General features: G+C 34.3%; 10 protein-coding genes, 6 long non-coding RNA genes, 1 other non-coding gene and 1 pseudogene across 18 annotated transcripts; 8 read left to right on the top strand and 10 right to left on the bottom strand.

Annotated features, from left to right (window-relative positions):
* The first annotated feature begins 25919 nt into the window (after positions 1 to 25919).
* Positions 25920 to 27162, top strand: LOC146937618 (F-box/kelch-repeat protein At3g23880-like). The gene has a single exon (XM_085749479.1). The coding sequence runs from the start codon at positions 25987 to 25989 to the stop codon at positions 27160 to 27162; it is 1176 nt and encodes a 391-aa protein (XP_085605605.1). The 5' UTR covers positions 25920 to 25986.
* Positions 27163 to 34274: 7112 nt separating this feature from the next.
* LOC146937617 (heavy metal-associated isoprenylated plant protein 8-like) lies at positions 34275 to 47195 on the top strand. The gene is made up of 6 exons (XM_085749478.1): positions 34275 to 34362; positions 34421 to 34507; positions 46016 to 46219; positions 46327 to 46508; positions 46616 to 46703; positions 46905 to 47195. Exons 1-6 carry the CDS (start codon positions 34275 to 34277, stop codon positions 47192 to 47194), a joined length of 939 nt encoding a protein of 312 aa, XP_085605604.1. The 3' UTR covers position 47195.
* Positions 47196 to 47930: 735 nt separating this feature from the next.
* Positions 47931 to 48398, bottom strand: LOC146937616 (uncharacterized). The gene has a single exon (XM_085749477.1). It carries the CDS (start codon positions 48396 to 48398, stop codon positions 47931 to 47933), a length of 468 nt encoding a protein of 155 aa, XP_085605603.1.
* A 9375-nt stretch (positions 48399 to 57773) lies between these two features.
* On the top strand, positions 57774 to 58351 carry LOC146937615 (uncharacterized). Its single transcript, XR_015030990.1, has 2 exons — positions 57774 to 57895; positions 58029 to 58351. It is a non-coding gene; the product is annotated as an uncharacterized LOC146937615 (long non-coding RNA).
* A 1654-nt stretch (positions 58352 to 60005) lies between these two features.
* Positions 60006 to 76702, bottom strand: LOC146937612 (uncharacterized; annotated as a pseudogene).
* Positions 67489 to 69325, top strand: LOC146937614 (uncharacterized). The gene is made up of 2 exons (XR_015030988.1): positions 67489 to 67587; positions 69047 to 69325. It is a non-coding gene; the product is annotated as an uncharacterized LOC146937614 (long non-coding RNA).
* LOC146937613 (uncharacterized) lies at positions 69490 to 75874 on the top strand. Of its 2 annotated transcripts, none has more exons than XM_085751835.1 (2): positions 69490 to 70300; positions 75596 to 75874. In XM_085751835.1, exons 1-2 carry the CDS (start codon positions 69490 to 69492, stop codon positions 75610 to 75612), a joined length of 828 nt encoding a protein of 275 aa, XP_085607961.1. In that variant the 3' UTR covers positions 75613 to 75874. The 2 variants fall into 2 exon arrangements, 1 of the variants encoding a protein (XP_085607961.1); XR_015030987.1 differs by lacking the exon at positions 69490 to 70300 and adding an exon at positions 74047 to 74145.
* A 166-nt stretch (positions 76703 to 76868) lies between the features above and the next one.
* LOC146937611 (uncharacterized) lies at positions 76869 to 78757 on the bottom strand. Its single transcript, XM_085749476.1, has 3 exons — positions 78557 to 78757; positions 78365 to 78505; positions 76869 to 78260 (listed from the first exon to the last, which is right to left on the bottom strand). Exons 1-3 carry the CDS (start codon positions 78755 to 78757, stop codon positions 76869 to 76871), a joined length of 1734 nt encoding a protein of 577 aa, XP_085605602.1.
* A 2628-nt stretch (positions 78758 to 81385) lies between these two features.
* LOC146937610 (uncharacterized) lies at positions 81386 to 81931 on the top strand. The gene is made up of 2 exons (XR_015030989.1): positions 81386 to 81499; positions 81608 to 81931. It is a non-coding gene; the product is annotated as an uncharacterized LOC146937610 (long non-coding RNA).
* Positions 81932 to 83170: 1239 nt separating this feature from the next.
* On the bottom strand, positions 83171 to 85242 carry LOC146937609 (uncharacterized). Its single transcript, XR_015033303.1, has 3 exons — positions 84813 to 85242; positions 83801 to 84084; positions 83171 to 83708 (listed from the first exon to the last, which is right to left on the bottom strand). It is a non-coding gene; the product is annotated as an uncharacterized LOC146937609 (long non-coding RNA).
* Positions 85243 to 93259: 8017 nt separating this feature from the next.
* On the top strand, positions 93260 to 108438 carry LOC146937607 (uncharacterized). The gene is made up of 12 exons (XM_085749475.1): positions 93260 to 93344; positions 96230 to 97096; positions 97187 to 97414; positions 104598 to 104784; positions 104854 to 104917; positions 105613 to 105789; positions 105930 to 106046; positions 106154 to 106258; positions 106360 to 106605; positions 107432 to 107615; positions 107701 to 107826; positions 107914 to 108438. Exons 1-12 carry the CDS (start codon positions 93327 to 93329, stop codon positions 108436 to 108438), a joined length of 2844 nt encoding a protein of 947 aa, XP_085605601.1. The 5' UTR covers positions 93260 to 93326.
* LOC146937608 (small nucleolar RNA R71) lies at positions 99559 to 99665 on the bottom strand. Its single transcript, XR_015033744.1, has one exon. It is a non-coding gene; the product is annotated as a small nucleolar RNA R71 (small nucleolar RNA).
* A 1527-nt stretch (positions 108439 to 109965) lies between the features above and the next one.
* LOC146937606 (protein FAR1-RELATED SEQUENCE 5-like) lies at positions 109966 to 112861 on the bottom strand. Its single transcript, XM_085749474.1, has 2 exons — positions 111964 to 112861; positions 109966 to 111491 (listed from the first exon to the last, which is right to left on the bottom strand). The coding sequence occupies exons 1-2, from the start codon at positions 112847 to 112849 to the stop codon at positions 109966 to 109968; spliced, it is 2412 nt and encodes an 803-aa protein (XP_085605600.1). The 5' UTR covers positions 112850 to 112861.
* A 3164-nt stretch (positions 112862 to 116025) lies between these two features.
* On the top strand, positions 116026 to 116579 carry LOC146937605 (uncharacterized). The gene is made up of 2 exons (XR_015033302.1): positions 116026 to 116147; positions 116256 to 116579. It is a non-coding gene; the product is annotated as an uncharacterized LOC146937605 (long non-coding RNA).
* A 4127-nt stretch (positions 116580 to 120706) lies between these two features.
* On the bottom strand, positions 120707 to 121063 carry LOC146937604 (uncharacterized). Its single transcript, XM_085749473.1, has one exon. It carries the CDS (start codon positions 121061 to 121063, stop codon positions 120707 to 120709), a length of 357 nt encoding a protein of 118 aa, XP_085605599.1.
* A 187-nt stretch (positions 121064 to 121250) lies between these two features.
* On the bottom strand, positions 121251 to 122459 carry LOC146937603 (PKS-NRPS hybrid synthetase cheA-like). The gene has a single exon (XM_085749471.1). The coding sequence runs from the start codon at positions 122457 to 122459 to the stop codon at positions 121251 to 121253; it is 1209 nt and encodes a 402-aa protein (XP_085605597.1).
* A 3049-nt stretch (positions 122460 to 125508) lies between these two features.
* LOC146937602 (serine carboxypeptidase-like 45) lies at positions 125509 to 131035 on the bottom strand. The gene is made up of 11 exons (XM_085751834.1): positions 130711 to 131035; positions 130018 to 130119; positions 129819 to 129914; positions 129156 to 129248; positions 129011 to 129081; positions 128455 to 128649; positions 128195 to 128281; positions 127982 to 128106; positions 126646 to 126738; positions 126438 to 126555; positions 125509 to 125843 (listed from the first exon to the last, which is right to left on the bottom strand). Exons 1-11 carry the CDS (start codon positions 130952 to 130954, stop codon positions 125694 to 125696), a joined length of 1374 nt encoding a protein of 457 aa, XP_085607960.1. The 5' UTR covers positions 130955 to 131035; the 3' UTR covers positions 125509 to 125693.
* A 12041-nt stretch (positions 131036 to 143076) lies between these two features.
* On the bottom strand, positions 143077 to 143983 carry LOC146937601 (uncharacterized). Its single transcript, XR_015033301.1, has 2 exons — positions 143891 to 143983; positions 143077 to 143280 (listed from the first exon to the last, which is right to left on the bottom strand). It is a non-coding gene; the product is annotated as an uncharacterized LOC146937601 (long non-coding RNA).
* Positions 143984 to 144179: the final 196 nt, after the last annotated feature.

Below are 144179 nucleotides of genomic sequence, written 5' to 3'. Positions count from 1 at the left end.
TTCGTCCGACGATACGACTACAACTTGTACTTGGCCCCAGACAGAGACGATCTGCAAGCCATGACCCAGAATGATAATGAATCTTTCAAAGCATATGCCCAGCGATGGAGAGATTTGGCCGATCAAGTCCGTCCACCTTTGGAAGAGAAAGAGTTGACCAAGATTTTCTTGAGGACTCTAGATCAGTTTTATTATGAGAAAATGGTTGGAAGTGCTCCCAACAACTTCGCAAAGATAATGATTACGGGAATGCATCTTGAAGAAGGGGTCCGAGAAGGACGTTTGGTCAAAGAAAGTGTTCCTAGTGACAGTTCAGAAGAGGAAGACTAGGAAAGGAATGTGGTGGAAAGTCAGCCTCAACAACAGTATCTGGCTTATCACCATGTTGTCGTTGTTATGCCTATCATAAATGCTGTTCAAAATTCATTTTATCAATCCCAGTTTCAGCAATATCAACAACAACCTCGACAACAGACTCCAAGAACGCAGATTGATCCCATTTGTATGAAGTATGCAGATTTGTTCCCAAGGTTGCTTGAAAGGAATTTGATCCACACCAAGGCACCTTTTTCAGTACCGATAATATTGCCAGCAGAGTATAGAGCTGATCTTTCTTGTTCTTTCCACCAAGGGGCAGCAGGTCACGATATTGAACAATGTTTTGCATTTCAGAAGATAGTGCAGAAGTTGATCCGAAAAAACCCCATACCTTTTGAAGAGTTTGAATTTGAATGTGCAAGTTAATCCGCTATTGAATCTTGGAACCTGATGTTGGTACATGGAATGTTTAGCTGCAATCGGGTCGTTGCTAATGTTTATTTCTATTACTCATCAGTTCAATTAATATGTTTGTTTGTTGCTTTATGCCTTTCAAAAAATAATCCTCTCGTCCCACCCGAGACGGAAGTGAACTTGTTTAGGGCTTTTTGATTTATGTATTTTCATCATTAAAAAAGTCGCTTTGATCCCGACTTTGTTTTTATTTTGTGATTTTTCTGGAAAAATGGTAATACAAGAAACCCAAAAAATTAAATTTCATTCTCAAATATCTGCATAATCATAACTTATACTTGCTTGTCAAAATCAATAATCAAATCATGCATTTATAAACCCGTTGAACACATTAACCATGTACTCTCTTCCAACTTTGAGTTCTTTGTATCCGAAAAAGAAAAGGAGGATGGAGAGACTCCCGATAAGATCTCTCACATACTGAGGCATCTAGCCGTCGAAGTTGCAAACAAAATATCAAGAAGATCGTCCAGAAGATGGCAGTCATTTACAAAGACTGGTCTAAGATGTTACCGTTGCCTCGCATGGATACCGTATTTCAGTACACATTTCAACAGGGGCAGCCCCCCCCCCCCTCCTTCCCCAATATGCAACAAGGAAGTCATGCTTCATGTGGAGGTCGAAGTCCCGTCAATAGGAGTTCTGCTAAAGTCCAAGCTTGATCGAATTTAAACGCATGACGACCTTGTACAAATATATCAAAAGAAGTTCGAAAGAAGCTTCTAACAAAAAGGTTCGTCCCCATGAATTTCAAGAAGGGAACTTTGTACTACTTTCCAACCAGACTCCAGGGGCAAGTGGACGCCTAATTATGAAGACTTGTGTGCAATGACTCTTACAATCATGGATGGTGACAAACTCACACGTTCTAAGAATGCCGGTGCAGTCAAGAAATACTCTGTCAAAAAGTAGCAGCTCGGTAAGTCGCAAATCTTAAAAAGCAACTTAGGCAAAAATGGGCGTCTCGGTGGACTGAAAACCCGAAAGGGCGGTCCAGGCAAAAATTAGAGACATAAAAAAAAAGATATAATTATACTGATAGGTTGAAACCCGAAAAGGGCGATCTATGCAAAAGTTAAGGATCATGACAAAGTAACTGCATCTGGTTGGCACAATGCACTTGGGGCATCTTGACTATCAAAAGACCTCCGATTCGAAGCATCGGTAGATCAAACACTCGAAACTGGGGCATTCAAAGTTGGAAAAGAGTATAACAGTTATTGTGTTCAGTGTACCCTTTCCCATATAATTACCATTTTCCAAAATTTTTTCAAAGATCCGTGGAACCATGTCATTGGCAGGTCACCACTCAATTCATCAAATTTGAGCCTGTGCCCATTTATTTGGAACTCTCACATGTTCTATTTGCAAAATTTCTTCTATTTTTGATGGCAATACTTGAAACAAAAATTTTCAAAATACAAAAACTTTTTTTTTTTACATCTTTCGTAAAGTGTGAACAACAAGCACACTCTCTTTGAACTCGTGAGTAGTTGAAGCATACATCAGCATCCGCCTCAAGAACGGTTACATTCCAGAAGAGAAACATAGATAAACATTGTGGAGGGGACCTCTGCTTTGAGCAAGATGTTGTCACAATCCAAAAATACAAAAAAAAAATATATATACAAAAATAAAAGCTCGCTAAGTTGAAAACCCGAAAGGGTGGCTTAGGCAATAGAGAGCGTCCCGGTGGACTGAAAACCCAAAAGGGAGGTCCAGGCAAAAATTAGGGGCACAAAAAAGGAATATATTCCCGGTGGACTGAAAACCTGAAAGGGCAGTCCAGGCAAAAGTTAGGGATTTCAAAAAAAAATATGTACAAAAAAAAAACATGACTGTTGACGTGTACTAGTGGAAAGACACTCTACGCTGATTTACAAATGGCGACTTCTTCTAGACTTTTGGTTAAACAATGGGTTTGCTCCCCAGGAGGCATCAGTTGCTACCTTGTGTCGGGTTTTACCCCATCAATGGCTCAAATTGTTCACAATAATATCATCTCCAAGGAAGTTTGCCGAGTGTTTGTACTGCGATGTCATTCCACCTCCTATCTTACCTTTCTTGTTCGTTTCATCGAGTCTCACCTGTCTTATTCACTTATACAGTTATACAAAGTTGTACATACATCCATACAAGTTACATTCATACAACATACATTCATACATTAATACTTTCATGTATTCATACATTAATACTTTCATGTATTCATACATTCATACATTGATACTATCACGTATTCATACATTCATACATTAATACTTTCACATATTCATACATTTATATATACACAACATATACACAATATCAATTCATACATGGTTGCATCAGTCACCCATAATCTTGTTTTGTCGTATCCCTTCAAGTTAGGTCTTCACTTACCTTGTGGTCCGGGTTAATCATCTGCCAATATCTTTTATGTCTATTGGTCCAGGTTAATCACCTGCCAATATCTTTTATGCCTTTTGGTCCGGGTTAATCACCTAATATCTTTTATGCCTTTTGGACCGGGTTAACCACCTACCAATATCTTTTATGCCTTTTGGTCCTGGTTAATCACCTGCCAATATATTTGGTGCCTTTTGGTCCAGGTTAATCACCTGCCAATATCTTTTGTGCCTTTGGGTCCGGGTTAACCACCTGCCAATATCTTTTATTCCTTTCGCGCTTTATCTTCTGTATTTTAGTCTTTACCACGGTAGTTGGTAATAGATAGCTTTATTCATCCCCAGTTTATCTGTTCTAGTGATATCGCTAATCAAGTCGATTTCATTGGTGTCGTCCCCAATTTATCTGTTCTAGAGACGTCACCAATCAATTTCAATTTCAATTTCAAAAGTGTCATTCCCAACGTGGCTGTTCCAGTGATGTCATTAATCAATTTCAATTTCAAAAGTATCATCCCAGTGTGTATGGTTCAGAGATGTCACCAATCAAATTTAACTTCAAAACCATCAGTTTACAAATACATTTCAAAATCCCTAATGTCTGTTCAAGATTTTGTGTCCTTTCATTTGTCTTCATATCATCAACACGATAGTGGACAATTATTTTCCCCAATGAAATTACATTCCCCTAGCGGAGTCGGACCCCTTTTCTTTAAAGAACTTGGGTATCCCGTTGTTGTTTCCCGTTCGAGTCAAATCATCTTCACCGTCATGCATTCATAACGACTTAGGTCAAAATTGGTGTACTTTTGTATTTAAGTATCTTCGGCCGATCGAATCGAAGATTTCATCTTCAAATCTTCGAACGAAGAAACTTAAATAGGGGCATCTGTCATACCCCAATTTTTGACCTAAGGTCCCACTGACACGCGTCACGTGACCCTAGTCGACCTAATGTTTCAGTTAAAAATTCGGCAAAGAGGTATTTTAAAATACCTCATATTTTGTCTGAGTCGGGCCCTCTTCTCTCAATTTTCTTTTTTTTTTTTTTAATTTTAGTTTCCATCTTTTATTTAATTTTTTTTTAATTAATTGAACTATAATTTTCTTTTCTTTTTTTAGTTTTTTTCTTAAGTCATATTTTTTCTCTTTATTTTTATTTTCTTTGCGTCACTTTAAGTGTCAAAATAAGTCCAAATTTTTATTTTTCTTTTTTTCATTCGTTTATTAATTAGAGGATAAATCCAAAAAAAATATGCATGTTTATCTCTTGGTATTTTTACCTTTCATTTTATTTACTTATTTTCATTATTAAGTGTTTAAGTCAAAATAGTCCTGGTTCAATCCAAACACAGTCTGTCACGTCCAAATCCGTTCACACTCATCAATCCAAAGTTCTAGGAAGACATATGATTTCCTCCTTCCCAAACCACAAATTTTCTGCTTCATCTTAACAGACCCTAAATCAAAACCCTCCTACTATATAACTAAACCTGCACAACACAACAAAGGGACGGATCATCTGAAACAATTTTCATAGCCGAAATTCATCAACCAAAATGCACACAATTAACCTGCAGTTTCAACAAACCATCAAAACCTGCATAACATGACACAAACTATACCAACACAACAGCAGTAACATACAAACACAACAACACTCGACAACCCTTGAACCCGATCACAACAGTGCCATCTCCAACAAATACCAACACCCATAACCGATCAATCACCAAACCGCCACACATCCATTAAACCAAAACCGTTCAAAAGCGATTCATACACCAACCGAACCCAAAATCTTTTCAAAATGGGTGGTTTGAACTTTTTTCCCTTTTTCTTAAAAAAATAAATAAAATGTTCGGTCGTGAAATAATCAAGTGAGTCAAAAGCTAATCAAATAGCCTTGATCTCCGAAGAATGACGCGACAACTAGCAACTTGGTAAAATAATGTTTCCCACATAAAACACTAAAAATAATTCTCGTAACCAAAAGACTACTTTACCCTTGCTCACAAAATGATCAAATGCCCCTGAGTCTAAAATGACTAAAATACCCTCTGTAAGCCAAAATCCACTAATCCCGGAATAAAATACACACAGAGACAAATAATCACAAACAAGCACATATAAACATACATAATAATTAATAAAATAAATCTAGCAAAATTCGGGCTGTTACAACTCTCCCCCCGTAAAAAGAATTTTCGCCCTCGAAAATTACCTGAAGGAAACAACTCCGGATACGAAACCTTCATCCCACTCTCCGAATCCCAGGTAGCACTCTCAGCAGTAGGTCCAACCCAATTCACCTTCACCAAAACAATCTCTTTTCCTCGCAAACACTTCACCTCGCGATCCTCAATCCTAACTGGCCAAGTCTCAACGGTCAAATTATCCCTTACTTCCAAATCATCCACTTGAATCACGTGAGACACATCATACACATACTTCCATAACTGAGACACATGAAACACATCATGAAGATTCGACAAAGACGGTGGTAACGCAATCCGATATGCTACCACTCCCACCTTCTCAACAATCTCAAACGGTCCACAAAACGAGGAGTCAACTTCTGACACTTCAAAGCACGTCTAACATCGGTTACTGGATTCACTCTCAAAAACACATGATCACCAACCTAAAACTCAATGTCCTTCCTCCTTTTATCATGATAACTCTTCTGCCTACTCTGAGACGCTCTCATCTTCTCTTGAATCATCTTAACCTTTTCCATAGTCTCTTGCACAACCTCCAGTCCTAACAAAACATTTTCACCTGACTCATACCAACACAACGGCGTTCAACACCTCCGACCATACAAAGCTTCAAACGGTGCCATCCCGATACTAGAATGAAAACTGTTGTTATAAGTAAACTCATTCAACGGTAAACATTCGACCCAACTGACACCTTGCTCAAAAACACAAGTTCCTGACAAATCTCTGAAACTCTGAATAGTTCTCTCTGTTTGCCCATCAGTCTGGGGATGATAAGCAGAACTCAACCTTAACTTAGTTCCCAAAGCAGCTTGCAAAATCTCCCAAAACTTAGAAGTAAACCTCGAATCTCGATCTGACACAATACTAGAAGGAACACCATGCAACCTGACAATTTGCTCAATGTAGATCTAAGCCAACCTCGCCAAAAACATACCGGTCTTGAGAGGAACAAAATGTGCCAACTTCGTCAACCGATCAACAATCACCCAAATCTAATCAAAACCCTTTCACAGTCTTCGGCAATGTTCCGAAAAAATCCATAGAGATAGTATCCCACTTCCACTCTGGCACAAACAATGGTTGCATCAAACCTGACGACTTTCGATGTTCAATCTTCGACTTCTGACAAATCAAACAAGCATAAACAAACTCTGCGATCTCCTTCTTCATTCGAGGCAACTGATGAAGTAGTTTTGCATCAAAAACAAGATAAGTATTTGTATCGTCTCCACAGGGATTAGTGCGACATCACGGATATTTCAACATCAAATATCATTCTAAGTAAAAAGGGTGATTGTTTGTTTGAATTTACAACTATGTTAACTAAATGCAAAAAGTAAAAGATGAGATTAATAAGGATTGAAACTTGTTAGGAGTAGCGTTCCTTAACCAAGCGTCACACGTAAACTAATGATCCATACGAATTCTAGCTTTATAAACAACATTATCACAATCAATTCTAAACTATCCTTCGTGTCCAAAGCGATATAATTAATTCTAAGGTATCGTTTAAACATTCGTGTCCAAATCCCTTAAACGATAACAAAGTCGATCGAATAACCTAATCGACCGTGTCCAGCCTGATTAAGTATCCGAAAGCATTTAACTCTTGATTATGGTGATTATCACAAGATTAACAAACTTGTCAAGAATGATATAACCTAAGATATATTGCTACTCTAGCTCTAGATTCAAGAGTTTGTGTCCAAATCATCTTGAATCTCATTGAAAGCATTAACACAAGAATAACAACAATATTGAATATAAATTGCTAGAATCATATTTTGCAAGATCAAAAGATTACATGTTAGCAAGAATCAAGTACCTCTCATCCCAACAAAGGATGTTTAGCTACACATCATCATGGAAGCCTTGCAAGGATGGATTGAAAAGGAAGGAACCATTACACTTGTGATGTCTCAACAAAGGAATAAGGATCCAACTTCCAAAATCACTCTCACTTCATATGATCTACCCTATTTTCTCTCTAAGATATTACAATGAAAACTAAGAGAAAAGCTATGAAAAACTAACTAAGTTACTAAGACTAATATGAACTATATCTCTCTCTAATGAAATTCTAATAATATATAATATATCAAGCCCAAAATATCTAACATAATATCTAATGGAATAGTAAATATCTAAAATAATATCTAACATAATATCTAACATAATATCTAATGGAATAGTAAAAATCTAAAAGAGAGGTAAACTTTTATTTTAAAGGGCTGAGTTTTTACACCTACGCTAATAGCGACATATACGCTATTAGCGAAGTAGGTCGGCCTAAATGGTGGCCAATGAGATTCTGCCACGTTGCTCCTTTTGCCCTGCTTCGCCCAAATCACGCTAATAGCGTGATTTTCTGGAGCTTTTACGCTAATAGCGTAATATACGCGAATAGCGTATTTCTTCAAACCCAGCTTCTGCTTCGCTCCAGGTACGCTAATGGCGTACCTCTCTAGACCAATTTCACTAATAGCGTGGAACACGCTAATAGCGAATTCTTCAAAACCAGCTTTTGCTAATTTGCACTTTTTCATGATTTTTCGTATTTGCTCGGTGTCTTGGGGTAAATTTCTGCATAAAAGGATAGAGTAAGATATATAAAGCGTAATAAGGCATTTAACGCTAATTTCTCGGCTTTTCCTTCAATAACTTGCAAAACAAGTAACAAAAAGTGCTTAAAATATAACACGAAATTAACACTTTTTAGCACTTATCAGCAACCAAAACAACCTCTTTAAATCCTGATACATCTTCGTCAATCTTGGACGAATACTGAGACTACTCTTGTGACCATCGTCCAAAATCCGCTTCGTAAGCTCAATCACATTCGGTACGCAAATTCTATCATGAAACATCAAAATGCCATTCTCATCCAACCTGAAGTCTACACCTTTACCCTGATTAACCAAAACCACTCGGTCCACAAGTTCCAAATCTTCCTTCTGACTATTCTGAATCTCTTCCAAAATATTACTCGTCAGCTTCAACATTCCCAATCTCACACCATCCGACGTCAACTCGCTAACCAAACTCAAATCCCGAAACTGCTCAATCAACTCCAACTCTTTAACCATCAAAGTAGACATATGCAAGGACTTCCTACTCAAAGCATCTGCCACCACATTCGCCTTTCCAGGATGATAACTCAACTGAAAATCGTAGTATTCAAGAAATTCCAACCATCTTCTCTGCCTCATATTCAGCTTTTTCTGATCAAACAAGTACTTCAAACTCTTGTGGTCACTGAATACTTAAAACTTGGAACCATACAGATAATGCCTCCAAATCTATAACACAAACACAATTGCCGCTAATTCCAAATCATGAGTCGGATAATTCTTCTCATGCACTTTCAACTACCTCGGGAGCGGATACCAATTCTTAATCGTCACCTTGTTCAAGTACCGATAATCCACACAACCTCATCCACCGGCTTAGAGAATGTTATATTCTTAGTTAAATAATTGATGTTAAAACCAAAAGTCAACATCCAATCCATACCAGTATAGGTATGGGTTTAAGGTTTAAAGGTCGGACCGGGCTTCAACCGGGTTCAACTGTTTCTTTTATATTTATAAGTTTTATATTTAAAAAATTTAAGTAATATTTTGATATATATTATATTAAATTTTGGCATATTTTAAAATTAAAAGTGTTACAAAAACGCTTTGTTTTAGAAGAGAACAAGGGTCAAGGGAAACCGCCAGTTCAATCTCTTTGACCGGTTAAACCGCTGGTTTTTCCCGGTTTCTCCGGTATTTTACCGGTTTTTAGTTTCACTCGTCGGTTTTGTTTCAGAGCAGTTTTTATGGCCAGACGGACCGGACTTAGGCCTGGTTCTCGGTTCACCTGGTCGAACCTGCCGGTCCAGTCCGATTTTTTTTACCTTGTCCATAAGCTTCAACGGAAGACACACAAGATCCAACCCAAAACCAGCACAAACCTTAACACCAACAACAACCAACTGAGCCTCTACAGCCAAAGATACTTCGCTTGCCAGACCCAACAAACCTGAAGCAACCTACTACTCCCCCACTACGCTCAAACCCACCTAAAAGAATGAAACAACTAAACAAGTACCGACAGTACTCCCGTATATGTCTCATATATTTCCACTGCGTAGGTAATTGATTTAAATAATAGTCTTTTCTTAAATAATTTTTTGACTCTTTTGTCTTTTATACTCAATGGTTGTAAAATTCAAGTCTCATATATTTTCGCTGCGTAGGTAATTGATTTAAATCATTACTTGTTAATGAGATTATGAGTTTAGCGGGTCTGCCTTTATTGATTGATTGATGAAATTTCTTTTTGTGGCTTGAGGAATGTTTTTAATCATAACATGTAGTTTCCTGTCCAAAGGTTGTTATTGCATTTTACAATTAAAAATTGATTTGGGATAAAGTTATTGGTGAATGTTTTGAACTAGGGAATTTGCCTGCCTAAAGGTGACAATTTCTCGAATTCAATACATGCTCATTGATTAACTTATCTGAGGTTTTGACTTGGGTTTTAACCTTAGTTTGTACATTCTGCCCAAAGGTGACTGTACTATTGTATTGGCCTCATTGTGATAGCTTGCTTTTTTTGAGCTATATCTTGTCTAATGATATATTTTAATGCATTCATGTTTTGTCTCATAAAGTGAATTTCTCCATGAATAATTGTTTTGTTATGCTTTGATTATTCATGCTCATTAACTAACTTACATGAGATGGAGTTATTAGAGAATTTGTTGAACAGAAGAATTTGTCTGCTTAAAGGTGACAATTTCCCAAGTTCAATGTATCATCATTGATTAACTCATTTGAGGTTTTGGCTTGGGTTTTGACCTTAGTTTGTGCATTCTGTCCAAAGGTGATTGTAAAATTATATTGGCCTCGTTATAACAGCTTGTTTATTTTGAGCTAAATCTTGTCTTATGACATATTTTAATGAATTCATGTTTTACTTCCATCGAGATGTTAAACAAGTCAAACTGTAAGAAATAGAATTCAGATTTGGAGTTATCTCTAGGAGAGCATGTCTGAACTAAAATAACCTTTTGGCAAGTGAGAGATGACTCACAAGTTAAAGTACCTGACCATATTGGTCTCCATATGTCTAATGAAAAAGTTATTGAACGTGAAAATGTTGTAATCTAGGAGTAACTGTGAAGTCAATGGGAGATGTCAACTTAATTTCAGATTAATATGATCTAGGAGTAATTGTGAAGTCACTGGGAGATTTCACCATAATTTAACATTCTAGTTTTGAACTTGTTTTGAAAAATATCTTTCACGTAATCTTCCTTAGGATGAATCTTGTTCATGTTTCTTTGTTGGAGCAACTTTGTTTAAGTTTTACTCTTGGAGGTAGAAAACTAAGTTTAGGATTAAACTCACATGATATTTCTTCATCCTTTGTTTATCTATATAAATGGTCTCTAGTAGATGGTTCATGACTGCCTGTATCTTTTATTGATAGTTTATATAAGTTGTCTTTGACATCACATAACCTTTCTTTGTCTTTCGTTGTCAAAACTTTTGTTGTTATAAGTCTAATGTTGAGTAAGACATCCTTTACTTTATGGCAAAAGCACGTGGATCATATTTATTGGGGGAAACGGCAGAGAAATTAATCAAAGTAAATATTCTACCTTTCTTAAAGTTTGATAATCTAGGTACTTGTGTGGATTGCATTAGAAGCAAATTTACTGAAACTAAATGTTACAACTAGCATTTTTGAACCCTTCGAAATTGTCGAAATTGAAATTAGTGGCTCCCAACTCCTATAATTTATGGTAATAAACTATTTATTACATTCATTAGCTCACTAACTTTGACGTTAATTGTTCTTTTAACCAAATGACTTAGATTCATTGTTTTCAAGAGTCACTTTGAATAAGTTGTGAATTCTTTTGATGCATTTGGTTAATGTGAGTTTGAATATTATATTATCAATTTTGTGATGATGAATTTTTCTTATTTTCTTTGATATATTGATCTGGATTTTCATTCAATTTAATTATTGATGATGAGATGAATTCTGATATATATCAAATATCAAATGTGAAAAATTAAAGCTCCGTGTTGAAGGGATCACTATGCCGGTAATCGACACTATTTTGGAGCTGAGGCATTACATGTGAAAAAAATTTGAGCTCAATGTTGACAGGATCTTTATTTCTCCGGGGATTGAGAGAAATTGAGGACCGACAATGAAAATGATAGTATGGTCGATGATCACGTTGACATATCATTTCTTGCTACACTCTACACAGATGACTAGTCAACGGAATTGGTGATATTTGTAACCATGGAAGGTGTTGTATCAATTAAGGATATAACTACCGTCATGATTCGATATCATTCAGTTTTTGTTGGATGGAGTCTTAATTAAGTGTTTCATCATGGGATCATGTAGTGGCCATGTTAGGAAGTTTGTTATCAGTCCGAGAGTCGTTTTCAATTTTTTTTTTAATTTTTAAAATACACAATTGATTTTGCCCAAGTGGGAGAATGTTAGAATTTCTTCTAATATTTTTTGGGCTGCAATCGATTGTTGGTTTTGGTTTTAATAAAAACGGCTTGATGTTGTGATCCATTTGATGATGTTTAGGCCCTAATAAAAGTGATCAATAGATAATGGGCTTTTGGACACTTAATATGATTTGTGTAAAAACATAATGTAGGCCCAAACACTAGGCCCATGATGGGTGGTACCTAGGGTTGCACGGTTATAAATAGAAAGACTAGGTCTCATTTGCCATCACTCTGACTATTCTGCTCATTTGCGGTTTGCCCGATCGAAAACCCTAAGTTTGGAGCATGTGAAAGGCAAATGAAGACTTTGTCTGAAATCACGGCGAATCCGGTAATCATGGTTTTCAAGATTTTAACGTTGTTATCGGGAATTGTGATATGTTCAACAAGGCATTTCACTTTACCCATTTTATTTTAGTTTGTTTTATTTTAGTTTCATATATTAAAAAACCCTACTAAAATATCCCCATATTTTAATGATATTTTGTTTAGTTTTTTATTTTTCAGTCATATGTTTTTATTATTTTTCTTAGCTCTAGTTTTAAGTCAAATATTTTTAAAATACCTAAAAGATTTGTTTTTCTTTTATATTATCTCATAGTCAAATATTCTATAAAGATTTTTTTTTATTTTGTCTTGTTTTTATTTCTTAGTCAAATACTCCTAAAAACCAAAATAGATTTATTTTTATATTTCAATCAAAAAAATTAAAATACCATTAGTCATTGTTAGATAGATTAGTGCTACTTCAATATTTTGTTTGTAAGGTACTAAAAATTTTCCCTTGTTAAATAAATATTTTACTAGTCATTGTTAAATAAAAAAAATTATATTAAATATTTGTTAGGTTTTTTTTAATTATTGTGGATTTACTAAGAAATAATTCCCAAGCAAATTTGTCTCTCAATTCATGCTAGAAATTAAATAATTTTTTTTTTGGTAGCAAATCATGTATTTTTCTTGTAGTGTTCATACATCTCTAAAATAAAAATTGATTACACCCGTTCCAAAATAATTTTACTAATATTTTGTTTATTATCAATTGCCATAGAGTTGGCAAGAAATAAATTTGTGCCAATTTGTGTTAATTGACGATTTTGGTTGTTAATGGGTAATTAATTTTCTACCTTTTTTGCCCGTCAAAAAACAAATCTACTTTTTTAATTCTCTCTTTCATTCCAAGTTTATGGCACATGTTTATAAATATTCTTATTTTGAGACTGAAAAAAAAAACAGAGAAGTAAGAAAGTAAGAAAATTAGGTTTCAACGTTAAAAAAAAAAAAAAAAAAAATTAGGTTTCAGAAAATTGAGAGGACTAGAAAAAGTTGACAGAATTCATTCCCTATTACACAACGTTGATTCTGCCTTTTTTCTTTCTTCTTTATTTTTTGGTTTAAATATAATTTTTATTCTTCTGCTTTCATTCACGGAAGTTATACCTTACACCCCTACATTTATACCTTAACCCTAACATTTGACACAAACTACCAAATTTACCCTTTATATAAAACAAAACACAATACCCATTCATTTTTCACCCCACACTTTCCTGGAAAAATCACTTCGCGTGTTCACCCTTTTTCTGGAAAAAAAAACCCTTGTTTTGCTTCTACTTTTAACAAAGAGTAATCCTTCTTTCCTTGTTCTCTTAATCGTTTTTGTGTTCGTTCTCACCATATTTTCATGTGTTTGTTCTATTTATGGTTTACCGGAATCATTGATTAAGATTTGCTAGGTTTTCTGGGTCAGCGGTTACCGGAATTGTCAATTGAAAACGATAAATAGAACAAACACATGAAAATATGGTGATGACGACTCTGGAAATAACGATGTATGAAATGGCGTCCTAATCATTAATCGGAATCGTCTTGAATCAAAATAATTATGCTACTTTCACACTTTCAACAAAAGATAAAAAATATGTGATCTGCAACTTTGAAATTGGTGGATGATTCATCCTTAAATGTGTACTGTTTGATTTGTGTTGTAGAGTTAACATGTAAAAAGAAGAATGGCTATTACCGCGAAAAAACAAATGAATAATCTAGGCTTAAGTCGACTATGCTATTCTTTTTTATTGCTCGTAACCGTATATTATGTTCCATGAACAAATGGAGGAATCTAAATGCTAAAATTCCAGAAATCCTTATGCAGATGTTGGGGTTTCATTTACGATCAAGAAGGATAAAATTTGGGAAATATTTTGTGGGGGTGAAATCAAATGACAAAAAGGATAAAATTGGAATTATGTATGATTTGTAGGGGTGAAAGTATAGTTGTAGGGGTACAAGGTAAAACTTCCCTCATTCACTCGTGATGTTGGTCCCACTATTGTGATTTGACATACAGTAGAAACTCTTTAATTTAATACTCGGTAAATTAATAAACTCTCTAAAATAATAAATTTGTCCGGTCCCGACTTGGGCCAATGTAAAAAATTGAAAAACTCGATAAAATAATAAGATAATAATTTTTCCGAAGATCCCTTTATAATTTTCGGTCCCAAAAAAATCATAAATTAATAATTTATAGAAACTGAAAAAAAATTATTAAGAATACATTGAACGCATTTGTTCCTCTTGTTTAAATTTACTGTACTTCAAAAGTCATTATTGATTTCCAATGCATATGAACACAGTAGTTACTAATTTACGTTGAGTCCCAAAATTCGCTGCAACGTACTTCCAAGAGGCATAGACTAATTTGCCTTTTTGTTTGGTATGTACAGTATAATTACTTAAAAACTCTTTAAATTAATAATTATTAATTTATCGATAAATTAATAACTCTCTAAATTAATAAATTTTTCCGGTCCTGACATTATTAATTTATAGAGTTTTAACTGTATTTTTAAAAATGACACAGGCTAGCTAATGTCCAATAATCAACACACATGAAATTAAAAAATAAAAATAAATATCCATTAAAAACTTCAACTTCGCCATTTTTTAAGTACAAAAACAGACAGGGGTCTAGTAGTCATCCTCGATTTTGTTAACCTATTATGATAGGATGTATCATATGTTTATTTTAGCCGTCTAGCTCTAAGAATGGCAATTGGACCCGGGCTTGATGGGTATCCGCAAAAATAACCTTAATGGGTATGATAAAGCTCCGCTTTCATGGGTTCAGGCATGGGTCCGGGTAATTATTCACAAATTTAAATGGGTATGGGCGTAGGAAAGGACATTATACTGCCCTCAACCGGCATATGATAAATAATTTATTTATTTTTTGTGTACCATTAATTAATTAATTTAGCTATTTAAGCTTTAACTTAAATCTTCCTTCAAAAAAAAAAGCTTTAACTTAAATCTAAAAACCGCTTAATACGTTAACGGATCCCTCCTGTTTACATTTTTTAATTAATTAATTTACCCTCAATGCCAATTTTTGATTTGGTTTAATACTACAATTCATAATATTTTATAAGTTGATTTTAAAAAAAAATAGATCCTAATTTTATTTCAATTGTGATGTTTTTTATTTTCTTTTCATAGATTGTCTGCGAGGATATGAACTCGGATACGAACATTTTTTACAAACGCGGGTATGTAGATGGACATTATAGTATCTGCCCATATATCAGTACCCATTTTCATCCCTCGGTCTCCCAAAAAAAATTGGCATTCCACCAAAAAAACCCTAATAACTTTTTAGGTTTAACATAAATAACTAGTAAAATATTTGTCAAAAAAAAAAAACTAGTAAAATAGTACGGTCTACGTTTATATTTTTTTTATTTATAGAAATAAGTTTATAATATTTCTCTCTAAAAAAGTTTATAATATTTCATTAGCAATCAAAGTTATTTATTTATGCATGTTTAAATTGAAGCATCAGGATACACTAATATTTTGTTAGAGCAGGAGAAGAATGCTCAAATGAATCTTGAAAATGCTCTCAACAATGAAGAAATTTACTGGAGAGAAAAATCTAAAGTTAAATGGCAATCTGAAGGTGATAGAAACACAGCCTACTTCCATAGAATAGCCAAAATTAAACAAACCTCTAGCCTCATTACAACCATGGTGATATCTTACTAGATGAACCAGATGACATCTCTGAGCACATTGTTAATCATTTCACAAATCGTTTCAGTAAAAATTCCAATATTGTTAATGATGGCATGGTAGAAGAAGTTATTCCTAATTTGATCATTGATAGAATAAATAGAATGATTACTATGTTACCTAATCCTGATGAAATTCATTCAGCAGTTTTTTCTTTAATCAATGATAGTGCCCCTGTCCCTGATGGCTTTGGAGCATTATTTTTTCAAAAATATTGGGAAATAATCAAACATGATGTGATAAAAGTTGTCTTACAGTTTTTTAACACTGGTTGGTTATTACCTAATTTCAATTCAAATACTCTTGTGCTTATTCCAAAGACTAACAATGCATATTCAGTGGAACAATACAGACCAATTGCAGTTGCAAATTTCAAATACAAGATCATTTCAAAGATAATTGCAGATAGGCTTGCTTCCATTATGCTAGCTATTACATCAGTTCAACAAAGAGCCTTCATTAAGGGGAGAAATATCAAAGACTCATTTGTCTTGCATCTGAAGCAATTAATGTGCTTCATAAGAAGACTTTTGGTGGGAATATGGCACTCAAAATAGATATAGCAAAGGCATTTGATACTTTGGATTGGCATTTCCTTCTCAGAGTTCTTAAAGCTTATGGTTTCAATGATACCTTATGCAAATGGATTCTCTCAATCTTATCATCTTCAAAAATCTCTATTTCAACCAATGGCAAGTTGCATGGTTTTTTTCTCTTGTTCAAGAGGAATCAGGCAAGGTGATCCTCTATCCCTCTTTTATTTTGTCATGCTGAGGAAGTTTTGAGCAGAAGCATCACTAAATTGGTTAGAGAAAGGAAACTTAGTCTTCTGCTTGGCTCTAGAATAACCCTGTCCCATCCCATATTCTATATGCTGATGACATCATCTTATTTTGCAAAGCAACAAATTCCAACATACAAACCCTAACTGAGATTTTCTATCAATATGCCCTAAACTCTGGCCAATATGTCAACCATCAAAAATCTTCTATTTATGCTGGATCTATAAATCACCATGGGCTTGCCAACATTGTAACCTGCATTGGATTCAACATTGGATCCCTCTCTTTTACCTATCTTGGAGTGCCTATCTTCAGAAGGAAACCTAAAACTGTCCACCTCCAACCCTATGCTGACAAAGTGAAAATCAAACTGTCTTCTAGGAAAGCCTCACTTCTCTCCATTGCTGGCAGAGTTCAACTAGTTAAGAGTGTGGACCAGTCTATGCTTCTTCATTGCATATCTATTTATTCCTGGCCTGTAAATTTAATCAAAGATGTTGAGAGATGGGTGAGAAATTTCATCTGGAGTGGTGATGTTAACCAAAGGAAGCTTGTCACTGTTCCTTGGAAAAAAGTGTGTTTACCTATTAGTGAAGGTGGGCTTGGTATTAGATCGCTCTCTAGTATCAAAGAAGGGGCAAATCTAAAATTATGTTAGGAGTTATTCAATTCTCAGTATCATTGGGCAATTTTCTTGAGAAGTAGAGTTTTAAAAGGAACAAAACCAATAAGTTATCATGTTTTTTCCTCTATCTGGAGCAGTATCAAACACAAAGTTCCTGATGTCAATGGTAACTCATTTTGGAATCTTGGTAATGGTCAGGATATCAGTTTCTGGAAGGACAATTGGTGTGGAGAGCCTTTAGTTGAAATGCTACAAATTCCTATTCATATTCACAAGTCCTTGTCTTCCTCAGTAAGCATGTTTATCAATAATAATGAATGGTCTGTTCCTGATTGTGTCCTTCAAATTTTCCCTAATCTTCCCAATATTCTAAGCAAAGTCACTATTCCCTTGATTGAAAAGGAAGACAGAATGGTCTGGAAACTTACTCAAAATGGTGAACTCTCTTTTAAAGATGCTTATCTATTTCATTCCCCTACAACTAAAAACATTCCCCTACAACTACAAATTTTCCCTACAACTAAGCTTATCTAGAACCAAAACATCCCACCCTCTAAAACCTTAATGTTATGGAGATGCTTGCAGAACAAGTTACCTACGGATGATAACTTGTCATCTAGAGGTTGTCAGTTTCCTTCTAAATGCAACTTATGTAATAACTCAGTGGAAACCCTTCATCATCTATTCATTGATTGTTCTTTTGCTAGAAACATTTGGAACTGGTTGAGCTCTATCACAAAGATTAACTACAATTTCTCTTCAATTCTTGATGTGGTAGAGATTTGCAATAGAGGTTGGTCTCCTCTTTGCAAATTAATCATCCTTGCAGCAACAACTTTCTGTTTCAACATCATTTGGTACTCTAGGAACCAAAAAAGATTCAATGACAAAGTTTTGGATGTTAGATCTGCCATAAATCTGATCATTGCAGGTACCTCTTTATCAGGAAATAGCTCATCTCTAAAGGCAAACTCTTCAATGACTGACTTTGTTATTCTTAGAGCTTTCTCAGTTAAGATGAATGCTGGCAATGCTCCAAAAATTAAGGAAGTTTTGTGGCAGCCCCCAATAATGAATTGGTTAAAATGCAATATAGATGGAGCATCCAATGGCAATCCTGGTCCCTCAGCCTGTGGAGGAATATTCAGGAACTCTGATGCTGAATTTGTTGGAGCCTTTGCTTTCAACTTGGGAATAGCAAACTCTCTGATTGTTGAGCTTCATGGAGCTATGCTAGCTATTGAAATAGCTTCTCAGAAAGGTTGGAATCAAATTTGGTTAGAAACAGACTCAATATTGGTTACTCTAGCTTTCAAATCTTCAAAAATCGTGCCTTGGCAACTAAGGAATAGATGGGAGAACTGTTTAATCAAGACTTCCTCCATGAATTTCTTTGTTACTCATGTTTATAGGGAAGGAAATCATTGTGCTGATATTTTGGCAAATATTGGTCTCTCTTTGCAAAATCATGCCTGGTGGGATTTTGTGCCTAGCCAAATTGGTTCTGAATACAATAGAAATAGGCTAGGCTTGTCTAATTTTAGGTTTTTCTGATGTATTGAGGGTTTTGGTTTGGCCCCCCCTCTCCTTTTGTTTTTATTATATATTTATGGGGCTTGCTTCTTTGGCAAGTCTCCTTTCTTTTAAAAAAAATATATTTATTTATGCATGTTTCTACATGAAGAGAGGGTACTCTATCGCTCATCTAGAAAGGGTACTCGCTCACTGTTACTTCATATTTTGATTCTGTTCCTTTTGTGTTTGTCTATTTCAAGCATACATGCCTCTCATTTTTATCCATCATGTTCGTGTTCTTATTCATTTTTTATTATTGATGTGTCTCTCTAAAATTTATTTGTTTATTCAGTTTTGTAGAAATGACATCAACATCCAGTAAACGTAAAGCTGAAGAAACGGCAGTGTTGGCAATGCCGGGTAGAATAACAAACTCAGCAAATAGATTACTCCGTTCATCTAAGACTGAACGTTCCAAGCTTTTCGCTTTACAAGATCATTCACAAGGGAAGAGGAAGGAGATGAAGAAAAAAGTGGAAGGTTATGCGGGTGAAGCTGAAAACAACGAGATTGATGAGGATATTCGTTTTGCTGATAATCTTTTTTATTATGACAGAATGCTAAAAGAAATCGATTCGGTTAATGTTTGAAAATCTTCAGTGCAATTAGTTTAATTCAATTGACTTTAGTTTATTCTGTTGTTTAATGACACTATTTACTTCTCTTGTTGAGTTTTAGTTGCACCTCTCTAGTATGTTTAGAATAAATGTCTGTGTTGAATTGTTCTTTTTATCTTATCCAGTTGTGAGGTTAAGGTTAATCTCAAGTATGGAAATTTTGGAGAATTTTGAACTATTGGATAGTGATTGGAGTATTTAGATGATTGTTCATTGCTTAAAACTATTTTGTTTCAATATATTTTCTGTTTAGTGGCTTATTATATCGGATTGTGAGGTTGATTCTATGGTGCCATGGAATTCCTACTTACTGCAGGATATTCTATTTGCACATGTGCAAAAAAAACAAATTAAATCATATTTTTTAAACAAAGATAAATGATGAAAAGTTACTCAGATTGACAAACGTCCAGAGAAAAAACATTCAATCATATTTTTTACTGGATGAAAAACAATGCAAGGTACACTTAACAATAGAAAGTTTCAATAGAGAACAAAGAGGCGGCTAAGTTTTCAATAGAATACCAATATTACAAAAAGTCAATATGTCCATAACTTAAAAGGACTCTAAACTAATAGGCTCAATAGCATAGTCCATTATGTACACCCCGATTTAAATAATAATTTGTTATTATTATTATTAGATATTATTAGTATTATTAACCCCGATTGTGAGGTTGATAGAGAGAGATTCAATCTAAGGGTAGTAAATTCTGTTGTTTTTATTTATTCTTATGATGAATTTTCATTAAATTCATGTTCTTTCCTGTTAATGTATTTATATGTTTGATTTTTCATTTCTGGATTGTGATGTTTTCATGTTAAATTCGTGATTGAAAAATGATGATTTTTTGCTTTGGAATATATAAGTGAGTAAAAACCATCAAATTAAAGGTATAGAATAAGGTTTTAATTAGGTGTTGGTGTGTTAATGAGAATTAATCATATGAAAAATTAATGTTAATGGGTAAATGGTGTAAAATTGGTGTTTTGGTGACAGGTGTTGGTGTGCATAGGTTGCGATTAATAATTGAATTGGTGAGAAATTTATTTAAAGGTCACTGATGATTTAATTCTATGGAAAATTGTTGTTAATGGTTAGACTCCTGATGAAGGATCTGATGATGATTCAGATGTTAAAGAGATGACATATTTTACCAAAAGATTTCATTACCTGACCAAGAAGAAAAGGTTTATAGGTAGAAACAAGGTTTCAAAAAACAGACCGGTACCGGGATTGCGGCCGTTACAAATCGGTATCGGCAGCCACCGTGACCGTTTTTGGACCTTTTCACTTTGAGAACAAAAATCACAGCAAAATCGCCGTTACGGCCATTACGGACTCCGGTATCAGTATTTACGTTCAGATCTGACGATTTCGAGTGAGATAGTAAGTACGGCTGCGGCAAGCGGTGGGCGGCGGAGGGAGGCGGCGCGGTTGCTCGGAGAAAAGAGATCAGAATTGCAGAGAGAGAAAGTTGTGAGAGAGATGCAAAAAGAGAGAGGGATTTGAGGAGAGAAGAAGGTCTGAAATAAAAAAGAAAAAGAAAAAGAAAAATTAAAGAGGAGAGGGATTGGAGTGAGAGCTTTGTGTGAGGGAGAGAGTTGCAGGTAGGGAGAGGTTTGATCGGAGAAAAAAGAGGGAGAAAGTGGTTTGATGAAAGAGAAAGTGAATATGCCATTTTTTGTTTTTTTTTTTTTTTTTTGGTTGGATGAGACAAAAAATGAAGGCCATGTGGGCAGTGGTAGAAGGGGTGGATGGAATGGGAGTGTCGATGGATAATAATAATAATAATAATAATTAATAATTACTTTTAGATGGTTTATTTGTTTATTCATATATTTATTAATTAAACTCAAAAAAAAATGTGTGCATTCATCTCTTATTTAAGTTTAAGGTAATTTTAATTGACACTCTTAATTCAACCATTTAATTTGAGTATTTAGGTAATAAATATTAGATGAAATTTTAGAGAAAAAATTGGGACTTTAATGTTAGAACTCTGAACTTTGATTGTATATTTATTATGTTATAATTATGGAAAAAGTATTAATCTAAGTTATTATACATTATATGATAATATAAATAGTTTTAATACGTTTTGTGAAACGTTTTGATTAATTCACACCGCGAAGACCGTTATTTGTATCGCAGCGTCCGTTACAGCCGAAATCGCGACAACCTTAACGCGGCCGCGACCGTTATTTAAAACCTTGGGTAGAAATAGTGGATCAAAAGGATCAGGTTCCAAGAACAAGAAAGATGATCATAAGAGATGTTTCAGCTGCAAGAAACCTTGTCACTTCATATGTGTATGTCTAGAGTTGCAGAAGGACATGTCAAAGAAGAAAAGCTCTAAGAAAGAAAGTTACAAGAGCAATTTCAAGAAAAATCTTATGGCAACATGGGGCAAGCTTGATAAGGAATCAGAATCTATAAAAGATGATGAAGAAACTAATCTGGCTCTGATGGTCACAACAACTTCTGATGCAGAACCTGAATTAGATTCTGATGATGATGATGAGGTATTTTCTGAACTAACGTATGAAGAACTGCTGAGTTCTATCAAAGAACTTGTAGAATGATGTATCAATAAAATTATTCTCAATAAAATTATTGAAAGGAACATAAATTTATTGAACGAGGTGCTGCCACAACACTTTCCTTCTCATCCACATGGTAAACAATGTTAAAATCACCACAAATGCACAAATTACTCCTCACATGATTACCAATCCAAATCATCAATCTATCCCATAACAATTGCTTAGCCGAATTATCAGAGGGATCATGAATATTAGCCAAATAGAATTCGACACCATTATGAATAAACATACCATGAATCACAAGAACATGCTCAAAACTAGTAGTTGACCAAACCATCCAACCTCAGAAGAATCCTACACTTTCATGAAACCCCCTAACACTCAAACTGAGGCACGAAAAGAAAAAGCATGAAATGTATCTCCCAATCGAAGAATATAACAAATCAACAACAACTAATTTTGTTTCTTGAATACACAAAATAAACGGCACTTTTTCCTCAACAAATTTACTAACATCCTTTCTCTTATCACCATCTCCCAATGCCCGAACATTTCCAAGAAATAATTTTCATTATCATCTCACCACCCCCCATACAACATCATCCGCCCCTAATTCCCCTGGAAATCCCCACATCACCTCCCCCTTAAAGACCTGCTACTCTAACTTTTTTATTCATCCCTACTCAAGACAACACCTCAAACTTATTCACTCGGTAAACTTTGTATTTAACATTAATGTATTGATTTTTTATATATATATATATGTAAATTAGTCATATTAAGAGAACAAAAGAGATTTTATAAAAGTAAATCAAAAGATAGGAGTATAAATTGTTTTCCTATACTTATGGCGTAGGAGAGGAGAACAAATTGTTTTTCTATATTTATGTCATAATAATTTTTTTTTTTTTTTACTTTTTAATAGCAAATTGACTATTAAATCCATCAAATTATTGAGATTTATTGTCTAACCGAAAATATTTCAGGTAGTCTGGTGCACTTTAATTTTTTTTTTGGTACAAATGCACTTTAGTTTTTTTTTTTTTGGAAAAATGCACGTTAGTTTTTTTTGTCAGGTAGTCTAATGGCTAGAATTTACCTTATAAGGTGAATAAGTGGGGTGTCTGGGGTTCGAACTCCGGCCCTTGCATATAATAATGCATTGTCCTACCAACTGAGTTATGCTCACGGGACTGCACTTTAGTTTTAATATATTGGTAATTGTAATATACTACCTCAGTCCCTATATATAAGACCCTTTTGTCAAAATTACGGGAATTTTTTTTTGAAGGATCAAAATTACGGGAATTAAGAAAGTAGATATTTGTATTAAAGTTGTTTGTAATTACTATTGTTTTTACAATTTTATCCTTTAGAGAGAGAATTAGTTTATGTTTTCAACATGTTATTTATTGTTGATTGAAGAAAAAGATGTATAATAAATTGGGGCATGTATGTAAAGAAATAATTAATGTAGTTGGAAATAGCAAAGGGGTCTTATAAAAAGGGACAAAAAAAATTCTCAGAAGGGTCTTGTAATTAGGGACGGAGGTAGTATATCCTTATTTATTAATTTTGTTACGTCTGCAGCAACTTAACCTAATTTTTTCCCGCTCATTTGCTTTATTAGGTTTGCAATTATTTAACCTAACAAATTCCACCTAAAAAAAATGCATTGCACTTCAATTTCATTCCTATCCTCTTGCCTTTTTTTTTTGCAGAAAATATTTTCTACCATATCAATGATCTTACGGGTTTCTTGTCAAAAAAAAAAATGATCTTACGGGTTAAAAATTATTTACTATTCTCTATTATAGTCGAGAAAACCCGTACGACGCACGGGTCAAAAGTCTAGTGTCTTCTAATATTTTCCACATGTCATCATGTATTATGAAACGTGTAATTACAGGCCGTGGATGTGATATGAGACAGACTAGTTGAAAACCCTAAAATCTAAATTAAGACAGAATCAAAATAAAAAGGAAACAAATAATTTCATGATATTTTTCTCAATTGCTGTTAAAAAATAAGTAATTTTCTACCTTTTGTATTATTGCTTTCCTTCCAAGTTTATGACACATATTTATAAATATCCTTATTTTGATACTGAAAAAGACAGCAAAAATTGGTTAGAAAATTAGGTATAAGAAAATCGCGTATTATTGCTTTCCTTCCAAGTTTATGACACATATTTATAAATATCCTTATTTTGATACTGAAAAAGACAGCAAAAATTGGTTAGAAAATTAGGTATAAGAAAATCGCGATTTGTAGAAGAATTGAAAGAAGAAAAGAGGGCTACACCGTTAAACAACGTTATCTGCTCATCTATAGAGGTTAGTGTTTTCACTTTTCATTCCCTGTTAAAAACGTTGGTTGATTCTGTCTTTCGTCTTTATTCTTTATTACTTCATCTATGGCTTTATTACTCGTTTTTTACTTTTCTTTTGTTTATTCCATTGTTAGTATCTTTTGTAATTAATCAATTTGATTGTCACCAAATTTGCTAGTTATCATGATACCTAGTATTTATTTTAGCCGCCGTGTTCCTTAGTAATCTGTTTTTTGGTGGTGAAGAGTTTGAACTCCGAACCCTGTGTACATTATGGATTGTCCCTACTTGTAATCTAATCTAGTGATATCTCTTTTGTAAAAAAATAAATAAAAAAATAAAAAAAGAATAATTAACATATTAACCGGTATTAAAAAAATCATGATAACTAGCAAATTAAGTATAGTCTACGTTAAGGGGTTTGCAGGCAATGGTTCTTTGGAGGGTTTTGGATTGAATAATAGGTGATAGGTGTTTGGATTTTGTTTCTACAATCGTTCACGATGAGTTGGAGGTATTGGTTAATGTTTTTGGTTTCTATTATTGGGTTTTGGGAGTTTAACTAGGTTTTGGTGTTGGCTTTGAGTTTAGAGGTGTGCTCTTTAATGGTGTTGGTATTGGTGTTTGAATTTTATTTTGGATGTTCCGTCTATATATGACGTTCTTCGTTAGGTAGTTTCTATCTTGCCGATCTTAGTTCGTCTTGTGCGGAGATTTGATAATTAATAAAAATTTACTATTCAAAAAAATAAAAAAAATTACGGTCTAGGTTTATTATAGTTTTTCTTCTAAAAAATTTCAATGAACGCATTTCACATACTAATATTGTTCCTCTTATTTGGAAGCACGACTTAATTGATAGCTATAGAAACAATATCATGCAAGATTCGATGTTCAAACTTTAGACTCTTATCCACGTTAAAAATATGTGAGTCGCAGATACTAGACTATTTGACTAAAAAAAGTAATAGCATCATTCAATTGGTAATATAATTTTTATTCAATAACTTCAATTCTCTTTAATATAAACTAATAGTGATTGCTCTACTTTTTGTTTTTTAGGAATACTCTACTTTTTTTTATTATTACATAGATCCTCGGATCACTACACAAACTTTAAGAAAAGACAACAGTTTTTGTTTTAAAGGATATTTCTAGTAATTTTTTTATTTAAATGAATTGGATTGACAATTTTATTGTTTTCGAGAAAACTTGAATTTTAGACCGTAACGTGTTTAACAAATTAAATTATAGAGATAACTAATGTTCTTTGAAAGAGTTGACATGTTTATCTTTTCTCACACTTAATTTTACATCAAATATACCCTTCGTAACAGTATGCTTGTTTCATTCTACTTTCTTATGTTCTTTTTATGAGATTATTAACGTGACATTAATTCATTGCATTGTTACACAGAGAACGAGAACGCTGTTGCTAAGGAAGTTACATCTAACCATTTTCTCGCCAACCAGTGATCCCTTCATTTAGCTAGAATGGTGCCAATTGGCCACGGCGAAGAGCCAAACTACAATGCCGCTTCTTCCCTGCCATTCACGGAGGAAACAAGCATCGGTAAGAGTGAACAATTGACTACGTCCACCGAAACTCTAACATCATTACCCACTCTTCCATTCGATCTTGTCGCTGAAGTTCTTTGCAGGCTTCCTGTGAGGTTACTCCTTAAACTTCAGTGCCTCTGTAAATCATGGAAATCTCTAATTTCCAATCCTAAATTTGCAAAGAAGAACTTTCGCATGACAACCAAGCGCCACCACCTTATTGTAAGCTCTACGAACAGCTTAGATGAGGTCCTTTTCTTTGATTACCCAATCCCCTCGGTCTTATCAACTTGTGTTACGCAGACACAACTCAGTTACCCTATTAGTTCGAGAAACACTAAACCTTTGGCAATGTGCTCATGCGATGGCATCATCTGTATCACCCTCTCTAACAATTCTGCTCTTTTGTGGAACCCTTCCATTCAAAAATTTAAGATGTTGCCTCCCTTGAAAAGTAATCAACAAAAAAGCGTTCTTGATATCTCATATAGTTTTGGGTATGATCATTTCATTGATAATTATAAGATTGTTTCTATTTCTTACCTGAACAATAATAATGAAGTTAGTGTTTATACTCTGGGTGCGGATAATTGGAGAAGGATACAAGACATCCCATATACCTGTGTTAGTACATCGGGAGTATTTGTGAGTGGTGCTGTTAATTGGTTGTCATATGATCGTTCGAGTCATTTTTCTCCGCGTGCTATTGTTTCTCTTGATTTGGATAAAGAGACGTATCAAGAACTTCCAGAACCCGATTTAGTGAAGGGTCATTGGAACTTGGGGGTGTTGAAGGATAGGTTGTGCATCTTTGCAAGTAGTCATATGTTTTTGGATGTTTGGATTATGAAGGAATATGGAAATAAAGATTCTTGGTCTAAAATTTGCAATGTTCCTTACATAGATCGAGGTTTGTATACCTATACCAAGGTTTTATATATTTCTGAGGATGACCAAATGTTGATTCAAGCTTATGAATTGAAAAGTTATGAATTTAAGTTGGTTGTTTATGATTCTAAAAAGGGTATTTGTTATATTCCTGAGATTCTGAACATCAATTGGATAAACCCAAAAGTCTACGTTGAAAGTTTGATATCACCATGTTTATAATGTTAGGATGTAGATGCTATGCTATGCCACTTAAGCATGAGATTCAACTGCAACATATACTTAATTTTTGTTTATGTTATTTATTTTATGTCTGTTATGATTTCAGATGACTTGTTGGATCGTTTTAATTAAGGATTGGTCAAATCTACATATTGAAAAATTGCTACAATTTTTAGTTGTTTCTTAATTTAAAATTTGAATTGTTGGTTCACACATGCATCGTGCACAATATTTATGCCTCGTTAAAAAAAAAATCAATTTTTTATATTTTTAAGTGTTTGATTAGGTTTTTAAAAAAAATCATTTTATCAAAAAATATATTTTGACCCTAAAATGAAAAAGTATTAGAATTAGTTTCTCTTAAAATCTATTTATTTCAAAAATAAGGAGGTAACACATGTACAAGTCAAAAGTCTTTATTTTTGAAAAAATGGATTTTTATGGGCAGTAGGCAAACAAAAATAAATTCAAGTTTTTTTTTTAAATCTCTAAAAAAAATCTTTAGATTCTTTTAACACAAAATCTATTTTTTTTTAAACCGAAACAAACACACCATTAAACGATTCACCCATTAGATGGTTGGTCATTTGATTTTCCAAATCTGAGTTACTTTCAAAGAGAAATGCTAGCAACACACACATTCTAACATATACTTTTGAACACACTATCTTTGATTGGTTAAAATTCACATGGGACCCATGAAATTTATATGGGACCCACATGATTTGGTGGGACCCATGTGAATTTTAATCAATCAAAGGTGTATTGGAAAGTGTGTCTTAGAATGTGTGTTGCTAGCATTTCTCTTCAAATAATGTCTCTTTAGTGCACAAATTTCTTAGTGTTTGCTTCAAATTTGGAACAATTCATTATGATCTTCTAAGATCTCAAGCCAACACCACTAGGCAAACTCAAGTGGATTAATATGTTTGAATGTTAGTTGTTAATATTATTAATTTTTTTTTAAAAGATCAAAATGAGATATATTAAAACCAAGAGACTATCTGCCCAGCACAAGGCGTGCCGAAAAGAAAGCCACAAAATTACAACAGAAGTTCAACAAAAATTAGCCAATGTCTACATATAACAAAGGACTTAGGCACCAAGTATGATAAAGATTAGGAAAAAAAAAAGCAAATTTAGCTTTAAACCTCCAAAATGAAAGATGCATGTTCACAAGATGAAACGGAGAATTTTCTTTGAGATGAAAAATTCGATCATTCATTACCTTCCAAATAACCTAAGTACTATCACATCAAATCAACAACATAAAAGATCGCCTAGATTTTGCAAATCCTGCTAGATTTCCAAAATGAAGGAAATGTTCCAAAATAACATTAAGATCCGTTGAATGAATGTCCAACAGCTTTCGAACCTGATGCCAATTCGAACCGAAGAAACTACAATCCTAAAACAAATGGTTCGTGGTTTCCAATATGTCGCAACCCCCAACACATGAGTGAGACTCATGAGTGATAATACGTCTTTGGAATAAAATTTTCTTTGGTTGGCAACCTATTTTGAAAAAAGCCTCCACGGAAACACTGATACCTTTAAAGAAACGTCCTTTACCAAATGAGTTCCGAAATTTCTGAATGATGAGAAGGGAACACTATTAATATTAGTTTTTGAAATGGACTTGGAGTTGTTATAGAGTTTTATTTAATGACATTCGCTTTTTAAGATATTTGAAGGTCGTTTTGTATAATACCTTTGCAATCATCTCATTCTCACCCTACATGTTCATTGATCAGTAAAGATCTGCACCATGCCCCTTTGTTTATAAAATATGCACTATCACTAGTTAATTTTTTTTTAATGATAAATGTTACTCACTCCATCTCACATTAGGCGTCTCATTTTGAGTTTTACATAGTTATTAAGTAAATGGTTCATAGTGTAGATTTTAATGGCAAATTATATATATGATTTACTAAAACACATTTATTAATTATAGTTAGTGGAATAATTAAGGATGATTGAAATGCTCACTACATTGAAATGCAGTAGATAAGATATGTTAGTGAAAATAATAAGGGTTAATAGTGTTTTACCCCCTGTAATATAGGCCATTTCCGGTTTTCACCCCTATAAATTTTTTTTTTTTTGAATTTCATCCTTGTAATTTGAAGATGTTTTGGTTTTGGACCTTCATGGAAAATTTCACCCCCTATAATTTGAGCAAATTTAGGTTTACCCCCTTGTCATTTGAGCAAATTTCGGTTTACCCCCTGTTAGTTTGAGCAAATTTTGGTTTACCCCCTACCATATCTTCGATTTTGTACAGTCAAAATTCATGAAGGTCCAAAACCAAAAATCTTCAAATTACAATGACGGAATCCAAAATAAAATATTGTACAGGGGGTAAAACCGAAAATGACCTATATTATAGGGGGATATAACACTATTAACCCAAATAATAATAATAAAAGGGTTAATATGTCTTTACCCCCGTGTAATATAGGCGAGTTCCGGTTTTCCCCCTGTAAAAAAGATTCTTTCGATTCCAACCCTGAAATATGAAGATTCTGTCGAAAACCCCCTTGGTCGAATATTGGACCCCCCAGCTGATGACGTGGCGTGACGTGGCGCGCTGAGTCACCCTTTTCTGCTGACGTGGCGTGCTGACTGTATAATTAATTTTATTTTTTATTTTTTTTATAGGGTACACGTGGCATTTGTCATTTTTTTTTATGTCTTTATCCCCCTATAATTTAGGCGAGTTCCAGTTTTCCCCCCTGTAAAAATTTTAAAAATAAAAAATAAAATCTGGAAAATTTAAAAAAAAATTAATTTTTTAAAAAAAAAATTTGGAAAATTAATAAAAATTGAAAATAATGAAAAAAATTTAAAAAATTAATAAAAATGAAAAAATAGATTTTTTCGAAATTTTAAAAATTATAAAAAAGTTCGGATTTTTTTTGAAATTTAGAAGATATTTAAAAATACTGGAATTTAATTAGCATTTTAATTTTTAGGTAAATGTAACTTATTATATTTCCTAACTAGTTTAACTATAAATTCACAGAGAAATCCCAATAGCAGACGCGTTGAGGCAACAAATTGAAGTTCAAAAGACATTGGAAGAGCAACTTGAAGTACTCACTTTTTAAATTTTAATGTCTCTTAAATAAGACACTTTTTAAAATTTTACACGCATTAATAATTCTTTTTACAAAAATATTCCTATGTAATTCAAGCTTCTCAGATTTTTTTCCTAAATTTTTAATTAAACTAAAATCGATTTTTTTTCTTCAGATTATATGATTTTTAAAATTTAATTTTCATATTGTAATTGGATTTTAAAAAAATATATATCCAGATTTTTAAAATTTTAAATATTTTCCAGTTTTTTTTTTCGCAAAAAAATCTAAACTTTTTTTATTTTGAAAATTAAATTCCAGTATTTTTAAATATCTTCTAAATTTCAAAAAAAAATCTGAACTTTTTTCCAATTTTTAAAATTTTGAAAAAAATTCTAAATGTCTTTTCTGCTTTTTTATTTTATTTTTCAAAAAAAATAATCTGATTTTTTGTTATTTTTAAAATTTTAAAAAAAACAATCTTTTATTTTTTTTAAAAAAATAATCTGATTTTTTTTATTTTTAAAAGATTTTCAGTTTTTAATTAATTTTTATTATTAAAATGATTTAATGATGTGGTATGTATATACACACATGTCATGCGAAATTTTTTTTTTCCAGATTTTTAATTATTTTAAATTTTTCAGTATTTTTTTCATTATTTTCAATTTTTATTAATTTTCCAGCATTTTTTTTAAAAAAATAATTATTTTTTAAAATTTTCCAGATTTTATTTTTTATTTTTAAAATTTTTACAGGGGGAAAACTGGAACTCGCCTAAATTACCGGGGGGTAAAGACATAAAAAAATGACAAATGCCACGCGTACCCTATAAAAAATAAAAAATAAAATTAATTATATAGTCAGCACGCCACGTCAGCAGAAAAAGGTGACTCAGCGCGCCACGTCACGCCATGTCATCAGCTGGGGGTCCAATATTCGACCAGGGGGTTTTCGACGGAATCTTCATATTTCAGGGTTGGAATCGAAAGAATCTTTTTTACAGGGGAGAAACCAGAACTCGCCTATATTACAGGGGGTAAATACATATTAACCCATAATAAAAGTATGTTGTTGGAAAAACAATAAATGTTGTATTTTATAAAGGGGACGAATAAATTGAGACAAGAAAAAATAGGAATGAAGACGTTTAATGTGAAACGGATGAAGTAAGAGTTAGTTATTAGTTCAAATCAATTGAGTTTCTCATCTCTCGATCACTAGCTAATCTAGTTTACAATTTTTCAACAATTTTTCAATGGCAGTGGATTGTTGTTAAAAGGCATGACTTCTGCAGCCAATGTTTTACTTCTTGAATTTAGATAGTAAAATGGCTAAAGTGCATTTTTTGTCCTCTAAATTTCAAAATTGTGCTATTTTAGTTAGCCTCTTATTAAAAAAATTAAAAATTTTGCACTATCTATTTAGGGAAATATGCTCTTTTGACCTTCCAACTTTATGAAAATATGCTCTTTTAACCTTCTATCTTTAGGGAAATAAGCTCTTTTGACCCCTTATCTTTACAAAAAGTTGCAATTTTGGCCCCCTGTTTTGGGACACGTGATGTCTTCTTAACAACTTTGCAATGTTTTGTAAAATTGGGTAAAATTTTCATTTCTTTTATATAGGGGGCCAAAATTGCAAAATTTTAAAACTTAAAGGGCGAAAAGTGCAGTTTAGCCTAGTAAAATTTGAAGGTATTCTTAAAACGTGAAAATAACAGTGCTTGAAAATCAAAGCTTAGTGATTTTGTAGGAAAAATTTATTTCGACATCAGTTTCCAATATTTTCTTTTTACTTCAACATCATTTTTAGCAGCAGTATCATTAAAGCCACAATAGCTTCACTCTGACCAGCAGCTAAATCGTCTCCCAAGCCACCTTATTTTATCAAACGGGGAATTAGTCACTTTAGTCCCTGAATGGGAGAGGATTCGTCACTTTAGTCCCTGAATGAAGAGAAATTGCAAAACAGTCCCTGCATGGTCAATTTCAGGGACTAAAGTGACTAACGGAGTCTACATTCAGGGACTAAATTGACTAACGAAGTTTGCATTCAGGGACTAAATTGACTAACAAAGTCTACATTCATGGACTATTTTGCAATTTATCTGCATTCAGGGACTAAAGTGACGAATCTCTTCCGATTCATGGACTAAAGTGACTAATTCCCCTTTATCAAACCATAGGCTCTAATCATATTTGACATTTAATTTTAATTGTAAACTTTTACAAAATATATATTTTTAGTCCTCAAAATAGTCTCTATAATATACAAATAGAGATTAAAAATGAGTAAAAAAATTTCAAGGACTAATTTGAAAACTTACAATTTTCTAGACACTAAAAACATATTTAACACATTAACTATGAGGTACATTGAATCTATTTTAAAAAAAAAATAAAAATTGGTGGGTGGGGTTGGGGGGGGGGGGGGGGGGGGAGTGGGGAGTATAGAAAAATATCTTGGATAGGATGGAACACTGTTTGTTTACATAACGAGTTAGGAGGTTTGGGGGTTAGGCGGTTGAGTGGGAAAGTGGTGTTGGAGGATGTTAGTTGATAGGGAAGGTTTATGGTTTAAAGTTTTGGCTGCCAGGTATTGTGTGGAGGTAGGGAGGTTGGAGGTGGGGGGCCGCAGTGTTTCTTCTTGGTGGCGGGAGATAGCAAAAATTAGGGATGGTAGGGGAGATGTTGGTGGAGGTTGGTTTGAGGAGAGTGTGTCTCGTAGGGTGGGGGATGGAGAGGACACTTCTTTTTGGTATGACTGGTGGTTAGGTGAAACTCCTTTCGGTGTGCGGTTTCGGCGCTTATTTAAGTTAACCTTAAATAATTTGTGTTCGGTCGCCACTATGTTTCATCTTGGATGGGAGGAGGGGGGGTGATGCGTGGAGGTGGAGAAGGAGGTTGTGGGCTTGGGAGGAGGATCTGGTAGCGGAGTGTAGGACTTTACTTAATATTGTTTTGCAGCCTAATGTTCGTGATCAGTGGCATTGGTCTCCCAACGTTGTTGAGGGTTACACAATGCGTACAGGTTATGATCTTCTCACTTCTCAAGATTTACCGGATATGGGCACCTCGGATGCTCTCATTTGGCATAAGAAGGTACCCTTAAAGGTGTCTATTTTAGCTTGGTGTCTGCTTCGTGACAGGTTACCTACTAAGTCAAATCTTCAGAATCGCGGTATTTTATCGGCAGAAGCAGCCATATGTACGGCGATGTGAGAGCAGACCGAAACAACATCCCACCTTTTTTTGCATTGTGATGTGTTTGCTCCTTTATGGTAGAAGGTCAGACTTTGGTTAGCTGTGTCGGGAGTGGATCCGCAGGGTCTTCAGGCACATTTTATTTAGTTTACTAACTGCTTAGGGGGTACGAAGGATTGTTGGTCTTTTATGCAGCTTTTGTGGCTCGTGTGCGTGTGGGTTATTTGGCAGGAAAGAAATAATAGGGTATTTAAAAATACCCAGCTTACCATATTAGATCTCATGGATAAAGTTAAGTTCCATTCGTATTTGTGATCGGACCCTTTGAAATGCTTGGTTATCAGCTAATTTTGTGTTGGTTTCTTGCGTAACTTTTCTATTGACTTTTTGTACTTTTGAGTGGCCTCTTTAGCACGCCTTGTGCTAGGGATGTGCCTCTTTCTATGTTAATATAATCCATTTTTTATTCTTCAAAAAAAAAACTATGAGGTATCTTGATGTTTTTGGAATGAGGTAAATGTGAATCCCTTTGCAAGTATTTTTTGAGCTTTAAAATATTATCTGATTGGACTTTGACGTAATTGACATATCATAATTTTACGATAACAAAAACAACAAAAGAAAAAATTAATCTATTTTTTTAAGGTACACAAAATTTACAATTTTCGGATTCTGAAACGTTGGAACCGTACCTCAAACAACTCGTGCACTACACAATTAAAACAACTTTAATCGCCTCCAAAGGCGTTTTCTGTCGAGAGGATCGAATGGGGCGAATAAAATCTCTTGGGTTCACTAGTTAGACGTCTGCAATCCTAAGGCTATGGGTGGTCTCGGTATTCTAGATCTTTGCCTAGTGAACTTTGTCCTTCTTGGGAAATGGAGGCAGAGGCTTTTAGCAGAAGATAATGGTATTTGGAAGGGGGTCTTGAGTGCAAGGTATGACATTGAGGCTCGTTCCCCTTGCAGGGTGTGTGTGGTGCTCCCTTGAGTCTACTTCTGTGTCGTGGAGAGGAGTCTCCTTGCTGGGTCTTCTCAAACCTTCCAGTCAGGCTGGTTTGCTGAAGGGATTTTGAGGGTGCTTTGTAATGGGTTGACTACCTCCTTTTCTGAGGATGTATGGGTGGGTCAAGCCACTCTCAAACTGTGGTCCCCTAGGTTATTCTAAATCTCTAACCAGAAAAATGTGGTGGTGGGTCTGATGGGCTCCTCGAGGAATGGCATGTGGGAATGAAATCTTAGCTAGAGGAGAGCCTTCTTTCAATTGGAAGAGGGGTTGGTGGAGGAGTTGATGGCTATTCTTGATGGGGTGGCTTTAGCTCAAGGTTGAGATTTATTGTGTTTGGTCTGCTTATGCGGCCCTTTCATGTCCAATTTTAGTGGGTGGATCAGGTTTTGATGGTATCTCCAGTGTCCTTTTCCTGGTTTGGAATAGGGCCGCCTTCCAAAGTGTGTGATTCTCATGGCAGCTCCTTGTGGATAGGGGGTCCCTACTAGGTAGAACCTCTTCAATTGCAGTGTTATAATTCGTCCAGGTAAATTTTTGTGTGGGTTTTGAGGGGGGTGTGAGGAGTCAGTCGATCATTTTGTTTGTAACGTGTGGGATCCCGTCTAGGGTCTGGTATGGACATTGTAAATAATTAGGTAAGGAGTAGGTTTTTCCTAGGAGTTTGGTTGGGGTGCTTCATGTGTTTGTTTCTTTAGGTGTTGGGAGGATGGGTATAATAACTTTTTGTTGGTCTGGCATCAAAATGTGTGGTCCCTCTGAAAAACTCATAATGATTTTGTCTTTTTTGGGAAAGGTTTTCGAGGTTGAGCATTTGGTGTATAAGATTATTTTCTATTTCCAAAAGTGGTTCTTTGGAAAAATCCCTGGACATTGCTACTCGCTTTATGAGTGGGAAGCGAAGCCAATTATTTGTTGGCGACAATAAAGTGGTTAGGTTTTTTGCAGAGATGAGTTTGATCTGCATCTCAGAGGGTTTGGGTGGTACCCAGCCTTCTGAAGTTCTGTGCCTGTATGAGGTATTTTTGGATTCGTTTTTTCTTTTTGGTGTTTTGGAGGTTTTTGTTCATTTTTCTTTGGTTGTTTCTGGCTTGTTGGCTTTTTGGTTATCAGGGACTTTTTGTTTTTTGTTTGTTTTTGGGGGTGTTGTTTTTCTCTAGGTCGTGCTTACAATATTTTCTTTTTGCCATTAAAATAAATAAATAAATTGAAATAGCTGAACTTTTGCTTAAAAAAATTAGCTTCAATATTGATATTATTATTATTATTGTTATTGTTATTGTTATTGTTATTGTTATTGTTATTGTTATTGTTATTGTTATTGTTATTGTTATTATTATTACTATTATTCTTATTATTACTATTATTATTATTATTATTATTATTATTATTATTGTTATTATTATTATTGTTGTTGTTGTTTTTGATTGCGCTACCGTTTGAAAATTATGAACGACATTTTTTTTTTTGAAATTTTAATTTTGATTAAAAGTAAAAATATAAATGTTTTTTTTTTTGCTTTCAAATTATAACAAATCAAACTAACCATAATTATCTATATTTCAATGAAACCAACGATATAACAAAAAAATATAATCTAAATTTTTATTTTTTTAACGACACCAACAACAATCTTTATTATAGAAAAAAATTGTTGTATAAGGGTATAATTGGGATAATGAAAAAGTAAATATAGATACTGTAATATCCCGCCTATCAGTATCGGTATATTACCTGTTAATCGTGCCAGAGGAAATAATTTATGAAAAGTAAGTTAATGATTAATATTTTATCAGATGTCAGTTTTTACGGGAAAAATATCAGTGTCGTATAAAATACGCTTGAGGCAATGGCATAATGGTAATTTCATGGAAAAGGATATTTATATGTTTTGGGTGGAAAATATCTCATTTTCCCTTATCCTTTCTCTCTCTTGTTGGCAAACAATTTTCTCTTCCTTCTCTCTTCTCTTCTCCCACGCCATCTTTCTCTCATCTCTCAACCAAACCTTTCCAAAACTTATTCCATCCTTGGCAAGCTTCTAAGCTATGTTTTCTCATGATCTTTCAAGCTAAGGGAAGTTGTGTTATGTTTGATTTCCTCTACTTCTCCTCTCAAGAAGTGATTCAAAAATCTAGGGTTTTGATGTGAGCAAGAAGCTAAGGCTTTTGGATAGTTGGTTTGGAACTTATGTTGGTTATATTTCATGGAAATGGGGAGTTAAGCAAAAAACAACCTTGAGGTAGAGTTCATCTTGGTGACCAAGAAGTTAGGGTTTTGGTAAGTTGGGAATTGAAACATGAAGTTGTGCAAGAAGTGGTTCCAATATAATCAAAAAAGATGTTTAGAGGTTGGGTTGAAGAGCTAAAGTGTGGATTGTGATTCTTGGAACTTTGGAAGCAAGGAAGCAAGTTAGAGTTTTGTTATGTGAAGTGATGTTGATGTTAGTAAGCTTGGGGATCAAATGAAAACATATTAGGTGAGTTCCTTAGATAGTTCCCACCCTTGGGATTATGTGATTTATGCTTGCAAGAAAACATATACTTATTTAAAGTTTATACATAGAAATTATTACCCCATTTGTATGCCATGCTTGCTTGACTTGGGAATACTTGCTAAGTTCATGTTTTACAGGTTTCTAATGATCCTAAGGGTCATATTGCACTTGGAGATGCTTGGTTTGAGGTTTTTAAGTCAAAAATATCAATTTGGAGGTTGCAGAACTGTCACAACTCACCACGGCGAGCAAATAGCTCGCTAGGCGAGCTAGAGGGCAGAACTGGGGGTCCTGCTCGCCCCTAACTCGCCATGGCGAGTAAGAGTTCGCCTCCCACACAAAATCACTCGCCTAGACGAGCAACACAGTGGGGAAACCCATTGTTTTGTTCGCCTCAGGTTGTTTCGGCGTTTCGCGAGCGGTTTTCGTGTGCATTCTTTTTAAGAAAAATAAACCCCTCAAACCAAGATCCTAAAAGTTAAACTTTGAAAGGATATTTTCTTATAAATGAACCAAGTATTTGGCAAGTATGGTAAAGCATGGTATACGAGAGAATCATGTCATGAATCGGGTAGGCAAGTAACTCATTAAGCAAGGGAAAAACTAGAGCCTCGACATAGTAGTCGAGAACTAGCAAGATAGCAAGAATCCCTAGAATGATAAGACGCGAAGCATGTTATCTTCGCACATGAACAAGAATAAGATAGCAAGTATGTTAAGCCATGGATTGATTAGTTAATCTCTCCATCATGATCAAGTATTAGCATGACAAGTATGAATTTACCTCTAATCGGATCGATCAAGGTTCCGAGGTAAATATGTAAGCATGAATAGGTTTAACCTACACGAACGACAAGACCATGATTAATGTAATGTAGGTGGCATGTCTCTTGCTATCCACTCCAGGGGGATACTAGGGGTTCTTGTAATGAGAACGATTCAAGCCGTAAGGGACCCGCATGTCACCGAGTAAACAAGATGTAGGTGCTCGTGTCTCTTGTTATCCACATCAGGGGGACACAGGAGGTTCTCAACTCAAGGGGAACGGTTCAAACCGTAGGGGACCCGCATGACACCGAGGGAGTCTGATGTACGTACATCGGTCATGTATGGGATTGTTCTCGGGGTTACTCCACCCGGGGCTCTCCGTAAAATGAATCAAGATAAGGATTGTTTGTTCAACGCTAACCTAATAAATGGACTTATGTACGACCATGCATGTTATGATTATGATTATTCAAGAATGTTTTCATGTATGATCATGTTAAGAACAAGAGCACTAGATGCTATTAGACAAGTACAAGTCATGAATAGAACAAGTAAAGAACATGATACTGATGACGATCTTAGGTTTCCCCTAATCGTCCAGTTTAGATTCGTGTCATGACATGTTATGTTTAGGCCTCGATACGTAGAGCGTATTCTTGGCAATGCGGTCCTAGATTCCCCCTCGGCATGTAAGATAAGCCTATGACGGGTCTAGCATGCACTACCGTCTAGGAAAGAATGGCCACATACGTATAATCAACCGTCAGGTTGTATTGTAGACACGTGGTGACCATAGGTTTTCCCTGAGGTTACCTATAGCCTAGGATTTAGGGGAACTCACTGAGACATTATGTCTCATCCCAATCCTTATTTGTTTCAGATATCAGGTTGGACGTCAAGGTAGTAGCCGGATGGATAATTCAACAAGAGCTAGTTCGTATTCGCAGCATGATGAACATGGACTTCAAGGATGTTATTACTACATTTTAGACAAGATATGTTGTATGGATAATGTACGAACTCATTTTGTTGTATAATATATTCATTCGAAGTTTTTATGTTGTAAATTCTTAATGTATCCAGTACTAAACTAACTCACATGCTTTCTAGATACGTCAGGTATGGGTGTTACATTTGGTATCAGAGCAGGTCGATTCAGACCGTGCCTTGGGTCATTAAGTTACAACTAAGGTAGTGGGGCCATTGGGTTCTGGGTAAATGTTCTAGTTGTCGATGTTAGTTGGGCCTGATCAACTAAATTGAACATTCGACGATTAGAATGGGTGCCTGAGAGCTGAATAGGATCCAGGAGGAACGAAGTATGTGATGAAGATACAATGTAAAGGGTAAACTCGGAATGAGTATAAGTAAGGAGTTTGATCGTGCTAAAAAGTGGTCGGTGAACTAAGTAAGTAGAAGTGAATCCTCCGGGAAAGTAAGGCATGTTAAGAAGGGACGTTCCGACAGTGTCGGGTAAGATGTTAGTGATACTTCATGTACCCGTAAGTGAAGAAGTTGGATAAATATAACTAAGCAAGACCGAAAGTTTCGGTAAGAGTTGTTGTTGGAATAGGTTTATGATATTCAGGAATGTTAGTACAAGGCTACAAGATAATGAGGAGTCGACATATGTTGACGGAGTCAACAGGCTCTCAGGAAATGCCTTATGTGAATGAAGTTTGGGACTTGTATGTTTAGAATGGACAAGTATCTCATGTAAGTGAAAGTTTTATGTTATCGGAATTAAGGCATTGGTTTTCGACGTGCCGAGAATTGTATCGAAAAAGGTTAGTGTTGCCATGCATGTGTTATAGAATATTTCGCGATGCTAGGGATGAATGATGTGCAATGGATACTTGAGAATAAGAATTTCATGCAAAGAATATTTTCTGAAAAATAGAATTGGAGAAGCTCATCAATAGCGAACCTAAGACGAAACTTTTTGTATTTACAAAAACTATCAGTTCGTCTCAAGGGTCTGCAGTGACTATTGGGGAGTTGTCTTCACAATAATCTTTTATGTGACGGAAATTTTTATGACATCAAGTGACGAATGCATATCACATCCTAAGGTTTTCAAGGAAAAAAGGGAATGTGCAGGCATTAACGACAACGATACGATTTAAGGCCACTTAGGGAGTTAATGTGACGAGAATTAAGAAAGAGCTCAGACCGAGAGTTTGGAAGTTCCGGTATTGATATGGACGTCATAGATGGGAAGGCATGAAGAAATAAATAAAGTGGTGCAAGTTATGTGGAATCACAAGGTTCTCGGACTTTGAGGAATCATGACGTATTTCTTGAACCTATGTTTTGCTTAATTGACTTGCTAAGGCTCGTTATGAAGTTGAATTATAAAACTTAAATAATTTAGAAAGATTTACGCGTATGGGTGATTGAGGTTGACAATTTGAAGTTCACAAGAGATTTTGTAGGAACCGGTTTGCTACGACACGCGTAGAGCGGGCTGAACTCACTAGAATCTGGATTTGATGGTACGTATGTGTTATCAACTCATTCTATGATTTTAGAGTAACGACCGGGGCCTAAACTCAATATTTATATATATTAGAAAATCATCAACGTCAATGACCCGTGCGCTAGTTTACAAAGTTTTCTTGAAAAGAAAAATCAACGAGCAAGCATTGGTATGATTAAGTAAAATATAGTATGCGAGAATGCAAAGGTACAAGGTTAGATGTTCAAGAAAGGTATGTTCAAGTGCTAGATAAGTTTGTCAAAGGAATTCGAGTTTGCTCGGAAACAAGTTCAAGTATGATATGCATACCTCAGCAGGTAAACCCAACCAGCAAGAACGTAAGGTTTATACCCAAGTAAAGTATTATGAGCATACGATAAGTTAACATGAGTTTTGATCTTACAAGGTAGTGGTAAAGACAAGTGTAAGGTTGTGACGTTGGTTGCAACATGAAAGATCTTGAGAACAGTTCAAGAAGTTAGCATTCGACTGGTAAGCAGGAATGTGAAGTCCCAATTGCTCTAACGGATTAAAGTAATGGTTTAAGCCAACCGGTGGGAATCAGAGTAGCGCCATGGAAGTTAATCGTTGATCACGAAACACGAAAATTTTAGCATGTATGAAATTTTCGTGAAGAACGTTCGGTTGGTAACACAAGTTTAGCAAGAAGCATCATAAGACAAGCGAGGAGTTCTCGATGTGATAAGTAAGTATGAATGTTTATATAGTCAGCATTGACTAAGGTAAAAGTTTAAGGTATGTATCTTTACTTAAGTAAGACGAGAAAGACAAGAGTTGCCATATATGAATTGGTCAGGATGCATGAATGATGATATTGGATACATGTAAGGTTCAGAAGGTTTCCTCTTGTGAATCAAGTGATGATCGAAGTATAGAGTATGATGACCGGTATTCGAAAAAGGTAGTGAAGTTCAAGTAATACTTGAAAAAGACTATTTGAAGATTCAAGATTAGTGTTCCTAGATAAGAGGAATAAGATAATGTCAAGAGGTTCAAGGATTTTCTATGGTTATAATAAGTGGTAATGCGAATAAGTATATCAGTTAAGAAGGGAAGAATCCACTCGAGTTAAGTTAAGCATGCTATCAAGAAAGGAGATGCAACACTTGAGTTTTATGCAATGAGATCCATACCCCCGTATGCAATACTTGTTGAGTGAAAACGATACTTGTTAAGACATGTCAAGCCATGATTTTATAACTTTTAAAGCTAAGATTGGTATTAAGGAACTTGGGAACGATGCTTATTTTAGAAACATGGAATTATACATTTTTGAAACTGATGAGATACGTCGTAAGAAAGTAAGTAAACTCACTTAAGACATACAAACTTCAGGACCAACTTGTTGTGGGCAAGTTTGGGGCGAGATGTAAAATCTTTTTTTTTTCAAATGTAGAGACTCGTCCTGTGGTTCTGTGGTGCCATTATAGATTCAGTTTTGAAATGATAAATCTTTTTAAGTCATGTATCTATCGTTCCAAGAACCCGTATACCAAAGTTTAAGAAATTTCTTTAAGCAAATGGACTTAGTAGGAAGTTTCAAGAGCATGTGAACCACAACATTGGTTATTAGATTGTCAGATGAAGTGGCAAATGTGATTTCACTTTTTCATGTCAAGCTATGTGAGTTACCCATTATTTCGGGTGCAAGGAGGTCGCATGAGGTCGAAAGATTTCCTAAGGCTCTGAAAAGAGATAAGAGGTTCGTGGAATCGTTTTTATGAGTAATGCAAGTTAGAGGCATGTGTCTCAAGGTACAGTAAGTAAACTGATGTATGAATTATATGTTTACCCGATAAAATTATGTATGCATGAAAAGATGTTTTAATGTTGCAAGTAAGCACTGCAGGGAAAACCTGGTTTCCGGTAGGATTCCAGTTAAAAGGCAAATCTTGAGTGTTCATGTTTATGATAAGATACCTTTATGAATGGTTTATGTTAGGTGAGTAAGATACGAGTCCGAGACAATAAGTCTATGTGTAGCAAGGTAAGTTTTAAATCATGATGTAACAAGTTAACTCTAAATTTTGAGTGATATTAAGATCAACAAAGCTATATGCTTATGTGTCTGAATCAAGAAACAAGACGAAACACAATCAACGATGAACTTCTCAAGAGTTTGTGTTTCGAATATGTATGGCTTAGACCAAAGATGGTAAGATTTTGTCATGATGTTTGGTAGTCGATCTCTAAATTTCGAGGACGAAATTTCTTTAAGAGGGGTAGGATGTAATATCCCGCTTGTCAGTATCGGTATATTACCCGTTAATCGTGCCAGAGGAAATAATTTATGAAAAGTAAGTTAATGATTAATATTTTATCAGATGTCAGTTTTTACGGGAAAAATATCAGTGTCGTATTAAATACGCTTGAGGCAATGGCATAATGGTAATTTCATGGAAAAGGATATTTATATGTTTTGGGTGGAAAATATCTCATTTTCCCTTATCCTTTCTCTCTCTTGTTGGCAAACAATTTTCTCTTCCTTCTCTCTTCTCTTCTCCCACGCCATCTTTCTCTCATCTCTCAACCAAACCTTTCCAAAACTTATTCCATCCTTGGCAAGCTTCTAAGCTATGTTTTCTCATGATCTTTCAAGCTAAGGGAAGTTGTGTTATGTTTGATTTCCTCTACTTCTCCTCTCAAGAAGAGATTCAAGAATCGGGGTTTGGATGTGAGCAAGAAGCTAAGGCTTTTGGATAGTTGGTTTGGAACTTATGTTGGTTATATTTCATGGAAATGGGGAGTTAAGCAAGAAACAACCTTGAGGTAGAGTTCATCTTGGTGACCAAGAAGTTAGGGTTTTGGTATGTTGGGAATTGAAACATGAAGTTGTGCAAGAAGTGGTTCCAATATAATCAAAAAAGATGTTTAGAGGTTGGGTTGAAGAGCTAAAGTGTGGATTGTGATTCTTGGAACTTTGGAAGCAAGGAAGCAAGTTAGAGTTTTGTTATGTGAAGTGATGTTGATGTTAGTAAGCTTGGGGATCAAATGCAAACATATTAGGTGAGTTCCTTAGATAGTTCCCACCCTTGGGATTATGTGATTTATGCTTGCAAGAAAACATATACTTATTTAAAGTTTATACATAGAAATTATTACCCCATTTGTATGCCATGCTTGCTTGACTTGGGAATACTTGCTAAGTTCATGTTTTACAGGTTTCTAATGATCCTAAGGGTCATATTGCACTTGGAGATGCTTGGTTTGAGGTTTTTAAGTCAAAAATATCAATTTGGAGGTTGCAGAACTGTCACAACTCACCACGGCGAGCAAATAGCTCGCTAGGCGAGCTAGAGGGCAGAACTGGGGGTCCTGCTCGCCCCCAACTCGCCATGGCGAGTAAGAGTTCGCCTCCCACACAAAATCACTCGCCTAGACGAGCAACACAGTGGGGAAACCCATTGTTTTGTTCGCCTCAGGTCGTTTCGGCGTTTCGCGAGCGGTTTTCGTGTGCATTCTTTTTAAGAAAAATAAACCCCTCAAACCAAGATCCTAAAAGTTAAACTTTGAAAGGATATTTTCTTATAAATGAACCAAGTATTTGGCAAGTATGGTAAAGCATGGTATACGAGAGAATCATGTCATGAATCGGGTAGGCAAGTAACTCATTAAGCAAGGGAAAAACTAGAGCCTCGACATAGTAGTCGAGAACTAGCAAGATAGCAAGAATCCCTAGAATGATAAGACGCGAAGCATGTTATCTTCGCACATGAACAAGAATAAGATAGCAAGTATGTTAAGCCATGGATTGATTAGTTAATCTCTCCATCATGATCAAGTATTAGCATGACAAGTATGAATTTACCTCTAATCGGATCGATCAAGGTTTCGAGGTAAATATGTAAGCATGAATAGGTTTAACCTACACGAACGACAAGACCATGATTAATGTAATGTAGGTGGCATGTCTCTTGCTATCCACGCCAGGGGGATACAAGGGGTTCTCGTAATGAGAACGATTCAAGCCGTAAGGGACCTGCATGTCACCGAGTAAACAAGATGTAGGTGCTCGTGTCTCTTGTTATCCACATCAGGGGGATACGGGAGGTTCTTGACTCAAGGGGAACGGTTCAAGCCGTAAGGGACTCGCACGACACCGAGGGAGTCCGATGTACGTACATCGGTCATGTATGGGATTGTTCTCGGGGTTACTCCACCCGGGGCTCTCCGTAAAATGAATCAAGATAAGGATTGTTTGTTCAACGCTAACCTAATAAATGAACTTATGTACGACCATGCATGTTATGATTATGATTATTCAAGAATGTTTTCATGTATGATCATGTTAAGAACAAGAGCACTAGCTGCTATTAGACAAGTACAAGTCATGAATAGAACAAGTAAGGAACATGATACTGATGACGATCTTAGGTTTCCCCTAATCGTCCAGTTTAGATTCGTGTCATGACATGTTATGTTTAGGCCTCGATACGTAGAGCGTATTCTTGGCAATGCGGTCCTAGATTCCCCCTCGGCCGCCATGACACGTATAGGAAGTGAAGCCTATAACATGTAAGATAAGCCTATGACGGGTCTAGCATGCACTACCGTCTAGGAAAGAATGACCACACACGTATAATCAACCGTCATGTTGTATTGTAGACACGTGGTGACCGTAGGTTTTCCCTGAGGTTACCTATAGCCTAGGATTTAGGGGAACTCACTGAGACATTATGTCTCATCACAATCCTTATTTGTTTCAGATATCAGGCTGGACGTCAAGGTAGTAGCCGGATGGATAATTCAACAAGAGCTAGTTCGTATTCGCAGCATGATGAACATGGACTTCAAGGATGTTATTACTACATTTTAGACAAGATATGTTGTATGGATAATGTACGAACTCGTTTTGTTGTATAATATATTCATTCGAAGTTTTTATGTTGTAAATTCTTAATGCATCCAGTACTAAACTAACTCACATGCTAGACTTTCTAGATACGTCTGGTATGGGTGTTACAGATACACTCTTCTAGTTTGTTGCCGTTTTTAAATTATAAAGGAAAAAACTGGACATTTGTGTTTGTTACACCTTTATTTTAATATTTAAATTTATTCTTATCTATTTGTTACATGTGTTATTTGTATTGAAAATTGAGGGTATTTTTAAAAGAAAAAATTCAGCCCAAATGAGCTGAAAGAGGTTGTTTTCTTTATATATAATATATTATTATTATTATTATTATTATTATTATTATTATTATTATTATTATTATTATTTTTATTATTATTTCCCTAGTTAAAAAGATTTCATTTTCATTTTCTTTTTATTCAAGAATTAAGTTTTATAAAATATTTGGAAATCTACACAATTTATTTCAGGTTTTTATTATCTTAATTGTCCTTTAAAATTTACCAATTCTAACCAATGTATGTTCGATAACATATCAAAACTTATTATAGGCTTGTTCTCATTGACATTTAAGGATTAATGTACATACATAATTGTGAGTATTACTACCATTAAGATTGTTGATAGTTTACTATGTAAGTCATAATCAAATCATTGTCCATACCTTATGTAGCCTGACATGATTAGTATATAATACATAACTTCAGGTTGAAAGAATAGCCATCATTACATCTTTTTTGAGGGAGAGCTACTATGGGGAAGAAAGTAATAAAAATCGATTTACCAAACTCATTCTTTGAAGTCTCTCTATTTTATTTTCTATTGTTTGGTGACTAGAAATAAACTCATTATTTACATTTTTTTATTGAAATATACTTCACAAGATTTGATTTCAAGTCTTTAGGGTCGATCCCCATGATTTTTCTAGTTATATTAAGCAAATTATTACATATTTTACATTGTCAATTTGTATTTTGTGTTTGGACAGAATAAGGAGCAAAACAATCATCAAAACAATAATAATGAAGAAAAAAATGAAAATAAGGGAAAAAAGGAATCAGACAAGGGTGTTGTGTTGAAAGCAAATATACATTGTGATGGCTGTTCTGATCAAATTTCTAAGTGCCTGAAAGGTTTTGAAGGTAATTAAAATTATAATAATTTGTTTCCTTTACACCTTTATCATACATATTATGCTTTAATTATATAATTAATAATTAAATTATGAGATGTTGTGTACAATGACTAGGAATAAGTCATATAAAGATTGATAGAGAAAATCATAGGATCTTTCTTAAAGGAGACGTTATAAAAGATACATCAAAAGTTTTGGAAAGACTTCAAAAGAAATTCAGCAAAAATGTTGAGCTAATTTCACCAAAACCAAAGCCTGAAAACAAACAGAAAAAAGAGCCAGAAAAAAAGGAACAGGTTAATTTCAATTTTTTCCTTTTTTTTTATATTTTTATTATTGCTCTAAAATCTTTTTAAACTTTTTAATATTACTGTATTTTTTGTTTATTTGTTATTTTAAGCAGGCTAAAGTGAAAACTGTCGTGCTCAAGATGTATATTCATTGTGAAGGCTGTGCAAGTGATGTAAAGAAAAAAATTGAGAAAATGGAAGGTACTATTATGTTAATTAAAAAACACTTACAAGTTGTCCCCGTAAGGAAAGATGTTAGCAAATACACTGTCTTGAAATTTTCTTTATACAGTTTGTCGATGTATCTATCATTTCCCCAGAAAAAAATATCGATAAATTTGTTTTTTTTTTTGTACAGTATAGCTAACATTTAATTGATTAATTCATTTTATTGTGTGATAGGTGTCGAATCTGTGGAATTGGACAAGGAAAAATCACATGTTATAGTTAAAGGAACAGTAGAATCTCCAAAGCTTGTTGAGTATGTCAAAAAGAAATTTGGGAAGCATACAGAGATTATAAAGGATGATGGTAAAAGAGATCAAGTAAAAAAAGATCAAGGGAAAAACAATAATGATAAAGATAGTGGACATATAATTATGTTTAGTTATCCTCCTCAATACTCTACCCAATATCTTTACCCCAATCAAAACTTCAGTGATGAAAACGCTTTTGCATGTTCAATAATGTAAATATTTCCGATTGTCAAAAAAATAATGTAAATATTTCTATGAAAGTTATTTTATTTTGAATAAAATTATTATTTTCTTTTCAGCTAGCAAAGTTATTAGGAAATATTTTGGGTGTCATTGAATTTTGGTGACTTTAGTTTAGTCTATTTTGATGAAAGAGAATGATTATTTTGTATGAGAGAATGATTGGTTAGGAGAGAGATAAAAATAAAGTCACCAAAACTCAATATCATCTAAGTGTAACCCTTATTATAAATCGTAAAACTGAACAATTATAATATATATATATATATATATATATATAAGATAAAAAAATGGAGAATTCTATATCTCATGTTTTATATCAAGGCTCTATTTGGCAAAGCTAAAATTTGAGCTTAAAGCTTATAAATTCATATGCCAAAAAAGACTGGCTCTGTTTTTGTTACAAAGCTAATCAAAACAACAAAAAGAGGAAGAAAAAAAAGGGAGACGGAAAGAAAAAAAAACAGAAAAAACTATTCGCTAAAGAAAAAGGTTTAGGTTGCGTCAATCCTGTGGAGGCTCAGAATTTCATGCGGAGGAGAAGAAGGGATGAGGAGATCCACATTCGATAAAGCTCCAAGCTTGGTAATAAAATCTGCACAGTTTTTTTATTCACAAAGAGTGTGACAAATAGTGATAGTGCTTTGCTCGATCAAATCATGTATTTCTTGAAACAAAACAGCAAGGACATAGTACTTCATGGATAGCCCTTTTATAAGGAACCAGAATAGCAAACGAGATCATTAATATCCAGAGTTTTAGCTAACAAAAGGCCCTGATAAATAGCAAGTAACTTGACTTGGAGAATATCTGAAGAATTGTGAATATAACCCGAAAAACCAGATAAGTAACTGCCATCATTATTTCTTAAGACCCCACCAAACCTAACTCTTATATGGGAGCCTAGGCAGTTTCCATCAACATTAAGGATGACGCTAGAGTGATTGTTGTTATTCCACTTTATAAGTCTATCTTGTGATGCAACATTAGAGATTGGATTAAAGCAAGCTTTAAATGTTTCAACCATATTCTGAATGTAAAAAGATAGATAACTTATATACCATATTTTGTTACTGAAGCACATGTTGTTTCGGTGGCGCGAAGCCCACCTAAGAACAGCCGCGAAAAGGAAAGAATTAGGACCCAAAAAACCATCTTTAAGCCAATCATGTTCAACCATGATAAAGCAAAAATATGGATGATTGGACCCTGAAAGATGCCAAATGCTTCTCAAGTATTGACAATCACACACACAATGGAGGAATGTCTCATCATGGAGATTACACCGAGAACATGTAGTAGTCGGAGCAATGTTTATATGATTATGTAAGGAGAAAGTGGGAACCGATTTATGGCAAGCCAACCAAATTACAAATTTAATTTGTTTTCTTGGAGCTTTAATTTCCAAATCCAAGACCAAGAGAGATTAGGGATAGAAAGAGTTACTAGATTCATGTGAGAAAGTAGCCAAGAATACCCACTTTTGGTAGTGTAGGTACCACTTTTGTTACTTGTCCAAATGAAAACATCTTCTAGGGAAGCATTGAATTTGAGATGAATGTTGTTATTGTTGTCAGACACCATGGGAGGATGCTGAATGTAAAGAACCTGAGTATGAGCATTGGTGGAGGATATCATTAAAGGGTGTTAGGGGCCTTAAGTTACCAAAGGAACTCTAGGGGCAAGACCAAAAAGAAGAACTACATGATCCTGCGCGCCAAGAGAAACCATCTTTTATGATGTTTTTTGATTTGATGATGGAAGACCAAGTGACTGAGGCATTGTTGCTAAAAATAAAAAGGAGAATATGTGAACAGGCTCACAACATCCATGTTAATAACATAAAACGGCAAAGTACAAATGCCTACACATATGACTATATTTAAATATCCGGAATAACCATGTCTCCGGATCTGCAACGTGGATGACGCCAAAGTCATTGATTGGATCTGCACCGGATCGAAGCTGATCTGATAATCTGAACCGATCAAATACCTGAGAGAAACAAGGAAAAAAAAACACTGCACAAAGAGGATGAACAAACCAACGTCGCACGAAGACGAAAATATTACAAAATAAAAAACTAAATAGATGTGAAAATCACTTATATCAATAAAATGGAAAGAGAAAAACGAGTTTGAGGGGTGATTTTCGATCAAAAGTTGACCCTAAATCGCCCCTCTTTGGTGCATGAAAGAGAAGAAACTGTGGTTTTGATGACGACTCACAAGAGAGAAAGGGAAAAAGTGTTCATAACAGGTTCTCAATCAATTAACTTATTCATTTAAGTTAATTTATAAGTTATTCACTCTAAGTCCATCTAGTATAAACACATTTATCAACTTTCCCCTATTTTTTGTCAAACAGAACTAAAGAATCAAACAATTCAAGACAAGTACATGTATCTACATGTAATAATTATAATTTTTATGCAAAACTACTCTTATAGTCCCTTAACTTAATTTTATGTAACGATTTCGTGCTTTACTTTTGGCTTAATTAATCATGTGGTCCCTTAAATTATTTGTTGGTTACATTTTAGTCCCATAAGTTATTAACGTTACAATTTGGTCCCTTTAAGTCATCTTCTGTCATCCAAATAAATCTCCACCGTCAAAACCGTTAAGCCAATGTCTAAGGTGGATACACATTGCAAGTTGTCACGTCACCGTTCACATGTGCCTATTTAACGTTTTGGCAAAAGACTGATGGTGAGGATTTATTTGGCTAACAGATACTAACTTAAGGGACAAAATTGTAACGTTAATAACTTATGGGACCAAAATGTAACCAATAAATAACTTAAGGGACCAAATCATTAATTAAGCCTTTACTTTTTTTCACATCATTTTCGTCCTTTTGATTAATTTGCATATGAATTTTCAAGATTCAAATTTACAGTGTTATTTTAATATGAGCTTTTAGTGTTCAAATCTATGGAACTTACTCATGTTTGCCTATGAATTTTGGGAATTTTGGATTTGATGCTTGAAAAATCATATACAAACGGTTCAAAAAAGACAAAAGTGATGTGAAAAGAAAAAGATAGAGCATTAATCCGTTATTTGAAATTAAGTTAAGAGACGATAAATATACTTTTCCTTTTTCTTTTACCATATACAAATACAAAACAAGATTAATAACGCTAATTATGGTGAGCTAGTTCATGACCCCTCCCACTAAAAGCTTTATTTGAACAAAAGTAATTATGTTAAAAATAAGACAGAAACAAACATAAGGTGTGCCTAAAAGGGGCATAAAAAGGGTCCAAAAATACACATATAAAACAAGAGAACATAAGTCGAAATAACGATATTATGAGGTGGTAAAACCAATACAAACAGATGAGTTAGACTGCAATAAAAAAACGAAGTTTCTGAGTCTTCAGCCACCACTAAGAAAAAAAGTTTGACATGATCAAGTAAATGCTCCATAGACAATTAATTTCTTGCAAACAATCTGAGAATTACATTCCTTTCAAATAATTCAAATATTCGTCAACCAGATCACTTGGAAATAATGGCAAATGAACTTATGAAATTAATGGGAACCACCAAACTGCAAAGCATGCATACAAACATCATAAGGTAACACACTACAAATTCCCAATCATTGCAAAATATGAAGCCAATTGCTACTAAAATAATTACATTCCAAGAAAATATGATTAATATATTCCTCCTTCCCACATCCTCCTAAACACACCAATGAGTCAATGGGAGCAACTCCACGACGAATCAAATTATCTTTTGAAAATTTAAAAGGCACATATTTGCTCTAGATAACTTCTAAGAAAGGATCACAAATAGTATGCTCTGATCAAAACAGTAAGTGGTAAACTCTTGTTACCAAATAGCCATCTTCTGAATTATATTCTTTGATCCATTTGTTCGCAACATTATCCAGCAAAACAAAATTATCTAGCAAGGCAATACACTAGTCAAAATGCTCTTCCTAAAAAAAAAAAAAAAAAACTCCACCTCCACCCCCAACCTAACCTCCATATCTCTGTTTTCCATGTACTTTCTGATGCGACCATTATGGTTTGTCTTACATGTACAATATTTCACATGTTAAAGGAACTAAACATAGCAATTTTTTAATAAAAAAACAACAATCAATTATTAAAAAGCTATATATTTAATGTAAAATGCACAAATTCCAAAATAAACTTACTACTTTAAAATTTTTAACACGTGCAAATTCGCACATGATGAAAAATCCTTTAATTTATTTTAGTTTTTATTTGACTATATTATTGTACCATGGCTCAAAAAATAAGCATGAGGAATCAAACTCATGACACCCAGAGTCTGGTTAACACCTTTTGTCATTGAAACATGTTGATACTTGTGTCATTTCTAAGCCAAATTAATATATACTAGTATGGATACCCGTGCCAAGCACGGGCTAGAATTTTTTCATATTTGAGGGAGATAATGTTGTGATGTATCAAATGTAAGTTATAGTCTAACATTGAGTAGAGGATTGAAGGTTGAACAACATATAAGTGAAAAAATTCATACACTTAGTGCCTTAAAATATTGGGTGAAAATGTGGTATCATTCTTATTTGTGTGGTTCCTCTCTATTCGATTCAACTTTGTGGGGAAAGCGGGAGTGATTCAAGGTGGTAGATCACAGATGCAAAGAGTCTCATACTTGAAGAAGAGATGTTAATGTGTCAATTGTGAGTTAAAGTTTTGCATGAACGCTAGAGTAAATTTTAAAGAACATTTAAATGATATACCCATATACCTAGTTAATTCCTTAAAGCTCTATATTGGATGGAATAGTAGATTTCGAAGAAGGTATCAGTAAAAAGACTCATATACTTGATGCTATAAGATATTTTGTAAGGATGTGGTATCAATCTCACTCGTGTGGTTTCTAGTATACTGTGGGAATCATACCCAGTGTAGGATTCCCTGGTAGTTCCAAAATTATGATGAATTTTTTTGTTAGTTTTTGGATCCCCGGTAGTCCCCCAACAACTCAATATATTCCGTATACTTTCATAGACAAAGCACACACTCCTTAATTTTTTTCCCTTATCATTTCTCTTATATTAAAATTCATTTTCATACTATATTTTTATTCAACTTCTATTATTTTAAATTCCTTTAATTTTGATATTAGGTGGGATGTAACAATCGAAAAATGCAGATGTGTTATGTTGAGTTTAGAAAATACATGCTTATTAAACATTTTAAAATTATATTGAGTTTTTTTAATTAAGTCTAATTTGTTGGTAAAATAATTACTCAAGATTCCTCAATTCCTTCAACAAATCTATAAAATTAACGACAACTCGTATTATTCACTACTCTCTTATGGACAAAACACACTGCATATTTTTCTCTTATTATTTCTCTCATATCCAATGTCCTTTTTCGTATTCATTGTGTTTCTTCTAATTTTCTTTATCTCTTCTCGTGAAAGAAAGGAACATAAACATACATCCACGAAATAATCATCAACCCAAATTTTTGAACATGTTGTGTCTCTATTTTACTTTCCATGACCGTGTCACATAATTAAGAACACATGTAATCACACAGTTGGTTAAAATATGGTAACATTTTCAAGTGTGAGTTAACATTCTACATATTGGATTCCCTCAAAAAAAAAAACATTCTACATATTGGATGAAAGAGTAGATTTTGATCAAGATAGAAATGAGATGACCCATTTACCTAGTGCCTTAAGGTTTTTTGTGAGGATGTAGTGTCAATCTAACTTGTTTGGTTGCTATTAACATAACATGATTATCCAACCTAATGTAGGCTCTATTGGAAGGCCTAACATTATGATAAACTGATTTGTTAGTTTTTGAATGTCATTTGTTTGTTTTTTTTTTATCTTAAATTTTAGTTAGTAGATGTCATTCGCTTTAATGCTATATTTTTTATTCAAACTTAATATTTTTTTTCAAATTCATTTACTTTTGGCATTTGATGGGATCTTACATTAGACAAATGCAGATGTATTATGCTAAGTTGATAAAATACATGCTTATTAAAAAATTTAAAATGATATAACACTTTTTTTGGTTTAGTCTAATTCTTCTTCTAGAAAATATGAAATTTAAGTTTTTCCATGTTGTTCTCTTTCATACCATTTATTTCATTCAACTTGTATTATTTCAAATTCTTTTATTTTTGGTCTTTGGTAGGATTTAACCTTAGAAAAGCACTTTTATGTTACGTTAAGTTGACAACATACATGTTTATTATACATTTTTAAATGATGTGGTTTGTTTCTAATTGAGTCTAATGTTTTGGTAAATTAATTATCGAGAAATTCTCAACCCTTTCAAGAAACTCATAAAATTACCAACAACTTTTGAAAAATGTGTTTCATAATGTAATTTCAATAATCAAGAACAATTAAACCAATAAACTTTTTTCAGTGAAAAACCAAGATGAGAGATGGTTCATGTATAATGAATATGCTATTTATCATGATTAATTTGAATTAAAAATGCATTTTCTACTTCATTGTGATTTTCCGACTCTAAGGGTTTAATCTAGTGGTAAAAAGAAAAACTTTGGATTTAAAGGTTCCAACTCATGACAGAAAACCCATTGCATATCTTTTTCTCTTATCATTTCTCTCATAATCAATGTCCTTTTTCGTATTCACTTTGCTTCTAATTTCATTTATCCCTTCTCATGAAAGAAAGGAGCGTAAACCTACATCCATGAAATCACCACTAACCCACATTTTTGAACATGTTTGTGTCTCTATTTTACTTTTTATGACTACGTCACATAATTATGAATGCATAAATTCACACACTTGATTAAAATACGTTAATGTATGAAGTGTGAGTTAACGTTCTACATATCGGAAGAAAGAGTAGAATTTGATCAACATATAAATGAGATTACCCATATGTAGGGCTTTAAGGTTCTGCGTGAAGATGTAGTGTCAAATTAACTTGCGTGATTGCTATTGACCTAACATGATTACCCAACCCAATGTAGGCTCCACTGGAAATCCCGGCATTATGATAAACTCTCAGGATTTAATCTAGTTAATTGTGATTTTTCAACTCTCAGGGTTTAATCTAGTAGTAAAAAGACAAATTTTAGATTTAGGCTAGTATCATTGAAGATAGATGAAATCATATTTCATACCTATCACAAAATCAACATTCGCCGACATATTTTTTTTATTAAAAATAAAGTCAATATGATTTTTGTTTCTTATTTTATTAACTTCATTAAATATTATACCTCAAAAATCGTTAGTGCAATGATCATTAAAGAGTTATCCCATGTACATTTTTATTTATAAAATTAGACAAAAAGGCATTAAAAAATGTGTTATTAAAAGACTTTTACATGCATTATGCTATTAAAAGGACACGACATATATACTTTAAGAAAAATTTGAAATACGGACTTTGTAGAAAATTAGTAAAATTGGAATTTAAAAAATCACCGGTTATTGCTCAAATTTAATTTTGGGTAACATTCGATTCTTCTTCAAAACTTTATTATTATTGTTTCTATAATTATATGATTTTTCCATTTTATTGAATAATCTTTCCTAAAAAATGTTTTCGATTGATCTTTTTTCTTTTATAATATGCTAAAATTTAGGCTTTCATTTTGAATCAAAAAGTTGAGATTTTTCATTTTTAATTTTTTTTTAAATTTACAATTTTAAAAAAATGATAAAATGTTTAGATGAGTTAGGCTTCGGAAGCTCATCAGGGTCAAAACAAATCTCATGGCTCGAAGAGCATTTAGAGAGGTACTTGTAAATCATTCACTAAAGAAGTCCTCGCGCAAGCACACCATAAGTTAAATCAATTACCTTGCAGTTAAGTCAATTCTTTACCAATTGAGTCTACCTTCCTTTGTAATGCTACTATTAGTAATTTAGTATTAACTTATAAAAAAAAATTTAAAGACATGTTACCATATTTAAAAAAAAAAACATGATAGCAAATATTAATACTAATAATATCATTCAATTCTCCTTTTAAATATTGTTGTTATTACTATTTCTATAATTATATGATTTTTCCGTATTGTTAATTTTTTTTCTTTGGCTTAAATGTCACTTTGGCCCTGTAACTAATTTTAAAGTTTAATTTAGTCCCATAACTTTAAAATTGGTCAATTTAACCCATAAACTTATTTTAAAATCTCAGTTTGGTCCCTTAATTTTAATATAAGTCAAATTGATCTCTTAACTTGTGTAAGTTAGTGCAACTTGATCCTTTATCGTATAACCAGATTAAACTTTGTTAGTATCATTAACAAAAAAAAAACACCATTAAATAGAAGCAAATTTATATGTAGTACAAACCTATGGAATATCATCTTTTAAAAAAGGAATAGGTGTAAAAATATGATGACATATTCAATTTCATTATTTTTAGAAAAGTAATAAAGACCGTTTAGTGGAAATTATATTGTTGTATATTGTATGATTATTTTTAGGGAAAATGATAATGAGCATTTATTCCCTAAAATAATAATAATGGGTATTTAGGTGTCTTTATATTTTTTTTTTTGTTAACCTTATGGTTCCTAAGAGAAGAGTTCAACCGTGACGTAACTAAAATTTGAGTTTTCCCAAAAAAAATCATTTGATGGAGTTCATAAACAACTTGAGCCAAAATAAGTGATTTTCATATTTATTTTTTTATATTACTATGATTACAATTTCAAAATCAATCAATTTTAATTTTTCAAGTTTGGAGAAGTGTTTTAAAAGAATTGTTTTTCCGTAGAAGTCAAGGATGGAACGAATATTGTGGAAAGAATTAAATATGGAGTCGTTTTTAAACCATTTGCGATTATAAGTTTTAATAATAGAATTGATGCTCCTTAAAAAAAAAGAATGAATACAAAGATATGGTGTTGAATAAAACATTAATATTTTATTCTAAAATTTTTTAATAATTTAATAATCATTAATTAGAATATTATTTTTAATAATAGTATGAATTCATTTAAATATTTCATAAGGATGAAGGAAATAAAACTAAAAAAACCAAAAACATTATACACTAACGCAAGGTCTTGTTTTTGTTTTTTATTTATACGTCCATTAATTAATTAACTTTGTCCACTCAAATATCTATTTGTTTTAATTATAAAATATTAGTTTTGTTATTGTCTGTTTTAAATAAATCAAAGGAGCCATAAAAACAATTTTTTTTTGTTATCTACAAAAGAAAATAGAAACATGAATAGAGATTCGGTCAAAAACAAAGAATATAGAAAAAAGCACCAAAAGAAAAATTTAAAAGAAAATATGAGTAGAAAATAGCAACATAAGAAATCACAATAAAAAGTAACATGTCATTAAGAAATAAACAAATAAAAGAAAAGAGAATGGGGTTGAAAACAATGATTTTTTTTGGGAGGAAGATGTAGATGAAAATAATGAAAAACAAATTGTCTCTATATATAGGAAAAAAAATCATGTCATTATCAATTTTAATTGGCTCATGAAAAGTAAATGAGTCATTGATCCATTTTGATTGGCTAACAAAAAGTAAATGATTCAATATCGATTTTGATTGGTTGACAGAAAAACATTAAATGAGATGAAGAGCAAGAAGATGCCACGTGTACTATCGCTTATAGAGGTATGCTTTTGTATTATATAAAGATAACTTTATTTATATTTTACTATTGTCTAGTTGCACCACTTTCCTTCTTTTATTTTGTCGTCCATTTTTTTTATATCCCTCTCTTTGTAGGACATGACTAATATCTTAATATCTATATATTATTGATGAATGGTGATAATGGTCTTTTAAATTTCAAGCTTTAAATGTTAGAATGAGTTAACTAATTTCTTAGTCCTTTCACCACTAAGTCATATTGATGATTTAAATTTTTAAAATGTTCTAAACATGATTGTAAAAAGTACTAAAATTTAAAATCGAAACAATATTGATCTAAGAACAACGATCATTTGTATAGAAGAAGATATTTCAAAGGAGTAAAGTGGGCAACTTTTAACGAGAAAAAAATCAAAATTTGTTAGACAAAAATGTTTCCACCCCCTGACCAGGGTCCTAGATATGCCACTGGTTGATATCATGCTTTGGAGTAGTTAAGCGATATGTCCTTTGATAATGTGGACTTCACTTTAGAATCGAAAGTTACCATAGATGTTTTTCATCATGATCGCGTTGATAATATGAATTCAATTTCTTTTAGAAAAAATAGTCAAGTCAATTTTATTTTATATAGTAAATACTTGAAAGATTTAAATTATTCTGACTAAAAAGATGTTTAAGAATAGTATGTTATAAATTTAAGTCAAAAATATTTAATGATCAAGGTGACTCACCATTTTCTTTTAGAAAAAATAGTCAAGTCAATTTTATTTTATATAGTAAATACTTGAAAGATTTAAATTATTCTGACTAAAAAGATGTTTAAGAATAGTATGTTATAAATTTAAGTCAAAAATATTTAATGATCAAGGTGACTCACCATTTTTTTATTTAATTTTCTACTAAATTGTTTGAAAAGTATTTCATATATATATGTATACATACTTGTCAAAAGTAAAGGCTGGAATATCATTGTCAATATAAACATACTTGTAAAGAGAAGTTGTATGAAAAAGATGGAAACAACAAAAATATATTCTTTAACGATGGCGTGTTTGTTGGTTCTTTTTATCATTGCATCAGGTCTAAAATCAATATAATGAGGGTTTGAGAAATTTTTATGGATTGTTTTATTGATTTTTTACATCAACCAATTTACCCGTAAGTTATTTTGTATATTGTTCTAATTATTTTTATGTATTGTTTGTGTATGTAGATATGTGTATGGAATCACAAGCCGGAAGAGAATATTGTAACAAAGATAGTGATTGTCACAAAGCGAAAAACCCAGACTGTAATCTATATATTGCATGTGTTGCACACGAGTGTCAATGTGTTCATCTTCAATCAACCTTCACAGAAAAAATTCCTATTCGAGCACCCTTAATCAAACACTAAGTAATGAGATAATATTGTGAAATAATAATTGTGTCTGGTTGAGAATAATGTATGAAATAATTATAAATGGTTTGTTGTTGCAACATATTTTGTGTTCGAATATTATGAAATGAAATAAAGCAGGTTGTCTTGGCTATTTTAGTTTCCTCGCATAGAGTCGGCTTTATTTTGTGTATTATATCCATAATATTTTTTTTTTTTTATGAAAAATTCCATATTAGTTTTGGTTGATATTGATAAATGGAGAAGATCCAAACTCTGATAATCGTCTGCCATACTAAAACCAAAGATATTGTCTTAGGTAAAGAACATGTCGATTTCCTTCACTACTGGCTATGGATTCTAATCTTTTTTAGTTGTAAATGACATGGCCAATCTTCTTCATCAAGGAAAAATTCTCCTTAGGAGTTAGGCCAATACACTCCAGAATTTTTTTATCACACCATGGTCGAAATCGTCACCATGGATAGAAAAGGTTTAAACAATGTCAATGTTATTTTGCTTCTCCAACTTTGGTTCAATTTTCTTCTTGTCTTTTTCAAAGTCCTATAAACCTCTAGATATAACAGCACCCCCTTATGCCTTTAACCTTACCTAATTGTTTAAAATAAATAAATTAATTAAAGTATTGTTCACCGTATAAATACAAAGAACAATGCAAGTGTCTCATATTGTTGTCAAATAAGTGTGTTCCCAAGGCTTTGCCTAGAGTGGGAAACCTCAATAGGTCTCCTACCAAGTAGGAGTTAGGGAAATTTTTTGTAGCCATTAGATAATGAAGCTCTATAGTTCTTATCATATGTTATCAACACCCAATGATTTCCATTCATTTTCACTTTTCTTATTCCCTCTTATTTGACATACTTTCTCTCACAACGACTTGCAACCGAAATGGCCACGACACACACTGCCACCGTTGCCTTTGGCTCCGTTGGAGACGGTTAATGTACTAGAACTGTACACAGTTTGGCCTCTTGGGCATGCATCACTACTTACAAGGTCTGCTAAAGTGATGGTTGCTTCGCCTCTGGCATGGTCTGCTAAAGTGATGGTTGCTTCGCCTCTGGCATTCTCGTTGGAATGGATCAGGTGATCCAAGACGACGTTGATGTGCGATCCCAGTTTATTTTTACGATTTACAAAGATGTGAGATGTAACGCCTAGATTTTTTTTATCCAAGACATTACTTAAAAATAATTATTTTATTTATAAAATACGAGACTACATTAAAAAAAAAACTATTGGAATGAAACTAATAGAAAAATAGACTATTAAAATAAATTAGTAGAAAATGACTATGTATAATTTATTATTTCCTATTAGAAGAAAATAATACACTTCAATTTTTATTTTTATTTTTTAAGCAAAGGAGATTACAACATCAGCTGTAATCCCATAATATATATAAAAAGATAAGAAGGAACAAAGCAAAAAAGAGGGGGGACATGAAACCAAAACCCTCAAGGTTAAGAAATTCTAAAATTAGGGAGACCTAGTTTGTTGTGCACTAAATCTGCCCTAATATTGTAAGGAGGTTGTGAAAACCAAACATGAGAAGCAAGATGTAATCCAATGTTGGCAAGAGTGTCAGCGCATTTGTTTATAAATATGTGTAACAAAGAAATTTATGGAAGCAGTAAGATGAATGCAGTTGTGCCATCTATTTTGTAGATGCCATGGAACAACTTTGGAAGACTTGAAAGCCAAAGAAACAAACATTGAATCCGTTTCTAACCAAAAGTAGCGCCAATCCTTCTTGTGTGCAATCTCAATGGCCACCATAGCTCCAATAAGCTCAGACATAAAGCATTAGCAAACCAAGATTAATAGCAAAAGCTCCCAAAAATTCTGAATTGGAATTTCGAAAAACCCCTCCACAAGCTGCCGTTCCAGGATTACCTAAAGAAGCGCCATCAGAGTTGCACTTCACCCAGTTTGCAAAGGGGGGTGACCAGATTACTTCTTTGATGATTTGTGGCTTAGCAGGTTTAATTTTGACATCAAAGTGCATTAAAATAACAAATTCAGATATGGAGGATCTTGAGGTGAGAGTGGTGATATTACCAGATAAGCTTGTGCTGGAGATAATCAAACTCTTTGCAGTTCTAAAGTTAATGGTCTTGTCCTGAAATCTTCTTTGGTTTCTGCAAAACCAAATGGTGTTGTACCAATTAATTATAGCAGCAAGAAGAACTACCTTACATTGTGGAGATCAGTTTCACTAAATAATTTTCAGAGGATCCAGAAAAGTAGTGGTACTGAAATTGATATTGAGAATGGATTGGAGCCAATTCCAAATTTGTTGTGCAAAGTTACATTCCAAAAAGAGATGTACAGAAGATTCAGTAGCCAAAGAACAAAGACTACATATAGATGTGATATGACATCCTCTGTGGATGAGGTGCTCATCGGTTGGCATCCTTTCATGAAGAATTCTCCATGTGAGAAGAGATTTTGAAGGGGGTATAGCGGCATTCCAGATGATTTTGGACCAGCTAGGTTGTTGATGAGAAGGAGCACTTTGAAAAAGATAGGCATCCTTGAAAGATAGATTCCCATCATGTGATTTTTTCCAAATCAACTTGTCCTCTTTGTGAGTCAAAGGAATAGTGACCAAATTCAGTTTTTGTAGCATATTAGGGAAAGCCTGAAGAACATTTTGAGGAACACACCAGTTGTTGTTATTGATGAATTGAGAAACTGGTGCGTTTAAAGAATTGTGAAGATGAGTAGGAATGTTCAAGGTAGAAGTGAATGGATCTCCACACCAAGCATCACACCAAAAATTGATCATCTCCCCATTGCCAAGTTGTGCTTCAAAAATATTTTAAACCAAATATACAATTTAATAAACCCATATTTGTCCCTGCGTATGCTTCAATCACACAACAACTTCATATTTCATTATTTGGTGCCTTCAACATTTTATTAATGTAAGAGTCAATTTCCTTATTCAAATTGGTTTACTCTAAAAGCACAAGAACCAATGTCATAAAGTAGGCAGTTTCAAAACTTCTTAATCAAAAAGAAATAAAAATACAAACAACTCATATATTTTAAGAAAAAGTTCATAAATATCTTTATTACAATAATAGATGTTAATCAATTAATACATCACAAATATATAACGGACTCAAATGCAATTATGCATAAGATGCATGCTTCTGACAACTAAATCATCCAGATATAGTCATCCCGCCACTAAGGCATCACACAGAATATTTAACCCGTCACACTGGCGTCACACAGAATATGCACATGTCATGCCATGATGATGAAAAGAGGTTAACCTGCCACTAAGGCATCACAGAGAGAATGCATAATAATAGTAAAAACATAATTTCCACCCCTTATGCAATACAATTAAACAAACTAGTCGCCACTTACACAAACAAAGAGAAAATTCATATACAAGAATAAAACTTCCCTTCTCAAACATTAATCACAAATAACATAGAATTCTTTTCATCAAGTACACACATAGTAAACACAAAATTCTCTTAAAACTTCCAAAATGTACCACTTAAATATATATATATATATATATATATATATATATATATATAATTGTATTTTTTTTTCTTTTCAAATGATAAGAATTTCTATAACACGTTCTAACACTTAGTAAGAACATATGGGGAAAAAACCGTCACCTCTCTTGCATTGAAGGGGACTCAAAACCCAACGAGATGAGATGTCAAGAGATTGAGAATCCAAGGCTTCACTGTGATCTTGCAAAAGTTCAAGAGTAAGGAGGACCCAAAAAGTTATTTGCGTACAACTAAGGAGCGTATGAAGGTGATGAGGCATGATATTTTTTTTGTGGTGGTCGATGTTCGAACTCCAGGCCTTGAATATATTATGCATTATCCCTACCAACTGAGCTAAGCTCACGAGGACAAAAAACACATAGAACTTCAAATCGGTTTACACTTAGTCAAATGTTATTATGAGCGGCAAATATGAGATTTGAAAAGACTTAATTTGTACACCCTCCATGTTTTATCTTTTTATTGTTTACCTTTTGACACAAGTCTTAAGGAGTAATTAAAGTATAAAAATATTTGTATGTTTTGGACTAAAAAGTAATTATTTATGATTAAATTTACATTTGATAAACCAAAGGTCACAACTCCCTTAATAGTTTAACAAAGTGTGTTTCTACAAGGGTAAACTTGAGAAGAAAAAAATATTAAATATATTAAAACATCAAATATTTTGCTTGGGCGGGGGAAGGTGGGGAAGCTTGGGTTTGGAGGCGGAGTTTATGAGTGTGGGAGGAGGAGATACTAGCAGAGTGTAGGTTATTATTATCTGATGTTTCTTTGCATTCTACCTTCCCAGATGGTTGGCAGTGGCTCCCGGATCCTTCAGTGGGTACTTAGTTAGTGGTGTTTGTTATATGCTCACAACTCAAGATCACCCGCCTATATGTTCAGACTCATATTTTAATTGGCACAAACAGGTTTCGTTGAAGGTCTCCATTTTTGCGTGGTGTTTGCTTCGTGATCGTTTGCCAACTTGTAGGTCCGCAAGTGCACGAAAATATCGGTTTTAGTATAAAAGATGTCGAATCTCACATAGACCAATGTCAAGTAACGTTACTTTGGTTTCAAAATTGGGAAAATAGCTTGAATGGAATTGAAACAAATGGGCGCATCAACAGTAAAGGAACAACAGCAATTAAAATGGAATTAAAAGGGAAGAATAAAAAGGAACTAAGATCACAGTAGCGATCCAGAATCAAAGAAAACTAGAACTAAATTTATAATTGTACGGTAGCATAAACGTTTGGGAATCAAAATAAAAACAACTGAAAATGTAATATGCATATAAGTACTTATAACTTAGAAAGAATCAGTTTCTAAACCACTCTCTAAAAAGCTTGGTGCCTTCAACTGAGTTCTTCAGGTCTATTTATAGGAAAAAATCTCCTCTGAAGTGCTTCTGATCCTGTTCCAAGTAGTGGAGAATAAGGAGGAAGTGAGAAATCGGATTCTGAAATGTGGGAAAGAATTGGTTTGGCTTTGACTTCTCACCTGACTTGTTGACTTTCCATCCTTTTTGTTGGAACAAAATGTGTTTTACATTACCCTTTAGAGTTTTGATTATAACAAGGTATTAAAAAATTGTCAATTGGATATGCTAATATTTGTTCAAGTGTACAGTACCATAGACAAAAAATTTGGTATCTTTATTAGGTTTTGGAAGAACAAAAGAGAGCAATGGAATCAACAAAAAAAAATGAAGCTTGAAGCATCTGAAGTCAAAGTGCTCCTGAAGTGATGTGATAACGTCATCAGAAGAAAGTTCATCAGAAGCACCTCATTAGAAGCTTAAGATCACCAGAAGCTGAAGTTCATCAGAAGATGAGAGACTTAAAGCTTCAAAGGCTGTTCAAAGGATTTAATCACGCCTAGCATTGCAGAAGACCAGTAGAGTGTATCAACGACTATTTTGAAAGGATTTAAAGGCATTGGATGCTTGTTCTTTGAAGAGCGTTGACAAAGTAAAATTGTACGAAGTGTACAACCACTACCTCCACTACTCTGTTTTTTGTCTCTGCTACAAGACAAGAAAAACAGCTATGCCTGCAACGATGTTCCTTCAGACTTGGAATGGATTTGAAATTGATCCTTCATAGGACAATAACCATATCAGGTAAAAGATCATTGGTGATTGACCAAAACTTCAAACGACTCTTTTTTGATGTGCTGGCAATTTCACAACGTCTCTTTCACACCTCTATATAAAGGAGTGAAGACTTAGAGAATGGCAAGGACTCAACAACCATTTACAAGTGCCAAAACTCTGTCAAAATTGTTCTGCATCAAAAGTTCACTAAGAATTTCTTAACAACTTTCATATCTTAGAAATTTTAGAGTCTGAAGAGTCTGTATCTGATTTGTATTGTGAACACCACTAATTGTATATCAAGTGTTCAACCTCAAACATTTTTCTTCGTAATTTATTTTGAATAGAAGTCTCTTGCAGTTGTGCTTGAGCATAGAAAGTCTCTTGATTGTATTTAGGAGCGTAGGAAATCTCTTGCAGTTATGCTTGAGTAGTTTGAAGTCTCTTGCTAGTTTTAGTAGTCAGCAGTTGTAATCAGATATTACATTTTAGTGAACTCTCCTTGGAAGTGCAAGGGGGACAGGACTACTTCTGGTTTGTGGAAGGAACTTGTATAATTGATTTGTGTCTTTCTCTCTCTCTCTCTCTCTCTCTCTCTCTCTCTCTCTCTCTCTCTCTCTCTCTCTCTCTCTCTGTTTTATCCGCTGCACTTAGATCCTGAACATTACTTCTGAAGTGGAATTCTATCTGCTTCTGATCAATAGTTTCAGCTTAGGAGAAAACGAAGAAATAGAAACACAATTCAACCCCCCCCCCCTTCTTGTGTTTTTATCACCTTCACTTTTTTTCCTTTTTTCACCGTATTTCATCATTTTGACGCACGACAACCTACCTGAAATAGACACACAATACCAACATAATATGGAAAAATCTATAAAATCGAGATAAAAAAATGTGTAAGTCGAGCTAAAATAATATTGCATTTTGCGTGTTATCACTAAATAAGGCGAATTTGGCAAAGCGCAATATTATTACTACAGTAGATCGGTTTTGTCTGGCTAGGTGCGGCCATGACGAGGACGTTCAACATTTGTTCCTCTCGTGTAGCACATTTGATACTCCGTGGTAGCTAGTGCGGTCGTGGATCGGTTTTTATGCGGATTCTCAGGTGATTACAGACCACTTTCATCAGTTTATTTTTTACACAGGTTGTCTGAAATCGCGGCGGTGTTTTCTTCACTTGATTTGGTTATTTTGTGCTTGAATTGTGTGGAATGGTGTAACAGCGGATTATTTCAGCAGAAAGAAAATACTACGTTTCAATTATTAGAAAAGGTTAAGTCTCGTTCTTTATGGTGGCTTCAAGCCAAGAAAGTGTGTTTAGCTTTTGGTACTCATGTGTGGTGGTCAAACCCGCTTTTATGTTTGGGCATCGGCTAATTTTTATATGAATACAGGTGTTGACATTATAAATTCTTAGTGGTCTCTTTGGTACACCTTATGTTGAAGAGATTGATTGTCGGTGATAATTTATATCAATCTTGCTTGTAAAAAAAATTAAATTTTTTTTGAGGAAGTACCATATTATAATATAAGAACGTTTGGAGGAAATTTGTTTCCAATCTAGCATCCGACATGAGATAACAAAATCAACATATGGTAATATGGTGTATGACCTTATGGAAATTAAAATGAAATAAAAGGTGTGGGAGAAAGAAAAAAAAAATATTAGCGTGAATCAAGGAAGAGAGTAAACACATTTTTTTTAGGGAGAGTAAATACATTTTTAAGATGTAGTCAAATATAATCTTTTTTTTTTAAGAAACCAAAATGATATTTAACTCAACAAAAGTGGCTCAATTCGCACAAGGTGTGCCGAAAAGAACCACCCAAAAGTAATACAAAGTTATGAGTTTGTTGCCATAAAGCACAACGAAAACAAACTAAAAGAAAACTATTCCCTAGCACCCATACATAATAAAGGGTGCCGCTACCAGTCGTTATAACTGAAAGCGGATGTAAGCAACTTAACTTTTAACCATAAAAATGACATAAACATGGCAGTATCTAATAATTTATGCAGATCCTGAGCTGTATTCTTAAAAATCATGTTGTTTCTCTCCTTCCAAAGGACCCAAACAGTAGCATGCCAAATCACTTGGAAATAAGAGTATGTAAATCGCGATAAACCGACCAAAGTACCAAAGTAATAAAGATGATCGACAACCAATTCAGGAGAAATGAAAGAGATACCAACCCACCGATAAATAAGGTGCCACAAGCTCCCAAATATGTCGCAGCGAAAAAAGAAATGAACCACCGTCTCCGGGCGTCCGCACCCTCCAACACAGGCAATGGCGTTTTGTTGAAGGACTCTCCTTTGAAGCAAGTTGTCTTTTGTTGGCAATCTGTTTTGAAGAAGTCGCCAAACAAAAACAGAGACCTTCAACGGGACTTGCTTCAGCCTAAACATGTCAGAACAGCCCCGCACCATAGGAAAATCAGATGATGTGAGACATTGATATGTCCCTCGAACCGTGTAATCGTTGATGGGATCGAGAACCCATCGCCACCTGTCAATAGTATTTTCCTACAAAACAATGTTAGAAAGAAAAGCCACACACTCCGCAACGGACTCCTCTTCCCAAGCCAGAAGGCGCCTCCTCCACACCCATGCACCACCAACAACCGTCCACCCTCTCTCTCCTCCATCTCCCTAACCGTCGCCCCCTTGTCTTGTGCCAGATCAAAAAGGCAAGGAAATTGCACCTGAAGAGGTAATCCCCCCACCCAATTGTCTAGCCAAAAGTATGTATTACTCCCTCCTCCCACCCTCCTCCGAACATCGTCTTCAAACCAACCCTCTGCCCTCACACTTAAACCTCCACGAATGTCAGATAAGATCCTCCACCAAATAGAACTATCTCTCCCTCCCTCTACCAACCGCCCCCCAACTTCCCCGTATCGAGCCTTTAATACTTGATACCATAAACCCTCCTTTTCCACTAACATCCGCCAACACCATTTCCCTAATGACGCCACATTAAACTCCAGCAACCTCCTAACACCTAACCCCCCTTCTCCTTCGGTAAACAGACAAAATGCCAATCAACCCAAGCAATTTTCCTAAAATCCTCACCCCCGCCCCAAAAAAAAATTTAAAAAATAGATTCAATGGAAGAAATGATTCCTGTGGAAGCCGTGAAGAAGGAAAGAAAATAAACCGATAGGGACGATAGGACAGTTTTAAGAGAATCAAGCGGCCACCAAACGAGAGAAATTTGCTTTTCTAGTTGGACAATCTAGAATAAATACTGTTCAAAATCGGTTTCCAAAAGTCTAGTTGTAACGCCCCATTTTTATTCTAATATTTTAGTAGAGGTGTGAATATTTTTATATGACTTTAATTGCTATATATATATATGATTTTATGTGAAATATATGTTTTATATGATTTTTATATGAAATATGTTATGATGCTATTTATTATATGAATATTGGGGTTGTGTATTATTTAAATGAATGTTGTTATTATTGGATAGAAATAATATGAGAAATAGAAATATTATAGAAATAGTATTTATTTTTGGTTAAGGGGAATTAAGTGGAAATTAATAGAAATTAAGGGAGTTAAGAGAAAATAGAGGTTTTAGTTTACAGTAAAAACAGAAAGTCAGAAACAAAAACATTTTCACGTGAAAACTCTAGAAAAACTGGTTTTGGAGAGAAGAAAGAGAAAGCTAGGAGAAGAGCTAGGAAGAGAGGATCCAACCAATTTTTGCTGTAGAATTTGCTGAGATAAGGTAAGGGTGGGATTCCTTTCAATATTCATGGTATATAATTATGAAATTTGATGAATTGTTGTTCTTGGTTTTAGGGTTAGAAGTTTTATGTTAATTGAGGAAAATATGATGAATTGTGTTGTTTGATGCATGTTTCTATGTTGTTGTGGTTGCTATGTTGTATATAAAACCTGTAAACATTGTTCTAATTCATTTGGGGTGATTAGGGGATCAGAAAATGGGTTTTTGGGGTGAAAATGGTGTTAAAATCGTAACAGTAGATGAAAAACTCGCCAGAAATTCGCTATTAGCGTAACCCTCTGGAACAGGTACGCTATTAGCTCAATTTTCGCTATTAGCGAAATTGTCCAGTGACAGCATTTTCTGTTTCGCGTTCTTGCGTCTTTCTCACCCGTTTCTGTTTTGAATTAGCTTTCGGTGTAAACATGAAAGTTGTAGATAATTAAGTTAGCTTTAAAATGGCCCTGGTTTAGAGTGGAAAAGATTTGTAGATTTTGAGTTATGATAAAAATAGTCCAGGTGGGTCTTCAGAAAATTTTAAGAAAGCTTAGAATAACTAATCCCAAGTTAGTCCAAAAACTTATGGTTGGTTTCCCAACTTCAAACTTAAGTGTTAGGGATTTAGTTGAGGTGTTTTACGGATATTTGACTTATGTTCTATTGATCAAAACTTAATTGCTTGTGGGGGATGTTTTAGACTTTGAGATGAATGTAATTGATTTATATATATGCTATGTCGTTGATTTCCGTTGTTGATGTCGTTGTATCATCCGATGTCGAAGTTGGGGAGTGTGTCATAATTGTTTTAGGCACATATGTTGTTGTTGTAGTCGCTGTTGAAGTGGTATGTTGATATACACAAGTTGAGTCCATTTGCATACTCACATCTGTTGGGGGCTTATGCCCTGGAATGTTCATCATTCAACCCGTTGGGGGCTTATGCCCTGGAATGTTTATCATTCACCTGTTGGGGGCTTATGCCCTGGGATGCTTTAACCATCCAAATTGTTGGGGGCTTATGCCCTGGAATGCTTAGCATTCAACGCGCGTAGATTGGTACCACCTGCATGATGCATAGTTGTTGTTGTCGTAGCATTGTTGAGTCGTTGTTGTCGTTGTAGCATTGTCGAGTTGTTGTCGTTGTAGCATTGTCGAGTTGTTGTCGTTGTCGAATTGTCGAGTTGTTGTCGTTGTCGAATTGTCGAGTTGTTGTCGTTGTCGAATTGTCGAGTTATCGGTGTCGTTGTGGATAATGTTGTTGTTGTTGTTGTTGTTGTTGTTGTACCCTGTTGCCGAAAAATGATTATGTTGTTATATGTATTCTTTATATACATTATTAATGATGCATGTTGTGATATATTGTTATTTTCATTAATTTGATGAATTATATATTATCATTATTGGATAAGTTTCTCACCCCTTCTGCGTATATGTTGCCTCGACCGTGGGTAATGTGCAGGTAATGATGGCTTGTAGGTTGATTGGCTCAAGTGTCTAGGGCTCTGATACATATTAGGATGGGGATCGTCGCGAGTGTCTTCTCATTTCTTTTATGTATCACATATTTTGGAAAAGACTTGCTATTAGAATAAAGTTGAATTATGTTGTGGCCTTATGCCAAGACTTTTATTGATGTTGAATTTGGTTGAATTTATATTTTAAAGAATTTTTCCGCTGCAGTTTGTAAGATAATTTAAATGTCGGTTTTTAAATAAATAGACAATTTTCTATTATGAAATTTTGAAAAGTGGTGTGACACTCCGTTGTGTGATTACTCTGATTTTATTTATTAATATTAATTTGTTGGGAGAACGGGGTGTTACAATTGGTATCAGAGCAGGAAGGTACGACCCTGACGGAGCACAGACATGGCTCAAAGAGGTTGAAAGAGTTTTCAGGGTTATGCAATGCACTGATGACCAGAAGGTGCGTTTTGGTACGCACATGCTAGCTGAGGAAGCCGATGACTGGTGGGTGAGTCTCTTACCTGAATTAGAGCAAGGTGATGCAGCTGTGACTTGGGCTGTGTTTAGGAGAGAGTTCCTAAACAGATATTTCCCTGAGGATGTTCGCGGAAGAAAAGAGATTGAGTTCCTTGAGCTGAAGCAAGGAAACATGTCGGTGACAGAGTATGCAGCCAAGTTTGTGGAGTTGGCTCAGTTCTATCCACACTATACTGGAGACAATGCTGAATTTTCTAAGTGCATAAAGTTTGAGAATGGTTTGCGCGCTGATATTAAGCGAGCCATTGGTTATCAGCAGATCCGTGACTTTTCTGCTTTGGTGAGCAGATGCAGAATCTATGAAGATGATACCAAAGCTCACTACAAGGTGATGAGTGACCGTAGGGGTAAGGGACAGCAGAGTCGTCCAAAGCCTTACAGTGCCCCTGCTGACAAGGGCAAACAGAGGATGCCTGAGGAAAGGAGACCCAAAGGAAGAAATGTTCAAGCTGAGATAGTTTGTTACAAGTGTGGTGAGAAAGGCCACAAGAGTAATGCATGTACGCAACAGGATGAGAAGAAGTGTCATCGTTGTGGCAAGAAAGGACATATGATGGCTGAGTGCAAGCGTGGTGACATGGTTTGCTTCAATTGTGATGAAGAGGGTCACATTAGTTCTCAGTGCAAGAATCCTAAGAAGACTCAGACTAGTGGAAAAGTGTTTGCATTGGCCGGTACACAAACGGCTAATGAAGATCGACTTATCAGAGGTACTTGTTTCTTTAATGGTACTCCTTTAATTGCTATTATTGATACTGGTGCTACACATTGTTTCATTGCTGTTGATTGTGCAAATAAGTTGGGTCTAGTTATGTCAAGTATGCCTGTGGAAATGGTTGTTGAAACTCCAGCTAAGGGTTCAGTAACCACTTCGTTTGTTTGTCAGAGTTGCCCTATATCTATGTATGGTAGGGATTTTGAAGTTGATCTTGTATGTTTGCCGTTGACGGGTATGGATGTGATTCTTGGTATGAACTGGTTGGAGTACAACCATGTGCATATTAATTGTTTTAGGAAGACGGTGTACTTTTTTTCTGCTGAAGAAGAGAGTGGAGCAGAATTTTTATCTACCAAGCAGCTGAAGCAGTTAGAACATGATGGAAGCTTGATGTTTTCTTTGATGGCGTATTTGTCTGTAGAGAATCAGTCAATAATTGATAGACTGCCCGTTGTGAATGAATTTCCTGAAGTTTTTCCTGATGAGATTCCGGATGTGCCACCGGAAAGAGAGGTTGAATTTTCGATTGAACTAGTGCCGGGTACGAAGCCGGTGTCGATGGCTCCTTATCGTATGTCAGCTTCGGAGTTGGTAGAGTTGAAGAAACAATTAGAAGACTTGCTTGATAAGAAGTTTATAAGGCCAAGTGTGTCACCTTGGGGAGCGCCTGTGTTGCTAGTTAAGAAGAAGGATGGTAGCATGAGATTGTGCATAGATTACCGTCAGCTGAATAAAGTGACGATAAAGAATAGGTATCCACTTCCGAGAATTGATGACTTGATGGATCAATTAGTGGGTGCTCGTGTGTTTAGTAAAATTGATTTGAGGTCAGGTTACCATCAGATTAAGGTGAAGGATGAAGATATGCAAAAGACGGCATTTAGGACACGGTATGGACACTATGAATATAAAGTGATGCCTTTCGGTGTTACTAATGCGCCTGGAGTGTTCATGGAGTATATGAACAGAATTTTTCATGCTTTTCTAGATAAATTTGTTGTTGTGTTTATTGACGATATTTTGATTTATTCTAAGACTGAAGAAGAGCATGCAGAACATTTGAAGATTGTTTTACAGGTGCTGAAAGAAAAGAAATTGTATGCAAAACTGTCAAAGTGCGAGTTCTGGTTAAGTGAAGTAAGTTTTCTTGGCCATATTATTTCTGGTAGTGGTATTGCAGTTGACCCGTCGAAAGTAGAAGCGGTATCGCAATGGGAGACTCCTAAGTCAGTTACGGAGATCAGAAGTTTCCTTGGTTTGGCTGGTTATTACAGAAGATTTATCGAAGGATTTTCGAAGTTGGCACTTCCATTGACTCAGTTGACCTGTAAAGGTAAAGCTTTTGTGTGGGATGCTCAGTGTGAGAATAATTTCAATGAGTTGAAGCGAAGATTGACGACGGCCCCAATTTTGATTTTACCAGAGCCGGATAAACCTTTTGTGGTATATTGTGATGCGTCTAAGTTGGGTTTAGGTGGTGTGCTTATGCAAGATGGCAAAGTAGTGGCTTATGCGTCAAGACAATTGAGAATTCATGAGAAGAATTACCCTACACATGATTTAGAGTTGGCTGCTGTGGTTTTTGTGTTGAAAATTTGGAGACACTATTTGTACGGTTCCAGATTTGAAGTGTTTAGTGATCATAAGAGTCTGAAATATTTATTTGATCAAAAAGAGTTGAATATGAGGCAGAGAAGGTGGCTAGAGTTGTTGAAGGATTATGATTTTGGTTTGAATTATCATCCGGGTAAAGCCAATGTGGTTGCAGATGCCTTGAGTAGGAAAACGTTGCACATGTCGGCAATGATGGTGAAAGAATTTGAATTACTGGAACAGTTTAGAGACTTGAGTCTTGTTTGTGAATTGGCACCTCAGAGTGTGCAGTTGGGTATGTTAAAAATTAATAGTGATTTCTTGAAGAGTATCAAGGAAGCACAGGAAGTTGATGTGAAATTTGTAGATTTGATGACTGCTAGTAATCAGAATGCAGATGGTGATTTTCAGGTTGATGATCAAGGAGTGTTGAGATTCCGAGGCAGGATTTGTATCCCTGATAATGATGAATTGAAAAAGTTGATTTTAGAAGAGAGTCACAGAAGTAGCTTGAGTATTCATCCGGGAGCTACAAAGATGTATCATGACTTGAAGAAACTGTTTTGGTGGTCTGGATTGAAGCGTGATGTCGCACAATTTGTTTATGCATGTTTGACTTGTCAGAAATCGAAAGTTGAACATCAGAAGCCTGCTGGTTTGTTGACACCATTAGATGTGCCGGAATGGAAATGGGATAGCATCTCCATGGACTTTGTGACGAGTTTACCAAACACTCAAAGAGGGCATGATGCCATTTGGGTTATTGTCGATAGATTGACGAAGTCGGCACACTTCATTCCGATTAATACCACCTATTCAGTAGCTCAGTTGGCGGAGATCTATATTCATAATATTGTGAAGTTGCATGGTGTTCCATCGAGTATTGTGTCGGATAGGGATCCGAGGTTCACTTCGAGATTTTGGAAGAGCTTGCAAGAAGCTTTGGGCTCTCAGTTGAAGTTGAGTTCAGCGTATCATCCGCAAACAGATGGTCAGTCAGAAAGAACGATCCAATCATTAGAAGACTTGTTGAGGGTGTGTGTACTTGAGCAAGGTGGAGCTTGGGACAGTCACCTACCATTGATAGAGTTCACGTACAACAATAGTTACCATTCAAGTATTGGTATGGCACCTTTCGAAGCTTTATATGGTCGAAGGTGTAGAACTCCTTTATGTTGGTTTGAGTCGGGTGAAAGTGTTGTGTTAGGGCCTGAAATAGTTCAGCAGACTACGGAGAAGGTCAAGATGATAAGAGAGCATATGAAAGCGTCGCAGAGTCGACAGAAGAGTTATCATGACAAGCGTAGGAAGGACCTTGAGTTTCAAGAGGGTGACCATGTGTTCTTGAGAGTCACTCCTATGACTGGTGTGGGTCGTGCATTGAAGTCCAAGAAGCTGACTCCAAAGTTTATTGGTCCTTATCAGATATCTGAGAAAATTGGCACGGTGGCTTATAGAGTTGGCTTGCCACCACATCTTTCGAACTTGCATGATGTGTTTCATGTGTCACAACTGCGGAAGTATGTAGCGGATCCTTCACATGTCATTCCTAGAGATGATGTGCAAGTTAGAGACAACCTTACGGTAGAAACTTTACCTTTGAGGATCGATGATCGTAAGGTGAAGACGTTGAGAGGCAAGGAGATACCTCTAGTGAGAGTTGTTTGGGGAGGAGCAGCTGGTGAAAGTCTTACTTGGGAGTTGGAGAGTAAGATGCAGGAGTCTTATCCTGACTTGTTTACTTGAGGTAATATTTCGAGGACGAAATTCTATAAGTTGGGGAGAGTTGTAACGCCCCATTTTTATTCTAATATTTTAGTAGAGGTGTGAATATTTTTATATGACTTTAATTGCTATATATATATGATTTTATGTGAAATATATGTTTTATATGATTTTTATATGAAATATGTTATGATGCTATTTATTATATGAATATTGGGGTTGTGTATTATTTAAATGAATGTTGTTATTATTGGATAGAAATAATATGAGAAATAGAAATATTATAGAAATAGTATTTATTTTTGGTTAAGGGGAATTAAGTGGAAATTAATAGAAATTAAGGGAGTTAAGAGAAAATAGAGGTTTTAGTTTACAGTAAAAACAGAAAGTCAGAAACAAAAACATTTTCACGTGAAAACTCTAGAAAAACTGGTTTTGGAGAGAAGAAAGAGAAAGCTAGGAGAAGAGCTAGGAAGAGAGGATCCAACCAATTTTTGCTGTAGAATTTGCTGAGATAAGGTAAGGGTGGGATTCCTTTCAATATTCATGGTATATAATTATGAAATTTGATGAATTGTTGTTCTTGGTTTTAGGGTTAGAAGTTTTATGTTAATTGAGGAAAATATGATGAATTGTGTTGTTTGATGCATGTTTCTATGTTGTTGTGGTTGCTATGTTGTATATAAAACCTGTAAACATTGTTCTAATTCATTTGGGGTGATTAGGGGATCAGAAAATGGGTTTTTGGGGTGAAAATGGTGTTAAAATCGTAACAGTAGATGAAAAACTCGCCAGAAATTCGCTATTAGCGTAACCCTCTGGAACAGGTACGCTATTAGCTCAATTTTCGCTATTAGCGAAATTGTCCAGTGACAGCATTTTCTGTTTCGCGTTCTTGCGTCTTTCTCACCCGTTTCTGTTTTGAATTAGCTTTCGGTGTAAACATGAAAGTTGTAGATAATTAAGTTAGCTTTAAAATGGCCCTGGTTTGGAGTGGAAAAGATTTGTAGATTTTGAGTTATGATAAAAATAGTCCAGGTGGGTCTTCAGAAAATTTTAAGAAAGCTTAGAATAACTAATCCCAAGTTAGTCCAAAAACTTATGGTTGGTTTCCCAACTTCAAACTTAAGTGTTAGGGATTTAGTTGAGGTGTTTTACGGATATTTGACTTATGTTCTATTGATCAAAACTTAATTGCTTGTGGGGGATGTTTTAGACTTTGAGATGAATGTAATTGATTTATATATATGCTATGTCGTTGATTTCCGTTGTTGATGTCGTTGTATCATCCGATGTCGAAGTTGGGGAGTGTGTCATAATTGTTTTAGGCACATATGTTGTTGTTGTAGTCGCTGTTGAAGTGGTATGTTGATATACACAAGTTGAGTCCATTTGCATACTCACATCTGTTGGGGGCTTATGCCCTGGAATGTTCATCATTCAACCCGTTGGGGGCTTATGCCCTGGAATGTTTATCATTCACCTGTTGGGGGCTTATGCCCTGGGATGCTTTAACCATCCAAATTGTTGGGGGCTTATGCCCTGGAATGCTTAGCATTCAACGCGCGTAGATTGGTACCACCTGCATGATGCATAGTTGTTGTTGTCGTAGCATTGTTGAGTCGTTGTTGTCGTTGTAGCATTGTCGAGTTGTTGTCGTTGTAGCATTGTCGAGTTGTTGTCGTTGTCGAATTGTCGAGTTGTTGTCGTTGTCGAATTGTCGAGTTGTTGTCGTTGTCGAATTGTCGAGTTATCGGTGTCGTTGTGGATAATGTTGTTGTTGTTGTTGTTGTACCCTGTTGCCGAAAAATGATTATATTGTTATATGTATTCTTTATATACATTATTAATGATGCATGTTGTGATATATTGTTATTTTCATTAATTTGATGAATTATATATTATCATTATTGGATAAGTTTCTCACCCCTTCTGCGTATATGTTGCCTCGACCGTGGGTAATGTGCAGGTAATGATGGCTTGTAGGTTGATTGGCTCAAGTGTCTAGGGCTCTGATACATATTAGGATGGGGATCGTCGCGAGTGTCTTCTCATTTCTTTTATGTATCACATATTTTGGAAAAGACTTGCTATTAGAATAAAGTTGAATTATGTTGTGGCCTTATGCCAAGACTTTTATTGATGTTGAATTTGGTTGAATTTATATTTTAAAGAATTATTCCGCTGCAGTTTGTAAGATAATTTAAATGTCGGTTTTTAAATAAATAGACAATTTTCTATTATGAAATTTTGAAAAGTAGTGTGACACTCCGTTGTGTGATTACTCTGATTTTATTTATTAATATTAATTTGTTGGGAGAACGGGGTGTTACACTAGTTTCCGCGGATCCCCTCCTATAGGAAAACCCAAGTACACAAAAGGAAAGGCCCCAACACGGCAATTTAAAACCAACGCCGCCTCCGACAACCAAGAATCAGACACATTAACTCCTGTAAGCAAACTCTTGTGAAAATTAACTTTTAAACTTAATACTTGCTCGAAAATCAACAAAACAACCCTCATAGAACGGACATTCAACCAACTCTTGTTACCAATTATTAATGTATCATCAGCAAACTGAAGATGCGACTGGCACAAGTCGTTGTCACGCCCCACTCGATAACCATGAAACAACCCCTTCTCCTTTAAAGACGACATAAGGACATTGAAACCTTCAGCAGCTAATAAAAACATAAACGATGAAAGAGGATCACCCTGTCGAAGCCCACGTTCTATACAAAATTCTTCCGTAGGGCTCCCATTAACCAACACTGACACAGTAGCCGTTCCTACACATTCTGACATCCACTTCCTCCACAACGTCGAAAAATTCATTTTTTGCATTATCGCGTCCAAGTATTTTAAATCCACCGAGTCGTATGCTTTCTCAAAATCTACCTTGAAAAGCAACATTTCCTTCTTAAGACGGCGAGCCTCATCCATCGCCTCATTAGCCACCAGAATGCCATCCAAAATCTACTTGCCTTTGACAAAAGCAGATTGAGCATCAGAGACAACACTACCAATAACAGTTCACAATCAATTCGCAAGAACCTTAGCTAGCACCTTATACATGCAACCCCCCAACGATATAGGACGGAAATCATGTACCGTTGCGGACTTAACATCTTTGGAATTAAAGCAATAAATGTTGCATTTATCCCCTTTGTCAATCGACCATTACGATGAAATTCCATAATAAAACGCAAAAAATTTCCCTTCATAGTAGGCCAAAATTGCTTTATAAAACTGAAATTGACGCCACTGGACCCGGACTTTTGAAACTATCACAATCCCACACTGTTTGTTTCACCTCCTCTAACGTAAATGGCCTAATAAGATTACCGGCCTCTAACACCGACAGTTGTTGAAACCGCAAATTTTCAACCCCTGGTCTCTCCACGTGATTTCTTCGAAAATGAGAAGAAAAGTGGTTATAAACAGCATTTCGAATATTGTTCACCCCTTCCACTTGAGTGCCATTAACCTGAAGCAACTGAATGGCATTGCGGCGTCGTCTTGAAGACGTGATACCATTAAAAAAAATTGTATTTGCGTCACCCTCTTTCAACCATTTCATCCTTGCTTGCTGCCAACTCACACTCGTCTGAACACGTGCCAAAGAATGTAGATTAACCGAAAGGTCATGTATCTCAACCAATTCTTCTTCCTCAAGAACGGATGTATCCCCTTTGATGTCAAGAACCGATATCTGCTCCTTCAACTTGCTGCACCTGGATTCCAAGTTCTGAGTATGATTTTGATGCCATTCTTTTAAAATTCCCTTCAAAAACTTAAGCTTCTCTTTCAAAACATAGGCTCCCCACCCCTCAATGTTAAAAGAGACCCATTTTTCACTCACGAACTGCTCGTAACCAGGTAACTCCGCCCAACATTTCAACATTCGGAAAGAGCGTGGGCCCCAATTGTCATCGTCCACATACAGAATCAAAGGGACATAATCAAAGAGACCCCTTTGATTTGCCACTTGAATGCAATTCGGCCACGCTTCACACCATGAAGTAGAAAGCAAAAACGTATCCAAACGGCACATGGAATACCCATCACCACGATACCATGTAAAAAGTCTACCACAAATCGGCAAGTCGACAAAAGAACCTTCGTCAATCAACTTATTGAAAATGTCAGAGTCATGTTGTCGAAAGCCAACACCACGCCCCCTCCTTTCATCCAAATACCGAATAGAATTGAAGTCACCACATAAACAGAGACTAATATCTCCAAGAGACACTGCAAATTGCAATAGTCTTTCCCATAACACCTGCTTCAAAGTCGTATCACATAGAGCATAGACATTCTCTATCACAATATCTTGATTAGTTTTAAGATCCCTACCTTGAATAATCAATACATGAGGAAACCTTGTTGTCGACAACACCTGAACATAATTATAATCCCACATCGTTAGCAAACCCCCTGAAGCTTCATTAGAAGATTGAAAAGAGTAACCCATCGGAGTGTTTCCCCAAATAGCCTTCACCAACACGTCATCCACCACACACAATTTAGTCTCTTGTAAACATAAAACAAACGGTTTTTTATCCAACACCAACCTCTTAACTTTGCTTTTCTTCTCCACACCTCCTAACCCCCTAACATTATAAGAAATAATCTTCATTGTAAACACACACCACCCCAACACTGACATCCACTCACTCCCTCCTAACAGCCGCTACCACTCCCTCCTGACTCCCCTTTCGACAAAATCATGCCCACCTCCTCTCTAAGACCACGCATTCCCTCCTTAGACATAACATTAAAACGATTTTTACTATCCCATTTAAAGGTAACACCAGTCAAACCACCTATCGCTGAAGCATCAGCCATAGCCGCCTTAGAACCACCCTCTGTTGTCACCTAGTGTTCCCAATCTTTATTAGCAGATGAAATAGAGGTACTTGAGGATACCTTTGAAGGGCATGTCACATCATTGCTTCTGATTTTTATGGAACGAGCTAAAATCCTCGCCTTTTGATCCTTAGCTTGCTTTTTCAAAATTTTCAAAATTTCCTTTCTATACTTTACAGGCATCTGAGCTATTCTTTTTAAGTTAAGCGATGAATGCCTGAAGCCTACAACTTTCTTTTGTTTTTTCTTTACATCCACCATCGATGTATTTTTGTGAGAAGCATCATTGTTAGAAAAAGAAACAGGTTCAGGTTGAGACTTTGACAAAATAACAGGTCATGTCTGTACAAGCAACATCCCTTGCTGCCCCATGCTTAATGTCGCTCCCTCCCTGAGAACCATCATGCTTTACTACTACAATCGGAACATTTGCCTCATGATCACGCCATTCCCTATGAATATCCTCAATTAAAGTATCCACCTCTCTATCTAACTCTTCTAGTCCGTGACCAACACCGTGTTCAGGTATATCATCGACATTTTGTTCCTGCTGATCCAAAACCCCCTCTGTCAAAAACACATCCTCGCCTAGATTACAACCCCACTCCTCCACCAATTTAATAGAATATTTTTGTCCGTCAATCTGTAAAGCCACGGTCCTATTCAATACCTCCAGAGAAGTTGTTGAGAGAAGGATTCTAGCATAATCTATTTTACCTCTATCCACAGTACATTCATCCGCCCGCACAAACCTACATTATTCTGAGGTACACAATCAAATATAATCTATTAACAATGACAGTGAAACACCTAAGTACAAGATGTACTAAAAGTGCCACCCCTAATAACAGTCAGACGTACAATGAAGAGACAAAGCAAAGGTCAGTCGATACCCAAACATAATAAAGGGTCCGACCACCATCTTTGTGTACCGTACACAAAATTGGCTTTGTTAGCTTTAAGCCACCATAATTTTTTTTAAGGCATAAAAATGGAATATATTAACAACGACAGTGAAACACCTAAGTACAAGATGTACTAAAAGTGCCACCCCTAATAACAGTCAGACGTACAATGAAGAGACAAAGCAAAGGTCAGTCGATACCCAAACATAATAAAGGGTCCGACCACCATCTTTGTGTACCGTACATAAAATTGGCTTTGTTAGCTTTAAGCCACCATAAAGAATGAAATCTTACTTTATCAGCTAGTTGTTCGACGGTGGTTTGGATATTATTATAAAGTCTATTATTACGTTCATTCCAAACCGTCCAAACACAAAGTAACCAAAGAAGTTGGAGAAATGATTGACGAGCCTTTGTGTGACATGTAGAGTGAGTAAACTGTATGAAATGATCATCATTATTAAGGGGTCGACACCTGATATTCCGAGCCAAGACCTGATAAGATGCCACAATGAACCAAAAGTGTCGCAGTGAATAAATAAATGTGACGCAGTCTCTACCATACCGCGCCCTGAAACACAATTAACTGCTTCGACATTGATTATGCCACGCCTCAGAAGATGGTTCTTAGTCGGCAACTTGTCCCGCAACAAACGTCAAGCAAAAATGGAAACCTTCAGTGGCACCTGCTTATGCCAGATAAGATCTCCCATAGTAACGTCTGGAGGTTCAACCTGAGTTTTAAGTTGATGATAGATGCCTCTCACACTATAATCACCATCAGAATCAGAGTCCCATTGCCACCTGTCAGAAATATTATGCTGCCTGCAAAACGACACCATTAATTAATTGCCTACACTCCTCTAGTAACTCCTCCTCCCACGCCCTCAACCTTCGCCTCCAACCCCACGCCTCTCCGTCAACCTCCCCACCAAGAGCAACCATATCAGCCACTGTACACAGTTTATTAGACGCTAAGTCAAATAAACGACGGAACCTAGTACAAAAAGGAGTATCACCAAGCCACCTATCATACCAAAAGAACGTATTAGTGCCATCTCCCACCTTTTTCGACACCCTCTCTACAAACCAGCCACCCTCTACATCGCCTACCCCATCCCTAATCTTTGCTATTTCCCGCCACCAAGATGAAACACTCCGGACCCCAACCTCCAACCGCCCAGCCGTCTCACCATACCGCGCTACTAGAACCCTATATCATAATCCGCCTCTATCCACCAACATCCGCCAACACCATTTACCTAACAAAGCATTATTAAATTTCTGCAACCTCCTCACCCCCAACCCTCCATACTCCTTACGCAAACAAACAGAGCTCCAAGCAATCCAGAAAATTTTCCTGTTATCCTCACTCCCTCCCCAAAAAATTTTATTAAACATAGATTCAATGAGAGAGATTATACCTGCTTAATATCTGCTTTATTTATATTTATAACATACCTGCTTGGTATTTGTTTTGAAAATAATATCTGCTTAATATCATGATGATTTTCAGGTGCCAAAAGAATAAAATAAGAATTAATATCATTGTATAATTGTTATATCATTGTAATAATTGTAACAAAAAAAAAGAGGGGTCTCTATTAGAAGATCCACGATAAGAGAGAGAAAATTAAAATGTATGTGAGAGAGAGGAATAAATATTATGATGCGGTGCGGACAAACTATTGTAATATCCTGTCAATTTCATAGTATATGCCATAAATATATAAGACATAAATATACTACTTTAAAAGTAAGGTCAATTTCTTGTCAAAAAAATTCAAGTTAATTTTATTTTATATTTGAAAGATTTAAAGTATTCTCCATAAAAAAATGTTTACGAGTAGTATGTTATAAATATAAGTCAAAGGTATTTAATGATCAAGGTGGCTCACCATTTTTTTATTTGATTTTCTATTAAAAATTTTAAAAAACATTTCATATATATACCCACACCCACTTGTCAAAAGAAAGCCAGGATCATTGTCTATATAAACATACTTGTAAAGAATATATTGTATAAAAAAGATGGAAACCACAAAGATATCTTCTGTTAAGATGGCGTTCTTGTTGGCTTTTTTTATCATTGCTTCAGGTTCCAAATCAATATAATGAGGGTTTGAAATTTTTACATTAACCAATTTACCTGTAAATTCTTTCGTCTATTGTTCTAATTATGTTCATGTATTATTTGTGTATGTAGATATGTGTATGGAATCACAAGCCAAAAGAGAATACTGTAACAAAGATAGTGATTGTCATAAAGAAAAAATACCAGAATGTCACATGTATATTGCATGTGTTGCACACGAGTGTCAATGTGTTCATCTTCAACCAGCCTTCACTGAAGAAATTCCTATTCGAGCACCCTCGATCAAACACTGAGTAATGGGATAATATTGTGAAATAATAATTGTGTTTGGTTGAGAATATTAATAATGTATAAAATAATTATAAATGGTTTGTTGTTGCATCATATTTTGTGTTCCAATATTATGAAATGAAATAAAACAGGTTGGGTTGGCTATTTTAGTTTCCTTTTGGGTTGATATTGATAAATGGAGAAGATCCAAACTCGGATAGAAGTTGGGTTCCAATTTTCCATATTGAATTTGGTGTTTTCCAATTCATTAATATTGACAACTAAGATCATCCACAACAGAGCATCCCACATCGGGTGCTTAAGTGGGTCCCCTATATCCACATCACCAATTTTACGGTAATACTTAATAAGCACCAATTTTTTTCAACCCAGCACCTCAAAAGAAATTATTAAATTGGTCCCACAAATAACTCTACATCAATACATTTTTAACAAAATTTATTCATATTTTACTAAGATTTATTAAATGGGACCCACGAAAAATGGAGAGAGAGAGAGAGAGAGGGTGCTTCCATAGCCACCTTCCTCTATAAGCACCACCCATATGTGTTATACTCCACAATGGGGGTGCCTATTTAATGTAGTGCTAAATAGGTGAAGCACCCACCATTGTGGATGGTCTAAAATCAACACAAAGCAATACAAATGTACAATAGAACAAGTGATTTTAAATTGATTGATTATGTAAGTGATTTTCCATTAAAACATGATTTGAATCAGGCAAAAAAAATTAATGTGACACGTGTGCTTTTTGTATAAATTAAATCAAGACAAAATCAAGGCATTAAAGTTACGTAACTTTTTTTCAAGGAATTGACAGAATTTCTTTTATCAAATTTTCAAATTAAAAAACAGCATTTAAGAAATAATACATTTTTAAAATAAATTAAAATAGTAATTTTTTTTAAAAGAAATGGTACAAGAACTGGTTCAGCAAGTTTCAGCACTGACTGCATAACTTCTGTTATTTTGAGATCTTCCTTAACAAGTTCATGGATGATAAACTAATTTGGAAAGTGGAAAGCATGTTATGTACTATGTTAAAAGTGCTTATCATCTGTGTCGAAGAGTTGGTGGACACCTCTCGTATTAGGCGTCTGGACTTATGGTCAGGTATTTGGCGGGCGCTTAAATGTTCCCTCTTCTTGAACATTTGGAAACACTACAATTTAAAATCCTTGCAAGATTTAACAGAACTCTGCACACAGGTGATGGAGAGAAGAAGACATCATTTGACGGAAGATTGGATGCTAGCTAATACTACAAAGAAAGGTACTTGTCGGAACCGAACCCATACCAGCGTGACTCGAAACTCGTAGCACAGATTGCAACACTGTTAGCATGACTTTTCAAGTGTTTGTTTTCAACAGTAAAGTCGTAAAATAGGAAGAGGAAAACTGAAACTTTATTGAATTGCAAAACTAATATCAAATACAAAGTTGTAACTTAAATAAAAACTATTATGTAGTAACTAACTCCTAATCTTTAGCCACTACTTTATTAGCTAATTAAAAAACTGAAATATTAAAAACAAATTCAATTAGTGCAGCTGGCAGCAACAACTGCTGATACACACGTTCAACAGTTAGTCAAAAGGCCATCAGGTTGCACAGACCTACTTGCCTCTAAACTATTTGATCGTGCCTCTGCATAATGGTCTCCACTGAGACTTCAACACATAGAAGAGATAAAACCCGAAGTCAGAGATCTTCTAACATAGTACGTGTTCCAGCAGCCTTTTTAATCATGGCACGGAACACCCTTTTTATCCACATGCTTATCATCGTTGTATATGATCAGGGCAACCGAAGGTTCAGCAATGAAACGTTTCACAATGAAGTGACAGGTGCAACCTCGCTTGGTATTTGGCCGCAATACTCTACCTTTTCTATGGTCATATGGACCATAGGAACACCAATACCTACATGGAAATGGAATAAAAATGTACCCTTCAACGAAATACAAAAACAATATCATTGAATAAGGGATACAAGTGAAGGCATTACAACTTACGAAATATACTCTGATATGCTATTAAACTTTTGCTTGAAAGGTATTGATGGAGAGCGTCGACACCTTGCTTGAACTTTAAATATTGTAGGGCATTCTTCATTTTGAGATTCACCCTTGACAAAATCATCAACTCTGGAAAATGGGATTAGAGCAACTCGATCTAATTTATCATGTGAACTTTCCACTTTTGACCAAACTAGGTCATCAGAAGAAATTTCCAAGTTGAGAGGATTCTGTACTGGAAGAGATAAGATAGCATTCCATCTGGCCATTGTTGATGAACACTGAATGAAACCAAAAGCAAAATTGAAGACATTGTAATTTTTTAACGAGGAGACTATTCTGATAAACTTTCATTGTCCAAGCAACCAAATACTATTACGAGAAAACCACTGAAATTGCTTCAGTAACTATAATAAATAACTTTTCAAAGAAAAAAAGTATATCATATCAGTACACAATCGAGGTCTTAAGAGTTCAAATGACAAGCATTGGTGGAAGTGGAACCTTCTCAAATGACCAATAAATACACACACAACGAATCCTTGATACTTTAGTAATGTGTATCAAATACAAAAATTAGATATACTGAGCTATAAACCCATGATCACCCAGATTATTTTACACCTTATTATCCAAAAAATGTGTGTTGCTATCATTATTCTAGTTTCTAACCAACATACAACAAAGGTAAAAATCTATGCATATATAATGTAGGCTTACGTATGCAAATGGTCATGTTTTTACATAGATAGATTAAAACCAAAACAATTATATTTGTGAGGACTATTTGCATATTTAAGTCAATAGGGTTAAAAGCTATGAAACACGGATACGGATACGGACACCGACACCAACACACTAATAATTTGAAGAAAAAAAATCACATAATTAGGTGTAATTATAAGTGTCGGTGTCGTGTCGGTATCGGACACGACACGTGTCCGACACCAGAACACACTTAATCCGAGGAGTGTTTGTGCTTCATATGTTAAATGTAAATTAGGGTTACCGTGGCGGCGAAAGTAGAAAATGCTTGGACATTCCCTGCCTGGGCACAGAGTATGAGAAATCGTTGTGTTGAGAAAGTTGCAATGGAGAAAGTTTTGGGAGAAGCTTTGGATAACACAAGAGAATGAAGAGCTAAAAATTTCAATCTTCTACATCTGTTCCACAAAATCACATCATCAAGTTCTGAAACAAAACAACCAAAAAAAGCGTAGAAATGAGAGAGAATTATACGAATAAAACAGTGAGAAAATCAGAAGGAGAAGTTGATGTAGAACTAAGCCTGCAGAAGATTGAAATAACGAGATCGTCTGGTAAACACTCGAAATAATCATCATATTCCGTTACGCCAGAACATTGCTTATGCCTCTTCCCACAAAACACAGTCGCACTCAACATTCCTTTATCGAAATAAGTAAAAGAAATAGAGAGATGGAGAGGTAGAGAGAAGTTTTATATTATTAGGGGGCAAGGCTTTGGTGCGCAAGTAGATCAAATCTCCTACCCTGCGAGACCTCAATTTACTAATACTAGTATGTGGACCCGTGCCAAGCACGGGCTAGAATTTCGCCATACTTTGGAAAATATTGTGATTTATCAAGTGCCACCTAAAGCTCAACAATGGATAAAAGAGTGGAAGTGGAACCAAAATTAAGCGAAAAAACTCATACCTAAGCCTTAAAATTTTGGAAAAGATGGTGCATCATTCTCACTTGTGTGTTTTCTCTTTCTTCAACGTGTCGATCCACAACAGTGTTGACTCCTCAAGAAGGCCCAACAGTTGTATCATATCTCAGTTCAACATTATGAGGGAGCAGGAGTGGTTCTTGGTGGTGGACCACACACACGGAGAGTTCAACACTTAGCGGAGAGATGTTAACGTGTGAAGTGAGAAATTTGAGAAATTGATGCGAATGTGAATTTGTCGGATTTGAGAAATTTGAAGTTTTGTGCAGTACAATAGAACAAGTGCAGGGCAGTTTGATTAGATTTTTTTTTTTGGTCAGAGATTAGATTTTACTTTGATTGATTATGTTATTGATTTGCCATTAAAACATGATTTGATTCCGACAAAAAAAATTAATTTGATACTTGTGCTTTTTTAGAAATAGAATCAAGACAAAATCAAGGCATTAAATTTACTTAACTTTTTTTTTTTTAAGGAATTAAAGTTATTTAACTGTGTTGTGGGAAAAAGAATTGACAGAATTTCTTTTATCAAATTTTCAAATTAAAAAATAGCATTTAAGAAATAGTAGATTTTTAAAATAAATTAAAATCTTTTTCTCGGTTTTCTCTATTCTCTCCTTCTCAAACGCTAGCCGTCACCTCTTTCTTCTTTTTCTTATTGTCAGAGGGGGTGATTTAGGGTCAATTTTGACCCAAAAATCACCCCTCCAAGTTGTTTTCCCTTCCATAATAATTGAATAAGTGATTTCACAAATTTTCTATTTTCTTTCGTTTGTTTTTTTTCGTTTCGTCGTCTCTGAACGACTCTGTTTGTTTTGATTTCCCGTCATTGTGTGGTGTGTTTTTGATTTCCCGTCTTAGTGCGGTGTTTGTTTGATTCAGGTTGAAAGATTAGCTTTGAGCAAGTGCAGATCCGATCAATGGCAGTGACTTTGGCGTCGTCAACATTGCAGATCCGGAGACATGAGTATTCTGGAGACTTGAATATAGTCATATTAGTCATATTTGTAGGCATAAATACTTTGCCGTTTTATGCTATTAACATGGATGTTGTGAGTTTGTTCACAAATTCATCCTTTTTGTTTTTAGTGAATTTGGATTTGTATTGTATTGATGTACTCTATCAATTTGAATGAATGAATATCGTTTACCTTTGTCAAAAAAATAAATTAAAATAGTACATTTTTTTAAAAGAAATGGTTCAGGAATTGGTTCAGCAAGTTTCAGCACTGACATAACTTTTGTTATTTTGAGATTTTCCTTAACAAAGTTCATGGATGATAAACTGGTTTGGAAAGTGGAAAGCATGTTATGTACTATGTTAAAAGTGTTTATCATCTTTGTGTGGAAGAGTTGTTGGACACCTCTCATATTAGGCGCCCGGACTTATGGTCAGGTATTTGGCGCTTAAAGGTTCCCTCTTCTTGAACATTTGGAAACACTACAATTTAAAATCCTGACAAGATGTAACCGAACTCTGCACACAGGTGATGGAGATAACAGATCATTTGACGGAAGATTGGATGCTAGCTAACGCTACAAAGAAATGTACACGTCGGAACCAAACCCATACCAGCATGACTCGACACTCGCAGCATTGAGTGCAACACTGTTATCATGAGTTTTCAAGTGTTTGTTTTCGACAATAAAGTCGTAGTCGAAGAAGAGGTTCTTCAAATGTAAGATAAGGAACAACTTGATTCAGCAAGAATTCAATAGAAGAATTCGACAGACTTTTAACTCTTAAAGAGTTCCAAGTCTTTTAGTTCGACTGAAGGAATTCAAACACTCTATGAATGCAATTATCCTAAACTCGACCTATATGCTGGTACCAAACCTACTCACCAATTTTTGATATCAGAGTTATGTTAGTGATTCTATCCCACCATCTATAAATACAACACCATCAAAATACAACATCTTTAAATAGACTCGACTATGAATGCATGAATGCCAAACTTTACCCATCAATCACAACGACAAATAACTCATCAATACTCATCGTTAATTAACACATCAACATCATCAATCAACACACATCGTCAATTAACACATCATCACACATCACCAAACGATTCATCATTGTGCAACATCTAATATCTCATCAATTCAAATCATCTTTTAAAATGTATCATATTAAACATATCATGTTTTGACGTCCACTCTTACTTAGCAGACATTGGAAACTAATTCCTTAATGGCCTTCATCATATCCTCTTTAACCCTAACACTGATATTATTATATTCATATAGGAATAGTGATATGTACAAGGTTTTAGGCAAAAACAATGTAGTGATTCGATTCAGTAAAAGTCTGATTCAATTCGAACATTTGAACAAAGGAAAATCTGATGTTGTCATACGAATCAGAGATCTCTCAATCGATTCAAAGGTTAATAAAAAGACCAGAATTAAACAGTAATACGAATCAATGATGTGTGATTCGATTTAAAAATTTCCAAATAAAGATTGATACGAATCAAAAATATTTGAATTGAATCAATGACCTGGAAAACAGAGTTTAAGCTTCAGGATTACTTCTAAATTGTCCAAAAATCCCCCATTTTGGAATCTTTAATACCCCAAAACGATAGAAAACATTACCTAAGGTTGTTATGCTTTGATTTAACACTTATTACAGCTTGAAACTGATAGGCCAAACCGCAAGTGCACGGTCTATCGAAGTAGTAGTAAAAGAGAGTATCGTTCCGCTAGGGAGTTCTTCAATTTAACTAACTTTAAAAGAATGATTAGAGGAGAAGAAAGTTTATAAAAGAGGAGGTTTAGTTGGTTGAAAATAAATAACAATAATAAAAAGAGAGCCTTGGGATTATTGGTTCATCGTAATGACGAATCCTTTACAAACAAACCCTTAAACTTATAACCTTACGATAGTCCTAATTTCTAAAGACAAGTTTCTCTTTAGCCTATCACATCTCCTTTCGGTCTCAGTGAGTGTGTTCCTCCAACAACCACACCTATTTTCATGGGTGATTGCCTTTGGAATCCTTGAAGCTCGAAACTTTATATGTCTCAAGGTTTGCTAGACTATTTTCATGTTTCGCAATCCTTGTCTAGATTCACTTGTTCGAATATCAAAACTCCACTTTCGTTTTATGAATTGATATTTGGAATAATGGATTAACAATTATCAAACCCTCCACTTTCGCTTCTACAGTTTGATAATGGTTAATTCATGTTAAAACGGTGAATCTAGATTAGAAATTAGGGTTACATAAAATTAAGGTTTAATGGCTTGGTTTGATCCAGATTATGTCATTAGACTTATCCAACAATCCCAAGACAAAGAAGTCTACTCACTCAGAAACGGTGAAAGAGGATCACCCTGTCGAAGCCCATGTTCTATACAAAATTCTTCCGCAGGGCTCCCATTAACCAACACTGACGCAGTAGCCGTTTTTACACATTCAGACATCCACTTCCTCCACAACGTTGGAAAATTCATTTTTTGCATTACCGCGTCCAAGTATTTTAAATCCACCGAGTCGTATGCTTTCTCAAAATCCACCTTGAAAAGCAACATTTCCTTCTTAAGATGGCGAGCCTCATCCACCGCCTCATTAGCCACCAGAATGCCATCAAAATCTGCTTGCCTTTAACAAAAGCAGATTGAGCATCAGAGACAACACTACCAATAACAGTTCGCAATCGATTCGCAAGAACCTTAGCTAGCACCTTATACATGCAACCCACCAACGGTATAGGACGGAAATCATTCAACCGTTGTGGACTTAACACCTTTGGAATTAAAGCAATAAATGTTGCATTAATCTTCTTTGTCAGTCGATCATTACGATGAAATTCCATTATAAAACGCAAAAAATCTCCCTTCACAATAAGCCAAAATTGCTTTATAAAACCAAAATTGACGCATCTGGACCCGGACTCTTGAAACTATCACAATCCCACACTGCTTGTTTCACCTCCTCTAACATAAATGGCCTAATAGGATTACCGGCCTCTAACACCGACAGTTGTCGAAACCGCAAATTTTCCACCCCTGGTCTCTCCACGTGATTTCTTCGAAAATGAGAAGAAAAGTGGTTATAAACAGCATTTTGAATATTGATCACCCCTTCCACTTGAGTACCATTAACCTGAAGCAACTGAATGGCATTGCGGCGTCGTCTTGAAGACATGATACAATTAAAAAAAACTGTATTAGCGTCACCCACTTTCAACCATTTCATCCTTGCTTGCTGCCAACTCACACCCGTCTGAACGCGTGCCAAAATGTAGATAAACCGAAAGGTCATGTATATCAGCCAATTCTTCTTCCTCAAGAACGGATGTCTCCCCTTTGATGTCAAGAACTGACATCTGCTCCTTCAACTTGGTGCACCTGGATTCCAAGTTCTGAGTATGATTTTGATGCCATTCTTTTAAACTTCCCTTCAACAACTTAAGCTTCTCTTTCAAAACATAAGCTCCCCACCCCTCAATGTTAAAAGATACCCATTTTTCACTCACGAACTGCTCGTAACTAGGTAACTCCGCCCAACATTTCAACATTCGGAAAGGGCGTGGGCCCCAGTTGTCGTCGTCCACATACAGAATCAAAAGGACATGATCAGAGAGACCCCTTTGATTTTCCACTTGAATGCAATTCGGCCACGCTTCACACCATGAAGTAGAAAGAAAAAACATATCCAAGTGGCTCATGGAATACCCATCACCACGATACCATGTAAAAAGTCTACCATAAATCGGCAAGTCGACAAAATAACCTTCGTTAATCAACTTATTGAAAATGTCAGAGTCATGTTGTCGAAAGCCAACACCACGCCCCCTCCTTTCATCTAAAGACCGAATAGAATTGAAGTCACCACATAAACAGAGATTAGCATCTCCAAGAGACACTGTAAAATGCAATAGTCTTTCCCATAACACCTGCTTCTAAGTCGTATCACACGGAGCATAGACATTCGCTATCACAAAATTTTGATTAGTTTTAAGATCCCTACCTTGAATAATCAATACATGAGGAAACCTTGTTGTCAACAACACCTGAACATAATTACAATCCCACATCGTTAGCAAACCCCCTGAAGCTCCATTAAAAGATTGAAAAGAGTAAGCCATCAGAGTGTTTCCCCAAATAGCCTTCACCAACATGTCATCCACCACACACAATTTAGCCTCTTGTAAACATAAAACAAACAGTTTTTTATCCAACAGCAACCTCTTAACTTCGCTTCTCTTCTCCACACCTCCTAACCCCTAACATTATAAGAAATAATCTTCATCGAAAACACACACCACCCCAACACTGACACCCACTCACTCCCTCCTAACAGCTGCTACCACTCCCTCCTGACTCGCCTTTCGACAAAATCCTCCCCACCTCCTCTCTAAGACCACGCCTTCCCTCCTTAGACATAACAGTAAAACGATTGTTATTATCCCCTTTAAATGTAACACCAATCAAACCACCTATCGCTGAAGCATCAGTCGTAGCCGCCTCAGAACCACCCTGTGCTGTCACCCAGTGTTCCCAATCTTTATTAACAGATGAAATAGAGGTACTTGAGGATACCTTTGAAGGGCACGTCCCATCATTGCTTCTGATTTTTGTGGAACGAGCTAAAATCATCACCTTTCGATCCTTAGCTTGCTTTTTCAAAATTTTCAAAATTTCCCTTCTAACTTTACAGGCATCCGAGCTATTCTTTTTAAGTTAGGCGATGAATGCCTGAAGCCTACAACTTTCTTCTGTTTTTTCTTTACATCCACCATCGATGTATTTTTGTGAGAAGCACCGTTGTTAGAAAAAGAAACAGGTTCAGGTTGAGACTCTGACAAAATAACAGGTATGTCTGCTTTGATTTGTGGCACAGACATGTCTGTACAAGCAACATCCCTTGTTGCCCCATGCTTAATGTCGTTTCCTCCCTGAGTACCATCATGCTTTACTACTGCAATCGGAACCTTTGCCTCATGATTACTCCATTCCCTATGAATATCCTCAATTAAAATATCCACCTCTTTATCTAGCTCTTCTAGTCCGTGACTAACACCGTGTTCAGGTATATCATCGACATTGTTCCTGCTGATCCAAAACCCCTCTGTCAAAAACGCATCCTCTCCTAGATTACAACCCCACTCCTCCACCAATTTAATAGAATATTTTTGTCCGTCAATCTGTAAAGCCACGGTCTTATTCAATACCTCCAGAGAAGTTGTTGATAAAAGGATTCTAGCATAATCTATTCTACCTCTATCCACAGTACATTCATCCGCCCGCACAAACCTACCATATTCAGAGGTACATAATCAAATATAATCTATATATATATATATATATATATATATATATATATATATATATATATATATATAGGATTTGCTAGAACACACCCACTAGTTTTTATGTACTACATGTATAAAGAAAACTACATCTTTCAGCAATTTTGGACTGAATTTTTCTTTTCAAAAATAAACTCTATTTTCAATACAAATAACACATGTAACAAATAGATAAGAATAAATTTAAATATTAAAACAAATGTAACAAACACGATATGAATATTTTTTTTTTGTTTTTTTTTCCATTGTCATTTAAAAAGTGTAACAAACTAGATGAGTATATTTATACTTACTTTTACATCATTTCAATTATACCCTTAAACAACTTTTTCTATAATAAAATTGTTGTTGGTGTCAATAAAAAAAGAATTTAGATTATTTTTTTGTTATATTATTGGTGTCATTAAAATAAGATAATCATGATTAGTTTGGTTTGTTATAACTTGAAAGCAACAAACATTTATATTTTTAGTCTTAGTCAAAATTTCATAAAAAAACACTATTCACAATTTTCAAACTTTAACATAATAAAAAGAGAGGAAAGACGGGCACGTGGTGCCCGTCTTTTCGCTAGTAGTAGTAGTACTAATAATAATAATAATAATAATAATAATAATAATAATAATAATAATAATAATAATAATAATAATAATAATAATAATAATAATAATAATAATATAATGATGATGATGATGATGATGATGATGATGATGATGATAATATTCTTTTTTTTAAGGATATAATAATAATAATATTCTTGAATGGGTGTAAATCAGTAACAAAAAAAAAGGGTGTAAATTAGGATTTTTTTTTTTGGTGGTGGTCAGGGTTTGAACTCAGACCTTGCATATATTATGCATTGTCCATACGAACTAAGCTAAGCTCACAAGTACGTAAATTAGGATGAATAAGACTATTAAATATAAGTTTCACGGTTATAGAAACACATGGTATTTTAAAATTCATCAAGTAGAACAGGCCGATGAGAAAAAAAGAATATTGGTATTTGTTTTGAAAATAATATCTGCTTAATATTATGATGATTTTCAGGGGTCTGGTTATGGTGCATAAGGATTTTCCTTATGCACCCTGCATAAGGATTTTTAATATGGCCCATTAATCTGTAGCCCAACAAAATTTGCTTCTTACACCCCCCAAAACTGAAAACAAAGAAAATTGGCAAAACAAAATTCCATTTCTCAAACAACTCACGTCATTTCTCAAAAAAGACATTCTCCACCATCGGAAACAACCTCCACCACCGGAAATCCATCGGAAACAACCTCCACCACCGGAAACAATCGCCGTCGTTCTTCATCAACACAAGGTAGCAAGCAACATCGTCGTCTTTCTTCACCATCGGAAACACCGTCGTTCACTACACGAGCGTCTTCACCGTCGTTCACTTCCAACGCCGTCACTCACTACACCAACGTCTTCAAACACCAGCATCTTCATCAACATTACCGTCATTCACCATCCAAACTCAACAAACAGCAACATGTCGAAATCAAATCAGGTTTGAACTTAACTTCTTTATCGTTATTGTGTTATGAATCAAAGTGTTTCTGTTACTTTAAAATGGTTTTGTTTAGTTCAATAAGGTTTCTCTGTTAGATAGAAAGAAAATTTGATTTCAATTTGGGAAAATCTCAATCCGATGCCCTAAATTGACTGATTAATGTGCAAATGTGTAACTCTAAACTGACGGTTTAATTTTGATTTGGAGAAAACATTTGAAAATTGTATTGGAAATGCTTTCAGACTGTTGAATGTTTCCACAAATTTAAAATTATTCACAAACCATTTTCCTGTTGAAATGGTTTCTATGTGTTGTACTACAAAACCATTAGATGTACTTAATGGTTTTGGAGTACAAATAGGAGGATCTATCAAGCTATAGTTCAGTAGAATTTAGTAGAAAATTTGTATTATTTCTTAGTTCCCTGTTTGTTAGATATTGTTAATCTTGTTAGGTATTGTTAATCTTGTTAATCTTAGTTCCCTGTTTCTATGCGTGCTTCCTTTACTGCAAGGAATCCGAACCGTATCACACAGTTACGAGAAAATTCACAAGTAATCTAGTACACTAAAATTAATTAGCATAGTCAAATATTTTGTAGCCCTCTGTACACTATCTGTTGCAGCTTGAGCTTTTTTGTCTCCTTAGCCGAGAAGGTAAAAGAATCACACTTATGTTTACTTCATTTTTCGTAAGAAAAGTAGAGATGTAACACTTCATGTTGAGTTACTACTGAAATTATGAGTCACATACTTGGATAGACATGGATGTTTATTCCTTTGAAGATTTTTTTTTGTTATTCCCCCTGCATTTTCTCTTAATTTGGCTATGAAAATCAAAACAGTTAATTAGTGGAAAATGCCAAGAGTGTATGAAGGATTCTCTGAACGAAAAGAACAGATATTTGCTTTTTAGTTGGTTTAACTGTTTTCTTACACAACTGTATGATCAAATTTCATGAAGTTTATAGCCATTATTTGACAATACTTTGAACTAAATCGAGTATCGTTGAACAATAGCGGTTTGTTCAAATTGTTATGTTATAGCGCTATAGCGCCACTATATCCATAGCTATTGTTTGATTGATCTCTTAATAGATGAGAGACTGTGATGCCACACTTGATTGAGAATGCAGTTAAGTGTTCAAAATATATGGACAGATGCACTAATGCAGTGCAGTGGATAGGCTATCTTATATTGAAATATTGATGCATATGGTTTTCTGTCAAAATATATGGACAGTGTATGTATATATGTATTTGTATTGTGTAGTGTGAAACAATGGAAAATTATATCTCTTATAAATTTTAATTGTTGTCTTATAGTTGACTAGCCATAGCATTATTATTAAGATGTAAAACAGCTGTTGTTTTGGTTACGGGGGGCATTCATTATGCCTTCGAATTTGGTTGTTCACTGGGCATGTTGGGACGGTTTGGCAACAAATAAGAAGGCTAAAATGGGGTTGCGTCTTATTTGGCATACGACCATGTGGGTAATATGGAAAGCGAGAAACGATTGCATTTTCAATAATGCGGAGATTAGGGGAGCGGAGCTTGTGGAAGAGGTCAAAGTGTTGTCTTGGCGGTAGAGTTTTTCTCATCTCAAAATTAAGGCATGTTTATTTTATGAATGGGTGTGGAACCCGTGGGACCGTTTTATGCGCTAGTTGTGCTGGTTCTGTTATGAGGTGCTGCTGGTCTGTTGCTTCTGGCTGGTTACTTCGGTTTTGGGGATTCTGTGTTAGGCTGTGTTTCAGTTGGCGATTGCTGCGTTAACCACTGTTGGGCGCCGTGTTTTTGAGTTGCTGGGCATCCTTTGTTGGGCCTTCTGCTTCGGCACCTTAGTTGTTACAGCAGCAGTTTAGTGCTGGACTGTTTTTGTGTTGTTTCCGCGCTTCAGCGGCCCCCTGTAAATGTTCAGTTTGGTGTTCTATGCTGTATCTTACACCTAGTTCTGCGGCCCCGCGTAATTGAAGGGAACATTAATTGATATTAATGAAAAGAATTGTAGTGCTTGCTTGAGACCTTTTAAATAAATTTACAAAGAAAAGAAACATCAAAAGATACATAGAAATAAAGTGTTATAGCCTTATTCTGGAAAAGAATTTACGAATCTTCTGCGTCGTGTGAGAAAGAAAAAGATAACATTTCACGTATGTGAGCCCATTAAATATTGCATTTGACTTATCTTAATGCACCTCAAAAGTATGACTAGATAGTTTCTTTCACACTATATGCAATCTGCTTTATTTTCAAGAATGTTTGAATTGTGTAAACCAAGATTAAAATTTGTTGTTGTAGTTTTGGTATCCATGAATTACATTGTGTATGTGTGTTATCCTTGTTGTTGGGAGTTTCATTTGTTCCTTTAACATAAATGTGTGTGTGTGTGTGTGTATGTGTATTCTGTTGTTGTGAGTTTTTGCTATGTATCCATTTTGATTTTGACATAAATTATATCCACTGCAACAACTATAGTTTAGTAGAATAGTTTAGTAAACCTATAGTTTCTTATGTAAGAAAGTTGTGTTCTGTTATTTTGATTTGATGTTGACTACTTGTATTATTTTGATCCTGTAAAGTTGAAACTTAATTTATTAGTTATACTTATATCTTAACAACAGGTTGGTCTAGGTTCTGTTATTTTGTTGTTGAGCGCCTGCATTGTTATGCTTTGATTGAAATGTTGGAGAAATTTAATTGACAGTTTTCAATTGTGCATGTCTAGTTAGAACTTAAAAGTTACTTTAACAAAATGTCCATAATGTATTTGTTGTTTTTAATAAAATTATACCAAAACCATTTTTCTGCTGAAATGGTTTCTATGTGTTGTACACTATAACCATTAGATGTACTTAATGGTTTTCTATGATCATGCAGGTGAAAAAAACCAGGGACCTAGGGCCAATTCCATCATTCAGTATTGGAGTGACACAATCGGAGGATGAGCAAAGGAATGTCACAAGATTAAGGAGCGGTGGTGATAAAAATAAGGAGCGGAAATCAGACAAGGCTAAGGGAAAAGAAAAGAAGCAGTACATAAAGAAGAATGAAAAAAAGAAACAACAGAATGAAGCACAAGATTTCGATGAAGGAAAATCAGATGATGAAAATGCAAAACAAAGACTGAGGCACAAAATGAGTATACCTAAGGTATATGATCTTATGCAATCAGTAGATGGCAAAAGAAGAAAAAATGAGATAGTTGGGCTTCTAAATGACAGTGGTTTTGGAGGAATGATGCATATCTGCAACTGGACAAAATTCCACACTTTCTTTGTGGATTGGGTTGTTAAAAACTTTGAGAAAGAGCATATGTGGATTAGATTAAGCAAGACTGGGGTACTTCCCTTGAAAGAAGATGATGTACATAGAGTGTATGAGCTTCCAATGGCGGGGAAGCAGATTAAAGTCGATCTTTGCTCGGAGGCAGCAATAAAGAGCTTGAGGAAAGAATTAGGATTGAATGGTAATTATTCTGCTTCTGTGAGGGTGACAGAGTTGGAGAGAGTATTGAAGACTATAGAGAAACCAAAAGCGTGGGTGAAGGGTGCAATTTGTTATATCATTCACTGTGTTTTGTGCCCCACTAATAGCAGCTTTGTATCTATCCAATATGCACACATATTAGAAGATCCAGCTGGGGTATCCTCATATAACTGGTGCTCACATGTTCTTGGATATATGAAAGAAGGCCTGCAAACTCCGGAGGTTGCAAATCCATTAGCGGACTTCCACTTCCTAATGGTAATCATTTTATATATATTTATATATATATTTTTAAAACAACAAAGTGGTTGACATTTAAATTATCTATGTGCTGTATTTATTGTGCAGATTAATTACATGGAGAAAATGGGGAAGAGAAGCCCATTTCTGACAGGAAAATACAAGCGTCCATCACTTCGTGATTGGGATGTCAAGACGGCAAACCAAGACCTTCAGAAGGTCCATGATCTTATGGGACTCGAGCATGGACTGATCGTCGGGGTAACAAGGCTGTACAACACCGATGAAGGTCCGCTTGTGTTGTGTTTTGATGCAAATACTTGTCCACTCTCTGAGGTGAGAGGAAAATAATCATATAACTACTATTTATGCAATATCATTATAACGTGAATGTGAGAAATTTTCTCGCATTACACTTTACCTAATTGTTGGTTTTGGTCTTTTGAATATGATTTTTCATTAGGATATGATTGAAATAATGGTTGTAAATAGATGCAACACTAGTTTATGAGTTGAAATTTGCTAGCCAGAGAGCCAAGCCTCTCTGATTCACATATTTCTCACATTACACTTTACATAATTGCTTTATGTGCATGTGGAGCCTCATACTGATCAATTGAGACTATATTTTACACTAAATTATAAACCAAACAAGATTGTGTAGTTCATGATGTGACTAATTGATGAGTCATTAATTAGTCTATTTTATTGCTTTATTTAGTTTAGTTTTATAAAGATTTGATTTGATTTTATTGCATATTTATTTCCTTTTTGAATATTTTACTTCAAATTGCTTTTTATTATATTTTAGGAACGAATATATGGTGGAAGGTGTCTTGGAGCAAAAGAAAGAGGACTGGAGCAAATACAGTGCGAAAATACGAAGATACGGAACAAAAATATGTTCCCACCAAGTCAGAAGCTTGGCACGGCCAGTGCCAACATGTGGCACGGCCAGTGCCAACATGTGGCACGGCCGTGCCACCTCCAGAAGCCACTTTTGCTGCTTTTTCTTCAAGCCCAAGTTACCCTGTTGCAGCTTTACTGTTTTGCCCTTTTAGTTGCTTAGTTTCTAAGTCGATTGTAAAGCTATAAATAGAGTAGCTCTCCACCATAAACATTCACCTTTGCTGAGAATATTTTAGTTATTATTTCAATAAAAGTCTTTTATTCCTTTACTTTCTCTTTTGCAATTTATTTTATTGTCTTCTCTCCTCTTCTTCCCCCATGTCTACGATGAACATGAGTGAGTAGACTTCTTTGTCTTGGGATTGTTAGGAAGTCTAATGACATAATCCTAACGAACCAAGCTTTAACCCTAATTCTATGTGGCCGTAATTTCTAATTTAGATTCACCGTTTTAACATGAATTAACAATTATCAAACTGTGGAAGCAAAAGCAGAGGGTTTGATAATTGTTAATCCATTATCCCAAACATCAATTCATAAAGCGAGAGCGGAACTTTGATGTTGGAACAAGTGAATCTAGACAATAATTGCAAGACAGTGAAATAGTCCTTGCAATTATTGAGACACAGGTAGTTTCAATCCTTATAAGCATCTTCTAGTAATCAAGTCAGCGAAATAGGCATGGCTACTAGAAGTAAACTCTCACTGGACTTTCATCGGAAAGGTGAGGGGCTAAAGGGAAACCGGTCTTAAGAAATTACGATGTAAATCATGGAATTAGAAGTTAAAGTCTTGTCTAGTGAAAGATTTGTTATTATGACAAACCAATAATCCCAAGGCTCTTTATTATTATTGTTATTTACCTTCAGCAATCAAACCTCTTTTTATCAAACTTTCTCCTCCTCTAATCATTCTCTAAAGGTTAATTGAATTAAACAACTCCCTAGCAGAACGATACTCTTCTTACTACTATTACTTCGATAGGCCGTGCACTTGCGGTTTGGCTCTATCAAGTTTTTGGCGCCATTGCCGGGGAGTTGTTGTAATTTGATTAACTTTTTAATAGTGATTAGACTGAAAAAAAAAATATCTTTTTCTTTATTTTATTTTATTTTATATATAGAAAAAAAATATATATATCTCTTTCTTTATTCTTTCTTTTTCTATTTCTTCTTTTGCCTTTAACTTCTTGGGAAGATAATAACGATATGACTAAGGAATGCACTCTCATAGAGTATGCAATCCCATCTTCAAATGAGTCATACGATGCTATTGTGTACCCAACGATTGATGACAATTTTGAAATAGAACCTGCACTTATTCACTTAGTGCAGCAAAATCAATTTTTCGGATCACCCACTGAGGATCCGAATTTTCATATTTCAACTTTTTTAAGACTCAGTGGAACCGTGAATGCAAACCAAGAGGTCGTAAGGCTGCACTACTTTCCTTTTTCCCTAGGGGGTAGAGCTAGTACTTGGTTTAATTCATTGGAAATTGGTTCTATCACTTCATGGCATCAAATGAAGCAAACTTTTCTTGCCCGATTCTTCCCCTATTCTAAAACAGTTCAATTAAGGAATCGAATCACACAATTCACTCAAAAAGATGGAGAATCGCTTTACGATGCGTCGGAGCGTTTCAAAGAAATGCTTAGACTTTGTCCCCATCATGGTTTAAAGAACTGGCTTATTATTCACACTTTTTATAATGGTCTTTTTTATCCCACAAAAATTTATGTTGATGCAGCTGCAGGTGGAGCTTTGATGAACAAAACATACACAGAAGCATATGCTTTGATCGAGGACATGGCACAAAACCACTATCAGTGGACCTACGGAAGGGACACCACTAATGTTGCTCCTTCACCCTCTCAGAAAGAGGTAGGTATGTATGAAAATTCTTCCCTTGATCATCTAGCTGCTAAAGTTGAGGCACTCACACAAAAATTTGATAAAATAAATACTAGTGCTGTCACACCTGCCCCTGTATCACCTCTTTGTGAAGTTTGTGGTGTATTTGGCCATATTGGCATTGATTGCCAACTAGGTAGTGTTGTTAGAAGTCCTGAGCAAGTAAACTATGCTCAATATAGTCAAGGGTTTAAAAACAATCAATTTTTTTTTCAAACCCCTCAAAATCTTTTTGGACAACAAACAACACCACCCGGTTATGCAAACAACCAAGGAGTTCCTCAAAAATCCAGCTTGGAAATTTTACTAGAAAAATGTGTTATTGATCAATCCAAGCAGCTCCAAGAGCTTAAAAATCAAACTGAATTTTTGAAGGACTCTCTTGCCAAACATACATCGAACGTAGACTCCATAGTTACTCACAGTAAGATGATAGAGACTCAGACTTCTCAAGTATCCCAACAGGTGGCTACTCCCTCTCAAACCTCCGAAGTCCTTCTAGACCAAACCGAAACCAACCCCAAAGACCATATAAGTGCTATTATTTTTAGGGATGGTAACCAATTAGAGGACCCCGTTGTGAAAATTTAGACCAATGAAGGAGACATAGGAAGTGATAAGCCTCAAAGTGAGAAAGCTATAGGAGAGAATGACAAGCCATTTGTTTCACCATCTCATGAGCCTAAAATTCCTTTAACACAAGAGTTTGCTAAATCCAAGTTAGATGAGCAGTTTAGAAATTTTATTGAAATACTTCCAAACAAATTGCCACCTAAACTTAAGGATCCAGAGAGATTTTCCATACCTTGTGTCATAGGATATAAAACATTTGAGAAAGCCATGTGTGATTTGGGAGAGAATGTTAGTTTGTTGCCATTATCCCTTAGTGAGAGATTGGGTATATGATAGTTAAAGCCACTTTCTAACCGTCAAGCTAGTGACTCTAAACAAGCGCTTCATGGGAGGCAACCCACGCATTTAATTGCTTTAGTTTTGTTTGTTTTAAGTGCTTTGTAGGTAATTGTCCGAGTATGATTCAAGAAAAGCTGAAAAATTTTGAAGCCCTGTGACCAGAAGGTTGGCACGGCCGTGCCAGGTTTTTTAAGAAAATTTGAAGGCCAAAGTCCGAATGTTGGCACGGCCCGTGCCAAGGGTGGCACGGCCGTGCCCGACTCCTACCCACCTATAACTTCAATTTTTCTCTTCTTCTCCACTCATTCTCAAACCACAAACTTCTTTCATCTTCTAAACCTCTCTCTCTAAACCTCCATAACCACCAACCTTCAAACCTTCATATCTCCCTCAAAACTCAACCAATCCACTCAATTCTTTCACCAAACAATCACAAACTTCATTCCAAACATAAACCACCAAACAAAAACAACTTTCATCCACCCAAACCCATAATTCACCAAAACCCTAATCTTTCAAAACCTAACCCAAACACCACAAATTCTCAACCAATCTCCATAACTAAACCCATAAACCTTACTTACACATCAACCCCAACCCTAAACCAATCCTTTCCACCAAAAATCTTCCCCAACCCTAAACCTTCAAACCAATTCAAACAAGGGTCAAATGGCTTCAAGAAGAAGTGGTAAGGAACCAGCAAGCTCTTCCGGTCCTTCCTCAAAGAAGCAAGCACAAGTCAAGAATCATGGGATCCAGTTCAAGGACAACAAGCAAAGGGACAGGTACAAAATTCTTACTTCTAAAACATTACATCCCTCTAGATATCCTGATTCATATGATTTGAATGTGCTAGGGCTTAGAGATGATGTTTTTAGGTTAATAGGAAGGCTAGGTTGGACTGATATGCTAACACCTATGAGGGGTTATGAGAATTTCACTTATGAATTTTTAAGCTCAATTGTTTTTACCAAAGATAAGTTGAATTTTGATAACCCCAATCATAGAGTTGTTTTCCGGTTAATGAATGTTGATTATAATATGTCTCTTCAGCACTTTTGTGATGCCTTAGGTTTTGCTAATGAGGGATATATCCATGATCATTGGGATGATAGTTTAAAACCGGATAACTATGACCCAGCTGCCTTTTGGGAGCGTATCACCGGCCTTACATCTTTTATCTCTAGGTCCAACAAAGCTAGCAACATTCACAACCCGATCCTTAGGTACCTTCAACGGGTAATGGCTTGCACTATTTGGGGTAGAACCGAGCTAGGAAACACTAGAACCGATGAGTTGTTCATGTTATGGGCAATGCTCTAAAACCACCCCGTCAACACTTGCTTCTATTTGATTGATTACCTAGACTTTGTAGGTACTAGACCAGTCGGTAAGGGCGACATAGTGGTGGGTGGCATCATTACATACATAGCTAGGTGTTTTGGGGTGAGTGAGGATGAGGGGATCAAACCAATTGAGGGAAACAATAGGCTCAATAGGGAAACCCTCATTGCTATGAATTTCATTAAACATCGTCCACCTCTCCATTAACAACTCAAGCTAAATGTGCCTATTATGTTTTTACTTCCTAACCCATCTCGGACTACCACCGAGGTGGAAGAGAATTGGTTGTATGTTGATGATGTACAGGTTCTTGGTGAGCAAGCTCATGATGCGGGAGAAGGTGCTAACTTGCACCATGAGAGAGAGTACCATGACCATGAAGCCGGTGAGCTCAATGAAGATCAAAGATGGGCATGGATTCACAATGAAGTTGAAAGAGTAAGCACCGAGCAACAAAGGCAAGGTGTTGAAATCGCCGGACTAAGGAACGATGTTCAAAGGGGCAATCGCTTAACTCAAGAAAATAATGAGATGCTTCGCCGGATGATGCAACACCTACAACTCCAAGGTCCTCCTTATGGACCTCAATAAACTGTGAGCTTTCCTCTTCCTCTCTTCCCTTCTCTCTTCTCTCTTTCTCCTATCCTTCTTCTACCTCTTCTTCTTCTCTTTTAATTTCTTTTTCTTTTGAATCATTGAGGACAATGCTTCCCCTAAGTGTGGGGGGGCCTAATAAAGTGTCTAGAGTCGTAGTGTTTCCAAACTCCCTTGAACTTTATTCTTTTGTTTTGTTTTTATAGTGAAAGGCATGACTAGTAGCTTGTTTTCAATGTAAAATTTGGCAAAAAAATTTTGTTTTGTCTCTTCTCTAAAGGTTGTTTCTTGTACATGAAAGTAGTTTCTTGTGTTTCTTTTGTTCTTGCTATACCCATATCTTGTTTTATGGTGAAAATTCTCCTATGAGAAAAGCACCCGGTTGCAATCTTTGAGCAAGTGTATGAATAGGTATTTTAAGGAGCACGTTGTATCTTTAATGTTAACTTAGACCCTTTAAAGTCTTTAGAGTAAAAGTAGTATAAGTTTGTGTGGGAAATTAATCAATTGTACTTTATTGTTTTATTCTTAAATTGTTAAAGTTAAAATGGGGCGGGAGAATGGCACCAACATGTGGGGGAAAAGGACAATCCCTAACTTCCTAATTGTGGTGGTGACTCCCTAATTTGAACTTAAGGAAAAATAAATTCATCAATGCTAGGGGGAAAGGACAATTACATCTAAAAAGACTTCCTACGCGGAGATGAAATAAAAGAAAATTTTGCAGCACTGCTTAGGGTGATTTTGAATCTAGGGGGAAAGGACAATTACATCCAAAAAGACTTCCTATGAGGATAGATAGCCCCTAAGCATCTGCAGCCCCTTTGAGCTTAATTGTTAATCTAATCTAATTTAATTTTAACTTAAATTCCCATCACTCTTATATGAAATGAAGAAAGGACTTTTATCAGTTACTTTAGCATTAAGGATAGAACCTTTTCCTCATAATATCTGTCTTATACAGGAGCAAGAAAAAGGCTGGACTGCACGCACACACTCACTTGAGTGAGTAGACTTCTTTGTCTTGGGATTGTTGGGAAGTCTAATGACATAATCCTAACGAACCAAGCTTTAACCCTAATTCTATGTGGCCGTAATTTCTAATTTAGATTCACCGTTTTAACATGAATTAACAATTATCAAACTGTGGAAGCAAAAGCAGAGGGTTTGATAATTGTTAATCCATTATCCCAAACATCAATTCATAAAGCGAGAGCGGAGCTTTGATGTTGGAACAAGTGAATCTAGACAATAATTGCAAGACAGTGAAATAGTCCTTGCAATTATTGAGACACAGGTAGTTTCAATCCTTATAAGCATCTTCTAGTAATCAAGTCAGCGAAATAGGCTTGGCTACTAGAAGTAAACTCTCACCGGACTTTCATCGGAAAGGTGAGGGGCTAAAGGGAAACCGGTCTTAAGAAATTACGATGTAAATCATGGAATTAGAAGTTAAAGTCTTGTCTAGTGAAAGATTTGTTATTATGACAAACCAATAATCCCAAGGCTCTTTATTATTATTGTTATTTACCTTCAGCAATCAAACCTCTTTTTATCAAACTTTCTCCTCCTCTAATCATTCTTTAAAGGTTAATTGAATTAAACAACTCCCTAGCAGAACGATACTCTTCTTACTACTATTACTTCGATAGGCCGTGCACTTGCGGTTTGGCTCTATCACTAATGGAGATTGCATAGAAGCAGTGTGTCAATATTCTCATTGGATGTACATCACTATGTGTCAAAATGACATATGCTTAACTGTTAAGTGTTTGTAATATTATGCAATATTATGGTTTTTAGGTGAGGGATATCTTAATAGTACATAATGTATATAAAAAAAGCAGGCAGAGATGCATCTCAGTCACTGTAGGTCTTGTATACGGATCTACACTACAGCCGCAGAAACCTTGGAAAGAAGGATAGCTGAGGGAGATGTTGGAACTTCTGGGCAAAATGATGCAGTTCCAAAAGAAACAAACAAACCCAAGGACAATCCGATTAAAGTGCAACCGACTCAAGTGGAACCTGAAATTGATGATAGTAGAAGTTTGAGTGCCAGAACAGATAAAACCCGCAAAAGAAAAGAAAGAAGTTCTAGTGTGGATAATGGGCAGGCTCAGAATGAATCATCGATCCCACAAACAAGCACTCGAGGTGAAGAAAGGTACTGCATCTAATTTTAAGTCGAGGGTTTAGTTAGACTCTTTAAAATAATTTTGTAAATAATGTTCAATAACTGTTGTTGACAAATTTTAAGCCACCAGTCTCGTCTGTTTTATACAAAACAAATTTTGACATCACAAATACGAAGCTTGAACGTAGGTCCAAGCTTCAAATATCTGTTGTTGCATTCACTGTCAAATTAGTTCTTGAGACGAATCATACGTCACATGTCAGAATCAGGAAACCATATGGTGACCGCTCAAAGTGCACTTTGGAAAAATGTGGGTCAGAAATCACTGTGCTCCATGTTCTACAAACACATTTACAAATGAGAACATACTTGATGGGAAGTCGAAGTAGAATGTCAGTGGTGATTGGAAATGGAAGATCAACAAAAGAAGGGCTATGTTCTTGAATTTCTACTTCATCTACTTTTTCTTTCCCTGTTTTGCCTCTTTTTGTAGCCCTCGGAGAAGGGATTAAGCCTCTTTTCCTTTCCATAGCCACATACTGAGGTACAAAAAGAACTCAATAAAAATTAAAATAAAGCACACAAAAATTAAAATAATGTTCAATAACTGACAGAACCATACGATAACAAATTGTACAGGAAAAAAATTCCATAATCCTCTGATAGAAGTTATCATAAAATTCCATAATACCCCGTCCGTCTCAAATTATTAATGATGGTTTCAGGTTGAATAATGACAAAGATGTAGAAGAAGAGATCGATCACAAAATCATTGATGATGATGAAGAAGCTGAAATTGATGCAAAAAGCCTTGATGATTCAGTGAAAAAGGCATGCCATATAGATCTTTCCTTTACACAGGAAACAATCTTGAAGTTTCCACAGTTTTTTGATGGGGGCAAGCTTCAAATGCATGGTAAGAAATGAAGATATATAATATGTTTTAATGGTTATATGAATATATATATTTGTGATGTGTAAAACTATAAGAACTAACTAATGATTTTCTATATATAATGGTATATGATGGTTTTCTATATAGTGAAACAAGCAATGTGAACCAAGCACCCGTGATGGAGGAGGAGAAGCCTTTGAAATCCGAGGAAAGAAACTTGAAGTTTCCAGAGTCTTTTAATGGAGGACAAGCTTCAAATGCAGGGTAAGAAACAAAAATATATAATGAGTTATAATTTTTTTTAAATTTATGTTGTGTAAAACTATAAGAACTAACTAATGGTTTCCTATATATGATGTGTTTGCCAATAGTGAATCAGTTAAGACACAATGCAAAGCAAGCAATGTGAAGGAAGAAAACTTGGAGGGGGAGAACCCAGAGGGGCAGAAGCCTTTGGAATCTGATAGAGTTATAAAGTAAGAATGATTCAATGTGACAACTCTACTTTACACTTGATTCATTAAATTGTTCAAAATATTAATTCTGCAAACTAACAATTACATAATTTATTCGACAGTGCAATTTCGTTAAGGTCGGTGTTACCAGAACAAATAATCAACATGGATAATGTCAAGACTGTGCAGAGAAAGAAAAGAAAGAAACATGATATGCTTTATTCTGGTGGCACATATCCTGAGCGTAGAAGAACTGTGAAAAAATCAAAATACCTTGCAAGCCCGTACGATGAAGCTGTGTACGAGTCAAATGCAAATAAGATGCAGAAGGATATATCAACATTTGTATGGAGCATTTCACATGATGAGTAAGTTGATTTATCACTCATTTGTTTAAAATTTTGATTTATCACTCATTTGTAACACATGAAGTCATTTCATCTTAATCCAATGACTTGTAACACATGAAGTCTGAATCAAAACCATTTTTCTGTGGAAATGGTTTCTATGTGTTGTACTCCAAAACCATTAGATGTACTTAATGGTTTTGGAGTACAAATAGGAGGATCTATAAAGCTATGTCTAGTTTAAGACCAATAAAACCTTTTTTCTTATTTTTGAGCATATGAAGTTTATGACAAGTTTCAAAAGCAAGTAAAACATTGTCAGTTATTAGTCTTCCTGGAACAAAGGCACTCTGATAGGCACTCTGATAGGGACTTATAAAACAGGTTTGATACGATTGGAAATAGTTTTGGTAATAATCTTAAGCATCACATAACATAAGGCTATGGGTCTGAAATCACTAGCATTCATATGATTGGAAATCTTGGGAATTAGGCAGATGACAGTATTATTAAAACATTCAGGGTTAGCCTGGTTATTAAGAATATTAAGGATAGACATTCACTCGGAGAATATAATATTCACTCGGGTTTAAAATCAATATCCCGTGTGTGAGTTTCAACGATGTTTGTCACTTACATTTTCACAAAATCATAGAGATATCCACGTCTCAGCAGACTATGATCTGGTAAAAAATACTATGAAAATAACTTGGCGAATTCAATTTGTAGTGATCGATAAAATTAGTTGTTGAACTTACGGATAAAATGTGGTTGTAACTTTGATCTGGTCTTAAATACTTTGATCTCGGATAATATCCTAAATGCTAAATGCTTTATAATATTGTAGGGAGGAGATTTTGTACTGCTCGAATAACAGGGCTCATGCTTTCAGTCTGGAAAGGAGAGACTTGTGGACACTTCAAAAAGATGAATGGGTGTCATGCTTCGTGCTAAATGCCTGGGTCAATTGCTTGAACTGGAATCAACCAAATGAAAACAGGACCAGAGTGTTTACACCATTCATCAATTATGTATGCATTACATTCCATAAAAGTTAAAATTTTACAAACTGTTTATGTCTTTTTGGAATTTATTTTACTCATTTCATATATACAGGTTGGCTTGGAAAGACCTGATGCCCTAAATATAACAAAAAAAGTTGCATGCAAAAGGTTCATCGAGAGATTAAAAAAGTTCAAATACATGGATTGCAAGGCTATTGACCCTACATGCCTAGAATATGTAAGACTCAATTCATTATAGTTTTGGAAATTTCTGCAGATTGATTGTTTGAATTATATGATGTTGACTATTTTACTGATGAAATAGATAATGACGCCAGCACTAATTGGAAATCCGGGCTTTCATTATGTATGCTTCGTTGTTAATCTCCAGAGCCAAAAATTCCAATTCATGAACAACTTGATGGGAGAGAAATTGCACATGAAGAATGGCGAAGCAGCTGTCTACAAGAGGATGTTTGATGTATGGCTGAAGGAGGTGGAAGCATTTGTGACAGATTTGTATAAGAAAAGAAAAATCGCAATGCCTTTCGAGTTTAGCACATTTAAGTGGGAAACACCAAGGATGCCTACTCAACCTGACAAAGACAGTTGTGGAGTCTTTTACATGAAATTTCTAGCTGAATGGGAGGGTGGCAATACACAAATGGAATCATTCAAAGACTGGTCCAAAATGAGAAAGAATGTGAAGAAAGGGAAAATTATGGATTTCAGAATCGAAATATGTTCCACAATAATAACCGACACAAGCAATTGCAAAAGAACCCATGTCGAGAAGGAAGCAACTTCATACTATGAAGAAATGCTTCAAAAGCTAGCACGTCCAACTTGAACTCGAATTAGTTTTAATGTTTTTATATTATTGAGTTTGATTAAAGATTTTCTGGACATGTATCAACTTCATACTATTAATTTCTTTTATTATGTTTCTGGATATGTTTTTTTTCTAATGATCATTAAAAAATAAGTAAAAATGGGCTTCTCAACCTTCCACTCTTTAGCACCCTGTCCCCTCTTCCATTACAGTTCATTCATCACCATATTACTGAAATTAGTTTCATGCAATAAGAGTAAGGCTTGACTACAAAGGCCTGAAATCAGTTTACTCTTTTCTGCATAGTTTGTGGTTCATACAAGGTCTGAAACTGATATAATGCAGTGCTATTAAACTGCGGCAACGTAGCAGAATTTTGTTTATGCTTATAACACTGGTTTTCAAGCATTACACAGCCAGGGTGAACATGTGGAAAATCATGGAACAAATCACCTGTTCTATATCTAAAATCCACATAAATTTGAATGCAGTAATAATTCAGAATATGTATAAGGGAACCTAACTGAAGATTTAGAGTTAACATAAAGCACATGTGCCTCAAAAACATGATTTGTGTTTGAGCTACACCCAAAAAGTAGGTATTGAATGGGCCAATGTCATGATCAAAGCATTTGTTCTAGCAGCATGTAAATTAATGATTATACATAGAATAAAACCATGAGCGAAGTTTACCTTGTCAAAACGGGAAACTCAGCCTTGAAGCGAGTACACACAAAGTTTTGTATCTCTTCAACAGATACATTTTGCTGTGTAAAAATCATATAGGAAACCGTTTTACTCTGAAAACCAATATGCTGTGTAAATGGTTTTAGCAAGTTTTACTCTGAAACCATTTTGCTGAGGAAATGGTTTCAGAGCGTTGATTTGCTTTGGAACTATTTTTAACAATTTCTTTGTTTGGTAACTCACTAGTGCACACTGGTAACGTGGTTTTTGTTCTATCTTTCTCCCAAAACAGTTGACCTTGATGTTGTCTGTGTTTGTGAGAGTAACAAAGACAAAGACACCGCACCAATAACTCGTTTCTCAAATTCAATTCCACTCACATTAAACTCAAATTCTAACTTCAGCAAAACGATGTCGTTAGAAGAAGAAGAAGAGGGTTTAATGTTGGGGTTGTAACTTCGCATGTCCTGCACTTTCACTTTATGTTTTCTTTTCGTGTTACCCTCCAGTTTTTACGGAAAGTGACACTAGTTATCCAGAGTCATGGTTTAACTATTATTGATAAATGGTTTTAAATAATGACTATTACTGAAACCATAAGTAGTATTTAATGGTTTTGTTAGTGTATTACATGAAACCAAAATAATTATCTAATGGTTTTGTAACAAACTATAATCATCAATACATAAAAAAAAATGTGAAATGTATAATTTCATTTAGATCATATCCAAAATATAATCATCAATACATAACATTAAAGAATGTGAAAATGTATAATTTCCAATAAATCATATCAAAATAATCAAAATAAAATCTAGTACAAACTTATAACCTAAAAAACCAAACTTATAAAAACAATCAATCAGTGACCACAATCCCCGATAAAGCTTCATCATCTCTCTTTTGTTTCTTCCAATTGATAAGGAATTTCTGCCTTTCTCTAGCTTTTTCATAATCACTTTTAAGTCGCTTTTTTGACTTAATTGGATTTGGTCTTTCTTTGAACTTTGGTGTGGTGGGCTTCACCCCAGCAGATGTTTCACCAACAGCAGCTACTTTTGAAGACTTAGATGGCGTCGGGCCTGTACGAATACCTTTAGAAAGAAGCAACTCCTCTGCCTTTTTTCCAGCTTCAAGAACACCGTCGAGAAAAATTTTAGATGACTCTGGATCTGCACAAAAACGTGTAGAAAGTTGAACTGTAACAGCACAAATTTGTTGATATCGTTGCGCTTGAGTGGTGTCTTCAGTACCACTATTGACAGTCGATTTCAGCTTATCGACAGACGGACGCACATCTCTAGTCCAACGCTTTAAAACATATTGTCCAGGTATTGTCTTCAAAGAATGATATTGCACATGTCCACCTGAGAACTCCAAGATCTTCAAAACATGTCGACATAAGAAGCCCCTGTTCTCAAACATACGACATGAACAACTAAAACTTTTGCTTCTAATGTCAACTGTGACAAGCCTTTCATCAAATCGATCATGATCTTCAAAACTTGGGGAAACGTTTTCTTGAAGTTCTGCATCCAAAACATCAACATTGGAAGGCCCGTTATTATCAGCATCATCATAATTATCACCAACCTTATCAATTGTGAAAACTTTGAAAAACTTCTCAAAGGCAGACCCTTTTGTTGTGTCCTCCTCATAATAGTATTTGAAGGAAAGGTCATACTGCCTGTGAATAAATGCAAAGCAAGAAGGGGTGTACTTGTTTACAACGGACCGCATCAGCTGACTGTTGGGATAATTATTTTTTGTTCTAGTGTTTGCAGCCTTAAAGTCCAACTCAGCATGATTATCCCTCATTCTCTGAACCATAATGTTGAAATGACTAAAGAATCGAACAAGTGAATGGTCTGGCTGTAGAAATCCACGAAGAAAAGCATTGAAAGACTCACTTAACTGAATCGTTTTCAGACCAGCTGTAAACTGTGACTTGACCCAAGCTGAAGACCAATGCATACGATTTGCGTAAGTTTGGACAAGCCACCTAAAGTCTGAGGTAGGCCTTCCATCAAAACAATTTATCATCATCTCCCAATTATAGTCAAAATCTGATTCATCATCTACATTTGAAACCAAATTATTTAACTCATCAAAAAATGCACTGTTTGCACGAGAGCCAAGATTTTTCTTTGCATTCTCTGCCATGTGCCATGAACAAAGCCCATGAAAAACACCTGGAAAACTATTCGGAATTGAACACAATAACGCACTAGCCTGGTCTGTATAAATCGTCTGTGGTTTCTTATTGGACATACACTTCAAGAATGTTTTAAACAACCAATCAAAAGTAGTTGCTGTCTCATCGTACAATAGCGCAACACCAAACAAAACACTCTTGCGATGATTGTCAAAACCAATAAAGGCAGCTGAAATTTAAATTATCCATATCAGAACAAAATAAAACATATATATATAACTTACAGTAAATAATTAGAGAAATCACTAATTTAAGTCCAATCCAACCCTTAATTAGTCATTGCTAGCCTGTAATCACAAATTATAAGAAATCATGCCTCAGCAATGCGTAAACTAAATGATAAAACACACCTAAGTATTCTAATAAGTATGTACTAAAGTTCGATCACACAAGACAAAATGCCTAGGCAGTTCAAAATATAAATTCCAATCAACATCATTTAAGTTTGTCTCAAACCAAATGGCAGAAGCGAGAAAATCCCTAAACAAACAGCATGGTTAAACCCGTGTAGTTCAAATAAGTAAGAACTATAGTCAATCCTAGGAAGTTCAAAATGTACTGCTACTTATAATACACATGCGAGAACAACTTAATGAAAGTAAACAATAATTTAAAACCTGAGAGAAGTAAAAAACACTAACCTAATGGCCGATATTTATTGTTTGTCCGGTAAGTTGTATCAAAACTGATGACATCGCCGAATAGAGAATAATCTAGTTGCATAATTACATCTGACCAAAAAATACTAGCTATGTCTTCTGCAGCATCAACTTGAATATCATAGTAAAAAGATGGTTTCGAGAGGGCTTCATTTCTAAAGAATTCTTGAATTACAGTTGCTTCACCAACCACCATCTCTTTTTGACGAATTGTCATTAGATAGTTCTTTAAGTCTGAAAACTGAAAAGGAAGATTCTCCGTGCCTCCAACTCCTTGACCCATAACTTCATAAGACGTTCTCATCGACATTCCAGCTTTAGAATTTATAAGAGCTAGTTGTCCTTGAACTTCATTTACTTCTCGAAATGATCTAAGGTAACGCGAATGCTCTGGTTTGTGTAATGGATGAAAGTGATCCACATCCCATCTATATATCTTATACACATTCAAAACTTCATCCAGCTTCAAATATATTCCAGCTTTACAACCAACCCTTTCCTCAGGTTTTTCTTTCACTTTCACAAACTCAATAACAAGTGGACTGTCTGCTGTTGGCCTGTTGTTAGGATTAAGTAAACTTCCCTTCTTGAAACCTTCTTTGTTACAAACATAACGCACATAATGTACCTTATCAGATTTCTTGTTTTGTGAATTATTCTTCGACTTCAACATAGTCCTAATAGAAAATCCAGTGTTATATGCATAATTACCATAAAAATCTTCAATCTCTTTAATAGATTGAAAGACTAAAGACTTCCATGATTCTTTATTGTTAGGGGAGTAACATTGAGAACTCTCAGCATGAATCAGTGATGAAGTTTCAACACTCAGTTGTCCACTCTCAGATGAAGTTGATATCAAATCCATTGAAAATAGCAACAAACACTATTAAGAACAAACAACCATTACATATCATAAATTGAAACTACAAATAAAGCAAAATTGAAACTAATTGCTACAACTGAATCACTAAATTTGAATCAACATGCCAAAACCAATATACTGTGTAAATTGTTTTTTCAAGTTTTACTCTGAAACCATTTTGCTATGGAAATGGTTTCAGAGTGTAGATTTGAAAATACAACTGAAGCAAAATTGAAATGGTCTCGACTTGGAATGGTCTCGAAGGAGCTTCCAAGCGAATGCAACCACTTAGTTTCAATGCAGTCTTATTTGTACTTTTTTTACTAACAAACTCATTATCAATGCAGTCTTATTAATACTTTTTTTACTAACAAACTCATTATCAATGCAGTCTTATTTATCATACAATTTCAAAAGTCCATTTCAACTTCACATGCACTTCTATGATCCATATCAATCTTAGTTTCTAACACATGAAGCTTTCACCCTTACCTAAAATATATTAAAGACTTAAAAGGAAATATCATCTTAGTTTTGTCTAAGTCATCACTTAGGCTTCTTAATATTCTTTACCATGCTTGATCTTAAATTTACAAATCAAATTTGAGAATACATGTCTCTACATTGATAACAAACATGTTCAACTATGTTTTTCTGCTCAATTATGTAATGTAGCGAACTAGTAAGTAGACACCACATGGTATGACACAAAAGAATATTAACAAGTTCAGTAATAGAGGATCTTTTCTTCCCACTTTCCCAATGAGACAAGACCAGAGAGGAAACAAACTGAGAGAGGATACACATTTTTCATTCAATATACAAAACGATTAACACATCAATGCATGTCAATTTGTAGATTAAGCATTCAAGATCAGAAAAGTAGACAAGGACTGAAAAAACTACAAACAATAACTCCTTCAATTGAAGCTAAATTGTTCCTTTCATATCATAAATTGATCCTAATATCAACAATTTGAATCAGTAAATTGATCCTAAGAACCGAAAACAACTAACAAATCCGAATTTTGAATCAAACCCTAAATACAATTTACTGATTACCTCAAAATGCAAGGTAAAATTCGTGCAAGCTAACCGGAGCGGCGAGAAAGGATGAATGCCGGTGAAATCAAGCCGGAAAACCACGTCGGAGCAAGCGTAAACGCGAGCAAGAGAGCAACGTTTGAGCAATTGAGCCGGAGCAACGTCGGAACAGTTGAGTCACGCCGTGACCTAGCCGGAAAACCACGTCGGAGCAAGTTCCAGTGCGAGCAAGAGAGCAACGTCGGAGGATTTGAGTCGGAGCAGTTGAGTCGCCGTGACCTAGCCGGAAAACCACGTCGGAGCAAGGGTCAGGGCAAGCAAGGTAACGTCGGAGCAGTGGATTGCAAAAACGCGTGCGAGCAAGAATGATTTTCTGCAATCAAAGTGTGGGTGTGAGGTGTGAGCTGTGAACTGTTAGATTAAGAATGATCTGATGGTTTACAAGTCCTTATGCATGGTGCATATGTTATGGCTTATGCACCATAACTTTTGCCGATTTTCAGGGGGTGTGGTTATGGTGCATAAGGAGATCCTTATGCACCGTGCATAATTGCTTTCTACACCCAACATAATTGCTTTCTACACCCCAAGTGAAAGTTTTTTTTTTAATTTTTTTTATTTTAATTTTTTTTAAATTTTTTTTAATTTTTTATTTTTTATTTTTTTTTTCCAAGTGAAACCATAAAACATGAAGAACATTAATAATTCATTATAATTAAAAAAAAACATTTTTCATTGATTTAGTTGCTGATGATGTAAAACAAAATACCTTCAAAACCAAAATAATTGTCTAATGGTTTTGCTATGGGTATGGTTTCTGTGAGTTGTACTTCAAAACCATTTTGCTGTGGAAATGGTTTCTGTGAGTTATACTCCAAAACCATTTTGCTGTGGGAATGGTTTCCGTGAGTTGGACTCCAAAACCATTTTGCTGTCGAAATGGTTTCTGTGAGTTGTACTCCAAAACCATTAGATGTACTTAATGGTTTTGAATTTTCTTTTTCATCAATTCACACCAAGAAACCTTTGCCGGAGAAGACAGAGGAGACAAACCCATCGCAAACACAAAGTCCATTTTCGAAAATCAATATCTCCATTGTTCATCATCAAAACCTCTGGTGCACGATCAATAATTTCTAAGGACATGTTGAATTTTGCAATTTTTTACCATAAAGGATTTTCTGTTGTGCGATAAGAACCATTGTTCTGTAGGATTCATCAATTAATTCGAATCTGTATCAATATCTATCTATTTCGCCGATCCTTTTTTTCGATTCTGATTCCTTGTTTAAGAACAAATTAATTCAAAATTTAACGAGGGTTTCTCTTAACTTATCGATTCTGTCGATTCCGAACCAAACCTGTATCAAATCGAAATCTGAATCCTGATTTTCGATTTTGGGATTGTTTATGTCTCGCGATCAAAACGCCTTTGGAACCATCAAATTCTGCTGCGCAAATCACCATATTGAACCGGGTCACACCATGGATCAATCTCGACCCGTTGACGCAATCGGGCGAAGAAGAAACAGTTTAAGAAAAAAAAAACTGTTTATGGTTGTGAAGCACAAGATTATAACACGTGTCCCTGATCCGATGGTTGTGATTAACTTATGCATGGTGCATAAGTTATGACTTATGCACCATAACTTTTGCCATTTTCAGGTGCCAAAAGAATAAAATAAGAATTAATATCATTGTATAATTGTTATATCATTGTAATAATTGTAACCAAAAAAAAGAAGGGTCTTTATTAGAAGATCCACGATAAGAGAGAGAAAATTAAAATGTATGTGAGAGAGAGGAATAAATATTATGATGCGGTGCGGACAAACTATTGTAATATCCTGTCAATTTCATAGTATATGCCATAAATATATAAGACATAAATATACTATTTAAAAGTAAGGTCAATTTCTTGTCAAAAAAATTCAAGTTAATTTTATTTTATATAGGTAGATATTTGAAAGTATTGTCCATAAAAAAAAATATATATATTTTAAGAGTAGTATGTTATAGATATAAGTCAAAGGTATTTAATGATCAAGGTGGCTCACCATTTTTTTATTTGATTTTCTATTAAAAATTTTAAAAAACATTTCATATATATACCCACACCCACTTGTCAAAAGAAAGCCAGGATCATTGTCTATATAAACATACTTGTAAAGAGTATATTGTATGTAAAAGATGGAAACCGCAAAGATATCTTCTGTTACGATGGCGTTCTTGTTGGCTTTTTTTATCATTGCTTCAGGTCTAAAATCAATATAATGAGGGTTTGAAATTTGTACATTAACCAATTTACCTGTAAATTCTTTCATCTATTGTTCTAATTATGTTCGTGTATTATTTGTGTATGTAGATATGTGTATGGAATCACAAGCCAAGAGAGAATACTGTAACAAAGATAGTGATTGTCATAAAGAAAAAATACCAGAATGTCACATGTATATTGCATGTGTTGCACACGAGTGTCAATGTGTTCATCTTCAACCAGCCTTCACTGAAGAAATTCCTATTCGAGCACCCTCGATTAAACACTGAGTAATGGGATAATATTGTGAAATAATAATTGTGTTTGGTTGAGAATATTAATAATGTATAAAATAATTATAAATGGTTTGTTGTTGCAACATATTTTGTGTTCCAATATTATGAAATGAAATAAAACAGGTTGGGTTGGCTATTTTAGTTTCCTTTTGGTTGATATTGATAAATGGAGAAGATCCAAACTCGGATAGAAGTTGGGTTCTAATTTTCATTATTGAATTGATGTTTTCCAATAAAGACCTCTCTCTTTGTAACTTTGACAACTAAAATCTGCACAAAACAATACATCGATAGTAATTGATGCGAATGTGAATTTGTCGGATTTTAATTTGATTGATTATGTTAGTGATTTGCCATTAAAACATGATTTGATTCCGACAAAAAAAATTAATTTGATATGTGTGCTTTTTTAGAAATTAAATCAAGACAAAAACAAGGCATTAAAGTTACTTAACTTTTTTTTTTTTAAGGAATTAAAGTTACTTAACTGTGTTGTGGGAAAAAGAATTGACAGAATTTCTTTTATCAAATTTTCAAGTTAAAAACAGCATTTAAGAAATGGTAGATTTTTAAAATAAATTAAAATAGTAAATTTTTTTAAAAGAAATGGTACAAGAACTGGTTCAGCAACTTTCAGCACTGAATGCGTGACTTCTGTTATTTTGAGATCTTCCTTAACAAGTTCATGGATGATAAACTAATTTGGAAAGTGGAAAGCATGTTATGTACTATGTTAAAAGTGCTTATCATCTTTGTGTGGAAGAGTTGGTGGACACCTCTCATATTAGGCGTCTGGACTTATGGTCAGGTATTTGGCGGGCGCTTAAATGTTCCCTCTTCTTGAACATTTGGAAACACTACAATTTAAAATCCTTGCAAGATTTAACAGAACTCTGCACACAGGTGATGGAGAGAAGAAGACATCATTTGACGGAAGATTGGATGCTAGCTAACACTACAAAGAAATGTACTTGTCGGAACCGAACCCATACCAGCGTGACCAGGGCCGGCCCATAGCCCGTCGAGGCTGGGCTATGGCACTGGGCCTCGATTTTTTGGGGGCCCAAAACATTTTTTTTTAATGTAAGGCACTTAATTAATATTTATATATAGTTAATGCCCAAAACATTTTTTTTTTAAATATGTAAGACTCTGCCATTTCTTGTCACCAAGAGACTTATCTGCTCAAGCACGCAGACGAGAGACTTTCTAAAATGTTTACACAACTGTAAACAAGTTAATTTGTTCTTACACTAGATTTAACAATGACATTGTAAACTAAACAAATGAACAGACTCCTTAAGATTTCTAAGATATAAACTTGAAAGATAAAATCAAGTGTTTGCGCTATTTGATTTGATAGAGTAATGGACCGATAAAATAGCAGAGTCTTGTTACTTCTTTTTCAGGTCTTCAGCTCCTTATATAGGCAGTGAAATGAGAGACGTTGGAGAAGAGTGCCAGCACTAATAGAGCCGTTGAGAAGTTTCAATCAAGAATGTTGGCCCTTTGCCTGATATGGGTAATTCCGTTGAAAAGTCCTTTGAATTTCCTTCGCTGAAAGAAGAATTATATGTTGCATTCTCTTTGTTCTTGAGGTCCTTTGTTTGTTTGTACATGTAGAGAGAAGAAGACAAAGAACTGCTTTATCAGATACTATGATAAAGACAGCTCACAAAATAAAACAAAGCTTACGTAGATTCTGGGTCCCTCAGATCCAAGTATGCCAGTCAGCTTCTGAGTCTGATGTCCTACACAAAATCTGTTAAGATATCTCTCCAGCTTCTGTGAGGCATCCTTCTTATGATGCTCTTCATATGTTCATTCTTCATAATAGACTCATTCTTAGATTCTGCACACTTGAACATATGTTAATATTCTAATTGTTCTTCAATACTTTGTTCTCATCAAAATCCTATAGGACTTGTATGAACCATTCTTATTCTAACAGTGTATGCAATAGTTATTTACATTTATTATTAATTGATTTTTCGGTACAATTTTGTGTTTTATTGGTAATGATTGTGGTTTAAATGATAAAACATTAAAAAAAGATTAAAAAGAAATCAATTTTCAGAGTCAACACTGTTAATGAGAAGAAATTTTTGAAGAAGTCAATGTAAATTCAAGGCACAATTTTTTTGGTCAATATTTTAAATGACAAAAAAATTCCATAAAAAAAATATTAAAAGAAATCAAATTTCAAAACCATCCATGTTAATGGGAAGAAATGTTTAACGAAGTCAATATAAAGCGCTCGGGTCAGATGGATTCCTGCACGCTTACTTCTAATGGAATATGGTGAATGATGATTTATGCAAGCATATTTCTAGGCTCTGTCTAGGGTGGGAGACCTTAATAGGTCTCCTACCATGAGCAAGTTAGATATTTTTTTTTTGTTGAGGAAAAGTTAGATAAATTTTTCTTAGCCGTTGGATTATGAATCTCTATGGATCTTATTATATGTTGTCAACACCCAACACTTTCTTTTACTTCATTATCATTTTCTCTCTCCAATGAACACTTTCGGATTCTTTCTTTCTCTCTCAAACAACTCAGATCTGCAGAACCAACAACAAAGGAGCTTGCATCATTGATGGGGCAGTGACAAGTTTAAGATCCATAGAGATAATAGGAAAGCAAGTTATAATGATGAACCAAATGAAACCATAACTATTTTCATATCCTTGTGTTGGATGATAGAAACTCAAACAGTGCGGAGAGGGCCGCTCCCGCAGTGATAGTTTGTACCAAAAAATATGGGAAGAAAATAATAAACTCTTTAATGGTTGAAAGATTTGATTTTTTGTTGTAATTTGTATGAGTTGTTTTCTTAATTGCAGAAGTGTCATTCTTTTGCAGATTTAATTTTTCATTTTAATGGTTATGAAAGTGTGAATCCTGTTTGATTTATTCCTCATTACATGTCAAAGATGTGTTCTTTTACCTTTAATGAATATAAAAGTGTGAATCTGAGGGTTAGTTTATTTATTGAGATATATGGACAATTATTTGAGTTTAAGAACACAGAATGGGGAAGGAACAATTTGGTTTATAAATGATTGAGAAATCTGCACCAAAAAGTGTTGATAGCTTGATATTGTGAAAGAAAGAAAAAAGTGAAGGGGTATGAGATTGCAAGAGGGAAGGAATTGGAAGCTTAGACGTGGTGGCGGATGTAACTGGATCAAGATGAGTGTAAAAACAAAAACAAAATCAAGTGTGGTTGGTTTATAGTATAATCTCGTGAGCATGATCAATCTAGTGGTTCTGAAAGGTGATGCAAGGTTGTTTAAAAAAAAATAAGGGGTGATGCACGGTAGGAGACCTATTAAGGTCTCCCACCCTAGACAAGGCCATATTTCTAAGAAAATTGATTTTCTGACATTGAATACTTCCTATTGACACATGTAAATTACCTAATAGCCCCCAGCGGCAGTTAACAGTCGCTCAAGAAACCGGAAGCAGTTAACAACCGTTGGCACCAGCGACAGTTAACTTTCGTTCACACCAGCGTCTGCAATGTGATTTCCAGCCATTTTGGCATGTTTGTACCTGTAATTTAAAACGGAAATTCCGCATGAAATCAAACCGAAACAACAACATCCAGCAATCACAAACATCAACATTTCATGATTTATCAATTATTCGGTAACATTACACAAAACCGATAATGCGTTAACGTTTCACAATTGTTTGAAATTCGTCAAATGTTCCGCATTATGCAACACATTACACATAAAGTACATTAATTTATAATAAATGTGAAACTCAAATATATATATATATATATATATATATATATATATATATATATATATCACCCAAAAAAATTGGTCATTACATTATATATCCAAAAAAAAATCGTCGGCGCGTATCGACCAAAAAATGGATTAACACCGACCAAAAAGTGTCATATTTCATCTAATAAATGTAAATCATCTAAATGTTCCAGAACATCTTCATATTCGATGTTTGCTTTAACCGGAGTGTCATCAAACATAATAGGATTGTCTTGATTTGTTGCTTTTTTTGGTGGAACCGGTCTCTCTTTGTCCTCAATCTCCATGAGTGTTTGGAAACGATTGTGTTGATCCAAGAATTCATGACCCCATGTTGCCGCCTCATTGCTCCTGTGATTTCTCCACTCCGTGGATGATGGAGGTAGTGGGCAACCATCTTTCAACGAAAGAAGGACAAAATGATTTGGGATTAAACCAAGGCAAATCATGTTGCTTTTTCGGGTTAACCGGAGGCTTACCTCTAAGTGGGAAAAAAAGTCTCGGAGACTCCAATATCAAGGGTAGTCATCTCTACCACCGGCCTATTGTAACAAGATGCCACGATGTGTCCCATATTCGGCAGTGTCAACCATTTGTCGGGAGGTGCAAAACTACTAGCATTTTTGGGAGGATACAATCCATCCAAGATGTAGTCGTAGCGGGGCTCGCTTGCATATATCTCGATGTATTTGCTCCTATGCTCTTTTAACTCTTTAATAAGTGCTCTCCGCACCATAACATGACTTTCTTCCGTCAAACTCATGGATTCAGCTATAGCCCTAAACCCACAATGTCCATCACCAATAACATCAACAATTATCTCAATGTATGGTCTCATGACTTTTGGCATGTAATACATAGGACTCGGTGGATCATAATTTCTTGAAACCGAGATAGGCTTAGGAACCGGAACCGGAGAAATGCCAATGTGAGCACCTTTTCTTTTAGGTTGTGAAGATTTTTTTCGTGGTGAAGATTGACTTTCCGGATGTTGAGAATCAATAGTCTCCCACGAAGATGGGATCCTACGTGTTGTTTTTGGTGTAGTTTTGTTTTTTTTTGGGAGCTCCTTTGGTTGGCACCTTTCTTGGAGGTGATGACAACAATGTGGTCTCCGGAAACGCTAACAACCGCAAACCCTCTTTAATTTCTAGTTTCATTTGGAACGGAACTCTTTCGAAACGTTCTTGAATACCACGCCACTCCTCCGCGACCGAAAAAAAATCTTCATTACTTTCTTCTTCACCCATATACAACTTATGCCAATGGGGGTGTATCTCATCCAATCGAATGGGCTTGTTGTGACGGATTTTCATAACAATGAAGCATGCACAAGTTAGGCCATACGACGTCCTTTGAACACAACCGCAAGTTTTCTTCTCGATGCACAAGGTTTTCTTAGCACGCTCTTCTTCCACAAAAATAAAGTTCATGGCTTGTCTAGACATGTGACCGCCCAACCCGGAGTACAAAGTGACATCTTTGTATCTATTTTCCAAGACCGTAACGCTCCTACCAAACGATGATTGTATCTCCCCGAATTGGTTTGCCAACATATCATCTATTTTTTCCCAACAAGTGCCCAAATCACCCTTGGAGGTGGACAAATATTCCTTCACCACACCATGAGCTCCTTCAACTCTATTCGTGGTCCTGCACCCAAGATGTAAGACAAGGTCCGTCCATGCCCTCACTAGTTTGTCCTTAAAAGGCTTCAAAATGGTAGTTTCAACATAGTGAAGAAACTTTGGATAATCCTTACAAGCATCTTGGAATTCTAATAGATTGCCCGCATATAACTCTTGAGTAGGAGATTCAACCAATTTTTCCCAGGCATCAAATATGGTATCAACTAACTTACTATGCTTCTCCTCGTCGACAATCTTCTTTTGCCCATCCACCACGACAATATTTTGTTTAACTTTACAATCGGTGATGATTCTTGATCTAGCATTTTTGCCAACATGAAAATAACAAAGTATTGCACTACTATCGGGGAGAACATTTTCTACGGCATTCATCATACACGTTTCTCTGTCGGTCACTACCACCTTAGACATATCACTATTTGGTCCAAGAAGTTTAAGCAACATTTGCAAAGCCCAAGTAAATTTATCCTCCTTCTCAGACGTCATAAATGCAAAACCAACCGAATATGTCAAATAGGTTGAGGTGACTTCAACTATTTCAAACAAAGGCATCCTATACAAGTTGGTTTTGTACGTGGAATCCATTATCAAAACAGTCGGAAAATTGTTAAACAACTTTACCGATGTTGGATGAGTCCAAAATATGTCTTGAACGGTTTGACTTTCCTTTTTTTCTCTTACGTAATAAACATATCCATTCTCTTCCAACTTTGAGATTAGAAATTGCATCTCCGTCAAGTCACCCCTTTTTGCCTTTTTGAATTTATGACGTTCATTGTAGACTTGCTTGATATTTGTCATGGACTCTTTCCTTTTCTTCTTCAAATTTGCCAAAATATTTTTTGGTTTCACCGAAGAATCGGTCAAGTCATGTACAATCTTTTTGTCGTCCTCCATTAATCTTCCGGCAAGAAGGTGCCCTGCTATATACCGGACCATCTCATGGTTGTGAACGCCATTAAGAATAGCCAATTTCCAAGCATTTTTTTCCCACACGACATATCCACGCACCTTGAACAAGCACCCACATTTTCTTGATCTCGTTGCTTCATGCTTCACTTTTCTCTTCGGTAATTTATGCTCGCCGCTCTTTTCACGTTAAAATACATGTTCTTTGATGCATAGTGTGTGTAGAAACGTCCTAGCAATCGATCAACAATGATTTGGAACCAAGATTTTTACACAAAAATTTTGAAATTGGGATTTTTTTAGGTATGGTAATGGTGAGGTAAGGTGATGAGTGAATAGGAGAGGTAGGGGTTTTCTGGTTTTGGGGGAAAAAAGCAATGGTAGTTAACTACCGCTGGCTCCAATGGCAGTTAACTGTCGGCGCATAACCCAACGGTAGTTAACTACCGCTGGGGGTTATTTCGTCATTTACTTGTGTAAATAAGAAGTATTCAATGTCAAAAAAGGAATTTTCTATTTCTAATGTTTTTTATGACCCGAAGAACATTGGAAATATTAATGGTACACTCATTTCTCTTATTCCAAGAAAAGATGTTGTGATTAGACTATTGCATCATTGTATAATGAAGTAACTGGTGAGAGAATGCTACTCTATACAATTGTGCCCAGGCTTGATTATCATAGTGTGGATCTTATTCTTTTATAGTTGTTTTTTCTTCTGATATCAGTACCTTCTTTGTCACTCTTATTGTTCATACTTCAAACAATCGTGTGTTTGTTGCAGGTTCATCGGCTATTGAAGAGAACAAGCTCAATGAACCACCTTCTTGTGATTCTGCAGAACTAAAAAGGGATCAAGCAATGAAACTTTTGAAGGGAGTGTTACATCTCAAACCTATTATTTTAGAGGGATTATCATTATCTTCTTCTGACTTCCAAGGTTACCGAGTGATCGATCTGAAACTATTGCGAGGGGGTTCGTTGAAGCAATGAGAAGAATTTTTCGAGATAGAAAAATGGTTGGCGAACGGAACGAAGATTGAGACACAGGTTAGATGGGATGTAAGATCACGCACAATGACGACATGTTGTCATTACGTAATTTTTAGGACTTATTTTGATCATTTTGATAGAGTTCTGAGGCAATATGAAGTATCCACGGATGTTAAAAGCAAGAAATTTGGAATAACTAAAAGCTTTAAATCGTGGCGCGATTTGCTCAGCCGTGAAACAATTTTCTCTTGGCAGAAGGCATGTTTTTGAAACAATGAAATCATGATGCGATTACTTGTGGTGTGCTACCATTGGAGGATGGATCTGGAAGGAATCTAGGGTTTAATGAAAAATCGTGACACAATTTATACTACCGTGGCACGATTTTGGGCGCATCCAGATTTGCCTATTTAAGCTGAAGTCAGTTCCAAACATAAGGGTTACGATTTTGGAGAGCAAAAGTGAGATTTTGAGACCTGAAGACTTCTAGAAGGGCGATTTCATCCTCCTTTACTCAGTTCATGTATGTTTTAATTATTTCATTGATTATGCTATTTGTAAACTCGATTATGAGTAGCTAAATCTGTCAGAGATTAGGTCCGAGATGAATCTGTGTAACCCTAATTGATCCATGTTGTTGTGAAACTCTATTTATTATGAATGACAATCTAGTTTTTATTCAATTCAATTGTTATGAATGCTTTTTATATCCTGATCAAATATAAACATAATGAGAATGAATGACTACTGACCATAGCTTTCTACTTAGACCTAATTGAATTGTTCTAATAAACAAGGTTAGTCTAGGAATGGATAATCGTTTGTTAGTGATATTAGGTTAACGTGCTTAAACCTTCGAAGATTATTAGACCACCTAAGGAATTAGGGGCTGTAGTTTAAGAAGAGGGTCCTAACTCAAGGGATTGATTAGGACTATTTTGTTAACTATCGTGAAACTAGAGAATCATTCATAAGAATAGGTGCAGTATACCAATTAGGGAAACATTAGAGGATTCGACAGACCTGATCTCATCTCTCTCCATATTTTCTTAATCAATCTTTATTTTCTGTTACTTGATTTCATAAAATCAAACCAAATCATCTGCCTAGTGGCAAAACAAAATAACCTTTATACATCCTATTTAATAACGTACTAGAATTGTTGAGATTAAAAACAGTCCTTGTGGGAACAGCATTTTTACTACTTCGATAGTTTTTGGTACACTTGCCAGATATCTATCACACACCACCAAGAAGACCATTTGATTTTTTTTGGGATCATTTTAGAAGAGCATTCCATTGTCAAAGCCAAAGCCATCAACAGATTCATTTTCAGCTCATGAAATTGATCATATATCTTCAAGAAACTGTTCACCAGCTCATGAAATTGACTCTATTAAGCCATCATATGAGTTAAGTGCACCTATAATTGAAAAGAGTAATGATATTTTGACATCCATTTGATGACAACTTTGTTGACAACCTTGTTTTTCTCACTTCTTATTGGTCAAAAACAATGGAGAGAGAAAAAGGAAGAGAGAGGATAACAACATCATGTGAGTATGAGAGAGAAAGTTGTAAAAAAGTTGTCAAAAAGTGGTTGTCAAAATATCATTTCTCAATTGAAAATGTTATAGCTGCCGGTGAGACTAATACAGATCTAGACATTTCTGAATATTCCAAGGTTTGACAACTCTAGGAAGTCAACAGGTAAAGGTTTGACTCTGAAATCTGAACGAATTTATGTATTATTATGATAGATGCTGCAGAAAATATGCAGGAATTTACAGATTCTATAAGTTACTCTTATGTTTATTTATCAAAAAGCTCAAAGTTATCTTTTGTCTATGGAGTTGGCATTTCCTAGTGGTTCCAGACTGAATACACTACAGTTTTGTTACGTAGTGAATTCATATATCAAAGAATAGTTGGAAGTGATTTTCCTTCCAAAAATGCCTTTAGCAGCACCAATGATCTCCCTGGTTGTGAAAATGGAGCCTCATGAGCTGCTCCTCTTATGGTTGCAAAGGATAACATGTCACCATATACTTGTGTCCATCCAGCTACCTGAAAAATCAAATATCAAAATAAGTTGGTTTTAAAGGAATATTAAGTTTTAGTTAAACTATTTTATTTACAATCTTATCATCTCTTATCCAATAAAAAACTGAATATTTAAATATGGAAAATGTTAATGAGTTTCTCCGAAACACTCATTAATACCTTTAAATAGTAACATTTTATGAAAATATGTGTAATTGTATTGGAAATCAAAATTTTGATTTTTTTATAAAATAATTTCTTTTTTTAAAATCCTTAAAGAATGTCTCGGGTCTACACATATCAAGTTCTTTTCTAGATGAAAGGCTATGCATTTTTTTTTATTTCAATTTTACCATTCATTTAAACTTTTTTTTTTCATACTCAATCCAATAACTTAATTTTTTTTATCAACATAATCACATAAAATTTGTTACTTTTATCATTTTACTAAAAAAAAGCCGATGAGTATAGTAAGTGAAACTTAAACTATCTGTTTAACATACCGAAGATAATGGCATAGACACTGACACGTCAACATCGTTAATGTCAAAAAACATGAGATTCCGACATTGATACATATTAGTTAAACATAAGATTTTACACATTCAAAATACATACCTGTCTTCCATTAAACCAAGTTCTATAGGACTCTGTTGTGTTCAAACCGAAGTCTTTGGCTAATCCATTTACTAAAGACCGTGTACCAAGCAACGGTAATACTGAATCTTGATCTCCGCTGCAGATAAAAACATCTTTGCTTGATCAAAAGTATATGACAAAGTAACCAAAGGTGAGATTGTAATGTCAAGAGGTAACACTCACTAACCTGAATACAAGAACTCTTACACCTGACTTAACAAGTTTTCCCAGAATAGATATGGTTGGAATCTCTAAATTTTGCATGTCATATTTGAGAACTCTGTCACATAAAGGAAATGGTATTACTATTAGTATTTTTATTTTTTTACACAACCAAACTTAACTCATTTCAATTATTAACGAGAGTCCTTGAAAAAAAAAATTAATCAACAAAGAGGGAAGACATAGAGGAGCAATATAAAGATAAACTACCATATTGTCTCTTCAAAAAAAAAAAAGATAAACTACCATATTCGCTTGCTTCCGAATAAATTTAACAATGTATATAAAGGAATATATTACTATTCTATTTAATTTTGAAGGAAATCATTAACCCAAATAATGTTACTGATGAAATTGTGAGAAATTCTTTGATTCATCAACCGATTCTGACTTTGGTTGCAGACGCTTGATAATCCTGGAGATGTTGATCCGAACTTACAGAAGGAATTATATCTTTTCCAACACTTGTTGATTCAAGGTGCGAATGTAGACGTGTCATTTACACCGTATTTATCTACTAATCAGAAAAAGAAAATTTGAAAGGCAGTTTATCAAACCCACTCTAAGGGTCCTCCTCCCTCCTCTCCCCAATGAAGATTAATTACTAGAATATCAGCGGTATATGTAATTCAAACTCCCAAGTTTCCCTCAATAATTTATTCATAAAGTGAATTTGTTTGCAACCAATCTATTTTTTCCTCGATGGAGATTGTTGTGCGGATAAATTAGCCACACATGGTTGTAGCATCCCTGGAGTTTCTTGGTTCAGTTCTTTTCCGCATTTTTTGTTTCTAGATTTCTATCGGGATACAAATGGTTTGCCTGTTTACCTTTTAGCTTAGATTGTTATTCTTTTTTTGCTGTTTCTTTGTCTTTTTGGGGGGTTTTGGCCTAGTCTTTCCTCTTGTGTGTGTATGTATACACACATATATTCTCTTTCTTAATAATATATATTGAGCACGTGATAGAGGATAGGAATTTCTGATTCTTCTTTATGCCTAACCTATCTTTTGGTTTATCGGAAGAAAAAAAAATCATTAATTTAGTCCTTGAAATCAAAGAATAATTTGGTCAATGAAATTAACAAAATTAAAAATCATTGACCATGTTAGTTACCTGAGACAATTTCAGGGGCTAATTTAACTTTCCTTAAAAAATTAGTATGATTTAAAATTTTCAATTTTAAGGAACATTTTGTAATTTTAGTGACTAACTCATCAATGCAATTCAACTTTATCCCATTCATTTCCATAAAATAATCCCAAGTGATTTTAAGAATCATAATAAGTTCTAAAACTTACCCACTACAAGTGGTCCATGTGGTGATCCCTACAAGCTTAGCATGAAGAGCTTCTTGCACTTCTTTCCTATTCAAATATGTGAATGTTTCATCTTCCACACAAACATCTATCTTCTCTCCCTCTTGCTAAACCAGACATGAAGGTAAGCATATGAAAATAAACATAAAATAGAAAGAGAATCTAGATTGAAAAGGAATGGAGAAGTGTGTTTACCAGTTGAGTTAGCACATATGCTTGTTGTTCTACTGTTGATAGACACACATCAAGAGTAACATCATACGAATCAATATATCTACTAATCTGTCCATAAGGTGTCACCATAGAGGTAAGAGTTTAGTTTAATAGCTTCAATGGACGGAGTTTAAATCCCCTCAAAACGAACTATATAATAATTATTAGTGTGATTTTAATTATTAATTATTTTTCCTTCCCAACTTCTTTTTTTTAAAAAAAAAAAATATATATCTACTAACCTCCATTGACACTAGCCTATTTACTCTTGCGCAAACGGTAGTAAGTGCGCCACTTGCATATTGTCTTCTAATTTGTGAAAAATTGCATATTTTTGTGAAGGAATCATAGGTTGAATCTGATATCAGTCCATGAGACCAGAGATACTCAGCTCTAGAGTTGAAATCTGTGTTGAATTCCAGAAGAGGATTCCCTATCTGCAATATCAACAAAGTAATAAGTCGGTGTTATTCATACTGACCAAAATGTTTCTTATTCTATAATTATCGAATGTGTGAAGCAATGTCGTTTTAGTCTTTACAAGAATCGAAATTACAGAAATATCCTCGAGAGTGTCGTCAATTAGTAATTTTGTGGATCAAATTGACTAATAGAACACACATTATAATAACTAATCAAAGACGTACACATTCGAGGACTACAAAGACAAATAAAATACACAAGCAGGGATATTTTTGCAATTTTAATTTATTTATAGGCTATTGACCGCGCTTCACACATTTAAGCGCCAAAATGCTTGTTTACTCAATAAAAAATTTCTCATATATGTGCACTCACTGCAATTCCCTTGAGATTGAAGTTGCTTTTGGTTTGAACAATGAGTTGTGCAAGTTGGGGTACATAGTGACCTGACACAAGCATGAATTAATCAGCACAAGCTCCAAAATGAAAATACTATTCATTTAGCACGAAGGTTCTTTACCTGCATAGCTCTCCCCTGTGATAAAGAACTCATTGTTTTTGTATTCTGAGAATTTAGTGAACCAATGTTGTAAAAAAACAAGATTATCCCTTGCTGCATAACATAGAGCTAGTATCAAATCTTGATAAAGATGATATCTTAATATGGATTAAGTTGATTTTATTAAAATTGTGTAAATAAAGCAGTCTAAGTTATGTTCTTATTTTCCTTTAAAATCTAGTTTGGTTTAAATATAATGTAAAATTCTCAGCCTAAAACAAAAAAAATAAAAATTATTAGTTCTATTTAATCTTAGGTTTGTATACAAAATTAATATTGACATTTAAACAACCAAATTAGAACATAACAAAATATAGCTTACCCCAAAATAAACTTAGTGTATGTTTGGTTCTGCCGTAACAAAAATTAATTATGAATGGATTGATTTGGACAAATTGTGTTGAACAATAAATTGAAGCCTAAAAATCATTTGTAATCAATTTCTACTCGAAAACATCTAAATATGCAAAATCTATCTTACCCCTTTGTAATCAATTTTGCATTCACCAAAAATGAAATGAAAAATAAGTTAATAATTCAACTCAACTTATTAACAATTAGTAAACCATCTTGTGATACCATTCATTCACATGCTATTTTGCACAAAAAGAAGTTAAAAAAAACCTGTCAAATCATCGTTCACGGAGTCGTAGAATGATTCATTAGTAGAGTAGGAGAAACCAACACCAGCAGGTGATTCCAAGTACAGCATGTTTGCCACTACAACAAGTAGGAAACAGAAAACAATTTAGAGTAATTAAGCACAAAAGGGTTATCAAAATTCAATTAAAAATACAACAAAATCGCGTAGTTGTTGGATTACCTTTGTTCCAACTGTAATCATTTTTAATAAGACCATTTTTAGTTGGTTTGAATGGACCATGCTCCACAAAAGCTCCAGCTCCAACAGAAGAACAACCAGGCCCTTCAAAATACAAAACATCTTAATACTTCATTCAAATTCCTATAACATAAAAAGTTTAACCATTTGCTTTTTTTTTTTTTAACGGCAAATTTTATTGAAAAACTCGGTCCCTGCACAAGACGAACAGAGACCGATCATCCAGAAATTACAAGACAAAGGCGTCGTATATAGGTGGAACAACCAAAAGAAAACCCCAAATAGACACCAAAACGCCACCACGTAACCAAGACCTACCTTCAACACCATTAACAAACAACCACCAACACCAACATCACCGCCTAATTTAAAACCCAGTTGTAAAACAACTACTGAAAAAACAAAGTTCATAAACACTCATCGCTTGCTACCCATCCAAAAAACCCCTAAAAACCACCCCACCCAAAGAAAAACCATCCCTCCAAATGTAGCACTTATAATATAGATTAAAAGTGTATCTGGTGTCTGATACATGTCGGTTTCAATCACGACACCAACACATGCGGATAATGGTTATACTTAATCACTTTAATTTTCTAAACTATTTCTTGCGTCTATGTATCAGTGTCATATTCGGTGTTTGTATCTGCGAGGATGCTTCATTTAGCTACATACCTCCATTTAACCAAAGCACTACTGGCTTGGAAGCTGGTTCAACTTCTGCTTCAACAAAGTAGTAAAACAAAGCTCTTTTCTGCATTTCATCAACTGTAATGTAACCAGCATATTGTTGAAATCCTACTTTTGGCTGCTGAGGTAAACTACTTATCTTATCAACTTCTAAAAAGGAATTTACTCCTACAGTAACAAAAAATATTATTGTTGCAATCACAAAACATGAATGAGTCTGAGATATCATGGTAATAAGATCTGACTGAGAAGTTGTTGGTTCTGTTGCTTTTTATTCTGCTTTGGGATATGATTATGAAGGTTATTTAATGAAGAAGGAATATATAATAAAGGCTATATATGTGACTATTTTAATACTCCTATAGTATAATACTATTTGTGAACGTGGTTATTGGGTCCATGACTCTACAGACAAGTTTTGATGCTGACCCCAATGTCTCGAGTCTTGGAGTTTCATTTTTATCTTGCAGGTTTAGTGCTCATTTTGATGGTGGTGCTACTCTTGTGTTTTGGGGAAATAGTCACTTTGTTCCTTGAATGAGTGACGAGTAGTCTTAATAGTCTCTCAATATATCAAAATAGCAAAATAGTCTCTGATTGTGCACTTTGTTAGTCAAAATAGTCATTGATATTAAAATACTTCGTTAATATTGTCATATTAGTCCTTCAATAGACTTACTTATTGTCATATTAGTCCTTATACGTACTTACTTATTGTCATTTTAGTCCTTATATCAAAAGAGTTATTCTGAGTATTAAGGGGTTATTTAAGCTTTTTATTTTGACTAACAAAGTGGACAATCAGAGACTATTTTGGAATTTTGATACATTGAAGGACTATTGTGGCTACTTGCTACACATTCAGGGACCAAAGTGACTATTACCCCCTTGTGTTTTTCTCAAGTATTTTCAATTTATTTAATTATATATAAAGGATACAACAACAATCGCCTACCAGATTTTATCTCACTAAGTGATATCGGTTACATGGATTATCATGTCATATATATTCTATCACAAATCATTTTTTGATTTAATTTAACTCATTAATCTCGATCCACGCATTTTCTAATAGTTTATATTCTAGTTTTTCTAAGTCTTTTTTTTATCTAGATATTTGACTATCTTCCATCTAGTCGTAGTTTTTCTAATAGTTTACATTCTTTATTACATAATTTATATGTATTCTCTCGACTCACTAAAACCGCCTAACTTTATTTTCCATCTTTTTACTATAAGTGTTACCTCAACTTTTCAATATTTTCATTGTTAATTATATTTCATCTAGTCTTACGACGCGTTCAACCCAACATTCTCATCCCCGTTACGTTGGTTTATTCTTATATTGGTTCTTTACCGTCCAAATAAAGCATCGGTCTTAATTAATACTCCCTCCGGTCACTATTATAAGCAAATTTTGACTTTTTAGGTTCATTCAATAAATGATGTATGTGGTCTACAATATAGACCACATACATCATTTATTGAATGAATCTAAAAAGTAGAAATTTGCTTATAACAGTGACTGGAGGGAGTATATATAAAGCATCTTTTTGTATATATAAATCATCTATGTGATCTTTTATCATGTCATGATGACATTTTGTTTCTATTTTTATATAACATTTATTTGTGTCAAACAAATTAGAAAAGGATATGAAATCAGCTTGAGGGTTTATGTGACCTCAAAACTTGTCCTTCTCATCACGAGATAAAAGGTCAGTGCACATCCACAAACTACACAATCTTACTATTGGGTCTTGAAAATGACAATAGTGTTGTATAGTCAATAATGGGTGATGACATTTAGGATGGGAAATGGAAAGATTTTCCCACCATAGGAAAGTCTCATTTTTACCTACAGCTGCAGGTTATAACCTGGGTGGGATTTACAATGCACAAGCAAAAGAGTTGTGCACAACACAAACTTGTGCAAATGGTGGGCCCAAATCAAATCTGAACCGTTCATATATTATTATTTTAATGCCAACGGTTGAGATTTGTTTGGATTTAGTAGTGGGTGACCTGCTGCTTAAAAGGGAGAGAGGACATGTGGGTCCCACGCGGGACCCACCAATTTGATTAAATCAGAATATTATATTGCATTTTTTTGGTGGGGTTTGTATTGGGCTTGGGCTTGGCATTTGTAGAGTAAAATTTTGTCTATGGGCTGCCAAATTTAATATTGTTGGCCCGAAAATAGGAAATATTTTTTCCATGCATAATTTTATTTATTGTTTGACCAAAAATTGCATTTAATTTAATATGGAAAAGTCTGAAAAAGAATTAAAAATTAGTAGAAGTTGTTTTAGTAAATTGGACGGTTGTAATTGGATTTTAATTTTTTTGGAAAAATTAGAAAATGAATAAATTGTGTGTAATATTTGGGTAGTAAAATTGTATTATGTTATTTTGTATATATAAATTTAAAATATGTTTTGTTGTTATAATATAATATTAATGATGTTTATTTATATTGTAAGTCAATGAAAAATTATGCTATCAGAAATTTTCATAAACGTCCGACCCACCCAATTTTTTTAATTTTAGATTGTTTAAAGAATTGGTTTTTTTCTTCTTTCAAGAATAACAACCAATTTCTTCTTGATTAATTCATAAATTTTGGTCTTCATATGAGACAACTTTTTTTCTTCTTGAATAATATGAAACATGATGTTGCGGATGTGAATTTAGTACTTTACAAAATTTGAAACATGAATAATCGATCCTGAAAATCATATTTTCTAGTAAATTTTGATAATTGGATAATTGGAATTTTGATTGTTCTTTTCTAGTAAATTTTCTAGTAAACATGAAAAATTTAGTAATTAGAATTTTTTTATTTTTCGAAAATTTTGATAATTGGATAAAAAATTAGTAATTGAGTTTTTTTTTCTTCGAAAATTTAAAATATGAATAAATTTGGTAATAAATAGACAATTTAGTCACTGTTATAAACAAAATATAATATGTTAGGTTTATTTAATAAATAGTGTGTGTGATGTATATTTATGACCACATAGATTAATTATTGAATAAATAAAAAATGTCAAGTTTTGGTTATTTTGGTGACCAAAGTGCGTACATTATTGTTGAATGGGTAAAGGTAAATGGACATTAAAATACACAAAACATTTATTCATTAGCAAGTTTGAGTTTTTGTATTTTAAGAATTTGTTTTTGCATTTTTTATTCTTGAGTTTATTTAATTAATGTATTATTGTGTTTTCATTTCAATGTGTTTAAAAAATAGTTGTAATTTGTTATGTATATCGAATTTATAAATTAGTTTTAATAATAACTATAAAATTAATTAAATACAAACCACGTAGTGAATATCTTGATTAATCAATTAACATTTATCCGAGTACTTTCCGTATAAGATTCTTGTTGTTAGGGTAAGAGTTGTGGGTTTGATTAGTCATTGTAGCCTCTTGATCTAACTATTAGAGCAATTTAGGTCGAAGACTATTGTCGTTAGGGTTAGAGTTACATGCTTGATTAGTCGTTAAAGAGTTTGATTAGTCATTGAACGTTCATCCAAGTACTTTGACTTCAAGATTCTTCCAGTTAGGGTAAGAGTTGTGAGTTTGATGAGTCGTATTCAAATCTTTGAAGTATGTTAGGTCTAATAAACTTGTCATTAGGGTGAGAGTTGTCGTTAGGGTTAGAGGTGTAAGCTTGGTTAGTCGATAACAAGAGTTTGATTAGTAAGTGATCGTTCATCCAAGTACTCTGTCTCCAAGATTCTTTCAGTTGGGTAAGAGTTGTGAGTTTGATCAGTCATTTTGAAATCTTTGAAGTAGGTTAGGTCAAAGAATCTTGTCATTAGGGTGAGAGTTGTAAGCTTAATTAGTCAATAAAGAGTTTGATTAGTCATTAAACGTTCATCCAAGTACTTTGTCTCTAAGATTCTTTCAGTTGGGTAAGAGTTGTGAGTTTGATCAGTCGTTTTGAATTCTTTGAAGTAGGTTAGGTCAAAGAATCTTGTCATTAGGGTGAGAGTTGTCATTAGGGTGAGAGGTTTAAGCTTGGTTCGTCGATACCAAGAGTTCGATTAGTCATTGAACATTCATCCAAGTACTTTAACTACAAGATTCTTCCAGTTAGGGTAAGAGTTATGAGTTTAATCAGTCGTTATGACAATTGGAAGTAGTTTAGGTCGATGAATCTTGTCATTAGGTTGAGAGTTGTAAGCTTTATTAGTCGGTGAAAATTTGATTAGTCATTGAACATTGATCTAAGTACTTTGACTACAATGTTTTTTTGGTTAGGGTAAGAGTTGTGAGTTTGATCATTCGTTATGACATCTTGGAAGTAGTTTAAGTTGAAGAATCTTGTCATTAGGTTGAGAGTTGTAAGCTTGATTAGACGGTGAAAGATTTGACTAGTCTTTAAACATTCATCAAAGTACTTTGACTATAAGATTCTTTCAGTTAGGGTAAGAGTTGTGAGTTTGATCAGTCGTTACGACATCCAGGAAGTAGTTTAGTTTAAAGAATCTTGTCATTAGGGTTAGATTTGTAAGCTTGGTTAGTCCATAACAAGAGTTTGAATAAGTTATTTTGAAAAAAGAGATCCTAATAAGCTGTTTTACATAAATAAGCTATTTTGAATAAGTTATTTTGAAAAAAGAGATCCTAATAAGCTGTTTTGCATAAATAAGTTGTTTTGAATAAGTAGTTTTGAAAAAAGAGATCTTGATAAGTCGTTTTGTATAAATAAGTTGTTTTGAATAAGTTATTTTGAAAAAAGAGATCCTAATAAGCTGTTTTACATAAATAAGTTGTTTTGAATAAGTAGTGTTGAAAAAAGAGATCTTGATAAGCCGTTTTGTATAAATAAGCTGTTTTACATAAATAAGCTATTTTGAATAAGTTATTTTTAAAAAAGAGATCCTAATAAGCTGTTTTACATAAATAAGCTATTTTGAATAAGTTATTTTGAAAAAAGAGATCCTAATAAGCTGTTTTGCATAAATAAGTTGTTTTGAATAAGTAGTTTTGAAAAAAGAGATCTTGATAAGCTGTTTTACATAAATAAGCTATTTTGAATAAGTTATTTTGAAAAAAGAGATCCTAATAAGCTGTTTTACATAAATAAGCTATTTTGAATTAGTTATTTTGAAAAAAGAGATCCTAATAAGTTGTTTTGCATAAATAAGTTGTTTTGAATAAGTAGTTTTGAAAAAAGAGATCTTGATAAGCCGTTTTGTATAAATAAGCTGTTTTGAATAAGTTATTTTGAAAAAAGAGATCCTAATAAGCTGTTTTACATAAATAAGCTATTTTGAATTAGTTATTTTGAAAAATGAGATCCTAATAAGCTGTTTCGTATAAATAAGTTGTTTTGAATAAGTTATTTTGAAAAATGAGATCCTAATAAGCTGTTTTGCATAAATAAGCTGTTTTGATTAAGTTGATTTTAAAATAAGTTGTTTTGCATAAAATATGTTATTTTAAAATAAGTTGTTTTTTTTTTAAAAAAAAAAATAAGTTGGTTTTAAATAGATATGCTTAATGGTTCGGTTTGGATAACTGTGGTTATTAATGGTTCGGTTCGGTTAATTAACCTTTATCAAAATAATGGTTCAGTTCATAAATTTGTGAAATGGTTCAGTTAATTTTGATATGGTTCAGTTCGGTTAACCGGTTCGGTTCGGTTAACCGTTAATTTTGCCCAGCCCTACTCAAAATCATAAATTAGACATATGAAAAATGCAATTCTTTTGCATTTCGGTGAAAACCACAGATTTACATTTTCTCAATCTTCTGTGTTGGGTTTGAAATGAAACCGAGCAATTTGATGAACTACAAGAACCCTACTTAATTCTAATTATGAGTTTTCTATTTTTGATTACAAAGTATAATTTTTTAGAACATTAAAATCGATTGTTAATTTGTTATGATAGTGTTTAACTTTTTAACTCTTTTGATAATAGAGAACAAAAACAGAAACCCAGAAATTTGTTATGACTGTGTCTATTTGTGGGGTCAGTTTTTTTTTTTTTTTTTATAGGTTCCATGCCAAAAAGTTGCAAATAAGTTGCCTGTAATAGATCTGAACCATTGATTTAAAATAACAATTTATCAATGGTTAAAAAGTCTACTTTCTCATGATGGGAAAATGTTTCCCATTCCCACCCTAAATGCCACCGATGAATCATTGTGTCCTCTTGTTGAAATCTTTGTCCACATATAAGAAAATTACAGTTGCATGTGAGGTCCGTATAAGTTTGAGAAAAATCTCTCTAGTCCTCTTTTTGTAAAATGTCGTATTTCTATTTTATTTTCAGTTAAAGTTAAAGAGTATAAATATCTTTTCACATACAACTATATCGAATTTGTATTTGATATTTGAAAATATATATTAAAATACGTCGATATAGAGAGTTGACTATTCCTATTAATTGTAAATTATTAGTATTGATTGTAAATGATTAACAAAATCATGTGCGGTTATTTACATTGTAATTGTAATATATATATGATTGTAAATGATTAACAAAATCATGTGCGGTTATTTACATTGTAATTGTAATATATATATATACTAGTATGGACACCCGTGCCAAGCACGGGCTAGAATATCGTCATACTTAATGGAGATGATATTAAGATGAAGAAAATGTCAGTTAAAGTCTAACATTGGATAAAAGAGTTCAGGTTGAACAACAAATAAGTAAAAAAAAAAAATCATACTTAAGCCTTTCGGATGAAGATGTATCATTCTCACTGATCTGATTTCTATTTTTTAAAACGTGTGGATCCACATCAGTGTTGGCTCGCTCAAAATGCACAACAGTTGCATTATATCCTATTTCAACATTTTGGTGGAGTAGGAGTGGTATCATTCTCACTTATTTTGGGGGAGTGGTATCATTCTCACTTATTTCGGTGATCGATTACGTGCACATAGAGTCTGACACTTAATGGAGAGATGTTAATGTGTCAAATTCGAGTTAAAGTTTCACATTTTATGTAAGAGTAGATGTTGAGAGAGATGTTAATGTGTCATGTGTGAGTGAAACTTCTACTTTTGATATTGAACAACATATATGTGGGATGACCAATATACCTAATGTCTTTAGGTTTCGGATGGAGATGTGGTTTTCATCTTACATATGAGGTTTCTCATATTCAAATGTGACAATCCAATCCATTGTAGGATTTATCTGAAATCCAAACACTATAATGATATTTTTTTGTTTTGGGATGTCATTTGCTTAATTTTATTATATTAAATTTAAGTTTTTTGATGTCATTCACCTTAATGCAATGTCTTTGTCTAACTTTAATTATTTTAAATTCTTTCATTTTGGTCTTCGGTGGGTCACAGTATAAACAATTGTAGAAGCATTATGTTGAGTCGACAAAATACATACTTATTAGACAATTTGAGTGAACATGCGGTGTCAATATCACCTGTGTGGTTGCTCTTAGTCTAATACAGTGATCCAACCTAATTTAGGCTCCATCTATCATTCTAACATTAAGATGAATTACTTTGCTGGTGTTTGAATGTCATTTATTAATTATTTTATCTAAAAAATTAGTATTTAGATGTCATTCGCTTTCATGCTACTTTTATTCAACCTCTATCATTTCAAACTCATTCACGCCTGGTCTTTTGAATGATTTGAAAATAGAAGAATCTTTATAACGATTGTGATTTGACAAAATACATGTTTACTAAACTCATTTTAAAATGCTAATTTTTTACCCAAAAACATTCAACTCCTTCAAGAAACCACTTCCAGCCCACGTTTTTGAACATGTTGTGTCTCTGTTTGACATTAATTGACTATGTCACATAATTACATGCACGGATGGTCGCACACTTGATTAAGATATGTTAATATGTCAAGTGTGATTGTACATTCTACATTTGATGTCTACATTGGATGAAAGAGTAAATTTTCAACAACATATAAGTGAGATGCTCCATGTACCTAATGCCTTATGGTTTTGTGTTAAAATGTGGTATCAATCTCACTTGTATGGTTGATATTGGCCTAATATAAATATTCATATCAGTGTAGGTAGGCTTACCAGGAATCTCAATATTATCCCAACATTATGATAAACTTTTTTGTTAGTTTTTGGATGTCATTTGCTTGATTTTTTTTATCTCAAATTTTATTTATTGGAAGTCATTCGCTTTCAGGTTATATTTTTTATTCCACTTCTATTATTTTAAAATCCTTCACTTTTGGTCTTTGGTGAGATTACAAAGAAAAACTGGATACTGTTCTGCTGAGTTGACAAAATACACGCTTGTTAGAGTTTTTAAAATAATGTAATTTTTTTATTTTAATTTTTTGTTAAAAAATTTGTCCAAAAATATACAACTCCTTCAACAAACACGTCCAACAACTACTTTATTCTCTATATTCACTGACAACGCATAAACCCCTTTTTTCTTATTATTTCTTTCATTTCAAATTCCTTTTATGTCTTCTCAATTTTTCTAGTTTATTTTTTCTCTTCTTTTCTCCATTTTCAGGAAAGGAACAAAAATCTTCCTTCATTAAATCACCACCAACCCACTTTTTTTTTACCATGTTACACCTTCTCTAGTCTTATTTAGCTGTGCTACCAGATCATATGCAGAGAGTCTCAAACTTAAGGGATAATTATTATTTTTTAAATAAGCTAAATTAGCCCAGCCAATTTAGCATTGGGTCCCAAGTCAATACCACCAGACTTACCCAAGTTGGTTAAATGATAGATATTAATATGTCATATCTAAGTTAAAGTTGCACATTAGATTGAAGAGCATAAGGTGATGAACATATAAGTAAGATGACCCCATATACTTAATACCTTGAGAATTTGGATGTGGTGTCAATCTTACTTTTGTGGTTGCTCTTAGCATAACGTGATTATCCTATCCTGTTTAGGCCCATACATAAGTCCCAACATTATAATGATCTTTTTTTTTTGTCATTTTCTTGATTCTTTTATTTTAAAATTTAGTTTTTTTTTTATATCATTTGCTTTAATCCTATTTTTTTAATCCAACCTTCATTATTTCCATTCCCTTCACTTATGGTCTTTGATGAGATCTGACAATAGCAAAACATAGATGTGTTATGTGAAGTTAACAAAATACATGCTTATTATCCATTCTAAGTAAAGATGTGTTATCAACCTTAATTGTGTGGTTGCTCTTATACTAATTTAATGATTAAATCCAGTATAGACTCCTCCTTGGAGTATCAACATTATGATTAACTATTTTGAAAGTATTTGGATGTCATTTTTTTAAAAAAAAAATCTTAAAATTTAGTTTTTTGATTTTATTCGCTTTCATAATATTTTTTAGGCTTAATTGCAGTTTAACCCCCTAACTTTTATAAAATTGCAATTTTGGCCCCCTGATAAAAAAAACTACAAAACAGCCCCCTAAGTTCTGCATCTGTAGCAGTTTTTGCCCCCCAAGACAAAAAAAAAAAAAAACACGGGGCACCTCACTTAGGGTGCCACGTCAGCGTAGACCGAGTCAAAGTTGGCATTGGGGGCTAAAACTGCCACAGATGCAAAACTTAGGGGGCCGTTTTGTAGTTTTTTTCTTTTTAGGGGGCCAAAATCGTAACTTTGTGAAAGTTAGGGAGTTAAAACTGCAATTAAGCCGATTTTTTATTCAACCTTTGTCATTTCAAAATCCTACATATTTGGTCTTTGGTTGAAATGCATATGTGTTATTCTAACTTGACAAAATACATTCTTATAATGATAGTAATGTTTGAAAATATATATATTCGTTACTATAATTATATACATGTCAGTTTTACAATATTTAATTAATTGTGAGATTAAATTTTTTTTTATATAATTATAATGATATTTTGTTATCATGTACGCATCAAACACATGATAAGATTTTTGTTATCATGTCTATATCATATCATGTCTCTAGCGAATTTCATATTCTATCATATCTCTATCCTATACCGACCATCAAAGAGGGTTTAGTCTAGCAGTGTAAAGACATACTTTAAATTTAAAGGTTACAGGTTTTGAGCCCTTCTAGTATCTTTGGAGGTATGCAAATGTAAATACTAAATAACTTAGTGAGTGCTCTTTTATCTCTAAGATTTTTTCTACCTTATACAAAATTAACATTCATTCACCATAAAAAAAATTTACCAACAAAAAATTCACTATGACTTTTATTTTTTTTAATAATGGCATTAAATGTCATACCCAAAAATCATTATGGTTCATTGATCATTATGAAGTTTTTTGTGTTAAAAGATATTTATGATCATTATTATTATACTATTAAAAGACGTTCTTATGTCAAGCACGTGAGAATTTTCTTCTTTTTAATTATTATTTATTTGTTTATTTTTTATTAGTGAATGAAATGTTTTTTTTTGGAAATTATGAGATTAAATGATATACACTATCAATGTTTGTTTTACACTAACATCCAGTCACACAATCAATTATCAGACACAATAAAAATAAATTTAATATAATTTTCGTTATAGACTTAAAATTATTAGCCTTTAAGTTTTTTATTTTTCAAAATATTTATTATATTAATTAGTTTGATTTTATTGGGGTATATTTTAGGCTTTCATGAAATATATATGTTGTTTTTATTGTAATTGGATTTTTTTTAAAAAACCTGTTTTAAAATACTTAAAATTTTCCTTAAAAAAAATACTTAAAATTTACTGAAAATGAATTTAATAATGTTAAAAGTAATGCTGTAATTTATTGAATTGTGATTCAATTTGATTGTCTCTAAGAATAAAAAGACTCATCATTTGATCAGATTAATTATCCATTCTATGATCAATTTGGCTTCACCAAAATAAAGGGAGGTGGTTAATAATGTTAAAATAATCTTATGGGCATGGTTTGATTTGATGAAGGATAAAAAAACGGTTATATAATTTTTTATTTAAAAAATGGATGAATTGGTATAATAAGGGTTGGAGTACTTATTGTAGTCGTTAATTATATATCATTTTTCTTATTAAAATTCAAACATTTAAATATCTAATTGTCATTCATTTTTATTTTGATAAAACATCTTCTTTAATTTTGATTTAATGCACATGATGATTATAAAAATCGATTAATTTTTTTAGATGATTTCCTTAATAAAATAATTCATGATAAAAATACCAAAAATAGAATCTCATACAAATAAAAATATATAATAATCATTTCTTAAAAAGATAATACACCAAAAATGGAAATTCTAGTAAATAAAAGTATGTAATAATCATTTATAATTATAATAGAAATTCCCACAACGATTCTTTAGACGATCAGCTTGTCATTAATTTCCACTTATAATTGGAGGTTCACCATAAATTTTATTTATTTTTTGTTCAATTTTAAATTAGTAACCACATAACATAAAAAAGTGAAAATTACCTTTAATTCCCAAATTTTCTATAAAGATGAAGTCCATACTTTGATTGATTCTATTCTAAAATTTTTGGTTGGGATCCTTTGTTGCAAGTTTTGCTAAAAAGAACAACAATGAAATTAGGTCATGTTTCGACATCTTATTGGATAAAGTCAACCCAAAATTGCAACTTTAAAAAAATCATGAAAGAAACATGAGTAGAAGAGCAAAGATTGATATATCAAACATAATAGAAAATCAATCCCATGATTTTTATAGGATTAATTCCCTATGAAGTTAAAAACTGTTAATTTAGCGTCGGTATTTCCAAAAGTTTAATGCATTTCTTTTTGACCAAGGGTGTGTACGCTTGTGCGAAGTTTTACGTTAAGCTAACAATTTTTTTTCTAGAGATATCATCTCTCAGTTGTGTGCTTGACGATACTTAATTTGAAAAACATCCACAAATATATTTTTTTAAACCTTTGTTGCACTAAATATCCATAACTTTATTTTGACATAGATGCAGAAAGTCATTGAAGAAACATGGAACAATGTTACAAATAATGAGAGAACTAACAGAACACAAATCATTGGGTTATTCAACATCATAAAATATACTCCCCTCATTTACTATTATAAGAGGAAGACGAAAACCAAAGGATCATATCATATAAGAAAAGAAAAAGAAAAAAAAATAGTGGCTCGTCATTCTAGGGTTTGCCGTGCAGTTTCGATCAATTTGAGGTAAAAAAAATCGAATAATCAAATCAAAGTATGATCTAATGCGAAAGGTTTTCACAAAGGACATTCAAACATATGCAACGATATTAGATTTTGTGATTTTCAGTTTTTGTACCAATTTATGATTTTCTTTTGAATCGGTTTATATTCGAACACTCATAACTCGTCATTAGTGTGATTAGTTAGACACTTGTAACAATATCAATATTACTGCTAGCATTTTTACAATCTCAATGCAAATAAAACTACTTAAAATTCATTTAACATCAGACACTTTAATCAAATTTGTAATATACACAACTCTTAAAATATAAAGCTTGATTAAAATATTCTACTCTCTCCAAATTCTTTCTTTTGTTGAGAGGAACTCTACAAATCCATGTAGTCAAACTTCAATTATTGCATCCTTGCGCTTCATCTTTAATTGTATCCACATAACTGGAAAAATAGAACAAATCAATAAAATCCCGTTAAAACCAAAGAACAATTGGTCGAAGAGCTAAAGAAGAAAAGTTGAACAAAAAATTAGGTAAAAAAACTATAAAAATATAGAGAGATAGAAAGAGGATTAAAATATAAAATAATAGATTTAAATAAATTGCAAACCCAAAGTAGTCAAGAACCAAAAACAAATATGTATTATTTAGAGAATAAGGATGAAACACTATTTATGGGCACTATGAAGAAAAATAATACAATTTTTTTTAATAAAAAATGGATACAAACTATAAATGAACAAACATGATTTTGAAATAATTTTAAATTCTATAACTGAATGTTAAAATGATGTGAGGAATGGTGATGGTTGAAGTAATATTTATAAGGAAAAATTCAAAGCATGGTGAGATCCGAGAAGTAATGTTGAAATTATAAACAAATATCTATTAAATAGTGATTAAAAGTATGTTTGAACTTTTTGTACACAAATACTAATGGAAGAACGATTAGCACACATCTATGAACATTAGACAAATACAGGCATCAAACCAGCACTAATATGTCGACATCGTCAATAATCTAAGAAAATAAAATATTTGAATCCACTTACCTTGTTACACTTGAGACTATGATTTTCATCTAATTGATTTTTACTATATCATATCTTCGTGATTGAAAATATGATCGTGATTTAAAATATGCTATCTAACAACCGGAAGAGGAAAAAAATGGTGTTAAAGCTTGGAAGAAACGTATGGAAAAGAAGAAGGATAAATAAATATGTTCATTTTTTCAGGTTTGACTATGAAACAAATTAAAAAAATGTAATGAAAGTTAATAGCATTTACACGCCATTAAATCATCCATTTTTTAGTCAACATTTACGTTTTAATCACATA

This window comes from Medicago sativa, chromosome 3, assembly GCF_051527215.1.
Source record: "Medicago sativa cultivar Bolivia chromosome 3, Bolivia_mono, whole genome shotgun sequence".
Classification (NCBI taxonomy): Eukaryota; Viridiplantae; Streptophyta; class Magnoliopsida; order Fabales; family Fabaceae; genus Medicago; species Medicago sativa.
This window is presented reverse-complemented; position numbering and strand designations above follow the sequence as displayed.

Coding starts and splice junctions, on each gene's coding strand:
- LOC146937618 (XM_085749479.1), top strand. CDS start 25,987: ATGGTGCCAATTGGCCACGGCGAAGAGCCAAACTACAATGCCGCTTCT.
- LOC146937617 (XM_085749478.1), top strand. CDS start 34,275: ATGGGTGGTCTCGGTATTCTAGATCTTTGCCTAGTGAACTTTGTCCTT. Junction 46,220..46,326: donor GTGCCTGAAAGGTTTTGAAG/GTAATTAAAATT, acceptor TACAATGACTAG/GAATAAGTCATATAAAGATT. Junction 46,704..46,904: donor AAAAATTGAGAAAATGGAAG/GTACTATTATGT, acceptor ATTGTGTGATAG/GTGTCGAATCTGTGGAATTG.
- LOC146937616 (XM_085749477.1), bottom strand. CDS start 48,398: ATGGTTGAACATGATTGGCTTAAAGATGGTTTTTTGGGTCCTAATTCT.
- LOC146937613 (XM_085751835.1), top strand. CDS start 69,490: ATGCAATGCACTGATGACCAGAAGGTGCGTTTTGGTACGCACATGCTA.
- LOC146937611 (XM_085749476.1), bottom strand. CDS start 78,757: ATGGTGGATGTAAAGAAAAAACAAAAGAAAGTTGTAGGCTTCAGGCAT. Junction 78,506..78,556: donor ATGTGACATGCCCTTCAAAG/GTATCCTCAAGT, acceptor TGGGAACACTAG/GTGACAACAGAGGGTGGTTC. Junction 78,261..78,364: donor TGCGTGGTCTTAGAGAGGAG/GTGGGCATGATT, acceptor TTTACAATGAAG/ATTATTTCTTATAATGTTAG.
- LOC146937607 (XM_085749475.1), top strand. Junction 105,790..105,929: donor CAGTTTTTTGATGGGGGCAA/GCTTCAAATGCA, acceptor TTTTCTATATAG/TGAAACAAGCAATGTGAACC. Junction 106,606..107,431: donor TGGAGCATTTCACATGATGA/GTAAGTTGATTT, acceptor ATAATATTGTAG/GGAGGAGATTTTGTACTGCT.
- LOC146937606 (XM_085749474.1), bottom strand. CDS start 112,849: ATGGATTTGATATCAACTTCATCTGAGAGTGGACAACTGAGTGTTGAA. Junction 111,492..111,963: donor CAATAAATATCGGCCATTAG/GTTAGTGTTTTT, acceptor TTTAAATTTCAG/CTGCCTTTATTGGTTTTGAC.
- LOC146937604 (XM_085749473.1), bottom strand. CDS start 121,063: ATGAGACCATACATTGAGATAATTGTTGATGTTATTGGTGATGGACAT.
- LOC146937603 (XM_085749471.1), bottom strand. CDS start 122,459: ATGGATTCCACGTACAAAACCAACTTGTATAGGATGCCTTTGTTTGAA.
- LOC146937602 (XM_085751834.1), bottom strand. CDS start 130,954: ATGATATCTCAGACTCATTCATGTTTTGTGATTGCAACAATAATATTT. Junction 128,107..128,194: donor CATATGTGCTAACTCAACTG/GTAAACACACTT, acceptor TGTCTGGTTTAG/CAAGAGGGAGAGAAGATAGA. Junction 126,556..126,645: donor GTAAGAGTTCTTGTATTCAG/GTTAGTGAGTGT, acceptor TTTTATCTGCAG/CGGAGATCAAGATTCAGTAT.